General features: G+C 40.8%; 1 protein-coding gene across 1 annotated transcript; it reads right to left on the bottom strand.

Moving 5' to 3' along the window:
• Positions 1-25,053: 25,053 nt before the first annotated feature.
• On the bottom strand, positions 25,054-103,733 carry FSHR (follicle stimulating hormone receptor). The gene is made up of 10 exons (XM_041424142.1): positions 103,576-103,733; positions 74,484-74,555; positions 51,244-51,318; positions 50,779-50,853; positions 43,064-43,135; positions 40,799-40,876; positions 37,513-37,581; positions 37,325-37,399; positions 32,321-32,506; positions 25,054-26,607 (listed from the first exon to the last, which is right to left on the bottom strand). The coding sequence occupies exons 1-10, from the start codon at positions 103,731-103,733 to the stop codon at positions 25,380-25,382; spliced, it is 2,088 nt and encodes a 695-aa protein (XP_041280076.1). The 3' UTR covers positions 25,054-25,379.
• Positions 103,734-144,179: the final 40,446 nt, after the last annotated feature.

Here is a 144,179-nt window from a genome sequence, read left to right as displayed (position 1 = left end):
CAGTGTCCTCTGTCATGCCAGCTAAATCTTAGCAGAGCCAGTGTGTTAGGACCCTGAAGCCACCTTAGCATCTTCCTGCAGGCTGAATGTGCTTTGAATGGTGTGCATTGTCTCCTGCCTGCAGTAGGTTTGCTTTCACCTTCCTGAGTGTGTGTGCAAACAGGACCCTAAAACGGGGGGCTCTGCCCTACCCAGGCAAACAGGAGAGGGAGTGTCCCTGCCACCTGTCACCCCAGGAATAGTTATGCAGGAATGAAAAGGCAACTTTGCTATTTGCCTTTTTATGTTGTCTGGTTTTCTTGCAGAAGCCGTGAGCTTGAACCTGTTGCCATAGGCAGGGATGCAGAGTGGCAAAAGATCTGTATTACCCACTTCAAGGAAAAATATGTCAGTGTGTGGTAGGTGTAGAAGGAGCTGAGCCCCATGGGGTGTAAGTTTGGGAGTGTCAGAGCACCTTGTATTGAAGGAAGGGAAATAAAAGGGAGTGAGGGTATGAAAAGACTCGTACCTGACCTGGAGGAACTCCCCTGCAGTGGCGGGAGAAGGAGATGCTGTGGATGTGGTCTCCTTTTGTGCCTGCTGAGGCTTCCCATGGAGGGATCTGTGCTGGCTATGGCAGGAGGGAAAGCCCAAAGCAACCATCAAGGCCACAAGACTGGCTTGAGTTAATTCTTACTTGAATTATAAGTGAATCCAAACCAACCCTTCCCCCTTTAATGCAACATTTTGCTGTCGTGGAGAATCAAATTTACCCTTGGGAAATTGATCCGGTGATTAAATACAAATATTGTTTAAAAATGGCACTGGATTTTCAGCACCATTTTTTCTAGCCTCAGGTCCTGGCCATTTGGTGTTTGACTGCTATATACGAATTTTTAGAACATACCCAAGTAACCCCTCTGTCTTGATGGGATAAATAGCTGGAGCTCCTGCAGTTGATTCTTTGTAAGTATACTTTCAAATCACCCAATAATTGTCAGGAAATTTCTTGGAATCTTTTCCAACTTTTCATAGTTTTTTTGAGTGGCAGATGCTGCATTTTCATCACAGATGGGTAAGTCTCATATGCAGAGAAAATCTAAGCTCACTGCTTCTATCAATACTCTTTAATTATGCACCTAATGACTGCATTTGTCCAGGGCCACCATGTTGTACTAAGAATTCACAGTAAACTGATTATCTGCAAATCTGTCCTGATGAAGATAATGTTTGCTTGCTGTAGAGAGCCAGGGGAATGTTTATCCCGCTGCTGCTTTAAAACACCCACACTTTTTCCAGGTGGCTTTGCTAAAACAAAGATGCAAGATGCCTCAGTCAGTAAGCCAGGCCATTTAATCCAGCAATATTCTGCACTGACTTGTCCATGTTTCACCATGTGAACAGGAGGAGGCCTTTGCAAGGGTGCTGTGTGCCACACTTGGTCTGTGGACATGGGAAAGAATTTAAATAGGTTCATAAGCACTGAGGGAGCAGAGGGAGACACAACACAGCAACCAGCACCACTCTCGCTTGACTTCCCATAATGGCTTTGTTATCAGGACTAGATGGCCTTGTCAAATTTCCTCTCCCCTGCAGAAAAAGAGAGAGAAGAGCTGACAACAGTACATCCCTGAGGGCTGCACACCCGGAGCTAATCTGTGCAGCTCATCCCAAGGCTGTGAAGAGCCGCCTGAGGAACACCAGTTTGTGAAGGCAGCATAGCCAGCATGCAGTTTATTTATAACAGCAGTGAGACCAGGAGGAACAGAGCTTGGGGGAGGGTAGAGCTCTCCATGTGGGTTTCACATAATACAGAATGAATATTTAGTCCTTCAGGCCCCTCTTGGTGCTGTGAGTTTGCATCATTATAAGGTGGCTTGCCCATAACCTGCAGATATTGGAGGAGAAGCAGGTCGTATCCTGGTAGTCATAATGCCTAACATCCTAGGGAAATTATGTGATTAATGGGGCTGGAGGCACTTCTTATGTGCTTCAAGATTGAATTGCACAAATAGTCGTCAGCAAAGCCAGCACTGTTAATAATTTCAGTGTAATAGGTCTATGTCACAGTGCTATATGGGCATCCAGAAGATTTCTGCAGTGAATGCACTTGAGAGGAGGAGGGGACAGCTGGGCTTAAGCATCATGAAATGTATATTAGAAATATGAAGATTCAGGAGGAAGTATATTTAAGAAGGGGTTTAGGCATGATTGTCTATACCATTACTTTCAAGTGCCTTCTAAGAGCGGCAGGGAGAGTTTCATCCCTGGGTGTGTTGGCACTGCAGAGCTGTGGGTGGCAGGGGAGTGGCTGGAGGATGTGTGCTCTGCTCTGAGACAGCTGTCCATCTTCTGGGGAGCTGCCTGACCAAAGTGGCCCCAAAGATTTTTCTCCCTCCCCAGATGAGAAAGAATTAAGGAACACTAACACAGCACATTTGCTCCAGTCGTGTTACTTAAGGTTACAGCAATGAAGAGAAACAGAGCACTGAGGCATTTAAAGAAAAGTAAATCTGTAGCAGCCTTCCTACCAACACAAGAAGCTTGGGCAATAAATAAGAGGAATTACACATGAAAAGAAATTGGATGCCCTCAGGGGTACTGAGGGCTGGTTGGAAGCCCAAAATACCTGGAGTGCCCAAAATCCTGGGCATAACCTCTGTAGAAACATTAAATTGTGCAGAGAGGTGTGTGTTTTTTGTGCTTGTGATAGGCTGGAAGCAGCTCTCTCTATCAAAAAGGCCATTTGTACCCCAGAGTGACCTATTTCTGAAAGGCTAAGAGTTCTTACATGTAGGATAGAAACAGAAGGGCTGGGAGGTCACCAAGAGGCAAATAACCTAATGGAGTTCAGCAGAGGGAATAAGCAAAGGAGGCAGAATTTTGAAGCACATGTACATTCTTCCATTCACACCATAACCTTCGAGTTTCTAAATGTGACAGGTAGTTTTCTAAGCACAAAAAACCCCAAATGCATTTTAAATATCATTAAGAAAACCCCAATTACATTTGCTGATCTTGACTGGAAGGCAGACATATCCAGCAATTTCCTCTCTTGCTCCCTCTCTGCTTTAAAAAGAGATAATTCTCAAAAGACAAAATCATAATGAGAAAAATTGAAACACCAGAGTACACACAGTAATAGAAAACTCTTCAGGAAATGTTTATTAAATTTCAAGCCTCTACAATTCAGCAGTGGGGGAAAAACAGGCCACAACCTCCTGCTGATGAGAAGGAAGGGCAGTGATTGTAAGTGAAACCAAATAGGTGTGTGCATATCCATACACATTCCCAATAGGAAATTGGAATGTGGAGCTCTTAAATTGAACATAAAATTCAGAATATTGCTAAAAGAGGCTAAAGACAGTGCTGAACAGCCTGAGGAACTGATGAAACCTTAGCATTTGTACATGGAGAGTCATAGAGAAGGATGATAAAATTATCTTGATACTAAAAAACTGAAATCTTTATCATGAGGGAACTGTTGGAACCATGGTAGCTTAAAGATGGAGGTAAAGCAGATTTTTCAGGAAGTGATAAAATCTTTTATTATACCTGTTATCATCATGGTCAAATCTATTTGATAATCCAACAAAGATATTGCTTCTCCCCAAAAGCTTTGCCTCAGGACTGTTCAATAATTGTTTGTTCTTTGCCCAGAGAGAAGGGGAATGTTAGTTTCATGTTAAGAACACGTGTGGTAACACTTTCTCTTCTGTTCTTAATTAGGGAAGATGTTAAACAGCAACTACTGAAGTTAAACATCATAAAATCTCAGGATTTACAGTGCTCGTGTTCAGAAGCATTGAAAGGGTTGCCTGAGGAGATTTATGAACTGCTTGTACTGATTTGTGGCAAGTCTTGGAGCAAGAGGGCTGAGGGACGCCAGAGTTAAAATTATGTCACAATTTAAAAGGGTAAATCGAATGACCCAGCAAATTACATACTAATTAATCTAGCAACTCTCTGAAGGAGACATCATGTAAAAATAGAAGAGGATCCATAAGTAATGAAAGAAAAAGAATAGCTGAAGTATTACTTTAGGTTTATGAAATATCAATTTACTCATCTTAATGATGTCAACACAGTACATTTTGATTTCTGGACAGCAACAGGAACTTGCCATAATGATGGAAAAGCAGTCTGGAGATATCGTGGTGGGCCTTTTTTAAAAAAGAGAGATTAAAGTTGTTTGTATTACTAGGCTGTGTCTCATTTATCCAAGGCAAAGAGGCAAGCTGTTCACTGTATAAATCCTACCCTAGCTAGAGGAGAAGCTGCTGGTAAAAGGCAGCTCTGTAATGCAGTAGAGAAAAAGAGTAAGGACAGAGGTGAGAGAGATATTACTCAGGAGGGACAGAAATATGTTAAAACGTGCTTTTCTTTCTTTCCTCACCCATCTTATGCTGGGGTCACTTGAGCTTCCACCCATGCTTAGTTACCTTCCCAGGGGACTCAGCCCAAGCTGTAAGTTTGCTGGGTGAGGTTGTCTGTGCCAAGCAGGTACCACTGTCAGTATTGCCTTCCTGGCCTTAACACTTTAGAAATGAGGAATGCCTCACTGGTTTAAATGAGCAGGGACATCAGTCTGAAGTGGTGAGTAAGCTCTGCTGGCAAAAAGCTGGGAATCTGCTGTCAGGCTTGGGGTTAAGGGCCATTAAATCTTGTGATGGGTTGGGATTTTTGGGCAAAGCATCCATTGGTAGTGCTGTTTATGCTGATAGAATCACACCATATTTTTTCTCCTCCAGAATTTTAATGATTCTGTACAGACGTAACTTTGCCATTATGGGAAGCTGGCTCTTTGTTATGAACACAAGTGCTCAGCTCTGAGATCTCAAGCCACCTTTACAAACTTCATCCCTGCAATAAAAGTCTCTGAGTGGCAAAAACTTCAGAATGCCCATCTAACTTTTATGAAATCAAGCTCTGAGGCAAAACTCATTAAAACAAATAAATAAACAAACAAACAAAAAACCCCAACCCAACAAAGCAGCTGGAAAATAATTATTTTATTTTGAAGTACTTTACATTTTGGTATGTACTAAAGTATATTTTGCTCTAATCTATTCTTATATTTGTGAGCAGGATCTAAAAAGAGATAATCTCATGCAAAGAGCACAGTGGCCTGATAATATTTACCATTACCATATACTTGTAGAAGCCAAGTGGAACAAGAGTGTTTTCAGTTCCATGTAAATAAATATCTATTTTAATAACAGCCAATGTTGGTTCATAAAGGAAAGAGCACTAGGAGAGTTCTTTAGGAGAAGATTATACCCTTGGTGCAAAATCTTTTCCTAGAAAGTGATAGAAAAGAAATATGAACTTACAAAATATCATCTCCAACACAGAGCAGTCTCGGCTCCATTAGTTTTCTGACTCCCTTAGGAAAGTGGAAAGGCATTATTAAGGTATATCAATCAATTTTGGTAGCACCTTTACTGCCTAATGTTATCGTTGTGTACATACTGATAATTTCTCCACATACTGTTTACATAGCACATTTTACCCATCCCTGCTTCCTCCTTACAACAGTTACCACAAAAAAGTGCATAGTTTGAATAATGCATGTGCACCAAGTGCTCCCTGGTACTTTGACATTATCCACCACTGGCAAAATCCAGGAGAAATGTAAAGAAGTGATGGTCCCTTTCTCTCTACAACCCTTTAACACCAGGCATGGTCTGTACTCCTCACTGGCTTCTCCTTCAGATTGTATCTTTCAGGAGAAATGTGTCACACAGTGGCGCTCCCAGAATAAATTATAGGTGTAACTAGAAATTTAAAAACCTGCACTGTGTCACAAACCTGCTGTCAGAGCCTGGGTTTGGCCAGAATTCAGTCCTGTTTTAGATCTCCACTCACTGCAGACACGGAGTCATGGTCAAAACTCTAAGTAGCTGTCACAGCATCCCTTTGGCTCTTACATTTATTGCCTGCTTAGCCTGCTACAAAATAAACTGAAGAAATGTGGTGAAAGACCAAAACCTCCAAATGCAATGTGTCACAGGACACCTGAGAGCATTTCCAGAGCCCCAAGCCTTCTAAAGGTGGAGTTTTAGCTGGAGAAAAATCCCAGACTTCCCTGAAAAGGGGCCCATACCAACAACAGAAAAAGATGGAAAGCAAAGAAACTAAAAACAGTCAGCCAGGAAACAATGATTGTTGCAAAGTGATCTGTAGGAAAACAAGTCTAATTCCAAACCAGGTGATGAGTTTAACCCTGAACTAATGGGGGAGAAATGACAGATGGCCACCTGGAGGGGTTTAATATCACTGAGCATACACTGCACTGTGTCCTGTGGACAAGCTCTTGTGCTACAGAAGAAGGTGGAAAAAGACCAGCCCTTCAGAACCCACGTTGTGTGTGTTGTATACAGAGGAAAAAAAAAAAGCAAAAGAAGCTCCCACACCCCTGTGCTGCTACTCAGAGAGATTTGAGGCATGTGTAAGTGGAGAATAAATAGGGTGTGAACCAGTACAAGTGAGATTTGATCCACTTCCTGCTCTGCAGATATTGAGACTTTGGAAGTTTTAGGATTGATACAGCAATCCCATGTCTTAATCCCTTCTTTATACAATCCCATTAATATATCATACTCATTTTAAAACAGTGGGAAGTCCCAGTTCCCACTATATTCTATGTAAGCTATTTCAGTTTCATTTTTTTTTTTATTAATCAGAACCAGTTTTCCGATTTCCAGTCTGATCTTGTTCTTGATTCACTCATGGCTATTTGATTTTGTATCAGTACTATTGTTATTTTATTGGTATGTGCTTGTGCTTTCAAACCCATTTAAAATAATTATGATGATGGTGAAGTCACCAAGAAAACTGTTTGAAGAACAGAACTGGGACAGGTTACCTCTTCTGGCAATGAGCAGTAGCTGTTGAATGACTGAGACTGTGACTACTCCTGAAACTTACATTTTTTGGCTAGTACTATTGAAACACTCAAACCATTTCACAATAGACCTCTTGCAAGTTAGAAGTGAGAAAATTATATAAGTGAGTCCAGAATTAGCATTTCAGAGACCTGGGCTCTCTTAGGACACACAATACAGTATCTGCATTAGCATCTTCAAGCAGAACTGGAGAGTGTTTTGAAATTAATTTCCTGTCCATTTCTCCTCACTCTGATTTTGGTTCCCACTGGGGAGTAGTTTTGGACCACGTGGCCTTTTCAGAGCATGCACCTGATGCACTCTGCTTGTGAATGTGGCTCCAGCTTTACGGGCCCAGACTAGAAATAAATGCACAGCTGGGATTATCCATGTGGGTGCTTTGAACCCAGCACAAATGTCGTGGACCTCTTCAGATTTTTCTCTCCACAGTTCCACACCTCCTGGGCTGTGCTCCTTGATCAATTTTAGATGTCCTGCATGACCACAGCAAGGTGATTTCAGGATCTGTGCCTCATATTTTCCATTTGTAAGGCAGGACTAACTTGTGGGTTTTTTTTGAGACCATTACAATTATTGGTGACTTGTGCTGAGTGCTTACAACAGTGATCACAGCAATTTTTATGACCTTTCCTGTTTGTGGTACCAGAAATTTCTCATTGCTGTTAATTAGCAACCAACGGAGCAAAGGGAAAAAAGAAAAAATCACTGACAATTAATTTACTGAAAAAAACCCATTTTTTTTTAAGAATTGCTTTTAATTTATTATTTATTTTTGAAACAAAATAATTTTTTCAATGCTTTACATTAGTTTTTAAAATTTCCACAAAACATGGTGTTTTCTATTTAAACTTAACACAAATTTTGCTTCAAATATAAGGCCTGATTATATAACAGAAAACTATATCCAACAGAAAACTATATCCAAAGCATTTGAGTTTTAGGTCAAATATGACTTTTTACCTCTTCCAGAATGTATATGTTTCCTAGAGTTTTCCTGTGACATTTTTCAGGTAAATGTGAATATTTTGATCTGACCTGAAACAATTTTTTTTATAAATTTTCAGATAAAACACAAAACTGAGAAAAAAAAATTACAAACTCACAATTTCCTAAGTTATCCAACAAAACACTGAAACCAAGCAAAATAAACCGAGAGCTTTTTTACTTCTGAAAGAAAAATCCTTGTGTAACCTCGATACCCAGCACAAGCCTCCTGTGGTTAAACTACATCACTGGAGTGCAGCTTTGAATCCTAGAGCAGTTTTTGGTGCACTAATACATCATTAATGTGTCTGCCTTTGCCTCTGAGCTGGCAGAGCATCTCTGCAGAACATCTCTGCTGGAGACAAGGAGATGTGCTCCCTCTGGGAAGAAGGGTTTGCAGCTTCCTGCAGCTCTGGCTACAGGGAGTGTCTGTCCTCAGGGGGCAGCCACCATAAACAACTGGGGCTCATATGCAGATGTGCTGAATGTATTCACACATTTAAAGCATTCTCTTTGCACCTACTCAGCTAACAACAGTAACAAAACCTTTTAGCACAATTTGACAACAATTGGGATAATTTTCTTCCTTTTTTTTTTCCTTTCTTTTTCTTTCTCTCCCTGTGTCATGAAGAAAAGACAAATATGTCTGAATTTCTTTCTTCTTATGGTTGCAGCTTGAAATATTTAAACTCAGTAATTCTCTTCGACCCAGCAGTGAGAAAGATTTTCCATCATACCCAAAAGTCTTGTGATTCTCAACTGGTTTCTGGTTCTAGCTCCAGCAGGGCTTTCTTTGAGATCTCTTAGAGACTGCAAATCTTAAGCAAAAATTGCAAGTGGAATAATTTAGCTGCCTCCAGAGCAGCACAAATTTCTTGTGTCAGAATCTCCATTGATTTGTTTCATGATCATTAATAAAATCCACATGGCAAGTGTCCTGGGCCTTCATCCTTCAGAGCTCACATGCAGGAGCTGAAAGAATAGACTCCATGCCAGTCCCTGTTAGATATTTGTTATGTACCAGATGATTTCTTTCCTTGTGCTTTTCGTACCCCCAATGAGCTGAATGTGGAAGCCTGCCCAGGTCTGTAAACCACAATTCTCCAACCTGCCTATAGGAATGGACACAATGATTAATTTCAGGGAGACAATTAATTAATACAAGATTTTGATGCTGTAGAGCATCTGTTCCAATAAAGACAGACCAGTCACTTCAGATTCTAGAAGGAAAATAATAATGTAATATGTAACAATATTTCTGAAAAAATCTATTTTTGCCTATGACCCTCCAATCAAGCAGACAATAAAGAAGAAAGAGTTCTTTTCAAAATCAGTCTGGCTTGGTTTAGCCAGGGGGAACAGGGCTGGGTGGATCTGGAGGGCTCTCGCTGCGATTCTGCTTTGTGTCTGCATTTGTTATTTCTGTCCTCATCCTTGAGGCAACAAAACAAAAGCTGAGGAGCCTTGAGCTAGCCCTAAGAAGAATATAGTCTTCCAGCTATCTGGAAAGCACTCTCTACATACCTGATGAGAACTGGATGGTTCAGTCTGGGTTTACACCATGATTTAGGTAATGGGTTGCTCAGTTTTGTCCCTTCCTGGGTTTAAGGTTAATCCTGCACTCTGATGGTGTTGTTAGGGTGGCACTCTGTATGTTCATAGGGTAAATCATATTTATGTGATGTCAGGTAGAATGTCCTTTGTCTTCAAGCCTTCAGTACTCTCACTAGATCTGTGACAGGAAGGAAATATTAAGGAGCCCCAGAATCATAGAATATGCTGAGTTGGAATGCACCCATCAGGATAATCCAGTCCAGCACCTGGCCCTGCACAGGACACCCCAAAAATCACTCCATGTGCCTGAGAGCATTCTCCAAACCGTTCTGGATCTCTGTCAGCCTTGGTGCTGTGACCACTGCCCTGAGGAGCCTGTTCCAGTGCCCAGCCACACTCTGGGAACCACATATGTCATGAGCATATGAATAAAACACACTTTTTTGTTGCATATTTTCCTTTACTAATTACTTTAATAATTACTAATTAATACAATTCAGGCAATCCCATTGGAATGAGTCTCTAGTCTGCATGCAGTAGGAAAGGCAGCAAACTAGGAATTCCATTTCATGTTCTGATTTTCCTGTTACACAAACCCCCAGGTACTTTCCTCAGCAGACATGGATGCTCACTAACACGGCTTCTAAGAAGAAATAAATATTTTCCAGGGCAAAGCCTCTGTCCATGGTCCTGGAGACCACAGGTGGAGCTTCAATGGGAACAACCTTCCCACAGAGAGCACCTTGCTCCTCAGACAGTGACTTCTCCCTTCCATGGTCAGGTTTTGGTATTGTTGGCAACCTGGCATTATGTTTTTCTTGGAGCCTAGTGGTTGATAGTTGTGGGTCTGGTGTGTTGGGTGGAAAAGCAACATTCCCTGGGCACCTTTCCCTGCTGGGTGTCAAAAAGCATTGAAGGGTTGTTCAGTTTGCTTGCAGTGTTTCTTCTTTCAGAACACATTATTACATTGAATCTAGCAGTGTTGTGGGTGTTTGGGGTTCATGATGAGCAGAATGCTTGCATACATTCCCTCCCCAGGATTTCACACAAACATGACAACCTTTCCAGGAATAGCTCCAGGAACATGGTGATGTTTTAAGATTCATTTTGTGGGAGTTTTACTGCTGCTGTTTTAATTTTCAGACTTTTCTCAAATTTTTCAAATAAATAATCTCTTGCATTGTTATAATTAATAAATAGTGTGAACATGTTAGGCCAATATAAGATACTTACATTCTTGGTATTTTATCAATAGGTTATGGTAGTATAGGTAGCAATGCAGAAAAATCAAAATAAGTTTTCTTATTAAAGAAGATTTAACACCAGTTTCTAAGTGTAATCACCAAAGAGTATTTGATATCATTAAGCAAACAAAGGGAGGGCACCAGCACTGCAGCCTGTTTAACCTGCCTATATTCAAAATTTATAACCTGGGCATCAACTCTTGTCCAAGGACATATAGAAAAATTTTTTTTCCACAGTCTTCACAAGGAAACTCAGAGGTTCTTCTTTGTTGTGATAAGGCATGAAATGATGACACAGACACTGCTGCTCTCGAGGGGAAAAAAAAGAAGAAGAGCACCTTTATTTTCTGACTCCAACATTTATAGTTTTCCAAAGGTGACAGTGGATTGGAGGGGGACAGTGCCACCTCTCCAATGCCACTGGACAGACCAAGGGTCTATCAATCCTCTCCACCTCCATGAAAGAATATAAAACATAGGTTATTTACAGAACTGTGTGTGAAAAAGTTTGTTGAAAGAATGTAAACATCAGAAAGCTTAACAAAGTCTTACAAAATCAGAGCGACACTTCTTCCTTCTGAGCACGTGGAGTGTTTTGTAGGAGTTACTGGGACCTCAGAGAGCTGACCTCTATACAGGAGTTTTAACCTCAGTATAGCAGAACTGACTCACAGAGCACATTGTCTTTTTATTGACACAATTAATCTATTGTCCCATAAGTGGAAAAACCCAAAAATGCATTAAAAAAAGTCCTTGAAAGCACAGTGTAAGTCTTTGTCAGTACAGAGAGAGAAATTCTGAAGTGAATCTGCATCTCTTACAGGGCTGGAAATAATCTGTTTCTCTGAATTTTCTTTTAGGTGCAATATTTATTTGAGACAGAGGAGAGACAGTAACAAAATGACATATTTTCAGCAGTACATGACCAAAGATGCATCAAGATGAAGTCTGCCTTTTTGCCGTGAGCGAATCTCTTCTGTCAGGCTCCTGTAAGTGTTCCTTCACATGTGCAGCACTGTCTCCAGCTCCTCACCTGGTGTTAAATGCATCGTGTCAGCTTCAACAGTAGGGGCAGTGGAATTAAAATTGGGGGTCTCCTACACAACACAGGAGAAACTACAGCCGATGATCTGACTCAGCCCCATTACAGCTCTTTTTTTTTCCCTGTGCACATTCCAGTTGACATGCAGAAGGCAGAAAAGTGCTGAGCACTTGCAGAATTGTTGCAGAGTGGTTAAATTCTCATCACCTGCCTGTGCTGAAGTCCCTCCAGGGATGGGTTTACAGGGTTGGCCATGGGTCAAGCCCAACCATGTGAGCATCCCCTGAAGTTTCCTCTCACCCTCTCATGCCAAAACTGAATGTGCACTTCAGGGACCCTCATAGTCCTTTGCTTTCCTCAGACCCCCAGGAGATGCTGGGTGCCTCACTGCTTTTCTATAGATGGGACCACAAAAATTCCCTTGCACACCCCGTCCTAACTCCAAACAGTTGTCTCCCATAGGTGGGAAGCAGAGGAATAATGAGGGCAAGGTCACAAGCTAGGGTGGAAGAATCCAGCCTCTCCCTTCCCTACCTGTGAGAATCCTTTCATTTTAATTAAACATTTTAATCATGCATTTTGAGGTAAACTTTGTGCTGTTGTCCTTAAGGGAGGACCGTTTCTCAGTATAGGCATGATGTAATGCTCCTTTTTTCACTTCGGAAAGAAAAGTCATTGCAGTCTGTGCCTCAATAATGTCTGTGCAGTTAAATAGCTCACTGTGCAGCTGTGTGTGGGAGCACACCACAGGGTCTGTCTCAGACAAACTCATTTTCCAGGCACAGCATTGCCAAGCAGGAACCTCCCTGGCACAGGGCTGACCTGGATGGGGGGAGCAGTAGGAGACAGTGGCATGCCAGAGGCTGCTCTGCCTGCTGTTTGCCATCTGGGAGGGATGATGGGTCCAGGCAGACATTGCCTGCAAGGCATTCTATGAACGAGGCAGAGTGAGCACTGTGGAATTGGCTTCCTGCAATGGACCTGTCCCGCATGGCTCATTCACCTCACCTCTGGCTCCACGGCTCTCTCCTGAGCCAGAAGCTGCAGCAGGAGGCAGCTGCTGTTCCCTCCAGTTTGTGCCCTCTGTGGGAGATTTCAGACATTTCCCAGGAATGAAATCCTGTCCTTTTCCATCACCTTGCAAGCCTGAGATCCATGAGGCGTGGAATGAAGATGTCAGTGCTTCTGTAGGCAATGGGAAACATTTCCCTCAATGTTCAGCAGGTTGAAACACTCCCCAGAGACCAGGATAAGGGTGAGCTACCCAACCACCCTGATGATTCCAAGCAGGGTGGACATGCCCTTTGGAGTGCTGCTCACCCACCTCTTTGGGATTAAGTTCTGCTCTGTTTGTGCCTGGATTGCCCCAGGAGGCTGATGTTGCCATGGGCCATGCCCATCATTCTTATGCCAGCTTTCCTGGCTCCAAGCTCTTCTGCATTCCCATAGGCAAAACGTCTGATTTTTATGCTGTTCAAAAGTTTTCAGTTACTCAGAAACTTCTGTCAGCTCCTGCTGCTCAGCCTTGGTTTTCATGTCCTTCTCTGAGCCTGAGCCTTGGGCATAAAAGCCTATTGTATTGCCGCAAAGCAAGCCCAGAATTTATTAGTATTTTTACAGTTCCACTAGCACAAAGTGACTGCTGTGAAAGTCCGTCATGATAAATTCCTCTGGGATGTGATGGCCTGAAACTGATCAAAGACATGCAGGAAGCAGAGCAGTGAGTGAGTATTTCCAGCTGCTGCACGTGTGCCAGGAATGCTGGAGTCCCTGAGGACTGAAGCGGAGGGGAAAAAGAGGTGCCCAGCAGTGTTCTGATGGCAGCCAGCACATGGGCATTACTATGAAAAAGGTGGTGGTTTGTTTTGTTTAAATGCCTCACCTAAAAGCCTTGCAAGGTCAGAAGTTCTCTGGTATAATGAGCACATTTTCCTGGGGTGTGAAAGCATAGGATTTGCTAATCCACATTTTTTTTACTGATTGGACTGGTTAGTAAACAAAAACCCTCTCTGCAACTCTGCAGAACCTTACTTTCTAAGACAGAAAAATAAATCAGAGGTCAAAATCCATCTTTGACCTGAGCAGCTGTACAAGTCACTACATTTTACTTTGCAACAATCTCAAATGTGTCAGGACCTTAAATCTCTGCAGAAAAATTTATGCCATTTGTCCAAAATGGCTCAGAGGTCAATGGAAGCTTGACCAAATATAGAGTGTGTTGCTATGTGAAGACTGTTGGTCTCTAACCTCAAAGCAAGAAGCCAGACCTACTTTTTCTTTTAGTACCATGTGCACATTTTCATTAGGCTACACTAAAATGTCACATCCTTATTCCAGACAGAATAGAAAAAGCTCTGGGAGGAATAATTTTGGTCTAAGAGAAGTTTGGAGGAAGAGGGCAGCAGCTGCTTCTCCCTCAGTCAAGAGAAGAGGGTTAAATGAGCTGTCCATTTAATGAGAAAAATCTGGTGAAGCTGAGGTATGAAAAAGGAGAAGGATATACTCCCTGCTCCTGGAAAGCTTGAAGTCCATTCCTGGCAGATGCATTGGTGGAGTCTAGATGGACAAACAGCTACTGAGCAGCAGGATGGCTAATGACATCCCATTCATATGCTAAACACTGGATACTGTAGAAATCCAGGGAAGCTGCTTTCTACTTTAAGAGGAAAAAGAAGCTTCTCAATTATGAATGTGGATGGTTGAGCCTGGGTATTCTATGCAACTGTGAGTTAATCCCATTAAGGGAATGGATAAGAAACCATGAAAAAACTTTCCAGGCACAAAAATAGCAGGTGGTCACAAAGCCCCTGGGCGCTCTCCAAGAGCTGAGGTGCATTGCACAAGCTTGCCCTGTCCTTTGGCCCCACCTCACCCAGCAGGTGGGGACAGCCCATCGCCTAGTCCCCATCTGTGGATGCTGTTCCCTTGCTCTCTGCCCACAGGGCTTAGCAGGCAGAAAGAAAGTGTGCTAAGAGATAGGAGTGTGAAGAGCGGAAAATTTTGTGTTCACAGCAATTTCCCAGCAACTGGCATTTCTGCTTTCTGGAGCAGCTTCTCAATCCTTGGAGCTTGGCTGGGCCACCTGTGGAGTGTGGGGTTTATCCATCCAGTCAGCCTGATTTTGTGGCTGGAGGCTGCTTAGCAGTGCTTTCTTTATCTGGCAGTGCTATTAAAGCACAGCAGCTTTCTTTACTATTCCTCTTATTAGCTGGAAAATGCCAGCCAATGTCCTGTAAATAATGTGACAGTGTTTTCATAACTGCTAGCGTCTCTGCCTCTCCACTATAATGTACATAAACCTAGTCCTTCTGAAGGGTTTGGTCTTTGGTTTCAAAAGTCTGTCCCAAATCAGGACAGATCCTTTGGGCTAAACCAAGTTTTATTCTTCCTCTTCTTCTTCTAAGTCCCTCAGAAAAAATTGTCCCACCCCTCAGTCTCTTGGTCAAGCTCAGGCTTTCTGCCTCTCCAGTCTCCCCTCTCAGCTGCTTGTGTGCTTGAGGAGCACAGAATATTCCTGTCAAAAGTGAAACATCCAGACTGGTTCAAAGAGGTGTAACAGAGAGGGAAAGGGCAGAAACAGAAAGCACTTGAGCAAAAAAAGAGGGAAAGAGGACATGTATGCCTTGAGAGGTGGTGGAGGAGAACAAAGAAGGGAATTACAGAAATGTGGTGCAACTTGGTGATCAGTGGGGGAGACAAGAAGAGCAGCAATGCTAGCAGAGCTGCAAATGCCTCCTGCTCCTTGTAACCAGACTGACTGTGTACTTTCTCCTGCTCTGCACAAGTGCATGCTTTGGCTTTTAATGTGCTGGGCACAAAGAATATGCAGGGGGAAAACTCTCCCCCCACCCAAAGCCAGGGCTCTTGAGTAGCTGTGGATCTCACCTTGCTGTCATGGACCTTGTACATTATGCCCTTGAGTAGTTAATGGTGTTCAAGCACCACCTTATTTTGATATCCTGGCTCTTAGTAAGGAGCCAGGAGCAAGAAGAGTGCCCTAGCAAAGCACAACATGCTCATTTCCTCATTTCCCCAGCTCCAGTCTTGCTCTCTTGCCCATCATATGCACCTGTATAAAAAAAATTCTCAGTAGGACAAAGGACCTGTATGAAATAGAGGGGAGGGCAGGGACTCTCTCCTGCTGCCTGCTCTCCTCCATGCAGCCCCCACTGTCTGTTTGACTTTAATGCCCACACAGCATGTGGGACAATATGTGCTCACTTATTCCACATGCCTTTCTCTGCAAGTTGCTCTGATGCAGAGCATGAACAAAAGCAATTCTGCAAAAGCACCGAGGTCTTGCTCTCATTTTGCAGCACCTACCACTCTGTCTGGGGAGAGCATGCCTTGCATATACATTTTTGGGTTTGCCAGGCTGCACAGCTCTGGTGACCTCTGAGGGGTGAAGTAGAGGCTTGAGTCAGTCTGCAGACCCTGCTGTGATTGCTGATATTTGATATCATTGCCCAAGAAGCAGAGAGGGATGGGGTCCTGGGCTGCCTGTCCTGTGCAGGAATGAGGCAGGAAGAGAGTTTACTCTGCCATTAGTGGAGAGATCAGTACCCTGAGCAGGCATGGGAGGACTGCAGGAGTGATTTATTGCAGACAGGCTTTCTGGCACTAGGAAGGGCTTGATTAGGAAAAGATTTTTTTCAAAAGAACTGTAAGGAAATATAGAGATAAAACCTAGATGATGTGGCAGTGAGAGAATTGCATGTAGTAATGGTGAGAGTGGTGCTTGGTGATGAAACATGAAGGTATTTTTTGTGTATGCGTGTCAGTTTGGCTGTTATTCAACAGAGGAGTTCATTTGGTTTGTTTCTAAATAAGAGCAGATACAAATCCATGTCAGAAGCAATGACAAGCCCACAAGATAGATTTGCTGAGGATTTCATGATCTTCCAGCCCTTTAACCACCCTCTTGAAGAGGGAAGGATGTTGGCTTGAAGAGGCTGAGAGCTGAGACACTCAAATCAAACATTCCTTCTCTTTGCTTTCTTTCCTCTGCTTGTGTTTTTTTTTTCTTTCTTTTTCTTCTTTTTTTTTTTTTTCCATACAGCTTGAACAGAAAGGAGCTCAGGCGTTCCTGTAGCCTGTCTGCCACCTTTCTGTGATTTTCAGCTCTAAAAAGACTGCCCTGATCCCAGGCAATAGGCAGGAGTCACCTGTCTTTTGGGGGAGGACTTTACTGGGCATTTTACTTTAAAACAGCGTGTTTTAAATAGCTCTGGTGCTATTCTGTGATGCAGAGCCCTGGAGCCCGAAGTGCACATAAACAAATGTGTGTTAGGAGGGGCTGGCAGTGACGGGGCAGCCAAGGGACATTTGTCATAGGCGAAAGACAAGCCTTCCCTCCTCAACATGCAATTTGCTGCAGTGCAGAGGGCCAGCACAAAACTTACACATCATGTCAGCCCCACTTTAAAAGGTCATTTTTTGTGGAAATAGTCCTTGTGCTGGTTCTCTGAACAGGGATGGATACTGGTCTCTGTGCAGAGGCATTGCTTGCTCTGGGAGGCCCGGCTTAAAAAATTAAACACTGTTGTTTTTTTTTTTTTTTTTTTGTTTTTTTTTTTTTTTTTTTTTTTGTGAGCCATCTCAGTGCAAATCTTTTCACTCTCCTCATAAGAATTATTTTTATAGTTTTATTTTAAGTAAGAGAAATTTCATTCTCCTTGTCATCCTCTTCTCTCCTTCTCCAACACTTTTCCCTCAGAGTTTGCCAACATTGAAAAGAAGTATAAAACCTTTGAAAGCCTCACTAAGACTCTCTCCTCAGACAGCCGTGTTCTCTTTGCTCACTGAAGAGCACAGGACGTGGAAGATTTTGCTTCAATACCACCTAGTTTCTTAAGAAAATCATTCTACTTCTGAAACATGGCAAAAGCTCCTGTTAAGTGCACCTTGTTTTCCTGGATTCCTTCCATCCATCCATCCATCCATCCATCCATCCATCCATCCATCCATCCATCCATCCATTTCCCTCCTTCCCTCTCTCCCTCCTTTCCTCCCTCCCTTATTTGCGATGCTCCTCACTCTAGTAGCAATGAGTGCTTCTCCAGGCTTACCTTTCAAAGGCCTTTTTATTCTTTTGGTCTTTTGGGAGGGGAAGAAAACCATGAGAGTAAGAAGGGCACTGCTGGAGACCTGCCTTTGTGTCAGCAAGTATTAATTAAAATAGGGCAGATCATCATGTCTCATGTAAAACCCTTCCCTCAAACAGCTTCCTGAGACTAAAGGGATGTTAAAACCCCCAGTCTTCAAAGTTCAGAGTCATCCCCATGAATGTCCGTGAATCCTGGACAACTGAGGTCCCTCTGGAGCTCTCTTCCTACCTTGTTCACTGTGGTCTACATGCAAGTGTTAAGTGGAGCTTTGCAGACCTGGGGGAAGTGTGGAGATTGCATTATGCAAACAGCCTCAGCTCCTCGCTCGCAGCCTCAGGCGCTGCCATCTGTGCCTGGTTGGCACGGGGAAGCCAGACACAGCACTGGTGGTGTTTCTCACCTTTTGAAAAAAGTGACAAAGGGTCTTTAATTATGAAAGAAGGAACCAGGAGCCACTTGGGCTGCAACTCACAGGGGGACTCTTCACAGAAAGGAAATGTATTTGCTGATGAATTATTCTGAGAGAGGAAGCAAACCAAAGGATTCCTGGACGGTTATTTTCCAGAAATTAGGTCAGACCTAATTACTTGCATAATTAATTGTCTGATTGCCTAACTAGTTAACTCTTAGAGACCTTTATTGACTCATGGTGGCAAATGCATGCATGCATGCCTGTTTTACAGGAGAGGTCCCACTGTGCTTCACAAACTGCAGCTCCAGCACTGTGAGTGCTGGGACACAGCGCTGGTGTGATACACAGAGGTTTATCTACAGCAACAAGGAGAGAGGCAATATTGTAATTACATATGTTTACATGTGAGATTTCAAGTGTCCCTTAAGGTGTTTGAGCAAGGGTGAGGCTGCTCTGAACACAAGTCACTCCTCAGCTTCTCCTGACTTCACAGCTCGCCCTCCTCAAGGACGAAGGCAGGTCTCTTCTGGTGAACATCAAAACAGGACTAGCAAACCTACAGTTTGGACAGTCAAACTGGGAGGTTTCTTGTGAGGCTCTGAGAATGATGACACTTGTCTGGTTTACACAAGTGCAGAAAGGATGGTGAAACCGAGACCAAAAGCACCATCAAGCTGGTGTCTGCATAATGGTGAGCTGTAGGACAGACACTGAAGCTGAGTGCTAGTTATGATGGTATTAAGTGTGTGGAAAAAATATTCTGAGTGTTCCCATGAAGGAAAAAACCACCTTGCTGGGAGAAAATAGAGTACTGACTCCTTGAAGGCTTTTTCAGGGACTAATGAGCGTTTTGGTTGATTCCAGTGAAAAATGAAAATTCACATGAAAATTCCACAGATGGAAGGAAAACTGGTACTAAAAGTGGTGGTTGTGGGCAGCAATGGTTTTGGAAGGAAGGAAGGAAGGAAGGAAGGAAGGAAGGAAGGAAGGAAGGAAGGAAGGAAGGAAGGAAGGAAGAACAAGCATTCTGAAAGAAAGGTAATATTAGGTAGCAGGAGAAGTTGCTGGGAAAAAAGCCCCAAACCTTATTTAAATTGATGTGGTTGAAAACAGTACCATGGATATGACACCTCTAGAAAAAATTTTTTGCCTAGTCCAGGCTCTTAACTCTGCAGAGAAACAGTCTTTCAGGACAGGTACTGCACTGAGCAAAATCACTGTTTCTGATGCCATTGTTAAACCTGGTATTTGGCACAGCCTCCTGACAGACAGACCCCATGGTTATACTCAGAGACCCCATGGATCAGAGTGAATCCTCTCTGACTGCAGGCCTTGGTGGCAGGAATGAAAAAAAAAAAATGGCTTTGGGCTTTTCTTTGATGTGGGTTTTGGTAGTTCTTGGAGCATTTGGGGGTAATTTAAAAACCGCTCTAATTTGGGTGTGCTTTTCTAACTTTTGATGTCCCCACTTTATCCAGACTATGTTTCTTCCCTCCTCCTTCTGCAGCCTCCCCAGGGCTCTTAGGGTTGCCTCATGCCACCATGACATCAGTGAGACAAGACAAAAATGCAGCTGGTAATGTGGGAGAGGAAAATTGTGAATCACCTATGTAAAAATTAGGGGTTTCCCCCCCGAAACAAGTCGGAATATTTAGAGTCAGAGAGAGGGATCTATATCACCTTGATTTTTGGCAATTGTCTGGCTCAAACAATGACTATTTCAAAGTAGAATGTCTCAAGCTTGGCCAAGGGCCAGTTATCCTCACAATAGTCACTCAAATAACCAAAAAGGAGAGACAGAGAAGCTGGAATGCAGCACAAGAAGACTTGTGCACCCCAGAACAGAGAGCTACGAGCAGAGCTCTGGTTTTCCAGCTGCTGATTTCTGAAGTGTTTCTAATGGATGTGGATTCTGTTCCTTACAGAGCACTTCCAAGCACAGACAGCACAAACCATCACTGGGGAAAGGCACAAGATGGGGTAAAGCTGGGGCAATGAAGAGGCAAGAGTATAGATGTCCAAAGGGTACGTGCCTGTCCACACAGCATAGCCAAGAAAAGAACAAAATGTGAGCATTTAAAGCTAATCAGGCATTTGTAGCTCACAATGAATGCACAGAATTGCAGTGCAAAGGTGCAGTGTGGTGCATGGATGGCCCCCAAAGGAGCTGCTATCTCTTTTTCCAGAGACAGCACATACTCTCTCATATCAATATTTTGCTTTTAAACCCCACTGACTTTAACTTTACCTTTAAATTTTATCTCTCCATAGGATTTTCCCATGCAAATTTCTTTTGCTTTTTTCCTTGGAGCTATACTTCACCTAAACTGCCCCTTTAATGCAGAATTTTAGCACTGGATATTCAAATGACTCAACAGAAATGTCCATATTGCTCAATTCTGCCCTGCAATCTTCCACCCCCTCACAAATACAGCACGTCCCCATCTGTGCACTGCTCTCATTGGGAACTTGTTGATTTTTCCTGTTCTTTTTTTGGTGGAGATATGACTTGGTGCAGGTGTTCAGGCTGGGGTAACAAAGACCCAGGTAACACATGGCATGAGACAGAAAGCAGAAAATATAATATTTTAGTTACAGCAAGGCTAAACAAAGCATATATCTGATGAGTTGGGCCTGTAAACATATTTGTTTCTCACCCTGAATAATTTCTCTTGGAAAACCAATGCTTTACAAAAGATTTTCAATGGACTTGGAGAAGTGGAGGGAAAAGGTCTCCTCTGCAGTTTCTTAATGTTTGAAACCCATTCCTGAGTACTTTTATTCCTAATTAAAGGTCACCTACTGGTTTGTGAACAACTGTTAATGAAGAGTTTAATTATCCAGATGACAGCTATAAAATCCTACTTCTGTACTTGAATATTTTAAAGCAACAATGCCCAGTTTTTCAAATATGTGCTTGTAGCCAAGTACTTAGACAAGAGCTCTCAGGGAAGAAGGGAGTGTATGTGCAATTCCCATTTGCATACACAATGGGAGATTGCATATGCCCATATTAAAGATGCAAATCTGTGAGGAGGTTTGTATGTGCTGGCTGACCATTTGAACCAGACCTACCTTCCTTTTCTGTTCTTTCATTCAGGAAGGGGAGGGATGGTTAAATTATTCCTTGAGGATAAATCATTTCGCATTATTAACTCCTCTTAACAACAAAGCTGCATAAATTAAATGTAAGATTATCTGCTGTGTCCTCAGTGGAATGATTAGGAGGGAATCTACAGGAAAGAAATGTGGTCAAATGATTTGAAGACTTGCTAAATGGGATGCAAATCTCATCTTGAATTCTTAACAAGCTCAAGCGCAGACCTGCCTTCTAATGAGCAAACTCTGCTTGGCGTATCTGTGTAACCCCCAGAGCAAAGTTATAAAGAAAATGGATCATGGTTCATTTTCTCTACCGGGTCAGGATTTTGTTTTTATTGGCACTTTTGACCAGGTACTCCTGGTGCTCCTATTACCTTTACCCATGGTGGCAATTTTTGTGATGCTGCTTTTAGTCTGCCAATCTGAAGTGGCCCCATTTCTCATTTCCCATCACAACACTTGATGAATGTTTCTTGGGGAGGTCAGGTTTGGGTTCTCCACAAGGTACATGCCTGAAGGGATGATGTTTCTATCAAAAAGATCAAGAAGTTGCTTTTTTGTCCTCTCTGCCAGCACAGACTCTTTGTGTCGCTCTGGTGATGGCACCATAAGGGCAAACAGAATCATAACTCTAACTCATCATTTTTGGGGGCTTGACGAAGATTAAAATTCAATTAATGGCCACAATGAATGGCAATTCTACCCATAATAGACAAATTCCCAGGTTTTTCCTGTGAATCAGAGTTAGGCTTTGATTCAGTTTCCTTGTTACCTTTGGCTTGTCTCTATTTACATGAGCATATGTGCACACACAGACACACACTTATTTGTTTGAGCAAAATACTAAACAAAAGAGAATTACAAGCCCTGGCTCTAAAAATGAGGGGGGAAAATTTATAAGGGCTGTTAATATGAATTAAAGAGGAAAAATATGCCTGACTGAGTTCTGTCAATGGTTAATATCTTATTTCCTAAGAAACATGGGTTAAGACAAGAGATTTGTTAAAACGAAGACAGGTCAGTCCTCCTGTGTTATTTGCTGAAGAGATTTCAAGCACACCTTTCTGTGCCTTGTTAACTCTCCAGGAGGCTACAGGAGGATTTTCTCTGCAGAGTGTCTCATCTGTAGGTCACAGTGACCTGACTGTGGGGGCTGCACTGCATAAATGGAACTCTCCAGATAAGCAGCAACATTTATTGCATACTTTGTCAACATATCTCTGGCCGCACACTTGTTCTCAAGGCACTCTGTTTTGATATTGGTTTTATTAAAATAGAGTTCAGAAAGGGAAATGTAAAATAGTTTAGAGATTGCAACATAAACATGTTGTTCAAGAGCTGAGGAAACCCACACCAAACTCCAGCAGGCTTTTTTGTACATTACAAGCATGGACAAAATGTATTCTGAGTCTTTTTTTTCTTATACTGATTTCTTCAAATGAAAAAAAAAAATGATACCAAAATACCAATATCTCACACAGGGAAAGACACAGGTCTCACAATGTCCCTTACAATCTGGAAGATTATTGAAATTAAAATAAAAAAAATAGCTAAAGCCAAGAAGATCTAAGGACTAGAAGAGGGAGAATTTTGCCTTGGTAATTTCATAGTCAGTCTCTCACCTTTCGAGCTGCTGCCAGAGCTCCTGAGCAGCATGTGTGGGCAGGATGACATGTCCTCCATGGGGCAAGGTGGCCAATTTTGCAGGCTTTACCTGCTCCTCAAGTATCAACTCATGTCTCCTCTGGAGGAAAACCCATGGGCTAGGTGGCTCAATCCCAGGCTCTGGTCTGACTCTGGGTACAAGACACAGCCCTGCAAGGTCTCTTTTCAGGGATGCAAATTATAAAACATGTTTAACTGTGCAAATGTCCAGGCAATGGGTTTACATGAAGCAGATGTTCTGTATCAACCTCACGTGCCTGATGTATCTGTGAGAGGATTTACTAGACTGGCTTCTAGACTACTATGCTTTTGTTTTTCCTGAGCTGCCAGGTCTCATTCCTGGTAAATGGACAGAGCTCAGCCAAAAAAGTGTGACATGACACACTGCAAGAGTTTTCCCTATTTATCATCAAAAGTGGGGTAGCATTTGCCAAAGAACATCCCTCATTTTTAGGCAAATAATAGATTCAGGACCCTTTAAAAATATAACTAGATTATTTGTCATTTTGGAACATCATCATTCAGTCACTTCCATCGGGATGGGTTTTAATGGCTGCACACCAGCACACAATATATGACATAAAGCATTTGTGAAAAAAAATGATTCCTCTGAGTAGTCAGATGATCTTCCCAGAGATAAAGTGTCTTTCCCACTTTTCTCTTTCATTCTTCCTCTTCCTGGATCTTGGAGGGAGTGTTACTTGTGTTGAGTAATGAAATTTCCCCCGCCAAAACACATTGTCTTTGATCTCCCCTGTTTTATGCACTAGGGAGCTGATAGTTCCTTCCCTGGCTAGGACTGAATGAATAATCACCTCCTGTTGTTATTCACGTAAGATTCAGATGCTGAAATGTGAAACTGATGACAGGGGAAATTATGGATAGAAGCATCAAAATTTGCTACTGAAATTTTATGAGATGTAGGTAGGAAACATTTAAAGCACATCACATTTAACCATGGAGACTCCAAGCTTTTATAATTTCATGGGGCAGAACTGCGAGCTCTTTGTGAGATGGGAATGAAGCCCAGACTGCTCTCCTGGTGTTTTCTTTATGCCACATATCCACACACCGACGCATAATCAGCATGAGAAAACCTTACCCATCCATGAATCTTTGTTGCAATTTGGAATGATGAACCATGTAAAAATTAGATATTCAAATAATGTAAAAAAGTTTGTACATTCATTGAGATGTTAGTAAAAACTCCTGTACAATCAGAAAATCTTGATTAAAATTTTTTATCTTTCTTCTTTTTAACTTTTTTTTGGGGTTGTTATTTCAACATATTTCAGCTTGTTGTTTCTTTCAGGTCTTCCAATCTGGACCAGCACGTAACAATGTGTGCATGAAGGATTTTTTTTTAGAAGGGAAGGAGAAATCCTAAAAGGACTATACAAAAAATTAGGATTTCACATGAACTTTTGTGCAGGGATTTAAAAGCCACATCTAGAGCCATTGTTCTTTGTGCAGCCCAGGTAGTATAATACACAAATGCTGTTGTATGGCAAGCCTGACTCACGTGTCTTGGTGGATGGAGCAACCCATTGGCCCATGCTGGCATATCCAAGGCTCCCAGACAGACAAGTGAATTCAGCTTTGTGAAAACAGCTTTAAAGAACACCCTTTTTTTAATGAGGGGTTTCTCTTGCCCTTGTTCTTGCTCTTTCTTACCTTGAAACCAAACCCTAAACCAAAATAACTCTTTAATACAAACTGTGACAGAACAGGTTTCTCTGAGCCTGCCAATCTAAACCAACACAAACACCACCCAAAGTGACACTTCTGCACAGGGTAAGGCAGGTCTACACAGTGTGGAAGTGCAAAGATCCAGCATAGCTGGAGATGCCTCCTGCCTCCCTGCTGTGTTCAACAGAAATGGAAACATCACAAGATATTCTCATTCCTAGCAAGCCTGTGCTGGAGGAGGGCTTAAATTGGCCTTCTGTCTCCTGTAACCCCAGCAGATGTGATTAATGAAAAAAGCTAATTATCTGTATTGCTAGAACACAATTCACAGGAAAAGAAATTAATTCTACATATTTTTTGAAACTGTATATAATCACTATTTAATTCTCAATAAGTAACTAACATCTCCCTAGAATGAAGGGAATCTCTGCCTTCATGGTGGGAGATACCAGTTTATGATCTCATTTATTTCTTGAGACAGTTCTACATGAACACTTTGGCACTTTGTTCTTCAAGAACTGATAAAGATGATATGTCATCTCTGATGTTTGTTCATTGAACAAAAATAGGGAATTGGAAAGAATTTTCTTTTCATAAAAAATAAGTTTGCATGTTATGCTGAAGTCATTATTCAAATTCACATACTTGCAAGTGATTAGCACACTGCCTCAGACAGAAATTTATGCAAGCATTTCAGTTCAAGTGATTCAGGGGAACCAAAGAATAAATATTGCCATCACCGTTTTTTGATGCAGGAGGGCATTGGCCATTTCTTGTGTGGAAAGTGTGAGCGGACGAGGAGATCTCTGTTCTGTAAATCTGGGCTTGCATTTCACAGCAACCAAACTTGCTCAAGAGAATGAAGAAATCCCTGCGGAAAGTCTTGGTGAAAATGGCGTAGAGGAAAGGGTTAGCGCAGGAGTTGATGGGGTAAAACAAAACCAGGAGGATCTTGGAGTTGGACACGGTGATGAGAGGAACCTTGAGCGAGGCCGAAATGGCAAAGAAAGAGATTGGTGCCATGCAGAGGAAGTCGGTGAAGATCAGTATGGCCATGCGCTTGGCAATCTTGGTGTCGCTGTTGGAGGAGACCACGTTGGGGTTGCGTACAGTGAAGTAGATGCAGGTGTAGCAGACGCAAATAACGACGAACGCCAGCACATTCAACACTAAGAGAAACATAACGTAAGCCTGGGCGAACGGTGTTTCTATATCCATGGGCAGACAGATGCTGACCTTCATGTAACTGCTGACCCCAAATATGGGAAGGAGCGCTACTGTGAAGGCAAACACCCAGCCAAAAATCATGATGATCACGGCGTGCCGCAGCCGCACCTTGCGGTGCAGCTGCATGGCGTATGTGATGGTGTGCCAGCGCTCCAGGGTGATCACTGTTAGCGTGTAGACTGAGAGCTCGCTTGCAAACACTGTGAAAAATCCTGCAGCGTTGCATCCTGCCCCAGTCTGCCAGTCTATGGCATAGTTGTAGTACTGGCTTTTGGTCTGGATGTCTACAGAGGCAATAAACAGCAGGTAGATCCCTATGCAGAGGTCTGCAAAGGCAAGATTGCACATTAGAAAGCGAGGAACAGTGAGTTTGTATTGACTGCTTATTAAAATAATGAGGACAACAGTGTTCCCAGTAATAGCTAAAATGCTGATGAACCATATCAGGACTCTCAGAATGTTGTATCCCATGATATCTTCACATGGGTTGAAAGCGTCAGGTTTAGGAGAGCAGGCTACATTAACTACTTCATTGCATAAACCATAGTCAAATTCATTCTCTGCTGGGTCAAATCCTATGCCATAGTTGGAAATATAATCTTCTGCTGCAGACCTTCTCCGTAGTTTTTTGCCAGACTTCTCCTCAAATTCTTGCTTCACCTGAGATATGCTACATATCGGATGTAATTCGGTCCTGAAATTGTAAAAAGAGTAGAGTTGCAAGCTAAGAAACACAGTAGGAGGCAAAAAACAAACACAAAATCCTCCAGTTTCCTTAACAGCACAGTTTTTCTGGTTAGCTGATTATACAGATTACCCTGGAGCCTGAAATTAATAGTGCGGTTGGCCCCTATTTATAAAATACTACAAGAACATGCAAATGACTTGGAAACACCATAAACTACATGGGAAAGGAAAATTTAATGTTTGCCTAATGCTCAGGATGCAGTTATCCACCTGGATAACACACTCTGTAAGAAGCCTCCCTCATTTGAAATTAATTTCTCACCTAAGCTCTCTGTGACAAGTGTGGGGGAAATACATGACAATGAACACCAATGTAAGACTGATCTTTGAGGAATGAGTCAAGTCAGCTGCAAATTCCCAAATTCCCTTTTTCCTAAAGGTTTTGACCACCACCATCTTTTAACTCTGCCAGGGTACATAACTCCATTTTGTGATGTTCATTTTTAGTACCTCATATCGTATTAGTGATTAGCCAGTAACACAAGTAAATAGCACAAATAAATTCATGCAGGATTCCAGATAATCTCTAGACGACAGATGCCAACAGAAACACAAGGCACAGGAGGCCATTTTGCTCAAAAACTATTTTTTTAAATAAGTGGATTAGAAATCAAGTGAAGTGAAACAAAATCAAACCAAACCAAACCAAACTGAACATTTTAATGGAAACAGTTGTTGCTGTTGTTTTTGTCAGAAAGTATCTTTTTAACATTTTAAGATTTTTTAGTATCACAAGCATTTTTTATAATTTTGTGTTTGGCTTTATTTTGTAGAGTATTAGCTCTGTGTCCTTCTCCATGCATAGACCTACAGAAGAAACAAATATTTTGCCTGATAATAGCAAGATGATCAGCTCCAACAAGATCATAAATATCAAGAACTATCAAGTATAAACATGAAATGAATGGTGAGTTTTTACAACAGCTCTTTGGCTGCCTTAGAATTTGTCTGTCCCATGAACTTGCATTCACAGTTTTGGATGCAGACCTAATCTGAGTTATGGAATAAAACACTTGACAATTTGTTGTAAAACCAACCCAGTTCAGCTCTGCCTACATTCAGCTACAACCCAGACTGAAGTATAGGTGTGTAATTTCTAGGACAGGACCCCAGCTTACCTTCCACCCTGACTCTGAGTACAGTTGAGAGAAGAACTCTCTAGGCAAGTAAAAATTTTTAACAACTGGTAGCAGCCTAAAAGGTAGAATTCTTCTTTGTAACCTAATTTTACCTTTTGACTTTCTACACTCACTACATCTTCTGAAAATTGAGTTTAAAGGGTCTGCAAGAAAGGAAAACTTTCAGCACCAGAATGTGAGGGACATTTCCTATGAGATTCTGAACATCCTCTACTATTATCAATATTTTTTATCTTGCCTGTCAACTGAGTCAGAAAACTGATTTTCTGTGAGGTCAAATATTCACTATGAAGGTCACAGTAGCAATAACAAGGCATTACATTTTGCTCTCCTGTGTTCTACTCGCATAAGGATGAGTGAAGGGTCCAGAGTATTGATCAATATATCAACAGTTCTCTGGCTGAAAGGGAATATAGGCTTCCAAGGAGCAATAACAGGAGAAAAAAATCGCTCATTTTTTGGTGCAACAGGCACTTGGGGGCACTGAAAGCTACAGCAATTGGTGGTTCTTTGAAAATGAACTGAGGGGAAATGTTTGTAGCCAATCATTTCTCAGCATGAGGTAAAAATAAACTTTTTCTAAAATTTTGGAGGCACTGCTTGGACCTAAATATATACTCAGGCAAGAGTGATTCATAAGGACAATTAAATATTTCTGATTATTGCAATTCATTAGTTCTTGCCTTATTTTTACAGACAGTGTCCCAAATAAAAGCAGGGTCCCAAGGAATAAGGTTTTTGCTCCAGGGAAAGGTAATGGGGAGTGTCCTGCTGGTTGACTGTATTGGGAGCGGGTAGGATGAAACTCCCAAGGGAAGGAAGAGCCATGCTCTGATACTGACTCTTTGTCATATCTTTGCCCTCTGTTTCTCACCTTTTGGGCTGTGCAGTGCACTCAGAACAACAAGTTAAAACATTATTTCCCAAGGGATGTGTGGGTCCTTGCTTCCTGTTGCGACTGGGTGTCATAATACAGTTAATTCATTCCCTCTCTTTGTAAATTTTCCTTACTTTTTAACATTATTTTGTTCATAGAAAAATAAACTGCAGAAAGGGCAACTTAGAGAACAAAATTGAAATTGGCAGAGTGCTCTGAAAAAAATAAACAAAAATTACTACCTTTGTTCAAGTTGTTATTTAAGTTGTTATTTTATGCGCCTCGTCTGGATCTGCTGGCAGCAGGATCTTGTGTGCTGAGAAACATGCTCAGCAGAATAAATAGTCTTGACCTGTGCTCTGTAATAAGTCCTATCTCAAACCAATCATCCTCACCAAAAAGTGCCATTAAGCGAGTTGTGAACAACTGATAGTATGTTCTTGTGACATGAGGCCCAAACACCACATTCCTGATGCTGCCACATTTTTTGAAAAAATAGGATTTCAAGTGACAGCTCCTCCAAAGAATAACGATCAAGTGTAAGGACAGAGTCATATCAATGGCATTCTTTTGTGCAGAAGGTGATCTTTATGTCAAAGAAAGCCAAAATCTTGCTGAAGTTTGTAATGGACTATGTCAAGTTGATTGTTTTAACATCTGGCCTCTGCCCTATGCATACTTCAAGGATATTATTTTCCAGTCACAGAAAAACATGAGGGGAGTTCAACATATTGTATTAGACTTGTCTTAAGAATGCAGCTTAACATTTCTTAGGCCAGCACCACATTATTCGAACTACAGATCAATATTTAGCATGAAATCCTTATTGGAATGATTAAAAAAAAATCAAAACTGTCTTATGTTTTAATTGTGTTTCTTAGACTGGCAGAACTGTGCTTGATGTGGCATCCTCCAAAACTTAGAAAGCACTGTTGCTGTAGCAGGTGTAAGATTTCCATTATCACAACAGCACCTGTTAGCTGCTGCAGACAGTTTTTGGAGGGGTGATTGAGCATGATCCACTACAGTAACTTATTTTATCTAGGGATTTGAATGCTGCAAAATCTCAAAAAGGGGAAATCAAACATGAATGGACAGCCAGAAAGGGGCTGCACATCCCTGTCTTAATTCCTTCCCAGAGCTGTCACGTGAACACCAGCTGCTGCTGTGATCCTTAGAAATGCACTTCTGGGGGTAATAGGTATCCTTTTTGTACTCCTCGGACTACCTGGAAGTTTTTTGTGAGCCGGATGGCCACAAGGAATGGCTGTCTCCTGTGAAGATGCATGACAAGCCAGGTCACACCAGGGTTCCCACCACCACAAGCAATGCCTGCTGCTCTCAGCCAAGCACCCACCAAAGGAATATTACACATTGTGTGATCAAGCACTATGCAAACTATTAATAACTTCTAAACAGCCTGAGCAGCCTTCAGTGCACATGGAGCTTGTGCCAGCTGTCACAAAAAGTGCTTTGAAATGAAAGAGGGTGTAGCTACTGTATGTGTGACTAATCTCTGCTGAAGTGTATGGTAATACTTTCAGTCTTCAAACCAAACACATGCATCCACTTTCTCTCTTTATTCTGGAGAGAGGAGCTCAGTTTCACACCAATTTCACTACAAGAGACATGACTGTATGAAAGAAATGACAATTTTTAATTATGTTAAAAAGAAGCTGACAGGAAGGGTTCATCTAAGTAATAGGTACTCATAATTTTGCATTTATGTTTGGTAGAAAATACATATGGTAACTCTTGAAGGCATGGATAAATATGTTCAGTTTTGTTGTGTTGACCAGGGAGGTAGAGTTGTGACCGGACTTGCTTCAGAAGCAGCCCCACCATGGCATCGAACATCCAGCCCAGCCTCGAACATCCACAATGGGGCTATGTGAGCTCTTCACAGGTTTCTTGGCATTTCTTTGCAAAATTACACTTACCCAGGCTGTGGAAAGGGCTCATATGTTCTCCTTGCCTTCTTGCTAGCCAGGGAAAGGCTTCCAAAAGTGGGGCTGTACTAAGGGGGAAGTGAGTGCTGTGGACTTCAATTTTGTGTAGTGAGTGTGTGGCATGCAAGTTTCTCAAAGCCCAAGTGAGGGGCCTAAATGCTGAGAGCTTACCACAGGGTCAGGACTTTTTCCTTCTGTAGCTTCCCTTCAATAGCAACTCTTACTTTGTTTTTGAAAAGTCCAATTAATTTAAGGGGTGGATTCTGGGATTTGGGTCCTCATTAGGACCAAGCAGCCCAGAAAAAAAATACCTTTGAAAATATAAATCAGAGTGATATCAGTGTTCCTTTGCAGATCCAGAACTCAAAACGCTTTCACTGGACTCTTTGGAAAATAACACTTTGCCACCAATTCTGGAAGGACTGAACCCATTTCTGCTTAGAAGCCACCAGGCACTGTGTCTGCATGAGACTGCACAAGTGTGTGAAAATGTTGCCTGCTGATCAACTGTTCTAGTGAAAACAGCATTTTGGATCAAAAATGGGTGATGGGGAATGGATTCTGTCAGATACTTCTGTCATCACTACAGTCTCCACCATCACACTTGCACTCTTTACACTGTCTTGTAAACACATGTAGATGATATTTATTAGCTATCAGCAAACTCAGTTAGCTTCCCTTGTCTGGAGATAATACAGTGCTAAAAGCAAAATAAAGGGCTATTAAAGGATATTGAAATAGAAGCTACTAAGAGTTTATGCTCTCTCTGCATGGTTTTACTTTTCTTTGAAGTTTTATGCCACTTCTGAAGATGATGTCTAGAATTGTAACAATGATTCATAAATTTTTTCTCTTATGGCAAAGTCCAAGCCTTTCAGGACATTAGTAAAGGAAGAATTTCAGACAATACCAAGGGTTTTTGTAGGTACCAGTTCCTCATGTTTTCCAGTGGCGCAGATTCAAGAGGTTCATTAACTACTAAATGTGAACATTTCAAGACTGTGTGACTGAGGTGAAAATACTCAATGAGAATCACTGATACCTAAAGCCTCACTGCAACTTGGTAATGGAAAATTAAAACCAGCATGGAAAATTGCCTTTGGAGTCTAAAAAGGCACCTTAGCCTCCCCACCCTTCTTTGTTGATTTGTGTGAAATGGATCTGCTCAGAAAAAATGTCCCAAATTGCTGTGAATATGAACTCAACAGATAATGTATCTGTAATGCTTGGCTGGGCAGAGCTCCAACATCAATGAGGCTTTCTGGAAGAAGAGTTTGGGATCACTCAGTGCTCCTGTTGCCCTCGTGGACTGATGAACAAGTGTTGACCAGCTTCTCTGCAAACATAGCCTTCCCCCTCCAGTTACCTTCTGAAAGAGTTATCAGTTGTTTCCTGGTTAATGTCTTCGGTGTGGCTCCAGACTGGTCCCAGTGAAAGATGGGTTTATGAGAGGTGAGGGCAGAGCTGTGTCTGGGGAAAGTGCTGATGCTATCAAAATTTAATAATTCCCTGCAATGGAGAGGCAGTGCACTGTGTAGCATCCATAAACCTGTATGTGTTTTGTATTCTTTTATTTCCATCCATTTACTTACCTGCACTGAAGAGACCTTTTCTATTCACATTTTGAGGAGTTTTATTTAATTCACTATCAACTGCTGAAAAGCACCAGAAAGAAAAACAAATGAAATAACTTACTTTTGTCTTTTCCAGTTTGTAAATGCACAGCAATGGCTAGGATAGGTGAAGTTTGCCTCAATCAAAGATCTAAATTTGCTTAAGTCAGGAAGCTTTTTTAAATTGTATGTAGACCTTGCTCTTAGCTTCTTAATGAGTTCTAATCCATGACTTGGCAGGAAACTGATTTTCGTGCTGGAAATATCCCTTTAAGAAAACATATGAAAATCTTGGTAAAAAGCAAATTTACTGCTCAACAATGCATATGTGTTTTAGACTGTCCTACTCATTCTCAGAGTAGTGACTGGAAACAGATCAGCTGGAAATCTACACTGAAAAGATGATCCAGTGCTAAAGTGAGTGTTCCTCCAGCAAACTGAGCTAATATCCACTGCAAACAACAATCAAGTGATGTTAGTCTGTAAGAACAAAAGAAAAAAAAATCTCATAATGTTCTGAATAAAAATTAGCAGGCATATCAACTATTACTGCAATATGATGCTGGGTTTAGTAAATACCCAGAAACTGCAGCAATCATCCCATAATACTGCTAAAGCAAAAAAGAGAAGGCTGAGGAAATCACAATAGAAGTTTGCTATATGAACATCACATCATGGGAAGGCTGCTGTGGAAAAGGCAATAAACACAAAGAGAGAAGCTCACATGTGGGTACAGGTTGGGGATATCAGATTTTGTACTCATTAGGAAGAAAAACATTAAAGAGAGACAGGGGTGGCATTGTTCAGGCCGTTAGGAACAAAAAAATCCCAACAAACCTTCCTGGATGTTTAAAAAACAAATATAGCAGAGACTGAAGCAAAGAAACGGGCACGACTGCAGGAGGTTGGGAGAGATGTGTTTATGTGGAAGGCAATTGCTGTGGGACAGGCTATCAGAGGCAGTGATGGAATCAGCAGCCATCAATGAACTAAAGAGAGACATCAATGAACTAAAGAGAGCATTAGAGGAGCTTTTAAAAGGAAACATGTTCTGCATACACTTAATCTTGACTTGTGCCACGCAAGTGAAGAAAGGGAAGAAGGACCAAGGGTGCTCCATCTCCAGGCTAAGAGATACTTGGAAATCCATCCCCATAGCTCCAAGACTGTAGGAGCTTGGGCAAAACATCTCTGCATTTCCCTTACTGGGACACAAACCATGTCTCTCAGATCATGACAGCCTGAGATCAACTCCTTTTTCTGAAGAGCAAAGGTAAAAGTGAATTGCACAAAATCACTCTTCCTCCGTTAAGCCCTTTGCTCTCTCACAACCTGAGACTGATCCAGGAAGCAATGTTTGCTGAGGCTGCTCTGCTCCTTATTCTCCAAGAAAAGAAAAGATTTCTTCCTAATCAAGGAACTGGACTGACAATATTTGCAGTTTTCTCCATGTCCCCTCAAAGGTACAGTTTCCAGTTCATCTTTGACAGTGTGATGTCAGGACACATTATTTGATCTCTATCACCCAACATGCACAAACTGTTTTTATTATTGCATTAATACAGGACAGTGGTGCCATGTGAGGGGGAGACCAGGTTTTAGCAGCATTTAATAAAGTTTAGACAGTTGCTATGTACCACACACACATTTGCACCTCTGTTCTCTGGTCTAGAAAGCAAAATTAATACCAGGAGAGGGCCCTGTTTGAGCACCAGCCAAGCCTAAGAAGTTCAGAGGCAGATGATAAAGCAGTTTGTAAAATTGGTGGAGATGATCTTTGTGCCCATGCTGTGCCCACAGCTGAGGCTTTACATCCAGGCTCTGAAGAAATGTGCCACTGGACAATGGGCTGTGGCAGCAGGGGAGCAAACACAAACTCCACTCCACTGCCTCAGCTGGGACCGTGACTTTTACAGAAGAGAGACTGGGGTATGCCAAAGTGCTGTGAACTTCTGCAGGGCAGGCTGAGAGAAGCCACACCTCTCACAGAAGCGGTCCTGAGGTCCTGGGCTTGTTTCTACAGGAGCTAAACCTGGCAGCTGATGAGAAATTTTGGGCCATCGATTTCTACCTTGGATGCTTGAAGAGGTGATTAAGCTGCAATGAGCAGCCTCAATTTTCACTCGTGCTGACTACTGCCCTCAGTGCTCTGCCTAATGAAAACTGTCACCCAGAGTGTGTGCTCATGAGTCAAAAACTAAACAGCAGGTTTCTGCTTGAATCCACAGCCAGCATCTCTCATGGCATCATTAAGAGAATGTGTAACTTCATAGTTCTGAACAAGAGCACAGAAAAAAAAAATGTTGGTCTTGTTAGCTAAAAAGCATTACTGCATCCAAACTGGTTTAACACTGTGTGGAAATAAATATGAATAGCACTTAAAAATATCTAAAAGTTTTCTGAATCTTTCATTATCTCTAAATAGTTTCGAAGATATTAAATTGTTTTTCCACAAAAAATTGTTACTTCTTATTTAAGAAACTTTTCTTTTTATGCTCATTATCACACATAAACAGAAATGATTTAGAGAAAGTGCTTTGCACACCCCTGTGGGGTTTCTTTCAGTATGTCTGTGAGGGATGGCTATGGATACACCACTGAAAAGCAAACACAGACATTGTGCAGGTGGTTTGGTAAATTACTCCGCTGAGTTACCACACACATTTCAGCACAGAGGTTCTTTGGGATGCTGTTCTCTAGTTAGAGGCTTGATAAATTAAATAAGCCTGATGAACAAGATTATAACGTGGCAGTAGGAAATCAAACCAGAAGGCATCAGCAATTGAAATACATGTTCTTGTGTTATTGTTGCTTGGCCGTGAGTCATCAGCCTTGACAGCAGCCGGTGCAGGAACAACAAAATGAATCTACCTTCTCTTCCAATCACTTCCCTTTCCTACTGGGAGTCTCTGTTGGATTAGCAGAAGTACTGACCAGCTGATGAGGTCTGAACAACACCTACAGAAATGGCAAAAAATAGCTCCTGGAGCAGAAATCAGAGCAGGATAGGCGGACTGGAGAGAACAATTTTCTTCGTGCTTGTATCTAAACTGATCTCTGGCTGCACTTCAGGGGCTCATCTGTGGAGCTGGGGATCTGCTGGAGCTCTCCTGCAGCCTCCATGTGTGGGATTACCAATGAAGAAAAATTGCAAGGTTGTGATGGGCCACAGCCATGCCTCGCTCTGCATTGAGCCAGGACACAGCCAGAGAACTAAGGACACCAGCAAAGGCTGGTGCAAGCCACTACAGCTCTGAGAGGAGCAGCAGACAATTAAATGAAACAGTGCAGATGAAAATTAAAGCTATGAAACTCCAGGTTGAAAACAGAGTGTATATCTGTATAGAAGGAACATGTATAATTGTGGGATTTATTAGCTATTTGATTCACTGGTCTACTGTCAATGCTGAAATCCTTTAACTCAAAACCTTTCCCAAAGAGAGATTCTAATTCAGCCAAGAGCTGTAAGTCTGAGAGAGGAAATAATTTGTGAAACTCTGTAGCTTGCACAAGGTCTATGATTGGTGCTGTCTATTTGTGTTTGTGTTTCTTTCACATTACTTTAATATGATGATTTATAAAACAGAAGTTGGCATTAATTGACTCCTTAACACTGGTTCAGGAAGATCAAGAGTTAAACCACCTTGATATTCATTCTATTAGAACACTGCAGTCTGCAACACAGATTTGATTGCAGCAACAGCAAAAATATGATTTGTCCCAGCAAAGATATGATTATGGGTCAATCATTTCCACAAGTGAAAGCACATCCCTGGTGATGGATGAGTAAGAAGGCTCTTCTTTCATGATCTCATCCAGGATAAAAAGGTAATTTCCCATCCACAGAATAGGGGGTGTATTGGTAATGGAACAGAAAACTTTTTACACAAATAATTCAGTGTTAGAAATTGAACTATCAAATGAATCTCAACTACAGGCAAATCAATTTGATAAACCTCCAGAATATGATTGTATCAAGCATAGCTTGCAAAGAAAATGCACTTATTTTTTGCTATAGGAAACAATGATTTCCCAAAGAAACACCTATGACATTACTGGTTCAAAGATGCTCCTATGTCAGTCTTTTCCAAAAGAAAGAAGATGCTTTGAAGAAACAATCAAAGTGGAGCAGAATGCAGTAAGCCCAACTCTTTGTATGATAGGTGCATTGACCATCACACAGCGGAAAATGAGGCATTCAGAAGAGCTCTGGATTCAACTTAAGATTAATCAGACATTTTTTCTCCCTCCTTTTCAGATTTGTAACCACTCCAGCATCTGTGCAAAATATTCCAACAGCACCAATGATCTCTCTCACTTGTTTGGGGTGACTTTTAGCCCTTTCTGTACAACCAGATAGATGCAAAGAGAGAAAGGTTCCAATGAATCAATGAGATGAAAAAAGAACCTCACATCTCTCTTGCAGCCCTTACATGGTGCCTTGTGCTCAGAAACACAGGCAGCTGTGCAAACTCATGTATTTTTGGAGCCTATGGCAAACTGTGCCTTTTGGTAATGGTGGCTGAGATCCATGAGCTTTCTATTGCTGAATTTTCTACTGCTGAGTTCTCAATTCCCAGCTCATCACCCACCAAGGACATCCTGCTGTAACTGTGTGGGATGTATCTCATACCTATCCCAATCCCCATCCCTGCAGGATGGGAATTTTGCTTCAGAATTAAGCTGCATAGATGCAGGGGCAGATCTTCAGTGGCAAGTAATTCAGATTTCAGCACTAAGAACCACTCACCCAGTCTTGATTTAGCTCAAACAGAAAACTAAAAGCATTTTTTTATGGAAAAAAATCAGAATGACTCCTCTCTTACACAGTTTAATAAACTGTAGAGAAGAACCTGGATCTAAATCTCTCACCTTCAATACTCTCAAAAACTTGAGGACAAAGTGAAAATAAAGTTCTAGACTGAAATTTCAGTCATGGCTTCCTTTTTTAAATTCAGAACTAGACCATTGGTCTTGACCGCCAAGGTTTGCAAGACTTTGAAATCCAGACTGGTCTTCATATGTTCTTCTCTGACCTTTTCTAAAGAGTCAGTAATGAGAAAAATGTTATCCAACTACTACTTACAAAACAATGGGTCCATTGGCTCCCTGGAAGGCCTCATTTGGTAATTTTTCTAGGTTATGATTATCACTTAGATTTCTGAAAAACACAATATTTTATGATGAAACAATCTGAGACTAAAAAAAAAACCAAAAAACTCGCAGAAGTTACTATCTTCATTTTTCAGAATTGCAAACAACAGAAATAGTTACAGCTCATCCAGGTATGTTCCATTAAATGCATGATCCTCAATGTCTTGAATTCCATTTTTATTGAGCCATCTGCAACAGAGAAAAGGAAAAGAGAGTTGTGTTCTTATTTATGCTTCATGACTAAAATGTATGCAATTCAAAACAGGGAACCTCAAACAAATAAAATCCTTAAATGGACATTGAAATGGTGAAATTTCTGCAAACCCTAGCCTGTAAGACCCCAGTAGTGGAGGAAGGCTTTGGAGGGGGCAGACATGAATAGGGTGGATGAGTGCTACCATCAGAGATGGCAGCTGGAGTACTGAAGTAAGGGCAGAGCTGCTGAAGATGCTGGCACTGCTTGTGGCTCCACTGGGAAGGCAGCAGAGGAGCCAGGGAGACCAGAACCTTTCCTGTTGGTGCTGTCAGTGCCACTCAGCTTTGCTCATAGCAAGATGCTTTTGAAATGCTGGGCCACGGCTTCACCTTTGCCAGTTGTTAGGGAAAAAAGCCTGCTGTGTGCCATGGGCTGACATCCACAGCCAGGCAGGCGGAGGAGGGGGGGGTGATAGCCATTGAGCCAGACAGGAGGGCAGGAGAGGGCAGCCAAACTGCCCAGAAAGCAGGTGATTCCTCCTACACCTCTGCCTTGACAAATTACACTCCCTGTCTGCTCTGCTGCCCAGTCCTTCCTCCCCAGGATTCTTTCCCCAGGAGGAGACCACAGGAGTTGAACCTGGCAATTGAAGCTCCTGGGGCTCTCTGCCAAGTTTTTACTCTGGTGCATTACCTAATTAAGGTTTAACGACCTTCCTTCTGTCCCTTCAGGTGCTAAAAATTTACATTTAGGTCAGTTATATTTATCATCTTTACGGTGCAATCTTTCATCTCGCCTTAAACGTCACTTCGCAGCTCACGCCCTCTCCAACAGGCAATGACAGGTCTGATTGATGGCAGAAATGGCCTGATTTAATTAAACTGTCAGCAAACCTGGACTCTTTTCTAATTCACTTTGAAAGCTGAGCATACAAGTGACCCACTTATCTGAGGTCTGAGGTGGTGAGCTAAGGTCAGCATGGAAATCAGTCATGGGTCTGGCTGAAAGGATTGCTCTTTTGACCATGACAGGCAGATGCACATAGCTCTGTGTCTATAATGTCTGTCAGGCTGGATCAGGAGAACTGTCACCGTCCCCTTCACTTGCCAGCACTATTAGACATGAGTGAGCAGGCACAGAGGAGAGACAGGTCCCTGCTTACAGCATTTGAAACGTTTATTATATTACATTGATCTTATAAATTTGTAGCTGCCAGGCTGATAGATACGTTCTTAATCACACTATTAGCACTTGCTGCATACTCTCACTGAACATGATGTTAATGCAATGAGATACTAAGGTTGTAAAACAGTCACTGTAGCCACACAGTGTGGACTATATACTCCTGTCACCTGGCTAACAGCATCTGAGTAGTAAAAAGAGCAAAAAAAATTACCCAAACCCTGAGACCTCATTATAGTACCCATAGATGCATTCCTGTTGAGGCAAATTCTCATCTCACTTCAACCAGCATCCTTTCTGACTCCACTAACTCTTACATTAGCATGGTGACAATGGATGCAGAGAGCACAGCTTGGACATGGGGGCTCTTCCTTATCATTTCATGGCTAGAGCAGATTTTTAAAACTCTAAAATTCACCCAGTGCAAGAGGTCACTGTCCCTGAGGAACAGGAATTTACACCCTATTTCAGGACTGGAAAGGTCTATCTTAGAGCCCAAGTTGCATGCAGACCTGGAAGCAAGGTGGATTTCTTCCACAGATTTCTACCACTTCATTACCAAATGTCTCCTCAGCTCCCACCTGTGCTGATCCCATGCATAGCAGAAGATCAAATGTAATCTAAATTACTGGTGGAAATATGCTTGGAGCCTTCCATAGCTAAGCCTATTAAAATGGTTTCTCCCCAGAATGTGGGAGTTCAGTGGATCCTGGGTGATTTTAATCATCTTGATATTCCTTTCACTAAATGATGTTGCTGTGACTCTGTTGAGTTGCTGGGACTTCAGTTTTGTATAGAAAAATGGCATATTTGTGCCTAAAATGAACTAAGTTCACTACAGCACAGGGAAAGTCCAATCAGGTGCTCTCAAAGGGTGGATGCAGGGCCTATGTCCCAAATTTACCCAAACAGAGTAACATTAGGACACTGCCTGCTCAGGGTGCTGGAGGCCAGGTCTGCTGACACAGCTCTTGCTGCTCCTGCACATGCTGGTGGGTGTGGGGAGCCTGTGACAATCACAGAATCATAGAAAATTTGGGCTGGAAGGGATCTTAAAGATCAGTCAGTTCCAAACACCCTGCCATGGACAGCAGCACCTTCCACTAGACCAGCCTGCACAAAGCTCCATCCAAACTGGCCTTTTGTGCAGTGCTTTGGAAATATATACTTGAGAAAAGTCACTGTGTGTATGAGTGTGTGTGTGTTTAAAACTTCAGAAAAGTACAGAGAGCTTGTGCATAACTGATAGGGAAAAGGGAGAGATAAAGCCAAATGACTTGTTACTGGCTTCTCTTCATTATTGATGGTCTGACCTTGCTCCCCCCAGAATCGACGTGAGCTCAGTCAATTCAAACTTCGCTTTTCTCTCTCAGTGTGCCAGGTAAACCACATGGTGGGAATTTTTTTCCAGTCTGGCCACTGGCTAAGTGAAAGGAAGGCAGCTTGTTAGCAAGCAAACAGTATGTTTTGATATACAGAGAGAAAGGATCAAAGAAGCCAGCTAGCTCATTAAAATACATGGCTGTTCAAATCTAATGTAGAGCCAGCTAACCATGCAGCTCCAAACTGCATTGTGAACCCACTCATACCAATGCATTAACATTGTGTACAAAGAAACCACATTTCCACAACATCTTCATACATTCTGCCCAAGTAATAAATGTCTTTGAGTGATGTGTCTGACTGTAAATATTTATGAGTCGTGCCGTCCTTTTGAACACAATTTGTATCACAGGGAACTGTAGCTGTAGGTGTTTAACCTTGGCATTGGTAATTACTAAATTCACTCTCTGATGTGCTTCTAAAATAAAGAGCAGGAATAGAACACAACAAAAAAACCCCAAAAGCATTCATTTGTTTCATGGCAGGGAAACAGAATACAGAGATCTCAGGGGCAAGGAGAGATGTAAAATCACAAATTGAATTTGGAAGTGTATGAAAAAGTGCCCAACTCCTGCTATCCTTGACCCTGTTCTGGAAAAGAAATGAGCTAACAAGGAGAATAATGAATTTGATATGTTTACTCACAGAATCACACTTTCAGAACTCAGGCCCATGAATGAATTTCTTTCAATTGTACGTATATTGATATTGTCTTGAATATCTCTGAAAAATAAAATACAATAGAAACTACATCTTTTTGTACTTCTATGTGCCTTTCAATACAATCTGCTGCTTCAAACACAGTATTTTTTCCTTATATTCAGTCCGAGGAAGTACTACAGACAGAGGGTAATAACCAAAGTTTCCAAGACATTTTTCTCCTGCACATCACAAGCCTTCCTGATAAAAAGGGCCAGAGCAAAACATTTCCAACACCCCCATACTTTCCTCCCAAATAGGCTGAAGACATTAAAATGCATATAAGCTCAGGTATATAACCCTGAGGTGGATGAAATAGCTCCTCCAGCAAACATACTCCCCAGAAAATGCAATTGGAGGGGCTGCAAGGCCACCCCTTCTCCCAGCCTCCCATCCAGAAGGAGGAAAGCCATTAGCCTTTTTGGCCTGATTCAGCAGGGTGCCTACCAGCCCATGAATCATTCCCCAGCTGATGTCAAGAGGGTTGCTTATAAGCTTTGTATGTACTTAAGAACTTAAATGAAGGACCCCTGTCAGTGCAATTTGTTGAATGGACAAGTAAGAATTTCTGTCTTTCCTCAGCTGTGACTGATACAACAACAAAAAAAAAAAAAAAAAAAAAAAGGAATGTTCTGTTGCTGGCTCAACATAGGCCTCAGAGAAGTTAAGTAGTGTTACTCATAATTTAGACTGGGGATATTGCTGTTTCCATGCTGTTTCTGTTGGAAAGCACGGAACAAAATTAATTATCTGCAAAGCTTGAAATTAAGTGCGGTTCCAAAATGATCTCATGCTGACAGCTCCACACAGCCACAACTCTGCACAGAGTGACACTTACACAGAAGCTTCATTCAGCAAACTGAGGGCAGCAGGGGCAGGAATAGGGAGGGAACACAGCACCCATGCAAGTGAACTGCATCCCTCTACTAAAGCTCTGCCCTTTATAAAATTTCAAGACCTGTCTTTGGAACATAAATATTGGCACAGCTGAAGCCAAGGGGAATTCTCTTATTGACCTCAGAGGGTGCAAGGTTTGAGCTGAGGTCTACTTTGGGACTCAATCAGTATCAAGGTCTATTTATTCTTACAGGGAAGTGAGGAGCTGCACCAAAAAAATTAAAAGCTCTTGCTGGTACAGGATACAGTAACTCCTGTCTAGTTAAGAATGATGATAAGCACAAAGGTGTACAGGTAAAAGTCTCTGTAATGCCATAGCTGTTGCATTTCCTTGATGGTTTAGAGGAGCAATGAAGTGAAGTTCTCAGAATTACACACATCAAATGTGTATTCCTTATCTTACATGTCTGTATACTATATTCAGTCATCCCCTCTATATTTTGTATGCATTTTTATTTATATTAATGGGTATTACTAAGATAGCCATTAATAATTGCAGGATTAATGTTTCTGCAGGTTGAAATCTTTTAATCAAACATCTGAAGACGCAGAACTTTGCATGTGAATTAACAATAAATCTTGTCCTAAAGAATGTTTTCAGTTATACTAAGAACTGACTGAGAAATGTATGTCAAAATATTTTTCAGTGGAAAAGAAACCAAGTTTTTCTGATATGCATTTTTTCTGCAGAAGAAGTGCTTTAGGAAATTAACAGCCTGTTTTCACACAAAATTTTGCACAAATATTTTTTTCCTTGTTAGCACTGGAGTTTTCCATATTAAAAATTTTTAATTTTCTGGACAGTTTTACTGACAGAGGAAAATGGAAAAGGGTATGATAGATAATCCCCTGAGTTTGGGTTTTGGTGTGGTTTGCTGTTGTTGTTGTTATTTTTCTTTTCTTTGTGGTGTGGCCACTTCTGATGGAACTCAGCTCTGAGATCAGTGACTCTTCCCATGCAGGTCAGAAAATTTTCACCAGGCGGCAACAAATTTCCACTGCCACCATCCTGGTTTGGATTTCAGCTTCTAAACGAGGAGTCAAAGGCTTTTATCTGTCCCCTGGGCCACCCAGACACGTGCTCACACTGCAGTTAGAGTGGTCTGTAAAGTGCAAGTTCCAGTGCTTTGTAGAAGGGAGACCTGGAGAGAACTGAGACCTTCTGACCATTAATGCCTGCAAAATCACAATCAACACGCCACTGCAGAGCTAACACGTGAACACATGGGGAATCATGTCCTGAAAGGCTTTGCTGGAGCAGAAGAACACCCAAGGGCAGCTTTCAAAAAGTGAAAAGCAAACTTTCAAACTTACAGCAAAACTTTCTGGAAAGAGTGAACCTTGTGGACAACAGGTAAAAACCGAAGGCCAGTGTTTGATATTAACCTAAGGGGAAGAGAAGATGAAGATTATTCAGTCTGCCCTGGAAAGAAGGCAGCAATTAATGGAGGAGAGACAACATTTGACTTAAAATGGTTGTCACAAAAGGCAGAGTTTAGCCAGAAAAGTGGGGTTTCCCAGTAGGAAACTTGACATTGTAATTTAAAAAGGTTTTAGTCCAAAATACAATTTGAATTCTGCCGATAGAGGTAAAGGGAGAAATCCTACCTTGGATGATAACACAGTCCCCCCTGGTGATCTCAGTAAATTGTCCATATTAATTTCCCAACGTATTCTAAGAAATCAACTGCACTGACACGGGACAATTTTTTTCACGGTAGATGTTTTAAGACAAAAGTATCGACCCACCACAATTTTAACCTTCTTCTATAATAGAGGACACATTAATTCCAGGGGCAATTAATTGATGGAAATAGGGCAGAATTAGGACATTTTACTCCCCAGCACCTTTGATAGTGAGGAGCCAAAACCATGGGGACATTTCAGCAGTTTGTGCAGCTGGAAATGGAGCCAAGCCTCTGTCCTTAGATACCTGCACCCTCCCTCTGCAGTGACCATCACTGGCCTCTGCACTGTGGCTCCTGTCTGGGAAACACCACCCCAGAACTGCTGATTCTGAAGGACAACCCTGTGCTCACAGCCACTGAGGTCACAGGTATCCAGAGTGATGGATCACATCTAATTCAGTCAAATTTTGTTATCCAGAGCAGCAGCAAGGTGAGGAAAAATGTGATGGTGCATTGCAGCAGGAGATGACTAGTGGCTGCTGATGGCTGGAAGGAGGGCTCAGTGCTGGAGGGAGGAGTTGGACTGGACTGGCCTCTGAACATTTGGGAGCTTTTTCCAGACACCAAAAAGTCTCATGTTTACCCCACCAAACAAAGAGAAAATGTGGATTCCTGAAAGTTTGATTATATCTTTGTTTTTTGAATATATGAGATGGTAAAGAAGGTAACCTTTCACTGAGAATATTGGTTTCTTAAAGAACACAGGATATGTAAGGGTTTTTTTATCCTGGCACTCAGGACAACATTCTTTTATTATTAGTATTATTACATCAGATTTTTTTTTTTTAAATTTTTTTTTTTTTTTTAACAGAATCATTCCTGAATAGCTGAATTCTGATCAAAGGACTGGTTGAGACTGGAGAAAGGTAACATTGTTCATATGATGTTTTTTTATTAACCTAGATTACTTCAGGAGAGTTGCAGTCTTTCAGGTTTCATAATTTGAACTGAAACTGAAACGCCTCCATGTGACAACCAAATCCTACATTTGGGAACTCAGGGTGATACATAAGTCCGTAAAAAAGTCATTCACTTGCATAAGCACTGCTCTGAGCTCCCTGAGATGGTATCTGGGTATCCTCAGATGCTGAAAAGCCAACTTTGATCTGTCTCATCTTGTAACAGAAAGCAATAGTTCATATGTAGGGAAAAATTAAAGTAGTATTAGTGAATATTCAAGAAGTCAATTTGGGAAAGTTGCTGAAATGTCAAGACTGTTTCATCTTAGGATTCAGAGTAGTATGACATTGCATTAACTTAAAAAACCCAGCTATCATGTGTGACCAAGAAAGTTCCACAAAAATGCCTGTGAAAAACTATGTCATACAGTTAAATAGAAAGCATGATTAATGAAGCAGGTGGGCTATACAAGGCCCTTGTTACATAAAACATCTCTGCACTTACACTTCATAAAAGGACTTTGCTGAAAAAAATTAGAAGCAATAGGAGAAGAACCTGTAGCTCCCTCTTACAATATTTTAAAATACACTCTCTAAATTATTGGAGATATACAGGGTTTTAGTGGAAAGCTGCCTTTAATTTTAAATGAGTCATATGCTAAAAATTCGTGCAATCCTATTTTACAAGCCCCTTTTAAACACAAATTATGGCATACATTTCCCTTAGCAGGAAAATGAAGGAGGAGACTGCTGCCAAGCAGTGTGTGGCTACTGCAGGGCAGAGAAGACATAAGAAGCTTTTCTTTTTACAGTCCTTTCCCAAGAAAATCTCAGTCCTCATGGTGCAGCAATGAAAGGTGACAGGGCTCTAGCATCTGCTATTCAAACACTGCTCCCAAGGGCAACTTAATCCCACCATATCAAAATTCCACATTGGTTATCAGGGCTTTCACCACACGTGGGAGAAAAAACATCCCCAATGCCTTGGGTTAGTTCTGATCTTTCCAGTAATTCCAAAGTGTTCAGGGCTCAATTTTCACTGGTGTCAACTGAGCAGCGTGAAATGAAGAGGAGAGCATCTTTGACAAATCATTCCATATTGAAGTAAATCTACAGGTGGTACAAGGCACTGATTGCACAGAGGCACAGAATGGTGATTAGGAGCAGGAGAGGATGTTCTTTTAATTAAACACAGAAAAAACAACTGAAAAAATATTTAGCTAGACTGCAGCCTAGATCTTCTCTCTCTTTTTGTTCCACCAGCAAATCTCCAGAGGCCTTTAAGTGGATAATCTTTTTAGAATGTAGATAATCCAATTTACTGAATATCTTTCCTGCAGGACAGCTTTGTCAATATATTTACCATACAATGTATACATCCTTAGTAACCTCGCTTTAAACAAGTGTCCTCTTTAATCTGTGTTATAACCGAGTCCTCCCTTGCCATGCATAAACAGCTTGGTGAGATTTTTTTTTTTTTCAGACTGCTGATGGCTGCTTTCCAAGGTATTAATTGTCTTTCTGAAAAGGCTTACTAGAGTCAGCACTTAAGAAAACAGAGCACCACAATCAACAGAGAAAAAAAAAGTTTCAGAAACTAATTCCTGGAAGATTCTGGCTGCTTATCTCCAGATATAGCAACTCATCTGGGGTTTTTTGTGCCAAATTATAGGAGCTATTCTGACAAATCTGGGAACGCAGTTTACCTCATCAATTTACTGTGGGTATTTGCTAAATTGCAAACTCAAGGTAGGCAGAGATAAACACAACTTCACTCAGGAAGCATTATCTTTGTGTCCCTTAATCACACTAGTCACTTGACGGTGCTTGTGAGCCTGATTGCAGCGGGACATTCCTCTGATGCAGGTATCCCAGGCTTCTTAAATCTGCAGCCCCCACTCCTGGGGAAAGGTCTTTAACTGTGAGGATGCCACGCCAAAGGAAGGAGTGGAGCATCACTTCTTTTTATTGAAAAGTCAGTTCCAAGAAAACGGTCAGGAATACTGTGAGGTTGGCTGCACCTGCAGCAAATGCAGATTTGTGTTTAGGAAGCACCAGACAGGTACAAGTTGCTGTTAGCCTTTGGAGTTGGGTTCTGCTCCTTCTGCAGGCAAAACCTGTAGTTTTGGGACTTACATCTTCCTTCCCCTCTAACAATTCAGCTGTATGCTCTCAAAATTAACCTGAAAGGATGTCACATTCAAATCTTTGTATTGTAAGCTGAGATTGCTTAATACAGGACATGGACACCCCTCAAAAATAAACCAAAGGACATAGATCATATATGAGAACTAATTTTGGAAAGAAAATGAGTTTGAAAAGCCATCACTACATTATTAAGGAGACTATGCCACAGGTCTCCCTAATGAGAGCCAGATAAATAATCTTGTACCCATGAAAAGGTCAGTAAGTTACCATTTTGAAGCAGTCTGTCTCTCTGGCATATACCCAAGAAAACCAATTAGCAATTCTCTTCACTGCTTCTAAAAGACTGGTGAGAAAGTTAAGGTTGCCTGTTTCTAGAGGTTTAGGCTATTCAGCTATGTGTTTTTTCAGCATTTTTCCTCTCTGTGTTTTTGCCATACTGGTAATGATGATGCAGGAGATGAAGGGAGTGACAAAGGGGCTGAGGAGGAAATGTATTTGTCTCCAAGTTGACAGAGATAAAAGTATATTAATATTCAACAGCTGGTGGCCATAATGAGCCCATGAAACCAATGAGGGGACTGACAAGGCTAGCTAGAGCTTCTTGCCTGCCCCTAAACATGACCCAGTGGCTAGACAACTATTTTTGTAGAAACACGAGAAAGTCTTGCAAACAGTGTGCTGCAAAGGTCATTAAACTAATGGGCTGTAGTACCTGGGCTCAATTTTGGACATTGAGACTCATTAATTTTTTTCTCTGTGTTTTCTAAATGAAAACCACAAGTAAATGTATTTTTTTTTCCAAAAGATTTTCTGCATTGTGTTTCAAGAGTTCTGCTACAGCCACAGAACTGTGTAAGGAATCAGAGCATGTGTCTTGTACCCTGCCAGACTGTCCCCACATCTGGGAACTTCAGAAGAACCACAATGATCCAAGGATGGGCAGGTACCCAAATCCTTGTCCTTTGAGATGCTGGTTACAGCTTGGTCTCTCTCTGTAACTCCTTACACAGTCAGACAGAATCACCTAATCTGGTATGTGACAAGATATTGACAAAACCATGTGCTATTCCTTCCTAACTTACAGCAATTAATGAGAAAATTAGGCAGTGATGTACAGGTTTACAAGTTTCTGGGTTTTACAAGTTTCCAGGTTTTACAAGTTTCCTTTCATGGCCTTAAAATTTTTATCATTTCTGCAATAGCTGTTCCACACAGATGCTTTACCCTTTTATGAATTATTTTAAACTACAGTCCCACATGTTTACAACCTTTTGCTTGTGTATTGTATAAAAATCCCTGAACAACCACCACAAAACCCTCCCTAACTGAACAGAAAAACCATCAATCTATTAACCCCCTCGACATCTTATCTTATATTTTCAGTACTGCCTCTTCCTTGCATGTCACAGGAAAGAATATGAGGACTGGGTTAACTTTATCAGATGGTGTTTTACAGCCTTCCATCAAGGTTTTTGCTTTCTCATTAAATTAACTATCCTACCCTTTCAAACAGCAAAGCTTTCTGCCTAGTCAGTTTCCAAAAGGGCAAACACCAGTCAGTGAAGCCAGGGGATGGAGAACATGGCACCTTTCCTCCAGAAATGTAGGGCAGAACAGGAAGGTGTGGCTGTATGTAGAGAGGTGATCTGAGCATGTTGATTTGAGCATGATGTTACTCAGCATCACGCCTGGCTCATTGGATGCAGAAAGTCCCCAACAAGAATTTTGTGTGCTGCTCCTGGTCCCTGTGTTGGGAAATGATGTAGCTCCACTGAAGCCAACAACATTGCACAGACTTATACACCCAGCACATCTTCCTCAACCCTTTTTATTAGAACAAACCCCACATTCATCTCAGAAGCTCCCAGCCATGAAACCTGCACTTTTGTACTCTATACTCGTGCAAGACTGGGGGTTTTTGCCTCCTAAAATGAAGGCACAGAGAGGATGCAGCATGAATCCATTAGTGGAGTAAACACCAAAGATGGATTTTATGAACATAAATCAGAGAAAAGATTTGGCACAAGAATGAACATCAATCAAGGGGCCGTGAATAAACTAGAGGAAATCTTCCAGTTACCAAATCATTAAGTTTCTAGAAAAGCCTCTCCTGGAAAATGTAGGAAAGCAGAGAACAGTGAAGAGCATCAGGAATTTCAATAAAGCACTTAATTAATGGGATATATGAAGTGGATCTGGGAAGAAATAGGATACAGCAGCTGGAGAGTCTCTTCCAGCCCTCCATGCTCACAACAGAAAAAACCTTAAAAACACTACAAAATGCAGTTTTATCTGATATCAACTAGCAAGTAAAACTACCTGAAGAAGACACAGGAATGGTCAGGTAGACAAGTAATCCTCTGTATTTTTAACCTGCTGCTTCTATAGGTCATAGGATTGCTGCTGCAGCTGAATTTTTACATAGGTGGACTCTTTGAGTGTTTGAGTCAACATGCATGGGAGCGTGGAATGACAAGTGTTCAGAAGAGGCAACATCCACTAGAGCCTAGAGAAAAACTTTCACTATTTCAGATATTTAAAGTGTGAATTTACCTTCACCTATGATTTATGTGTCCCATATTTAAATGCTCACTGTGTGTTCTTTAGTATGTTCACATTTTTTCTTCAATTTCATGTGAGATAAGTGTGTTCTCATTCTTTCTACCCATCTGTACATCTGACAACTGTACTCCCCAAGGCAGCTTGTTCTGGGGATTTTACATGGGATAAACAAATGCTGTGGTTTTGTTCTTAGGTGGCCAGAGCTACTCAAAGACAGCAGTCACTGCTGAATGACTCAGGCTTGAAATGGGAGGAAAAAGGCAAATGATATCTCCTCATGACAATGTAAACTTAGATCTTTATTTCCCTACTGTCAAGAGAAAATCTGTGTTTCAGTTATGCAAACACAAAAGTTAAGTTTACCAAGGCACCTGATGAATTTGATAAAGTGGGAATCAGTCAAAATACTGGGAAGAGCAAAAATCCTGCTCCAAATCTAGAGACATATTCCAGTTCAATGAGGGTTTAAACTGTAGTGGCTTCTGTAGTGCTAAATACACCTTATCTCCTAAAGTCCAAGTCTTAAATCTCAAATCTTAAAGTAAAAATTCAAAGCGATGCCCCTTGGCATTTTTGAGCCCAGAACCTGTCAGATACTAGTGATTTTCAGAGACTTTAAACACTCCTTGGCTTACTGGGAGCTACTCTTATCAGACCACTGACCTGATTTCATACTGTCTTTATGAAATCTTTAACCAGACAATTAAATATGTCCTTTTATGTACCCAAATGTAGAAACCATGACCAGGCTTCTCGCATGAGTAAGGAAGACAAGGCTTCCTGTATGAGTAAGGTTTCTTGTGTCAGTCAGGAAAATCAGATGGGGTTTACGTGTTCAGGTGGATGGACATGCAAAAGTTATGTTGGCACCTTTGTGGGTGAATAAACTGGTATCCTGCTCACCAAAGGGAACCATTTGAGCGGTATAAGCTGCCACCATTAAAAACAACTAGTTTTAAATGGAGTTCATTGGACTTCATTGGGGTTCTAATCCAGAGGAGAGACCATCAGTCACATTAAAAACATGTGCTAAAAGCAGTGAAAATATATTTGAGTAACCAGCTTCCTGGAAGAATGCATTCAGTGACCACTGAATTTTGATGGCAGCTCCACAAAAGCAGATGTGGCAACCCCAGCAGTGCAAATCACATTCTTGATGAGGCTGGCTGAGGAAATAAAGCTGTACATACAGCTTTATTTTGTATTTTGTATACAATTATTTTGTATCTGTATGAAACTATATGTTTGTATTTTGAGGATCTAATCATCTCACATCAGGCATTTATGAAGACCATGGCTATAACACCACCTTTGCCAAAGGAAAAAATAATCTGAATGCTTAACATAATGTATGTGACATATAACAGCAGGCAGCATCATAGCAAAGACAGATGAGAGATTTTATTTTTGTCCCTAAGCTCCCAGGGGGAATTTCAACCTAAAGTTGTTTCTATAGATGTAAGAAAGCTTCAGCTCCTCTTCTCATCGCTCATTTTCAAACTGTTGCTTAGAAAGGCTCAGGGATCTTGTGTGTGGGACTCCTCTGTGGAATTATCTTCAGCTTTTCTGAGGACTGTGCAGGCATGAAAATGTGTCTTGATAATGTGCAACTGGTAGTGAGGAGAGGGAATCATCCTGTCTTATCACCCAAAGTGCTCAGCACCAGCTGGACAAATACACAGGTGTGTAATTCAAAGTGACTCTAGGACTTGTAAAGAGCAAAAGATCTTACAAATATCTGAGGCTTGGAAGGTGTTGGAAGGCATCTTTATCGATGTACACGAGGTTGTTGGCTTTCTCAATTCTTCTGCAAAGAGGAAATGAAACATCAGAGAAAAATATATCAATATATTGATCTTAAAATTGTGTTTGTCCCATGATGCAGTGGAACAATAGGCTGAGATTTTCTTTTTGGCAGCAGAAGATCTGGATGATTTCAGGGAGCTGCCTACCATGGACAGGCAGACCCCACCACCTTTTGATCCTGGCAGTGATCAGAGGATGAATTTTCACCTGAGCAGGTAAAGAAAGGCACAGCTCGATAAGAAGATGGAAAAGACAAACAGAGATTTCAAAAGTCCCTATAATGCTACAAATTCTTCAGTGCTTACCTGAACCAAACTGCAAAACCTTTGATACTTGCCTATAATGAATCTTTATAATTGTCTCCTTTGCATTTAGATTGCTCATTACTTACATTTCATGTAGTTTGGGAAGGTTGGAAAACACATTTGCTTCTATGACCTCCAAGGCATCATTCTGTGAGATCTCTCTGAAAAATAATTTAGAAGTCAAGATATTTCAAGTCATGGTGAAGCAGAAAATGGAGAAGTGAAAAATTCACAAGGAACTTCTCAGATTACTGATGAGTTTTAAAAACAAAGTGGATATCAGACAGGAAAACAGGCTGATGAGTGCTGCTGGGGCAAGCAACAACAGCAGTCAGGAACAGAGATCTGAGGCTGGAGTTTCTATCTACTGCATCAGCCCTGCATGTCCTGCTGTCACCATTCCCTGTGCATTAGAAGTCAGGGTCTATCCATCATGGGCTACTGGACTTCTGACATTACTAATTACTGATAGAAATTTAATGAAACATTTTAACTCAGTGAAGAAAAGAAAGGGGTGAAGGTGACTGAAAAGAACGACAGCTAAAAAGTTCCCAGGAAATATTACACAACTTCAGCAACAGGACACTGCTGTCTTGACCCAGTGGGAAGAACAGAGATTAAAATTAACCAGCAGATGTGCCCTTGTTAGCAGCATCTGGAGACCACAGAAGTGAAGAAGTCTTTCACACCTTGGAGCAAACCTTATTTCCCATGGTCTGTACACAGTTAATGCCCACTTACAGCCAGAGAGCTCCAGAATATAAATGGCCAGTTTTACTGCTATCACCACACCAGAATGCATCTCCTGCTAGTTCAGAACACATATTTCTTTGCTTCCTTAGTCTGTGGGATGGCAAAGACAGGGCTCAGCTCTGGTGTAATTTAGAGCTCAGGATTTCCCCTGGTGAATCAAGTGGGCATTACTGCAGTGTCCCCTGTCCCAGTCAGATCACTTATCCTGGCACTGACCAGGAAGGTCGAGGTAAAGACAGCCATGCCAAAAGATTCCTCACTGCCATTTTTTTGGAAATGGTGCCAAAATGTTATTTCCTCAGGCTGAGGTCAGCTGTAGGAAGTAAAATTTGTAATACAGTTGTAATTCAGTGATAGTGTCATGGTCTATTGCATTTTAATCATAAGGTAACTGCACACATCTTTGGAATGAAACCTTGGATAAATAGATTGGAAACTGGATGACACTTGTTCCTGGATATCTTGTTCTTTTGCAATTATGATGGTTGCAAATAGATTCAAATAGGCCTGAGGTAAAACAAGAACTGTAATGTCAGGTGCACAGCCAAAAAATAATCAGAAAAATTAATCAGAGGAATATAAATGTATTCCACTCTCTTCTAAGTAACAGCTGAACCGTAGCTGACAGATTACCTGCCCATTTAAGACAAACAGAAGCCTTGCAAAGCAAGACATGTTTTTCACCTGACCTTTTCAGTTTTAAAAAATGCCGTAGTGGTTTCATATTTTTTAGTTTAATAAGAAGTTTTCCCTTCTGTTTCCTCAAGTGTTTCTTATGGAAGAAATCCAACTCTGCTCTGCTCCAGGAGCCCTAGACTGGCTGGAGAATAAGAAAATAAAAGTACATGAGGACTGACAATAGGTGCTTGACAGGGTGCATTGAGGACTGGGTTTTTTTTAGCAGTGCTGAACCAGCAGCTCACATGTGAGTGTGTTCCTCTTTGTTACTTAATTTTCAGCAACAACAAAATGTTTCAATGTAAACAGGGATTCCTTCATGCCATGTGAGATACACAGCCATTGCAAGGGATGCTTCAAAGACTTCTTATCATCTTCCTGTTTTCTTTAAAAATAATTATAAGGTATAAGTATGAATACCCAGAAGAATAGAACAGAATAGAATAGAATAGAATAGAATAGAATAGAAGCAAAGCAAACACTCTAAATGAGGTATTTATATGACAATATAAAATTCACTTTCCTAACTACAGTCTCAAAGATTTAACAACATGGGAAGTGTCTCACACTTTTAAGGTTTGGTTTGGTTTTCCTCATGCTCTTTTTGAGTGGTCAGGTGTATATTTGTCATTCCTCACAATCTAAAAATCAGTTGTCTAGAAAAAAGAAAGTCTTCAGAAAAAGCATCATGTTTAATACGGACAAATACATTTAGCCAGAAGATACTTCATGCCACTAAGAAGTTCAGGGAAAAAAAATGTTGCAGGTGTGTTGGCCTTATACAGGCAGAAAAGGTTTATTAAGAAACCATAATACAGTTGTGACCTCACCCAGCAGATAGTGCTGCTGAGGGTAATACTTTTTTATGATCCAATCTGCTATCTAACTTGGGAACAACTTGGATGACACAGCTTTTTTTAAATAGACTGCTTAAAAATGAATGTTTCTGCATCAGAAGAGTGTTTTGGATTCCTGTGAGTGTGGTAGGTTATTGGCTTTGTTTCGATTCAAGAAATGGAAGATACAGATCTGATTAAGGTGGGGCACAAGTGGGCCATGGCACTCTGGAAGGCTTGGAGAATGCATGGTGAGGGACAGGAATGAAGAGAGGGAGGAAGATAGGAATCTCTATACTGTTTTTGCGAGATTAGGTTTTTAAAATAGCAAGTTTTTTAGAGATTGTGTTTTAGACAGAATTAAATAACACCTGTGTGAGGGGGCTTTCAGAGATGTGGGAAATGACTGGGCTTTCATTCTAACATTCCCATTCACAGGGACACAGGCAACAGTCTTGTTTTTTACAAACAGGTAATGAAAATATAGACATATATAAATATGTCCATTTACAATGACTTTTTTTGTCTTCAAGCTGAAGCAAACCTCTTTTTCAGCTAATGCGGTTATGAGCATCTCAAGACCAGTGAAAGGAACAGAAAGGAAAACTGTCAGTGGCAGAAGGCAGTAACCCTTCTGATGCTGGGCTGCATCCTCTGTGTTCAGGGGATTGCAGCGCTGAGGGAAAAGACCCTCTGTCCCTTGCAATGAGCTGTATCCTCTGCTATACTCTCTCCAGGAAATTCTGGTGGTGATGACCTTACTCTTCATCGTTCTTTGCAGAGGAATCCCAGTTTTGGGCTGCACATACACCTGACAGGGTTGTCGTTCAGGTAAGAAGGATCAATAAAATAAAACCATTCTCTTTAGGAGATCGAGGCACACCCTGTGAACAATAGGCAGCACTAATCTGGGGTTTGGTTGCGTAATTTGTGTGAACTATTTATTCATACCTAACAAAAAGTGCACACCTGCTCCTGGAAATCCCAAACAACACTAACTTGGATACAGGTATCCGTGACATTAAAAGTGCAAACCACTGCTGCTCACATCAAACAACCAACTCAGCAGACTCAGATCCTCTGTAGAGGAGAGCAAATAACACCTGAGGCAGCAGCTACAAAGAGAAAAAAGGGATTGCTGGCTAGTGTTTGTGCAAATGTTTTGTCTTGCAGTATAAATACACACAAACAGATGATTGTTCATAATGCAGATCTGATTATATGTCATCAAGAGAGAAGATAGGGCTGTTATTACGTTGTTTTTTTGGAATGAATGACACTATTAGTGCCACTGGTAGCTGTGGCAGGAAACCCAGCCAGCAACCCCAGCATCACTTCTGAAACAGACAAGCCATGGAATAGATGGTGTGCAAAACAGTCAGGGGCAATTGCTTAAGGAAAACCCCAAATATCCAAACCACCCAGTGGTTGCAAAGTGCTTAGGCATCTGCCTGAGCTTAGTTTTCACTGCATGCAGAGTTGTACTGAAATCACCAGTGATCCTTGAAAGCATAAAATGTTTACTCAAATACAGCCTAAAAGATGAAAAAGCATTCAGTAAATGCATTTTCCAAAGGCACAAAGGACAACATTTTTTATTTTTCTGCAAAGAGAATGTAAGACTCTAAGATGTGACATCATGTGATTAGGGGATCTCCTCTAATTTCCCACTAAAGCAGCAAACTGGACTCACTATTACCCATTCCCCAGCAACTGAGTGCAGTGTATAATTTCCACCTGTGACAGTCAGAGCCTGTGTTAGAAGAAAGGGAGATGGAAAATCATTTAATCTGCCTGCAAAGCTGCCCTTAGGCAAGACTGGGGGTATAATTTCATGACATCTGTGGCAGAGCCCAGTGTGATCCAGAGGAAGGATTCCTCTTCAAACCAGCTGCACCCAGAGTGCAACCTGCAAAAATCAAGATACATCAAAATGGCCTTTTAAACAATTCTGTTAGCAAGGGACTTAGAGTTCATGGCAGTTTCTCTGTAGTCCACTGAAGGAAAAGTCTCTTAGGCTAACCAAAGTCTTACAGAAAAAACAAGACTGTGTTAACTCATAATGTTCTTGGGGCCAAGTGGTCTAATGTTTCAAGATAACAAAAGATTAATAGACTGGAAGTTTATGTCTTTTATGATAGGAATTCCTTTCAGGATCAGAGAGGAACACACAGGGATAGGGTACAAGGTAATTTCTTCTCCTGCTTGGAAATGTGACTGTTTTAAAAAGAAATGTGTGCTTATAGATGCGTGCCTATATACACATGGAGAAGGTTAACAGAGATCAGTGAGTGGTAAGCCGTGTCAAAAGAAGAGCAGAGCATACTCGAGGCAGAGGGGCAGCTTGCACCAGCATTAGCCCCTCCCATGATGCTCGAGGATGTGTGATTTTGAGCATGAAGGTCTTGTAGTTCCTGCAGCAGGAATGACAGAGAGAGACTGCTGCCGACCTGGTGAGTTTGGCTGTCTGATGGCCACAGTAAATGTGGGATCCATGGATTTCTGTATTTCTTCTCCCCGTGGGGGACTAGCAGAGGGGACTGCCCTGTCTGTCAAGGCTTCTCTGGTCCTTTCTTGGTGTGTGCACCTTGTACACAGATGTGGCACATGGTGTGAAGAAGGGATTTCACCCCTCTCCAGACACACAGGATCTACTCTGTGGTCCTGGTGGTCACTCCATCCCTGTAAACTCCCACAGCCTTCCTTAAATTCCCTTCCAGAGCAGGTATGTACACAGGTTATACACTTGATCTGTTCACCTTGTATTTCCTGTAATGCATTATAATTGGGTATTTATTGGCTATTATCCTTCACCTTTGATGCAGGTTTTTGTGACATAGCTGTCCTGTGGATTCCCATGAATGCTTTTCTTTCACTCTGTAGGTACCTGCAGTCAGCAGTGACACTGGAGGTTCAAGGTACTGATTCCCAGAGCAGGTGCCCTCTGTACTGCTGCAAATCAACAGCATTGTGTTCATTTAAGGGAAAGGAGAAGGGAAAAAAAGGCCAGCAATGCTTATTTTCCCCCCTTTTCTATAAATATAAATACTCTTTAGAGAATTTTCCAGGTCAGTTTTGCTCAGTGCTTTGACTGATGCCACAATTTATGTCAAGCTTCACAAGTGAATGTGGTGTCGCCCAGGCAATCCTGCCCAGCATTCACTGGGTGAGCCCCCATGGGACCAGCCTGAGACGTGTCAGAACTGAAAAATTAAACACCTGGCTACCTCTGCCTCCTCTGTCTCTCTGCCATGGATGGAGTGGCTCTTAACTTCTTCAGCCTGATCAGAAACAAGCCAGTCTAAAATCTACTTCTGAAAACTTCCCTCTGAAGTGACAGCAAAATGCTACTACATTGATTTAAACAGGTTACAAAAGAAAAGCCATTTTTCTTAAAAATATTAGAGACTTTTGACCTTTAAAAAATAGATAGTTGACACTTTCTCCTGTCACTTTTCCTTGTGAACATGAAAAACTTGTCTCCCTGCCGTGATTTATTGAACACCAGGGAGTTACAGGGTAATATCTCTTAGCAGATATTGATGTTTCAGAAATGAAATCAAGGCCTGACTCTTCTCATAATCTCTTTACTTTGCTGAAGATACACACACATGCTGTACTGTCCTTACTAAATAAGTAGAAAACCCACTTAACCAACTGAACACTAATGGCAACTCCACATTTGGAGTCAGATAGTGCATCAGTCTTTGAGGAAGATTATCAGGAGGTGCCAATGCTGTGCTTTCCTGTCTTCTCCAAAGGGCATGAAACCATGTTCTCAAATCCCTGCAGTCATGGGAAAAAAATAAAATGCAAATTTCTCCACGGCAGACAGAAGCAAAGGGGATTTTATTTCTATCTGTGCTTTAGCACCATGCCAGCAATCCAGATGAAAGTCTGTGGAGAGTTTGGTTGCATCAAATTAATTGTCCATGTAAAGGTTTTAAATTGGTCTCTCTAATCTGAAAAAGCACATGATTAGTCTGCAGAATTGGAACTGATAACAACCAGATCCAGAAGACGAAGCTACATCATTACAAGAATTGATTTTATAATCAGTACACTTTGGGGGGGACAGATATCTCCTCATACTCTGGCACTGAGGAGTGTATTATACTCCTTTCAGTTTATTGCCAGCAATGCTGAAAATGCATGAAACTTTGTAGGGTCAAACAAGAAAAAGGGTCTTTGGAGGAAATGGCAACTCCTCCAGAAATCTGGCTCCACACAGACAGCCCAGAGAGATGGGGCTCAGAACTCAGTGGTTTCCAGCCCCTGGGACAGACATATCTGCTGCCCTCCACTTCAGGAATTACTAAATTTTATCTTTGGCTATGAAAGTTTGCAGGGAAGACAAAAAAAATGTGTGTAAAATAGAAACACCCACTGAGTCAATGGCACTTTTTCCCCTCAGGCATGATGGGCTCCAGAGGATGTTGAGACCATGCTAGCAGAAAAAGATGGGTGTTCAGCTCAGGAAGGGACCTTCTCTTTCAGAGATGCTGATATTCCTAAATTGTAACTCCTTCCATGGAAATGGGCAAGCAACATTTATTGCCACTTATCTTTTATTACTCCTCTCTTGGCTTTAGTAGCCAGCTAATGATGAATAGCTCATTAAGATGACCTGGGGAGATGAAGAAATTACATTGGAGGCAATCATTCAGGAGAGCAGCTGAACGAGGAAGGGCAGCAAATAATTTCTGGGAAAAATCAATAGGCAGACTGTCTTGGGCTGGGAGAACATGTGGCTTCCAGAACCCAAAGTCTAGTGACAGCTTTTCCAAACAGATCCTCCTGAAGCAGATGCTCCCAGATACTTCAGCAGACAGTTTTGAAATGCTTTAAAGAAGCACACATTCATGAGAGGCCTCTGGAGGACAGCTCATTCCTAATTCACATATATTACAGAAACAGGAATATCCAGAATAACAAGTGCCTCAGATAGACACAATTAAACATTTTAGCTAAGACAGGGAATTCTAAAAAAAAAATTTGTTCTTACTCCTCGATTTTTGCATTAAAAATCCTCCCAGAACACTGAGTATTATTCACCAGAGCAAATAATATAGTATATACACGCACTTCAGTGAAAATAAATCTCCGTGCCTTGACCCATCATAAGAAAAATATTAGCATTGCCTAATATTAAACCCAATTATGAATATAGACATCATCCAAGAGCTGCCAGCACCATGCACTACATCTTTCAAATGTTCTCCTGAAAGGATTTAGGTTTCTCTTACTCAGTGTTAAGAGTTCTCCCTGCAAAATATTATTTTCCAGCACAGAGATTTCCTTGTCTCCTTGTTTCTATTTGCATTCATTCTCCCCTTCCATAAAAGCAACTTACTATCCTTATGTTTTGTGTCTAACTGAAGCCTTGACCCTACAAACTCTTATCCTTGAGCTTTGGCACCAGGCTCAGCTAAGATGGTACTGCATAAATGTTTGTGTGATTACGTACAGCCTAACCAGGGAAAGGGATATTCTTTTATGCTTTCAAAGTTAAATCCAAACCTCTGCCTTGCAAGTGACTGCCAGAGAAAAAACATCCACCACCAAGAAGCTACTAAAGCAAAAGCTTTACAAAACAAGTGTGCAACGAGACTTATTTATCTAATTATGATATCATCATGAGCAGAAAAAATTGCTGTTAACCCCAAACCTGCAGGTTCTGTATTGGAGGATGCAGAGATGACACACGAACATGGGAATTGCACACAATCCCCTTTTGCCAAGTGTCAGCAAAGAGGGGCTTGAATCAAACCTAGAGGCTTATTTTACAAATAACTGAACAGCTGTCCACTATGAAACCTTGGAAAATCATACGTTTCCACCTGAGTTACAGCCCTTATCAGCAAACTCTGCAAGGCTGCACACAGATAAGAAAGTCTTAACAGGGGGAAGGGAAGATGTCATAAAGCTTGGCCTAAAATTCCCTATATGTTTCTATGTTAATATGTGTTTGTGTGTGTATACACACAGTATTCCAATGAAAGCAATAACAATAAAAAATCCATGGCCACAGGATGGTTCTTACTCACTGAAAGCAGGCAGCAGCCGCCTTTCTGCACACCTCACCCCATGTCCAAGGAGGCTGCTGCCGCCGCTGCTCTGTACCCCACTCTGGAGCAGCACTAAACAAGCAAAGCCTTTCTGCTCTTGTGGGGCTTTCACAAGGAAATCCTCAGGCTGGACCCAGCCCTTTAATGGTGAGCCTCAGGAAAAACCATTCCATAGGAATGAGGCAAATCCCTTGAGAACCCTGAGGCAATTCTCAGCTGCTTGGGAACAACCTGTTCCTCCTGTGTGAGAGTACTTTGATCTACCTGGGAACCATTCTCCTCCCCTCTATCCTGGGCCATAGAAGGAAGTTTGACCTACAGATGATGCAAAAAGCCTTATTGGAATTAGCTCTTCCTTCCTCATCAAGGTAAAAGAGAATCTTCCTCCTTAGCCAGAGCACTAAAGAAGGAGGCTGAAAAAGAAAAGTGGTTTGAATAAAAAAAATCATGTTTTCCTTAGAAGTTGCTGTGTCTACTCCTTTGCTGAACAGTATTGCAAATACTTATGATATTTTTTTCTGTTGGACTTCCTGTATTGATGTAAATAAAATGGAATTTACAGTGTATTCACAGCACTCAAGCCTGGTAAAACCCTCTGAGAAAATACTACTGATAAGGGGGAAAAACAATTCCTGAAGAGATTCCAAACCACAAAAATCACCATTTGGAAAAGTCATGATGATGAAACACACTTAAAAAATAAATAAATAAAATTAAATCCATAATTTCTGATAAATATCATTGCTTTAGTTGAGACTGAAGAAGATTTCAGAATCTGCAGCAGAAGGAATGAAAATCCATTGATTTTAATAGTGGATATGTATTTACATTAACATCCTACATTTCAGAGGAATGCATATTTTCCTGCAATTTTGAATAAGTGTTTTCTCTAGAAAGCACACAGCTCAATACACAGAACACAGAAATACACAAACTTAGAGGCAATCCTGTGACAGCAAATTAGCTCAGATTTAAAGGAATGTTAAATACTGAATTAAAACTAAAAGAAAAATGATATACTGTTTCTTTTTCCACCAGATGGGAAAAAACCCATGCATTTTAAAATTATTTTAATGGTAAAATGAAGAAACAAATATAACATAATATTATGGAACATGATCAGAATTATTTGTGAAAGATACTTTATCTTGAAATTACTCAAATTTGGACCAGATACCTGGACAGAAGAGCATTTTTCTTACATGCAGAAAGATCCAGCAGACAGAAAGCAACCAGCAGCACCAGCACACACCACGTTCTTCTTACACAAAAGTAATAGGGTTGCATTATAGTCTTTCCACCAGTTCCAAGATGGCTCTGCAGTGTGGCTCTGGCTAAGAGATTCTCCAAGTGAAACCTCTGTGCTCCACCTGAATGCCTTTGGTGAGGACAGATTGTGCAGCAGCTTAAGTACGTGGGGTTTTAATTTTTGTCTTTGCCTTGAAATCATGCAATTGGTACTTCAAAATGGCAGGTCAGGACAGTGGCACCTATTTAACTTCAGGACCACACAAAGTCCCACATCAGATGTTTCAGATTTAGTTGATCCCAATGAATTCACACATACTTCTATATTTTGATTTTTTTGGTATGTGTTTTCTCGTGTGTGTTTGCTTGTTGTTGCTGTCTTTTTTCAACTGGCACACAATTCTAATCAATTTTATAACTTATTTTCAGTTAAACGAATGAACCTCTGTGAGCATGCGAGTCCCAAGAAGCCACACAGAGAATATTTATCTATGAGACCTGTTAAAAGATATTAATGCTACAAAACAACTCCACTTCTTCTCACTTTTTTCTCTGTGTGCTGCCAAAGACAATTTGAGGACATTCATCCACTGAGGACTGAGAGGGGCAGAGAAACTCCCCTGGAGTTCAGGGTATGACCTGAGCTCAGGACACGACTCTCTCCCGTCTAGACCTCTGACTCTCCTATATACATTTTGCCTCATCATTCAAAGAGTCCAGAAGGGTGGCACCAGGATGCATGCTCTTATATCCTTCTCCTTAAAAATGTACAGGTGGAGGCCTGTTAGGAGAGCTCAGATATGTTGGTGACATGATTACTTAGGAAGGTGCCAAAGGAGAAGAAGGAAGGCCCCCACTAAACAGGGAGAACAGGTTTGATTTTCTTTTAGGTCACATTTAGTTAAAAGTGAGGTAAAAAGGCTTTATTGATGTGGATGGCAAAAATCTTCCATTTATCCACAGATGAGGCACAGCATGGCCAAAGCAATCAAACCTTCCCACAGTGCCCCACAAAGGAGTGTGGACACCCACTGAGACCCCATTTCAAAGTCTGGCCAGAGAGGCTGCTGCTGCTGACAGCCAGCTGTGGCAGCCTCAGCTTGCAATGAATCACCATCTCCTGAGGGCACAGGCTGAGCTCAGCCTCTCATGGTATGCCAGCCATCAGCCTACCCAAGTGAAAATAAAACATTCATCACACACATGCAGACTGGATATGAACAAATGACCCAGAAATCTGGGGGGTTCCAAGTCCTATTACCCTCTGCCTGAGCCATTCTCCTGTCACACGAAACTTGTTGTGACATATTTTGTGTGGGCTGCTGGGTGGGGGTGGAGAACAACCCAAAACCTACTTTGTCGTCTATTGCTAAAATTATGCATAACTCATTCAACATACAAATAAAAGAAAAAAAAAAAAAACTACCACAAAAGACGAAAATGTGGTAGCAAGGGAAAAACTTCCTTGTAGCATATTAGGTCTTCATCTGAATTCCAGCATACATCTGAATGAATTATATTTTTTAATTTGTTTAACTATGCTAATAGTCACCATGCACTAGTGGTTTTAGCAGTATTTTCTCTTTATATGTATGACTCAAGAATTTCCATAGCAACTTGCTTCCTAATTAGCCTTCAGTTACTAGCAATCAATACGATTAGACAAGGTCAGCGCTGGAGTAAGAGCTGGAATAAGCTCTACAGATTTAAAAAAAGGCTACTGAGAGTGAGTAACAGCAAGATGGCTCCTGGATGGTCTTCCTCAAATAGTGGTGGCCTTCCCCAAAGAACAATTATTGCTGTGCCATTACTCAGTCTCCTGTGAACCAAAGGAGTTGTGGCAAATGAGAGCTTTGCCACTTGAGCCCAGAGAGCTTTCAGACTGCCAACAGATTCACAAAATATGGGGAATAGAAGCATCCCTATGTGTGCAGATAAAAAGATACCTTACTGTCACATTGCTGGGACGATGCTGACTGCACACCACCAAAATCAAGAACAATTGTGTCCTAGATTTTTATCAATATGAAATCAATCTCCCTGTGTGGGAAAGGTGCCTGAAACCTGGAGACTGTCCAGTTCACAGGAAGGTGCTGCCTGGGAGTTAAGCCTGTACAGTGCTTAGATGAGATCCCATTAGGAGGCCCTCTGTCTGGAGACCTGAGTGATTGCCCACTGCTGACACAATTCCCCCCTCATTTTTGCAGCCTGTTGCCGTCGTTAACATGTTATCTGTTACCCTGAAAGCACAGTGCCTGGCAGCACAGTAGGATGGAAATATAATGTGGTGTTCAGAGCTACTCTGGGTCCTGGGAATACAAAACAGGATCCTTGATACTGACAGATGAAGGCTTGTGAAAAACCACTTTACTTGTTAGTGTGTTTAGGTCTGCTACCAAGAAACACAGGCAAAACCAAGCTTATTTTTAAATAAACAGTTTGTGTTGTCAATTATGCCTGGGCACATGGCTGTCGCAGATGAGCTGAAATCCATTTACTTTCCTCTGTAGAAATTCATTGCCTCTTGGCTCTGCCCTCTGTTCCTCCCCAGAGTTTACTCCTCTGCTGCAAATGTGCCTCCAGCCTCAGCTCATGGCACCAGGTCCCCCAACCCCGGTCAGGATCAGGGAATGGAGGGGCCAGGATGTGGCACATGGTGAAAATGCAATGACAAAGCAGTCTGGACAGTGCCATGTGAGGGCACTCTAAGTCATGAGTTTTGAGGCAATGTCTCTTGACCTTCCTCTGCACAGAATGTCTCAAATAAGGGTGAGAGGGTTTTAAGCTCAAAAAAGGCAGCTTTTATTAGAATATCAACTAGGATAATTAACTTCAAAGCAGAAAAACCTTAGAGGATATTGAAAGAGAACTGGGAAGATTTTATATCCTCCCTACCCTAACATCCAATGCCTTTGGAGGTTTGGAGTTCATAGAATCATAGAATAGTACAGGTTGGAAGGGACTTTTCAAGGTCATCCAGTCCACCTTCCCACAGGGACATCTACTAGACCAGGCTGCCCAGAGACCAGAACAACCTGACCTTAAATGTTGCCAGGGGTGGCTCATCCACCACCTCTCTGGGCAACATATTCCAGTGGTTCAGCACACAAACAGTAAAAAGCTTCTGTCTTACACGCAATCTAAATTGACCCTCTTTTAGTTTAAAACCACTACTCCTTGTCCTGTTGCTACAGACCCTGCTGAAAAGTTTGTCCCCCTCTTCTGTGCAGTCCATCTCTAAACACTGAAGGGCCAAGTACCTCAATGTCTTGTGGCAGTGAGCTCTGCTCAAATCTGCTGTAAATCCTGTCCATCACCCCTGGGGCCGCTCCCTGCTCTTCAGGGCAGACCTTGAGTGACAAATATCCATCTCTGGCTTCTAACTCTCCTGCCACTTGCAGCCCCTGAAAGCTGCAAAGCCTCTTTATCCCACAAAGGAAATACCCAACAGCCCTTCCTCCAGGGAGCTTTGCTTCTGCCAGCTCTCCCAAAGAGCCTCATCTACTTGGGAACAGAAATAATAAATAAGCACGTTCTTTTCACTGCGTCGTGCTCACCCCTTCTCACAGCACAGATGGGAAAAGCATAAATCTTAAAAATCTAGCACAAGAAGCCTTAAAAATGTGGGGAATAAAGATGAAAAACAGATCACTATAAAAACCTCATTCCAAATAAAAGATAAGATTGACAAAGGGATTAGATGTGTCTAATGAGCACCTTCACTTCATAATTACACTGGGAAGGATAAACACTTCCAGATAAAGATGTAAATCTTTGTGCTCTTGAGCAGAAAAGCAAGACAGAAGTAAACAATGCTTCCAGACAACAAAAACTGGTTTAATTCTGTCCCCACGTGAAATTCTGCATTATTCCCGCTTTTAGTGAAGAAACTTCCAAGCACAAGACAAAATGGAGAGACCATTCCTGGCATTTGTGCTGAGAGACCCCTTATTTATTATGTGCATTTCTTCTGCTCAGAGGAGGAAGCACCCTATGAGGTGGACAAAATACATTCTCCATGTGGATGAACTATCCCACAATAGTTCCAGAAATGTTCTCTTGAACATCCTCCTCCAGAAAGTGACAACAGCAGCTCTCAGAGGTGAGGTTCTGAACTGGGAAAGTCAAAAGCCTGTCCCTGTCCCCAGCTCCCAGTCTTCTGCTGACTACTCTGAAAAACTTACAGACCCCAAGAGCTCTCCAGCTTTCTGCATTTCTCTCACAACCATTTGTAATTTCCATCTGTGGTGTTGGCTCTCCAAGGATTCAAAATATTTCTGGCTTAGTATCTGTCTACCATTCTAAATCCTAGCAATTTAAATGCTTCCCAGACTACTCTCTGTGTATATACCAGCACACATGCAGGTATTTAAGTTTATAAGTATATATATTCTGCCATGTGGTGAGTAGTTTAGTCACAAAAGGTACACCACTCTTCCTTATTTTTAAAGAATCACACACATATATGGGAGTCTTCATCCAAACCAGGTTCCTGCTCTAGAAATCAAAACAAATATTCACAGTATTTTGTGAGAAAATTGTTCTTGGCTTGGTCACAAAACAAACAATGGGCAAAATGAATCTCTGGTTTTACACCTGGGATGAATTAGGGCCAGCAGAGCCTTTGATAGAAAAATCAAAATGCAGCTCGCTAATAATGATAAAATGCTCAGTTGCCTCTCCACTGAGCAAAGGAGCCATCAAACTAATGATTAAATCCACATCAATCATTTGGCATAATAAAAATAAAGGCTGTGCAATATAATGCTGTCAGAGAATCAACATCTCCTGCTTAGAAAATAAATGTCTTGACTTCATCTCAACATTTGTTTTCCATAAATGCTGAGGTTTATATCAGCATTTGTATAGCAATGGGAAACACTCCTTCATTGCAACATGTCAATTCCACTAGCATTATTCCTAAAATAAACAGAAAAGCTGGATAAAATTAATATGGGAAGGTGTTTCTGAAATCCTCCTGAAATGGAATTGCCATTTCCAATCTGGTACCAGACTTCTTCTTTCTACAAACAATATTTACTAGTAGCAACAATAAAAATTGAGGCAAATCTCATTTAGAGCAAGTTTGGCACAATTTCAAGGAGGTCACACCTTTTGCATTCACTCACTGGTACAGTTACAGTACACTCAACAAGATTAACAGAAAAAATCCTATAAAAGCCTTTTTTAATAGTTAGAAGATACTTATTTTTTTCTTTTATTTTGTTAAAAAACCCCTTAATTTTGTATTTACAGTTCTGTTTACAAATCAGTACATTTTAATTCTGAATTCTATCAAGAAATTTGGGAGTTAATATGTAACTAACACACAAAGGAGAACATTTTTTGAAAATCATTTAGGGATATTGGAATGAATATACTGATTTTATAATGAAAAAGATAATAATTTAATTCAGGACAATATTTTGACACATCAAATGAGAAAAAACATACATTTTGCTATATATGAGTGATGAATTATATTTGAAAATGTAAAATGTAAATAGAACCGGCAATTCTGAGTTCCTAGTTCTGTGGTATATGCAAATAAATTTAATAAGTGTACCACTCAACAACCTTAAGAATTATTTTAAGTTAATTATTAAATAAGTATTTTTATATTGACAAAGTCACTTAGATGGCCATTTATTTTACCTTGAAATCACATGAATCTCATAGTAAAACACAAATTGAAGCTTCCTTTCTTTCCAAATAGAGGGAATCTTCTGGAGGAAAGAGACGAAAACTGAAGTGACAGATTTTGGGAAAAAATTCTTGATTTTGCCCACATCCATCCTTCTCTCTTGGAACAAAAAACCTACCCAAAAGCACCTGAGATGAATGTTAAAAAGCTGTCCAGAAAGCAGACACAGCAGCCTCCTCAGCATGCAGTGACCATACCCACGGGAGGAAAGAAGAAAGATGATGGGATTAATTCTGCACCACAGGAGACCATTAGTTCTGAGGCTCCTCGCTAGGTTTGCCAGTCACAATAATCACCTTCATGCCTCAAATGCACGGACCTGGAGCAGGGCTGCCTTGCCAAACTGAATGGAGCAGGGGAAGGAAATGTCTCCATGTGATGCTGAACCCCCTGCCCGGCTTCTTGCCCTAGTGGTGGCAGGGGAAGCCCAGCAAACTGCCCAAGAGCAGGGCAAGCCAGCTGAGAAATAATCTTACTAATTGAGAAAAAAAATCTTGATAATTCACAACGTTTTCAGTTGCAGAGGTGGTGTTTGTCTGTTTTGTTTTTTTTGGTTGGATTTTTTTTTTCCACGGAGACATTCTTTAAGAACTGTGCATTTCAACCCCAAATCTCATTTTGGATGAATGAGGCTACTTGAGAGCCTACATTTATATATGCAAAAAGGCTATCTTAATTTAGCATGCACTTAGTTTTATCTGTTATCATGGAGGAAGGCAGAAGAACACTGGATCAAAGTTTCTTTCTGAAACAGAGTGGGAATTCACACAAGCATTTGACCACATTTCATGTTTTATGAATTCAGGTAATCTGAACAGTATGTCACTGGGGAAAGGCATTAAAGCATTTAGCATACATTCAGACAAGTTGGTTCCCTTTTTTTTCCTCTCTCTCTGTCTAGACAGCTGTAGAACAGGGACCTGAGATGATGTGCAAGATGATTCTCCCATTAAATACTTCAGTCTTTAATGTTGGCTTCACACCAATGCATTAAACAAATAAAGATTCTGCTAACAGTTCATTACCACAAAGCTCATTCTTGCTCAACAAAAGCAAGTAATGACAAAATGTATTTTCTTTCTAAATTTATTTTATCAAAGAAAGCAAGCATCAAGATAGTAAACCACACAGAAAGAATTATGGAATACTTTCTTGTGCTCTGATGTGTTTCAATTAAAATATGCAAATATTAGTGTGTTTTTCTGTGACATTTTGAATAGAAAATTTAGAAAATGTTGATATGGACACTATTAATTGATTTCACATTTCCTAGCTTCTTCTTCTAAGGGTTTTTACTTTATTTGTAATTTTGTTCCACCCAAGCATTAGAAAAATCCTGAGATCAGATTATCTTTCCCCGAAATGTCGCAAAACTGTAATTAAATCTCTGCTCTTTGACATCAGCAGTGAGTAACTGACATGGATAATAAATTTCTCCTTCGCTTTTTTCAATTGTGCAAGGGACGACAACAGTAACTGCAAGTGCAAGATCTCTTCTACAGTTAAGCTTTGGCAGGGAAAAGCAGGATACAAAGTGATGATACAGCAAAAGGTTTATTGTTTGCAATAAAGCCACCCAGTCTTCGTTCTTAGCTTGTTGTGTTTAGAACGCAAGGCATAGCTTCTCCTGGCATGAAATAAACTGAATTTTGAACACCAGGCTTCCTCTTTTTCCTTTATTTTAACACAAAAGTTTGCTATCCAGGGGGTGATGTTTCCAAGGGCTGCAGGAGGGTGGTCTGAAGGAATGGCACTGCCTGGAGAAGGAGAAGTACCCCAGCAGCTCACAGAGAGACAGCGGCACAGGCACCGCTCTGCCCGGCTGCCCCACCACCATGGATACAGGACCCCTGGGAGAGGTTCCTGTGGCTGCTTGCCTTCCACATGCCTTTTGTGAGAACTCATCTCAAAGGGCAGAGGGGGCAGAAGAAGACTGACACACCCTGAAATGCACGTCTGGCTGAGGAAAAGCTTTCTCACGTGATTTTGCTGGATCCATTTTGGAATGGACAAACCAACCCCTCCTCTGAGGAAAATCCCTGTTCCAACCCGCTGACCACCATCAAACACAGACTGTCAGCTGGGGTGGGGACATCTGGGACTTGCAAGTCCAGCTGCAGGAGCCAGGAATCCTCCTGTGATAGCTCCTTGCCCAAACACCAACCTGACTTGTCCAGGGCTGCAGGGAAAGCTCCACATAACAGTAATGGCCCCATTCAAACATTTATTCTTTGGATAACAGCCTGAATTTTGAATTTCTTTGCCTGTGTTGGTTACTTGCCTTAATGTTTTTGAACAGTAGTCCTCTGTTCCCTGAGAGAAAATGCATAGACTAATTTAAATGCATTAAGTAGCATACTTATTTTCACGGCCTGCCCTTAAGATGCAGAAAGTTACACTGAAGTTCCTATAATGTAAATTAGAATTTAATATCCATAGAGTTGCACCTTGAGAATATACCCTGGAGTATTTGCTACCAAAGGATGACTTTTACCTTATTCTGTAGGTATTTTGGTACACAGAATGGTCTGTGTACCTCTTTCACCTCAGGGATGTAAATAAATACTTTTATAAGCATGCGCTATTTAACTTATATATCACAGCAGATCTTAAAAATCCATATTTTTCCTCTTGCAAAAAAATAAAAAGCAAGTTAATCCAAATGATGCAGCGAAAGGTAGAAAGCAACTCCTGCCTAGATAAAATTTCCAAATGCTTTGGCTACACTTAATTATAACCATTTTCTCAAAATGGCTTTAATGAACTTATTTAAGCCTGGACTTTTGCATATCAAATTAGGCAGCACACAATACAAGAGAAACTGGAGAAGCTGTGAAATGCTGAACAGCTTTCTTGGTAGCAGAAGACACAGACTGCTTGTCCTTAGGTGATCTTACGATTGCTGGCTCCCCCTCTTCTCTCCCACATCTTTGGGCTCTAAGCTGGAAAATGTCACAGAGTCACCTGCAGGAGCTTAGTGAAGCTGATTTTAGGAGCTCATGGGATGGGTTAGCCACTTGCTAGCCCAGACAGACTGATGGCTACTGCTGAAGAAGGTCTGGATGATGAATGCATCAATTTGCTAGGTTGTTGTAACTTGCTAGAGAAAGTGAAGTCTTTGCATTATGCCAAATTTTCCACGTGAGACTTACAGTCAAGAATTCTGGTCCTTCCCCAGCCACAGAAAGAAGGACACCCCTTGATTCAAAATTCTGTCTTCTGGTCTCTATTGCCCACAAGTAACCCCTCTGAGTTTAGGAAAAAGAAAAAAAAAAGGTGATATCAATGTGATCACTCAGTGTGATCCAACTCAGCCAGAGGAAAGTGAGACTTGCCTTTTAGCACAGAGGGGCAAACAGGAGAGGTTTTAGCATCATCCGTCATGTTGGTTGTTTGCAAAATAAGCTGGTGCTCGTGAGTCTAGGTCACAGAGCAGCAGCATTTTCCTTAGGAACTGTCACTGGAACCACAGTCTCAACAAAGAGAAAGCCAGAAAATCTTGAATACACTAAGTAATTGAGTAAATCGATTCAGGGCTACTTTTCTCTACGAATTCATGAGGAAGAAGTAGATAGCTGTTGTCTTCCATGGACAGAAAACTTTCCTTTCCAGGAATGTCAGTTCTGATGGCTTCCCTCAACCCTAAAAGCTTTAGCTTTCCATGATCTCCAGAGGTCATTATGGGTTTAGCTCATCAAGCTCTGTTATCCATACCACAGTTCATTCTCTTAAAATGTGACTTTGCCAGCATCTGTTAAAGAAATGTTTCCCTCCAATTACTCCAAAATAAAAACAGGGACGGTAACGGTGCTTTTTTTTCCCTCTGTGACATCTAGTTCAAGAAGTACTTCATCCTCACAGCTGAGTTTCCTTGGGCTGCACATAGGTTGGGTTTGAGAACCAATGATGAACCAAAGCATTGTTTTAGCTTATACCCTTCAAAAAGAACAAATAACTGATGATGAATTTTCAAGGGGATTGCGCCTCCATGTACAGACATGGAGCCTCTTTTTCTTGCACAGGGTAACACAATCAGATCAAACTTCCTATAAATATAATGTCCAAATCAAGCCTTGTTAGATCAAGATTCACAAATCTACTTTGCCACCTCGTAGTAACAGCAGGAGACTCAGAAACAGAAAAAGAGACACTTAGTATTGCTTCTGACTGTCTCTACTCCAAATTAAGTTCTTTCTGTGCAGTTTGAGAATGACACAGCTGCTGCTGAGCATGTCAGATTGATTTTGCCAGGTATGTGCCTGCATGGGACTGCTTTTTAATTTAGTAACTGGAGGGTTAATTAGTTCTGGGAGTGTAAACAAGTTGGTTAAGCAGAAGTCCAGAAGAACTGCCACGTTCCAGTTGACCAAGACCTAAGAGTAGACTAAACATGTGGCTAAAATAACCAATCTGCTTTCCTGAACACCTATTTGCTAAATTAACATGAAGCCAGAGTTGTGCAGAAGTCAGAGAGCTGCTGGCAACAAGATGGCAAGGCTGCTCCTCAGACCTGTGGGATTCTGAAAGGGTTTTCTGTAGGAAAATTCAAGTTTCATGTTTAGTAAGAGAAGTCTATGATAATTAGAGACTGTAAGTTTATTTCATGACTTTAAACATTCTATTTAAGAAGAAAATATCCTTCTCCCAGATCAAACTTCAGGAAATCTGTTGCACCATATGACAGTCTGCAGAATGGTCATTTCATAATCTGTCAGCATCTGAAGGAATTTAGGTGGTTGAGAAGATAATGACAAACTAGAAAATGGTTCAAATGGGCTCTCACTCTTAAAAAAAAAAAAAAGGCAAAAGTATTCCAATGACAACATTTCCAAATTAAAAAAAAATAAAAATCAGGTGAAACCCAAAAGATTTATTCTTGGTAATTAAACTGGACGTTCCCCAGGGAGGTCAGATCAACACCTCCATGCCAAAATTTCCAAGTCACACTAGTTTTTCCTTTATGAATCATGGTCATTAGTGTTCATTCTGGAAAGCCCTTGGACAGTCCAAATCGAAAAAAAATGAGACATTGCCTGGATACTCTGACTGAAAATTATTTGACATTTTCTGGTAAAATACATCTATTTAAAGGTCTCAGCAGTCTGAATGTTTGGGAAGATACTAAAATGCATAGTGAAAGCAGGAAAATATCAAGGAAATATTTTTCTTTGAAAACCAGAAAATTCAAAAGACTTCATTCACTCTGAAGGGAAATATAACAGTTAGGATTCTTAGGGAGGACTCCTTTCTCATTTAACCGAGAATCATAGAATCATTAAGGTTGGAAAAGACAGATATTTCACAGGATATTCTGAGTTAGAAGGGTCCCTCAAGGATCACTGAGACCTCCAAAATCATCAAGTCCAACCTTTGACCCAACACCACCATGTCAAGTAAACCTGTCGTTTCTTAAACACCTTCAGGGGTGGTGACTCTACCACTTCCATGGGCAGCCTGTTCCAATGCCTTGAAACCCTTTCTGGAAATTCTGACATTCTCCCATGTGCAACCTTGACCTCCCCTGGCACACCATGAGGCCATTTCCTCTTGTCTATTTGCCTGGGAGAAGAGACCAAGAACCACCTGACTACAAACTCCTTTCAGGAGATGTTCTGAGGATAACCAGTCTTTCTATTAAAGACTGGGGCAAAGAAAGCCTTAAGTACCTCAGTGTTTTCCTCATCCTTGGTGTCAATATTTTCCCCTGGGTTTGCTAAAGGAATGAGATTTTCCCTGGCCCTTCTTTTGTCATTAATATATTTATAACCCCCCTTTTATTTCCTTTCACAGCAGTGGCCAGATTGAATTCTAACTGAGCTTTTGCCTTTCTAATTTTCTCTCTACATGACCTAATGACATCCTTGTATTCTTCCTGAGCTGCCTGACCTTTCCAAAGGTCATAAACCATTTTTTACCTGGGTTGCTGCGAAAGCTCCATGTTAGCCGGGTTGGTCTTCTTCCCCAACAGCTCATCTTTCAGCTCATAAAGACACTACTTTCTGTGCCTTTAAGGTCTCCTTCTTGAAGCCTTTCTGAACTTCTTTGTTATTCAGGACTCTGTCCCAAAGGACTCTCTGAACCAGTGTCCTAAACAGGCCAAAGTCTGCTATGCCCAAGATGGCCTCTGACCATTGCATTTCCAACTTGTAATCAACTGCCTCATTCCCTAGGGATGATTCCAAAGACCACCATTTCCCTCCAAATTCTGGCCTTTAACACCTCCCTGTTCTCAGAAACACACTTAGGAATGATGTATTAGTGATGAAAATCACGAGTACAGCTATGCTGGACTGAAGAAGATTCAGTTTTTCTTCAGTAACACATTCAGGAAATATTGTCACTCTTCATTTTTAGCCTACTCAGTTCTAGGGGAGCACACACATACACTACATTGAAGCGTCTCATTTGTATACATCAGGCCATCCGCATTTTACCATATGGAGGTATCACATTATTAATAGCTGTTTTCTTTAAATAGGCTACAGTTTGCTTAATCTTTCTTTCTGTGCATGATCTTGCAAGAGTAAAAAGGCTTTCATACAAAGGCTGTGTTTTTATATGCAAATCTATTATTTGATTACTCACTTTTTTTGTCCCTACATTATCAAGAATATTTCTGATGAATGTTTTATGGGTTAGGTTTAGGATTTGTGAGCTATTTCAAATTTTATCTGTTTGCTATATCATCTGCAAATACCACAGTTTTGTTGATGTTGATTGGCCTCATTTACATATTTATCACACTTTTATTTTCAAGGAAATTTTACTATAAATTGACTGTCCCCATTTCTCCTCCATGTACTACTAGATGGATGTATTTTCAGATTGAGCCCATTTCCATATATAATTTTTTGGTTAACAGTAAGTCACCACTTAGAAACATCCCATTCAATGCCCTCATACACATCTGACATATGGTTTCTGAGTAATTAAAGATAACAGAAGCAGCTCACAATGCACTTTGCAACCCACTTCACAGTCCTAAGTGCTCAATGATTTTCCATAAGGACGAGGCTAAAATGAACCCTCACCACCTTCTTGCTAAATCCCTTATTCATGCAAGAGTACGAGGGAGAAGGGTAGAAATGATGCAGAGAAATGTCCTTTGGAGTTCTGCCATTGCACACACAGCACTGAAAAAGGTACTGCACTCTAAGTACATTTCCCCACTCCCACTCAGACTGCTCTTGGGTGAACAGCCTGTTTGCGATCCTCTCCTGTCAGGGTGCAAGTGCTGCTCTGTTTCTAAGCAAAATGTGATTTGCCCATATATGAAATATTTCAGAAAAAAACATACACGAGGCAGAATAGTTCAGGTTGGACAGTGAGGGTTATAATTTCTGGTGCTAGCACCACCTAAGCCATAGATTTTCTGTTAAAGAGAAGTAGGGAACATGTTACTAAGGGTTTTCCCTTCTAGTGGTGGAGCTGCAATGCCTCCACAATAGCATACTAATGAGTGTAAGATACATCTGTTCATCAAAGGCGCTCATAATTGTACCTCCAGGCTGATCACTAAAATTCACAGAAATGAGCTGCTTACACTCTTTGTGTGCTAAGATTTTTGGGTCTATCGCCTGTAAGAAAATTCTCTGCCACATCCTGCCAGCTGCCTCTGAACACACACAAAACAATCCCATTTAGTTAATTCATTACTGAAAAGAGAATTAGCTGACCTATTATTAACAGGAGTTCTTTCCTCCCTAATCCTTCCAACTGCTTCATTCCAAAACTCACAAAATATTCAGTTTCCTGTGATCTTCTGCTATGGCACTGTATTTAACTGCAATGACACTCCATGCTCAACCAGCCCTTTGACTAAGGAATGCCCAATGCTGATACGAAAATGTATTTATGACAACATTGTTCTGGAAGGTGTCAATGAAAAAAGCATTCAATTTTTTCTTTAAACAGAAAGATAAAACTATATGAAGCTCTGTGATAGGAACTTGCTCACAGGCTGTAAAAGGAGTTGCAATCAAAAAGTGCTGCTTGGAGTAAAATAGTTGTTTCCTAGTAAATATTAACACAATACATACATTTTCTCTAGGTCAACAAGTCCTGTGAAAGCTCCTTTGGGAATGACTCTCATCTTGGTGAGGACAAATCTCCTGAAAATAGAGAAAACAGGGCGATTATTTACTATTCACAACACAGGACTGTGCAGTAGTCTTGCCAGCACAGGAGAAGCCTTTCTCACAGGCACAAGGATGGTCTCCTGGCTGAAGGCCTTGGCATCTAAATACAGCTGTAACATCCAAAATTACAGCATAGCACTGGGGCTCCTCAGGGGAAAAACCATCATTAGTAGTTGCCATTTCCCTACAATTTGCTACAGGAAGAAATCCAAACTTGCATCTTCTCTGTTTGCTGAGAGGGAACAGCATCTTTCTCATCTCAACTGCTCTTTTGCGTGATGCTCAAGCACAGGATGAAGCACCTCTGTGAAGCCAGATTGGGATGAGGTGCTTACTCGAGGCTGTGAAGTGCTCCATCCATGCTGATGCAGAAAATTCCTTGACCTGCTTGCTGCAAAGACAATTTTAGGAGTCAGCTACTGTCTCCCATCATTGCAACTTTAATAACTTTATGGCTTCTCACAGTCTCTCTTCTAATTAGTTCATAATGTGCCACAAAATTGGGACTTTGGAATACTCGATCACACATTCACCAGCTTCTGGTGGAACAACATTTTTATCATTTTTATCATTTTTAAAGGTCACAGAATATGCTTTATGAAGAAAACCCATTTGAAATATCCATTTGAAATATTTGAAGTGTAAGCCTTTTTGCTAACCTAGACTTGTCTCCTTTAATCACAATAAATAAAAAGGACTAGAAAACTTCTGATAGAACTCAGCATATGATATATGGGGTTTTTACTACTCCTCAGAGAAACAAAGTGTCATCTGCATGATTGTTTTCTTTCACACATTTAATCATTGATAAGAAGGTAGCACAAAATAAAAGCATATATATATTAACATGATCTGCTCATCACAAGCCATCAGATAATATTGGTTGCATTGAGAGACAGTTGTTAAAAAGGGTTTTTTTCCTTATTTTATAAAAACCACCCACCCAATTTACACACATGAACATTACATACATACATCACATCCTGGGATTCAGTTTCTTAGTCTATTATTCTGTAGAAGTGGAGATGAATTTTTTTCTGCATTACCATGGAAGACTTTTTCCCACTGAACAGATCTGCCAGACCACCCCTAATTTTCATAATCTCAGAAGTGGTTTTGCATGGCTGTTTGGGATCACCTTTCAGCTCATATGCTGTCTCATTGTAAGGTTTGCAGGAGGACAGAAATGGGAACTCAGCCTGCTATTACCTGCTGTGCAGTCCTGCAAATTTTAACACAATGCCTCAAAATAGGGACTTACTTCCTTGCCATTCACATAAAGTATTCATGCAATCCTCATCTATGTTTTATTTCAGATGATTAGCTGAGAATTTTCATGGGAGATTATCATGTTTTAATCAAAATTTTAAGGGGAAAAAAGCTATTATTCTGTCAGAGTACCAATGTGACAAGTTCACATTTTTTAATTGTAGGTCTTTAATAGAATCTACCCCCTCATGAGTTAATATTTACTTAAGCAGGAAAAAGTCAATGCACACCTCACCTAGTTCCAGAGATGTCATAGCGATTACACCAGGAGTGAACTTGGTCCCACACTTTTTTAAACACTGAAATTTACGGTATTCTCAGTTGTGAAAGATGATGAAGTCAATTTGGTATTTCATTATTCTTGTACTATCGTTAATGTAAATCAGAAAGAGCTTCAACACACTGTCACACAAGAATTACAGTATTGAGATCATTATGCAAATGTTGGAAGGATAAAAGAGCTTCCAGAAAAGGCCTAACCTGGATTAGGCAATTTGTAAAACCCGACTGAAAACGGGGCTGGTGTAATGCATGCAAAGCTGTGGCTGTGCTTTCAGAGTGGATAGGTACAATGGATCCTTGCAGAACACCCAGCAGGCTTAGTGCTACAAAGCTGAACCATCAGGAAACCCTTTAACTTTGATCTGCTTTGAAATCTCTCTCAAACTCTGTAGAAATGCACGCCTAATTTCTGAGCCCTAAAAAAAGGGCTTTGTCTGAAAAGCTAGCTATCATTTTTTATGGCAGTGTGCTAAAATGAATCCTCTATCTGCAGGCGCATGTCATCAGGACATTTGCAATTTTTAATTAAACACTGGCCTATGCTGTGCTTCACCACAACAAGAAATCACAGTCTGATACAGAAACTAATGAAAAGAAAGGAACCTCATTCATAGATGGGGTTACTGATATGAGAAAAGCCACATACGCATAAAACTAAAAATCAGACCTTGCATTTCTTTGTTGAAGATCCTGATATCCTGTGCTAATTAGGTGCCAGAATTCAGTATCCATGTGTCTAATGCCCTGAAGCAGTTAAAACAGAATTGAAGTTTAATAGCTGAAATCTCATATTCCACTTAAAAACATTAAGGTTAATTGTTTTTAGACATCTCTATGTGAGCTATAGAAAGTCAGACTTAAAGGCATAACTAACAGTGAAGATTAGAATTAGCTAGTCATTGGATTATCAACTGTATAATGAATAGAATCTATTATAACTAGCCAAATTCTCTAGTGTCAATAAATCTCACCAATTAGTCTCCAAGAATCAATCTGTACTTAACATGAGATATTGGCTGTTCAGTACCAATGCTTTCTGAGGTACATGGAGAAATAAATGGAAATAATTTCCTAGGTTTTGTTTCTTGCACCATTTTATGGTCAAATAAATGAATACAGCCCACCTTTGCTCAAGCACGTTTCATGTCAAGAGAAGCAAAGAGAGAAGAAAAACTTCCTTTAAAAAATGTGTACTTAAGACAGAGATGCAGTGTTTGGTCCTAAAAATTTATGTTGGCACTTAGGTACCAGCAAGGAAAGCACTGAAAGGCCTAAACATTCAGTGAATGGTGTGAAATTGAAAACCCAGAGCCAGATGCCCAACACAAGGCGTGAAAAAGTCCCAAAAAGGACTCCAGTGTTGGAGCCACCAAAAACTTAACTGATGACACAGCAGGAAGCATGGAAAAGGAAACAAACCCCAGATGGTCACAAGGTTATCCTGCACTGGGTGAAGGCAATATACATAGCTGGAAATAGAAAAATGGCAATATTAACTACTGTTATTCACTATGTAAAAGGATAGATTTAAGTCTGGCCCATTGCTTCAATACATACCCTAATATCCAGGAGAGGTTTCCTAAATCCTGACTTAAATATCTGTTGAAAGTGATTCTTGACGAGTTTATTGGTAGGGACTGAAGATATCTGCTCCAGTTTTACAATCACACTCATACTTTCTATATTTCTCTGAACTGAACACACAAAATTCCCACAGCTTTTTTCCATTTCTCATTTTTATTTGTTTTACATATCTCTATTATATCATATTTATTTGTCCCATGAATGAGTGTGAGTAAACTCCTCTATTATGAAGCTACTAAAAAAATTTTACAACTTAAAGCTAGACCTGTCAAGATGAGGACAGAACTATCTTCTATAGATTTGTTTATTTATACAGGACATTTAAACCTGATGTTGAAAGCAGTAGCATCTTGGTTAATATGAAGCCACTGACAAAGATGATTTGCACTTTATACTATTATGAAGAACAAACAATAGAAATGCATCTTGTTTCTGTATGGCTGTGTCCAATATCACAGAAATATCACAGTGACAAATTAATCTCAAAGCCTACAGAGGACATGATGCAAAGAACAGAAATTAGCAGATACTGCTCAAATGTTCTGGAATAACCCTCTAACATTTTCACTTATGAAGAGATTTATTGATCTTTTCTTAAAATAGAGTCTTCTTCAGCTGAAGTAGTTCAGACAGGCAGAGTATAAGACACGAAGGAAAAAAAATCTTCAGAAAAATTAATGTTCTCTCATGCAGCACCACATGATTCCAGTGATAGAAAGAAGATGGACCTCTTCATGAAAGGATGGAGGCTTGGATGTCATTATTCAAATATCTGATGCTCAAGGTAGGGGTGATTAAAAAGGCTTGTTAAATTAGAAGACAAAAAAAAAGTGGACCTATACAGGTTGTTTCTGCTAATTGTCTCTGAAAGAAAAGTGCAAAGGAAACCTGTGGAGTGAAGCCAATGTAGCTACACTGTGTTTGTGAGGTTAGCCATTTGTGTTCAGAATGGTGCACTTTACATATTCATCAAAAGAATTCTCAGACCCTGGTCCCACAAGATTTTCTTGAACAATTAATAAGGTGCTCCTTGGCATAAATTTTCCACCAGAACTTGCTCCCACACTGCTTTTGTGTCCCCTCCTCCCAGCTCCCTTCCTTAGCAAAGGCCTGCCACTGGCAATAACCTTGCACAACAAAGAACTGCACTGATTATCAGAAATTAGACTGGTTAAAAAAATAAAATAATTTCTGCATCATAAATTCTGGCTGAATTTAGGTCTTTCAAAACACTCGTTAAAACACATTTCTTAGATCTACTTAAGTCACACGCAGTTAATCAGAAAAGTGTGTGCATTGTAGAATTATCTTCTCTGCCTCATGTAAATTGCAAATTCTTGACGTTAAAATGAACTATATCAAGCAGATACTATAAACTTTATAACTTAAAGACCAAAGGAAAATAAAATAAAAAGCCAAAAAGATTCAGTGACCATAATGCTAAATCACCAACTTTGGTTGCAAAGAAATAAATGTGATAGGATTTTGAAGAATATTTTTACTTTAATCTCTGAGCTAATAGACTGATGCTATCACCTTCTAATCCTCTGCAGCAATGTGCATTTTGTCAAACAAAGATTTACAGAGAAATTTAATTTACTCTCTGTAATTCTTTTTGGTTGTTTCTTTGTTGTTTCTTTGTTTCAGCTTCTTGCTTTGGAGGTTCCTGCACAAGCAACAGATGAATTTTTGCTTTACATCAGGGGAAGGCAAAATGATTCCATGACCTATTTAATGTGCTCTTGATTAAATGCACAAATCAACAAGATCCACCATCCTGATGGGGTGGGTTTTTTTCTGTTTTTGCTTGATTAGTCAATACAACAGTGACAGACTATTTTGCTTTTCATGCTGTAATAGGAGAAAAATAGATACTGCAGACCACATCCCAGATGGTATAAATCAATTGATCTGTGTCACTTTGGCCCTCAACTTCTGTCCTAATTCTCACCAGAATGAATAATGAGACTCCTTAGAGCTGAACACGATTTAATTTAAATTTATGAAGAACATTTGTAAGCCTCCAGCTCACTGAAATGCGTTCACACTGTCATATGACTTCACTGTGACTACGGCCTGGTTCTAGTGAACATCTCACTGGGAAGGGGCATATGATATATATGAATATTAAAGTATTTCTCCTACTCAGGTTCCTAGGTGGAAAATCTCTGGAATCTATTAAGAAGGTTTAGGTGCTTTCAGACAAAGCTACGTTTTCCCTTTCCTAACAGCAGGCAGAGAGAAGCACAAAAGTAATAAATTGGATGCTAAACATTAGGCTTCAAAACCCATCAAGCTAAATGCAAAGAGCTTGGGTTTATTTGCTTTTTGGTTTTAAAGTCTTTAGAGTGCATTCGTATCATGCTGCTACGCGATTTTCAACACTCATGAGGCTTTAATTTAAGAATGGGAAAAGATTTGTATTAGTCACCTCAATTCCATGGGATCCTGAAGTAGGGACTTTGTAAAGCTGAGTAAAGCAGGATCATGAGGAATGGCACAGGCAGTCACAAAAAACATCTCCCACCTTCCTGCTGGCTCATCTTTTCAGAGAGATATGGCATTATCTTAAGAGAAACCCAAAGCCACTGGAATATTTCTCTAATAATCACTATTCATGTAATTACAGATTCATTTCAAAGAGTGGACCCTGATAGCTCAGACACACTTGAATAATGGAGGAAGGGCTTTGCAATTCATTTGTTCAACTGAGACATGATCCATGGATTTGAGTGTCTGAGAGGCCCTACTTCATACACATGTAAATGGGTTTATGAGAGAAAGAGCATAATCCCTTGCTAACATGCACAATCTGGACCGAAGCATCTGATCACTGCATCCACCTAATGTGCTTAAGTCAGCTCCTCATCCCTTTTAAATGCTTGAGAAAGAAGTTATCTAGACAGTACAGCTGGTTTATTCCTCTTGTGGGATAATAAAAGCTGGTAAAGGTGAGTATTCCAAGGAAAATCTAGGAAATGCATATTAGATGAAGAAGACAGAAAACGTAGGAGAGAAAGTGTCCTCCTTTCAGGAAGGCTACTTGGGAATCTCTTCAGGTCTGGGAGTGATGTAAAGGGCATCTATGAGAAAGAAAATATCTTGGTTTGTGAGCTAGTAAATAAAGTATTGTAAAGACAGAGTAAATACAATTAGAACTATGTTGATAAAATTGTTAATGGTGTTCATCTGCTTTGCAGGTCTGAATCTAAAAGGAACAAGTACAGCAGCTGATGAAAAATCACTTCTTAATCTTTATCAGTGGCTTCCCATAAAAATCAATTTCCTTTTCTTTTTGGAATTAGATTAAAAGGATAATTAATAGTACTGATTGCATTCTTCATCTTCTAAATTTAGTTAACACTTACGCGGTGTAATAATGCCCCCCAGCCACAAAAAGCTGCAGGGAAGCATTTCAAGATCACAGCCCCAATGCCCTGTAGGCTTTCCGCTTGCAGAGCGCCCACAACACCATGCCATGGATAACAACATGCCTGTTTTCTCAGCAGAGCTGTGATGCTGCTCCCACAGGCACACAGCAAATTTGCTGTGGGATTTGTTTTTCCCCGAGGACCTTGCTTAGGTCAGCTAATTAATTGCCCACAGTGCCCAGAGGCAGCTAACAGCTGATAAGGAAAGATAAGGAAACAGAAAACTGTTGAGGAAAAAAAAAACCCCACAAACCAGAAAACAACAAAACAACCAAGCATCTAAAAGACTGTAAAAGTGGTCAAGCAAAGGGCTTGTAAAGCTTACTCTCCCTCCTCCCTGAGTTAGTTTTCCAAAGCCAAGGCATGTTTAGTCTCAGCACTTATAGCCTTTTCATTTCTGGACAAAGCACACTCTGTCCTCAGTAGCGCTGCCTCATCCCCCCACGGCGGAGCAGATAGCTTCCTTCTGAGGTCACACGTGCAGCCAGTTAAAAATAAAGCTCCAAGATGCTTTTAAATAGCTCTGCTCGACTAGGGTGGGAGGAATCTTGATATGGAGGAACAGAAAAAAAAAAAAGGGGAGATGGCAAAACTCCCAATTAGAAAAAGGAATGCAACACCAAGACTTTGACTCATTCCGAGATATTCAATGGTCTACACTTATTGTAGTTATTTCAGGGTATTTATGTTGGGTTGATTTACACTGAGGCAAAGCTGGAGATGCACAAGAGTTGTGATTATTCAGACCAGCTGCCTGTGTGTTTTAACTGATTTTGTAAAGTCCCTGACAATCAATTCTGTTGAAGATTTAGGTGCAAGTAGCAGTAGCTACACGATGACATCAGGTAAAGCAGGCAAAGCAATGCTGTCTTGGCAGGAAGAATCTCCTCCCTGCTTTAAGCTTACCCAGAGCTATAGCAAAGCAAAGCTGGAGCTCTGGATTCTCTACAGTACATGCACATACAGAGAAAAAGGGTTTGCTGCCGAGCACAAATTGCAACAAACCTCTTTAGGCCTCTGAGCAGAATCACAGTTATCATGTTTGCATCTGGGAAGAGTTTAACTGCTTGGAATGAGTTACCACAAAAAAGGCCAGCAGTAAGCTTGAAAGCACAGTTAAAATTGCTTCTATTAATGTCAAAGGCATGCTGTGAAAAGTGTTCTGTGCAAGATAAATAACACAAGTGAATGAAGTTATCTCATCATGGTTACAGAGAGCTAGGAAATAGTGATTGCTTTATTTTTACAAATAGCTATACTTTTATTAGTATTGATTATCCTGTAAGACACTGTGCTACTTTTAGAAGAGCACATCCTTGTTCCTCACAGCTTACTTACAGGGGCCTTTTGAGAAAGATACAGCATATGATATATGTACAGCTTCCTTAAAACCTGACCTTGATATCTGCAACCATCTTTTTGGTGAGGAGGAGCCATTAAAAATTCATTCACTCTGAGCAACATTCTTGGCGTTACATCTATTTATACTAATAGCTCTAAATTAATAGCTCTGCATATTTCCCTAACAAAAGGAGCATTGTACAAATACTGAGTATTTTGTTCTTGCAAAAAAGAATGTGTCACTTCGTGTTCTTTCCCATGGGCAACTTGTCAAGGCAAATATGGTTCTGGAAAATGTCCACAGTCCAATCAGATGGGAAGCTTTTTAGGTATTGTCTTCACAACTTTCCTCCCCTCTTTTGATTCAGTGCAAGAATAGTCATCCTGCTCACACACAGCCAGTCACTTAGACGCTTCCTGTCCCAAGAACGAGTGAAAAAACATCTTACTTCACAGCAGGGAGGGAACTGGGGTTTGTTCATTGTCTGAGGTCATACCTGAAAGGTGACAAGTGTTTGCGTGTAGTATTTCTGCCTCTGAGACTGGGACTTTCTATGTTGGCAAACCCACCATGCATGATGTTATTTTTATGGACTGAGACAAATGCTCCAGGGACAAAATCCCTTCAGTTCTGTGTTGGGTGCCTTAGGGAAAGTAAAAGAGAAAAGGAAGCTTTTCTGCAGAACTTCTTGCTGAACCATCACTGGATAGCAAAACACCAAATTAATTATTTGTAACTGTGTCACTTTATCTTGATAAATTCATTAGAAACAGTTAGAGTGTTCTTTATCTTCTTTCCCATCCATATCTTTATAGGCACTATACCGATGCTGCTTCATGGGACACAGGTGAAATATCCCAGAATATTAATGAAATAAAAAGAAAGACACTCACTGTTACATTCCCTACTTAGCACACAGTCTAATAAGTAACAGGGTCCCCACCAAATATTTGGATTAATTTGGATACATGCAAAGGCTTGTTTGAAGTTGTAATGAGATATCAGATACTCCCAGTGCCAGAGCAGTCAGAAACCGTTTAAAAAACAGCACTGAGAGACTCGACTGTGCTCTTCTTTCCTATCTGAATATAAGCTTTGCAAAAGTAAATATTCCCTCTGCTATCTACTACGTGCTGTATTTTCCAAAGAGCAGTGTGAGTGTCAAACACAACTAACTCAACTGGAATTCTTGGAAAAACAGCCTCTCTGGAAGGTGGGGTCGCAGAGGCAAACATCACCTACTCTGCTCTTCCCAGGGCAGCAGCCAGACGTGTGCTGACACAGCTATCCTGAAGTACAGAAATGTACTGGGCCTGTGCCCCGTGCTCCTGCTTTTCTGGCACCATGGCAAATGGAGGGTTCACTTCTTTTTAACTACTGAAGCACACATTTAAATTTTAAATGCTTAAGTTTTGAAATAACCCTAAAAGTGACAAAGCGGAAAAAATCCCCAACTTTGGTCACTCCAGAACTATGCAAAAAAGGAAATCTCCTCTGGTCATACCTTCCTGTAATCTAAATGTCTCTGCTGAATCTTTCAGAGGTTGGCTCTTGGAATTGCTGCTGATTGTGAAAGGAGATGAGCCACAAAGAACACTGAGAATGGGAGTACCCATGAGATTAAAGTGAGCAATGGGTTCCTGTGATTGCAAAAGACCTCACAGTCCTCACAATTTAATGCACTTTGCACATTTTATTCAAGTCCTGTAAAAATTCCTGCTCACTGCCATTGCTCACCACACACTCCCATATCACTGGTCCTCTTCCCAGTCATAAAACTCCCATGTCAAGAGCTTTTCTTGGAGATTGCTGAGGGAAACAATCACAGGGATATCAACTGCAGGTGCCTGGACTCTTCCAATACTGTCCTGCACTCTCCTGAGAGTATCTCTTTTCCATCATAGTCTTTCTCTGTTATTGAGGTCCCTTCCCCATAGACATCATCAATTTGATAGGGAATGAAAAAGCAAGGAATTGTCCTTACTTCTCCTTGTACAAAACAAAATAAATAAATAGATGTTCCTATTATTTTAGCAGGAATTACCTTGCCACTGCAAAAAGCTGAATTTATCTATCTACCTTCCATTAGCCATGGAATTATTTTCACATATTAAAATGATGCTCCTGACGAAATATAGCATGGCAGCTACTGTGCCACTATCCTTAAAAATACTAACTGCACTATTTCCTTTAAGACTGACAGGTCTCTTCTCAGTAATACACAGGACAAAGCCTGCACTGTTGTCAAGCATGGATCTTTATTGTATTTGAAAGTGAGTAGTATTGTTTCAGAAAGAGGCCAACTTGACCACACTGGCAACTGAAGTGCTAGGTTGTGTTCAGAATAAAGATGTGTTTCCCGCTTTCACCTTCAGACTGCTTCTCAGACATGAACCCTCCACAGAGCACTTAAAAATAATAAACATACATGGTCCTCCTAAAAAGGGTGATAGAAGAATTAAATAGAGATGGGGGAAACTTAATCTGTTCATGGCACAGCTGCAGATTATGGAAGACCTCTAAGAAAGAGTTTAGCAGTTATGCCTGGGGAAATATATTCTTTGCAACATCTAAGCTCAGAGGACGAGACTTCTGCCCCCTTCCTACACACCCTTCCATCATATTTCTTGATTTGACTGTGACATCAGCCCTCTAAATGACTGTGATAGGCATCTACTTGCATAAAACTGGGTAAAAAAAGGCATGTGGATGTGGCACTTGCTGATAGGATTTAATGCTTTCAGCACCTCTTTCAGACTCCTATTTCATTGTACAGAACTAGCTCCACAAGACACTACCAAAAATAAATGTGACAAGAACGTTTCAGCATACCTTAATAATGGAAATATTAAAAGAATATTTCAGCTCGCCACAAATTCTTTTCCTAGGTAATTTTGATAATCTTTGTAAAATCAGGCCAGTTGAACTGCCAGTGCAAAGTCTCAGGTTGTCCCTTACTCTCCTCCCAGGCCCTCTTTGGGAGATGGACTAGAAGGTAAACTGAGGCTCATAATATTCTAAATGTTTAAGGGTTTTGTGCCACTTTTTTGCTGCACTCTTTTTTAAAAAACTTTCCTCTCTCTTCTCTACTGTAAAAACTGAGAGTGGAGTTCTGATCCCTTCCATCTCAAAAAGTGTATTTGAGTATGGGGAAAGGTAAAGAGGGGGGCACTAATGCTGATCAAAGACAAGATGTGACTTTTGTTAAGAGGAATAACCAATTTGACTTTTTGGCATAGAAAGCTTAAAGGCATTCTAGAGGTCCACAGAAGTCCTGGAGAGGGTGGGCAAGGACTGATGCTTCAACATAAATTCCAGGCAACCCCCTGGGCTGGAATTATTTGGACTTTGGAGGAGTATTGTGTAAACATATCTTGAATGCTTGTCTGATTCTTGAGGGACCCTTAGCAGCTCCTAAGAGTCCCTGTTGTGCATAGGATGCTTGACTCACTTACAGCCACAGCTGATATTGCAGGGAAAGAGCAGGCAAAGGAAAGGGTCCCTTCCTACAGAAAGAAAAACTTACCATGATCTGCCTTTGATGGGCTGTAACCCTGCCTGGAGACCCAGGGACAAGGAAGTAGAACCAGGGAGTAACATGGCCTTAGCTGGAGCTGATGGGTCAAATTTGAGTTGCTGACCCCTTGCAGAAGATGCTCTCTGTGAAGATCTCTGTGAAGATTTTGAAGATCACATTGTAAACAAGCTGTGGGGAGTTTCTTTCTTATTGCATCTGAACAACTGTGGTTTTGCTTAAATGTTGTTCTATAGCAAGCATCCCATCAATAATCTACCTGTGGCTCCCAAGTCAAAACAAAGATATCTTCCTAATGCACTACATAAGGCATTTCTAACCTACAAAGATATATTCAGCAGCACTGACTCCATCTTGCTGTGCCCATATTGATTCTGAAGTAAAGCCCTGTGTTTTCAAAGCCAGGCCAAGCTTCAGAGGATATTACTCTATATTATCTTGTGCCTGTTTCCTTCATGACAATATCAAGGCTTATGTTTTGCCTGATTGATTCCAGCTGATAGCTCTGACATGCTGCAAAAGAAATTGCAGGCTTTAGACTGTGAGGATGACCAAGCAGATCTCAGCATGAATTAGGAACTGACTGTGATGTTTTTTTACTGTGGAAAGAATACATTACAGCAGCAAACACTGAAAGATGCAGTAGGCACAATATGTAGTCCCGGCACAAGCAGGACACTCAGCTTTGAACCAGCCAAATAATTTGAAGGTTAAAGATTTAAATAATTGTGTTAAACCAGGGAAAAGAAAACCCAATAGCATCACTAACAAAATGCGCCCACAGTAAATAAAATATCATGAAGTCACTAAATGCTGATCTTTGCCCAGAAACTAAAAGTCCACTTGGTGCTGAAAAGTGTCTGTCTCCTTAAGGTTCTTCTTTTAATCTGTTTGGAATAATAAGGGCTTCATTCTATTTATCTAAGTCTGAATAAAGGTATTTATTTTTAGAGAACTATCAACCAGCCCTTAGAGAAACCTGTGCTTCCCAGGAAGTACAGGGGAAAGATTTCCTCTGCTGGCCCTTAGTTTAGGGACATGGTGACTCCTGTGAACCCCAAGATGGCAAGATTGAGTGCATTTAAGCAAATACCTTTTTTTTTTTCTAGCATGAAGGTAGTGCTTTAAGACAACAGAGAACAATACACAGTGGGCCACCTTCTGAACAAAAACCTGCTTGAAAAAGAGTCAGGTAAACTTTCCTGAGTTCACTTCATATATCAGAAAAAGAAATCTAAATGTCCCTACTTGCACTGGAGGTGTGAAACAAAATGCCTTTTTTTCTCAGAGAGAAGCAAGAACCAAAAAAAATTGAAACAGAACAGAACTCTGCTTGAAAACAAAGTGAAAATAAATCAGCAGTGAATGGATTAGCTTCAGATCAGACTGCCAGGAGCAGCCTGATCTGGAACAGCAGAGCACTCAGGGCTTGTGTTTTTTAAATTAGTTTTAATAAATAGAATCAATAGCTCAGATTATGAAGAAGAACAAAAGCACAGATCAAATCGATCAAGGCTGTTGCTTATCATTATAAGCCAAGGGGTGTCTTCTCTTGTCTGAATGTGATAAGATGGGGAAAGAATCCACTTGCAGCTTTTCAGTATCTCTCCCAGAACAGCTGTACACAGAGCTGGATACTGAAAATACTCCAGGTTATCCAAACATAAACACAGACTCCCTTTTCTTTTCCCCAGAAGGAAAAAAAAAAAAACAACAAAAAACCCAAACCCAAAATAATAAATAAAAGCCCAAAAAATAATATTTTTTTCCCTGAAGATAAATGCAGGAATTTACAGGGAGGACAGAACTAAATAGATAAGCAAGCACCAAGTATCCTGCATTATATATGGGATTTAATGCTCAGGTGAAGAAATTCTTGGTCAGGTCACTGGAAAAGTCTATTTCCACGAGTAGGTTAGGAAAGGGTGCTGGAGAACACTCAGAATTTCTCTCTAACCCCAGCGCTCAGCCAAGCGTTATCGACTGGAGGGGAACAAGGGAGGTGAATTAACTTCAGTCAGGCTTTGGGCAATAGGAGGGGATAGGTACACACAGGCACCTGTTTTCTCCTTTATCCTTTTTGCTTGTTTTGTTGGATTCTTTTTTTCCAAAGGGACTTTGCTCCTGGGAAGCTGCAGTGTCTTACTGATGGGAGGACCTGGTCACTGAGGAGCTCCCCTTTCATCACAGGGATTTCATCCTGAACAACCCAAGCACCTGCTCTGAGGAGTAAGAGTCACACAGAAAATTAAAGCACTTAAACAAACCCAGCCCCCTTTTCTTCCCCTCCAGTGAAACTTTTTGTTAAATTTAAGCCAAGTACAAACTAGCAGTCCTGAATTTATTGTATCAAATATAGTAAAACTGAAGAAGTTTTTGGCACACTATAGTATAACACCCTAGATGTGTGAGAACAATGCAAGGTGCTGATAACCTCTGCTAACTCCCATTCATCCTCAGGCTGAAAAGCTGGCATCAGTTATGTGGGATTTGTGCTCATGAATAGCACATAAGAGTATTTTTCATTGTTGTGGTTGAATTATAGATAAACAGCAGAAGAGGAATAGTAATCTTGTAATAATAGAATATATGACAGATGTACTACTGAAAGTCATTCACATGCTCCAGTGGCGAGCGTGGTTCAAAGCCTATCTGGAATAGACTTCCATCTTGCTAATAAATATTCAGAGATTTTATAGTCTTCAAGGACGTAATATTGAACATCTGACAGAAAATTCAGTGTAGATCCATGAACATTTTTTATTACATTTCGATTGGAAGTAGATTCCTTCATGTTTATAGCAAGCAGTGCCTTTGCCAGAAGACACAGAACTTTCCTGGCCAAAGTACCCAGTGGTTAACTTCAAGTCCAACAAAATAAACAAAATACCAATTATGATTCAAGCGTAGTGTAATTTATTTTCTATTCAGTGAGGAAGAATTGATTTTCCCAGCAGTGTCACTTACACTGTAATGATTATTGCACATAAGACAATTTAAGAAAATGATGTAAAAACAAATTAGATGGGCTGCAGATCATTGGCTTATCTTGGCTGCTCACCTTGAAGAGAGAGTTAGGGAAACATAAGATACAGTACCGGATTTCAGGGTGCCTGAAACCCCTGCTCTCCTTCCACCTCCTTGATGTCTCATTAAAATTAAAAAAAAAAACAAAAACAAAAAACCAAAAAAAAAACCCCAAAAAACCAACCAACACTTCCAGCTGGGATGAAACAGCATATCTTGCCAGTCTGAGGGCATCTGCTAAATTAAAAACAATGATAACTTACTGTGACAGAAGGTAATTAAAGGGTATAAGCTGTATAAGAACTTGGCTATTTCTAATCCTCTCCTTTTATTCTAAACATCCATTCATGAATCACATGAGAAACACATTGCCATGACTCCTTGGCTTCTGTTAGCTGACAATTCAGCGCTGATGACCAAGTGCTAAAGTAATGCAGCAAAAGACTGGGCCCAATATTATGACACAGTCCAAGGGAAATCAATAGGAATTCTACCACTGATTTTTCAATATGTATTGGACAGACAATTTATTGCATGCAGAAACCTGAATAATGGGAACAGAGGTTAACCAAGCAGTGGGGCAGTGATAATCTCTTCATGCTGAGATGGAATTGTCCCAATCAGAGTTTCTAACAAAAAATGAGTTGGCCTCACATTCTTCTCTGGCGACATCCACAATCAGCCAACATTCTGTACATTAAGTGCTGCACATCTTATCTAGCTGATAGAATTTGCTGCAAGAGGCTTGGTTAACCATGTTTCGTTTAGCTTAAGGGCAAGAAAAAATGACAGTCAGCATCAATCACTGAACCAGAAATGTCCCTGTGAAGTTTCACACTTACCTTTCGAGAATCATTATGTGTTCCCTCAGATTTATTTCAAAGGTCTGCAACATTACTCTAATTGTAGCTTCTTTGCAGAATCTCCTATCTTTTTCCTCTGTTTTACATGGTAAAAAGTCTTTTAAGTTTCAAAGACAAGTTGGCCTTGCAAAAAAATGTGAGAATGCATGGATTTTGTAGCTGATGACTTTGTCAAGAAAATGTGCTGCTAATTTATACCCCTTGACCTGTTGGGTTAGATGCAGTGCTTGTTATTTCAGCCCTTTTGATTATTTCACCTCAATAGCCAACTACTTTTTTTTTTTTTTTTTTTTTTTTTTTTTTTTTTTTTTTTTTTTTAGTGTGACATTCATATCTATTCTTGCAAATAGATTGTTCAAAGAGTAGGTATGATCGCAGCCATTCTCTCTCACTTTCTCAGATTAAGAAATGCCTCTGGCAATGAGAAAATGAACATTTGCTCTGAGTTTGACAGTTGTAAAGGATGTTTATTTCCCAGGGCTCTGTTTACAAGGCTGCATTGTTTAAAAGAATATTCTCTGCTGCTTTTGGACTCCCTCTCCAGCCCCTTCCCCAGCTTCATTGCCCTTCTCTGGAGTCTCTCCATCCCCTCAATGTCTCCGTGTAGTGAGGGGCTCAGAACTGGACACAGCACTTCAGGTGTGGCCTCACCAGTGCCAAGTACAGGGGGACAACCACTGCCCTGCTCCTGCTGGCCACATTCTTGCTGATCCAGGCCAGGATGCCATTGGCCCTCTTGGCCACCTGGGCACACTCTGGCTCATGTTCAGTGCTGTCAACCAGCACCTCAAGGTCCTTTCCTGCTGGGCAGCTTTCCAGCCACTCTGCCCCCAGTCTTTAGCACTCCATGGGGTTGTTGTAGTCTAAGAGCAGGACCAGCACCTGGTCTTGCTGAACCTCATACTGGGTCTCAGCCCACCTATCCTGCCTGTACACATCTCTCTGCAGAGCTTCCTGCCCTTCAGCAGATCAACACTCCCATCCAGCTTGGTGTGGTCTGCAATCAAGGGTGCCCTTGATACCCTCATCCAGATCATCAATAAAGATATTGACCAGGACTGGCCCAGTACTGAGCCCTGGGTGACACCACTAGGCACCTTGGGCATGGCACTGTTCACCACCACTCCCTGGGCCCAGCCATCCAGCCAGTTCTTTACCCAGCCAAGAGTGCACCCGTCCAAGCCGTGGGCTGCCAGCTTTTCCAGAAGAATGCTGTGGGAGACAGCATTAAATACTGTACTGAAGTCCAGGCAGACTATATCCACAGGCTTTCCACTAGGGATGAGGGTCACCTGGTCATAAACAGCCAGGCTGGTCAGACAGGACATGCCTTTCCTAAACCCCTGCTGACTGAGCCTGATTCCTTAGTTATCCTCTATGTGCTCACACTGTGAGCACTTGTGGTCACACTCAAGGTGAGCTCTTCCACAACCTTCCCTGGCACCAAGATCAGACTGACAGGCCTGTAGTTTCCTGGATGCTCCTTCCAGCTCTTCTTGTGGATGGATGTGACATTGTCCAACCTCCAGTTGTCTGGGACTTCCCTGGTTAAGCAGGACTGATGGTAAATGAGGGAGAGTGGCTTGGTGAGCCCTTCCACCAGCTCTCTTGGTGTCTTTGGGTGAATCACATCTGGTGCCATAGACTTGTGAGTTTTCAAGTGGCCCAGCATACCACTAATTACTTCCTCCTGAATTACAGGGGGTACCCCGGTCTACCAGCTCAGGGGGCTGGTTGCCCTGAGGAAAACTGGTCTTACTGTCAAAGAGGCAAAACAGAAATTAAGCATTGTAATCTCTTCTTCATCCTATATAGAAGCATTGAAAATACAGAAAGCCACAAACAAAATATTTTCTGCCTTTCCTTATGCTTTTTGATTTTCCTATCTCCTTCACTCAAGGGTAATCTTCCAAGGCACACAGATGTTTCAGGTGATTATCCTTTATCTAGCAGAAGTAGCCTCTCTGTGAGTATTACTATTTCAGCATGGAGATAGCAGGGAATGATTAGTGATTGGTTTGACACTGTTTTCTTTCTGGGCAGTATTTTCCATCACCTCTTCTTCAATAAGATCAGCAAGGGCAAAGACCATTCAGATGACTATGCAAGCTAGGCATAGCTTGGAAAGCATGTTCCTAAGCAGGCTGGCAGAGGAAACATGAGCAGTAGCTTCTATTAGGCAGCTGCTGAAATACAGATACTGAGGTTGGAAAAAGACCTTTCACTAGGGAGGAACTCAAAGGCATGGAAACTCCCACACTGGTGCTATACTTGATGTTGAAAATGAAACTTAGACCTCCACACAGCCTGGGTACACCTTTTTCCTTCTTTGGGCCATTTTTAGAAAAGCAGTTGGCATCTTATTGAAGCTCAAGGTTTCTGGGACTTTTGGGCTTCTAGGATTAAGAACCATCCTGAATCTCTTGAGGTCAGACTAACAAAATTCTGAGTGTTGCTATGCAACATAGGCTGAAGCCCAAAGCTGTTCATAAAGGTAGGATACCAGCACGTGGTGTTTTACGGAAATCTATAAACTCCTTTACACAATGGACATTATAAAGATGTACTCTAGCTGGCAAGTCAGGCTAATAAAAATAGCAGTCTGCCACCCCACCAGATCAGAGGTTAACAAGTTTTCTGTGGAATGCAGAAAATCTTCAAGGAGACGCAAGCAGGAACTTCTGAGGCACCCCTTGCCTCATTGCCTGTTTCAGCTGATAACCACCGTGCGCTCAGCCCGGAGGACACCAAAGAGACGAATCCACACCTAGAACCAAGGCCGGCTCCTGGCAGCCTGACACCGGGGGCAAAAAAAAGGCAAAGTCTGTCAAAGCCTTGAACAAAGACCCAGTCTCCCTGATTTCCAGTGTCGCCGGAATGTCTCTTCCAGACAGCGTTTACGACTCTCACCAGACAAACAAAATGGCAAAGCCTGAGCTGGTGCTGAACCACAGCCCTGAGGCTACAAGCTGTCCCCACTAGATCAGGGCATCAGTACATGCAAGGGAATGGGAATCAATCCACTCCTCAGTGGGAACTTCATGGAAACTGCTGGCTCTTTGTCCAGCCTGTACAGTGCTCTGTTAAGCTGAGCATGGACATGCTCCAATTTCTAGGGTAAAGTGTTCAAAAGCCAACATGATTTCTGGGGTGTGGGCCCAGGCAGTGCACTCAGCCACACTGACATAAAGCAGCAATAACATGTAGAGAAATGAAGGAAGTCAAAGAAATATTGTTTGTTATATGAATACTGTAAACATATACTAAAAAATTCCTGTAGATGCAACATTCATGCATTTACGGAGATATTTAGCTAAGGAGAAATATACAGAGAGCAATTAAACTCATAAAAGGGTGAAAACCTTCCAATTAGTGCTCCATAGGCAGTCCTACTGACCATAACAGAGCCAACCGTTAGCCATAATTGAAATACTCACAAAACCTCCACCTCAGCTGTCTTTAAATTACTGACTGTAACACTGCTGTGAAATGCTGCTCTTCTAATACAGTGACAGAAACTGATACAAGAAAAGTACAGAAAGGAAGAAAGTGGAAAAGGTGATGATGCAGATGTACCAAGTCAATAAAAATGCATTTGAGGGAAAAAGCCCTGAAACTTTATGCCTCACTTGACATTAAAAATTAGTAGAGTTATAACTTTCTCTGCTGAAAAATAGTTATTAGAAAGAAATACAAATATGCAAGAGGTATTTTTTTTTGTTTGATATTTGGAAAAGGGAAACATTTTGCCATAGGAGAACAGTCTGGTAAATAAGGTGAGGCTAAGCCACTGGGTTAAACCCTGTACTCTTGGGAAATTGCTCGTCTCTTGCAACCCATAGCTTTGCAGTTACTGTAATGGATAAAATTACATTTACATACTTATACTTACCAGGAATATTGTGAAATCTGTTAAGACAGAAAACTTTGTGAGCCTTAAGACAGTTTTATCAATTCCATGTGGCCTATTAAAACAATTAAAATCTCCCCTAATAATTTAAAACAAATTCAATCTTTTAAAAAATGATTTCATTTGTGTGTTCAACACCCATTTTATTTTTCCCCACAGTGGTTTCCTGTCTACTGCAATGGCACAAAGTCCTGAATCTGCAAATCAGTACAGACAGGTACTTTTACACCTGCGATTTGTCCCACCGGGAAGCAGCGGAGCAGCCTGGGCAAGCAATTAGGATGTGTATGAACGCCTGTGGAATCAGACCCTGGATTTTCTTGTAGGGTATTCCCTCACAGGGGCCACTAATGCTGATTTCAAAGGACTGGAGAATGAGGTCTGGGTTTCATCTGCCATGGCAACAATATAATGCAGATAGGAAATTGCAGCTCGTGGGATTCGGATGCAGCGAGTATTTCCCCAAACCAGTCATTCCACCTAGAATGTTGTTCTTCCAAGGCAGCTCTTGGTCTTCTGTCATTCCTAGCACAGCCTGTGCTGCTTTTATGACTCTTCACTTGCCAAAAATGAAAAGCAAAAATTTCCATAGCAGCGCTGTTGGCCAAAGAAAACTTTGGGGACGAGAGAAGTTTTTCAGCTTCAACCCACTGTCTTTCCATGGGTTTACAGCCCCTCTACTTATACCTTCCTTGCTCAGAAATTTATGTGTGTCTACAAATATTCTTGCTGGGAGATTGGACTCCAAGGAATGACTCTTCAGAATTGATTGCTTCCCAGTAGTTATCAAGAAGGAAAAAATTCATTTGGCCGTTGGTGTTTTTTTTTAAAGCCAGTGGAGAGACTGGAGATGCCAGAGGAAGCAGCACAGGTGGAGACGGATGTGCTTTCTTGCCTCAGTGAATGTCTGTGGCTCTCACAGGCATGAATGTTTCCCACAGAATAGGATACCCTTTTACAAAGGGTCTGGCCCTCAAAAATGTCTATTGGGCTACTAAAGGCGATAGCCTAATATGTTTGTACCTTGTGATGGTGAAAAAAAGAAATCAAAACTTATGCTGAAGGTAAGCCCTGAAATCCAAACCTCTCAAAGCCAAGTGAAGGCAGGCTGTTACATTAGAGATTATTTCTAAGCACATGACATAGCACAGAATATGAAACCATTAAAAGGCTTCCAAAGGTGTGTCCAAAAGAAAACCATTATAATTCTTAGCCTGCCTCCTTCTCAGTGAAGAAAACCAACCTCAGATAACCACATATCACTTCTTCCCATCCCATGCTCCTGGTTTTGGGAAAAAGGGACAGGAAGAGGGTCCCTCCTACCATTATTACTCTCTCACCTGAGCCTGGGCCATTTTAGGAGTTACAGCTGTAGATCCACACTAGTGTTTCCCAATCTCATCCTCTTTGCCCAGGGCCAAACTGGCATAGGAAGAAGTTAAACACAGACACCCTGTGCACATACACAGGTGTGTGGGCACACTTCTTGGGCTAGGATCTGGTTTTGGGGTAAGAGGGAGGGAAGATGGCTTTATGAGTATCCCATGGTATCCCAAAGTTTTAGAACATAAATATGGGACGCCAGAAAAATCTCCCGAGAAAACAAGCACCACTTTCTTTTTCAATCTTCACATAGACCATCCAGTTCTTCATTGCATGCTACTATTTCAAATAATAATAAAAAAAATCTTCTGATCTCCATTTGCAAGTATATTCCCCCCTGGCTCCACTCTCAAACACAAGATGAATGCAACACTAAAAACTTGGAATTTTTCCCCGCTGCATGTTTATGCACACAGTGTTTTTGGAAAATCACTGAAGATTCAGAGATTCCTGACTAATAAATATTTACAAATAAATTCCAATTAACTGGCTGTATTTGGACAAGGATCCATATCAGAAAGTACATCCTCATGTACGTGGATATGGGGAAACTCTATGTCAATAGGACCATTCTCAGAATCATGGTGCTCACAAAACAGACTTTCCAGGCAAATACATTAAAATGTTGACTAGTAATAGCATTCTTGAATAGATAAGAGAGTGAGCAGAGCTGAAAGCTTCAGTCTGCAGCTCACCCAGTGAGTAAATGCTTAAAATTGAGGCTGTCCTGTTTATAGGAAGATCTGAGTAGGTTACATTAAAGGATACAGCATTATTTAGTTAGTCCAGGCAAAGAGGGAGGCTCAGCAAGCTCAATATACTTATGAAAAGCAAGGATTTGTTCAGCTGAGCTGGGTTGGGGGCTGTTTTCATTTCACTCAGACACATATCTCCCTCTGCATATAATAACAGTCTGTAAGTTCTTCTCTAGCTACTCAGGAGCAAATGATTGTAGGTGGCTTGATAAGGTAATGGGAGATAAAAAGCATCCTTACCTTCCAGGCTGAGCTCCTGAAAGACCTAAGGATAGTTGGAAGAAAACATCCAGCAAAAGTAAACAAACCGCAAGCTTTTCAGACCCTAGACCCTCAAGATCAAAGAAATTAGACCTGAGTAAAAGGCAGAAATCAGGCTCCTTATTATAGTGTACGTGAGACAATTATAAGAAATAATTTTCTATACTCTTAGATGAAATCCATGCTTGGTCTGACCTATAATTTGAAATAAACTTCATTTTAATGACTTAAATTTCACTGCTAATAAGAGCAGCCCAATCAAACCACAGGCAAAGTGTGTGAAATAATTTACAGATTTTGTCTCAAAAGGTCAAGGTCCTAAACAAAGAAAAGTGTCTTTTCCTACCAGAGTTCTTGCCCCTCACTGTGTAAAACTAATAGACTGCTATGAAAAATAATACCTGTCTTTTGTGCCTAAACTACCTTGTTTACTGGACACACACACACAGAGACACACACACTCATTCCCAATCAGCTGCTTCCAAAATGAACAACACATGGCTGAGAGAGCTCCCCATTGCCAGATGGCGAAAATGAATGGAGCTCTTTTCACTGAAGTTAATGAAGCTATGACAATTTAAATTAACTGTGAGCCCACCCCAATTATCTTTTAACTTGCCTGCACAAGGACTCGGGAAAGTTAAGCAGAACTAACTAAACTAAACTGCCAACAAGAGAGGAGAGAGTGAGGCATGTTGAACTCTGCATGGGTTTCTTTGGCTCCTCAGTTGGATGTCTCACAGGTTTGCTTATTTTTCTTTGGCAGATAACTCTGCTTGCCTCTGCAGGACCCCCTCCTGCACACACACTGCTGGCAGTTAGAGCAGCTCTCCCTTTGGGAAGTATATTCTTATAATCTCTCCTCTGGGCAACTCTTTTCCTGCTTTTGTGGCATTCCTCATCCACTCTCTTCTGTCACCCTTGTTAAACTCTCACACAAGCAGTGTTTCCAGTGACATGTCAGCCTGATGAGACCCCCTCAGCATCTGCAAAGAAAACCCTGGAGGTGCACAGCAGACGTGTTCCTGCTGGCTTATCAGGTGACACATTTTGTGTGTGATACTTTTCCAGAGGAATGGGATTTGCAGCTTTTAAAGACACGTCCCACTGGGGATCTCTTCTCCAGAAATCATCTCAGAAGTTTATCTTGAATTATCAAGTATTTGAGAAGCTTTTTTAATTTTATTTTTTTTATTTAAGTGGCATGACCTGCAATATTGAGGGAGATAATAAGCTTTACTCTTCAAGACTGCAATGCTTATATGAATCTGCTAAGTGTCTGATCTAGAAAAATATTAACTCAAATTCCCAAGACGCCATGCGTAAACCTGACTGAGGAGCTGAAAGCACAACTGCATGGACAAATACAAGGATAACAGATGAATTAGCCTGGCTTGGTAGCTCTTACAGTACAGCAGCTTGTACCCTGCTGGGTCAGAGCATCAGTGGCACCCACACACATACCCCTGTCTGCATTCCTCTCTTCATAAATACCCTCCTCAGCTCCCTAGGTGAGGGACAGGAAGGCAGCTCACTGAAGCTGAGACTGAGTCACATAAGCACTTTAATGTCACTCAAACTCATGAAAGCATTTCCCTGGAGCTCTGACTATGCTCTGCTCTCCCAGCCAGCAGCAGTCATCTTTGAGTGATACTCAAAGGATTCCCTGTGCCAAAGTGTCCCTGCATGGGATGAGAGATGGAGTTAATACATTGTAGTATTAGACACGAGAACGCAACAAAGTCTGAAATACTGTGTTTTACTTCTGCAGAGTGAAAACTGATGAGTTGTGAGAAACTGTTGTAAGGGGAGTAAATGAAGCTAGGAAATCATCCATACTGTTGAAGTGTTTAGCCTAACATACCATTCAGAGCAGAGGAAATTAATGGCTGGGTGACACCAGTGAATCATGACTCCTCAAATCTGCTTAGTGATTCATGTTCTTGTTGGAGAAGCAAAAGACAGACCTCCATCCTACTTTGCAATGTCCCTTAGGCTAACCAGCTTCCCCATTTTTACCACAGTTTAGTTTAAAACTACAAATTTCACATCTTAGTAGGGCTTTTCTTTCCTGCTGTGCCTCAACACTAACTTTGGTATTTACCAGATCCCATCTCATGAATAACATTACTGTCAAACTCTCCTGGGTTTTTAACTATATTAATGACTTGAATGGGGAGACACACAAGATGAAGACACCATATTTGAGACAAGAAAATGTAACTCCTACAAATGACTACTTTAATCTTCCAAACACTTTAGAAAAAACATTTATTATTATCTCATTCACTAGGCATGTTTTGATTCTTTGTAGGAACTGAAGCAGAACATATCTAAAATGTCTAACAGAGAGGCTTGATTTCAGGACGTGGAGCTCATCAGCCCAGGAGCCCATTTTGCCTGGTTTCAGCTGTGTGGGGATGTGACACAGGCTGTTTTGTGTGTGTGTGCGCGCATGTGTATAACAGAGACTGCTGGAAAAAACAGAATTGATACATTGAGAGAATCTATCTGTAGTTGACCCCAGCAAAGGGCATCAGCTTGGTATCCTCCCAGTGCTGCATGCAAACAAAATCAAGTCTTGGCTTTCACTGTTTCCCTGCAAAAAGCTCAGTGATTTAGCGAGTCATTAAATTTTAAGCGGATGCACTTTCATTTCAGAGATATATTTTATACATACATACATGTGTATATATATATATATATGTATATACACACACACACACAACTATACGTCTTCAGACTTGGCCATACCTCTCTCATACATGCATCAAGCTGCAGACCCTGTAAGTAAGGTGAGAACCATGTGCAGGTATTTATTTATAGCATCAGGAATAAACTAGCAGAGTACTGCACTGCAAAGCAGCTTCCATTGTGTGCAATGTAACTCCTTGTGTTGAAAAGCCCCTGAAGGTTTAGGAATTGAATGTTTCTGTAAATATATATATATATATATATATATATATATATATATATCTTTGGATCTGTTCTGCTGAGTTTATTATCCTTTTGTGTAATTTTCTTCTGTTTCCTTCTCTTCCTTTCTTATGACCTGCCTATTTCTTTTTATCCTCCCAATTAAAATGTCAAATACAGAATCCAGCCTAAGCATTGGACTACTGGACTGATATACAGACAGCAATCTTACAGCAACTCTGTTGCTTTCTGTTTCAAAGTAGGAACTGATCATAAATTCAGGAAGAGAAGAATGTAACCCTAACAGATGCAAAGCTGGTTTGAATTAAAAACTAAAATAATTAAAAAGGCTTTAGTCAGCATGTAATACATTTTCAATATGCTCTGCTGTGAAAACATTCTCATCTCATTCCTGAAAAAATGTGGGTTTATTGATTGTATGATTTACCACCACAACACAGAGACTTCAAAGCTTCATGGGTCTTAATTTTGTTAGTTTACTTTATCCTCTCACACCTTGCCTTTCTTAGGTTAAGGTCAGTCCATCAGTATAAACACCAATGCAAGAAGTGTAGCTGTTTGCAGGTTTCAGTGTAATTTCAACTCTAAGTGTGAAAGAATAAAGAAACATCCTAATTGCAGCTGTCAATAACAGTGTTGCAGCTACAATTCACATCATTTGCAGCTTCTGTAGCTGGGAAGCACATCTGACTCCTCAATACACAACACAGGACTTGCTATTTCTAGGCAGCTGATGTTTTAGTGCTCAGACATCTACTCAGCCTTGACTTGATAGTCTAAAGTAAATATCCTTGAGCAATTGTAAAAAAACACCTATGCAGCAAGCAAGTAAAAACCCTGCTGTTTATAGTTTGCAGATGCTTGGGAGAAAACACTCTATATAACATAGCTCTAAACTGCTCTGACAATGGCTAAACTGCCTCCTAGAATCATGGAATCATTATGGCTGGAAAAGAACTCCCAGATAATTGAGTCCAACTGTGAAGCCAGCACCATCTTGTTCAGCACTCAACCATGTCCCCAAGTGCCACATCCACAACACTTAGAGGGATGGTGATTCCACCACTTCCATGGGCAGCCTATTCCAATGCCTGATGATCCTTTCAGGGAAGAAATTTTTTCTGATATTGAACCTAAACTGCCCCTGGCACAGCTTGAGGCCATTTCCTGTTTTCTTGTTACTTGGTGCTATCCAAATGTTTCTACTTAAAGTAGTTTGTTAAATCTTAAGAAGGATCCCTTCTGAGAATGCTATTTTTGTTTGCATTACAAAGCAAGACCTCTAATGAATAAATGAAATCCTACTGAATACTGATGATGGATTACAAAACTTGACACTGGACTTTAAGGCTGGAATAGATCTTCAAAGGGCAAACTGCCTGCAGTTGCTACTGAGTCACTCCCTCCTCTCTTCCCCCGAGGAAAATAATTTTTAATACTTGACATTGGTGAGCTTACATTTCCCATCTGAACTCCTGGTCTCCAGTTTCTAATGGATTGACTCCAAAGTTGTAAGTCAGAGCCATCTCTCAGGCATTTTGGTATGTACAAAAAAGTACCAAAAATTCTTCTATCCAGGCAAAGATTATAAAGCAAAGCAGCTAATAACCACAGCCTCTCTGTAAGCACTCAGAACATGTCAGCTGCAGAGTGCTTGGAAATCTGCAAAAAGCAATGGACAAACCAAGCTGTGATTATCCTCTCGTGAGATTTTGGCCTGTAAGTGAAAAAGTAGATGTGGCAGAAATTAGAGTGACGGAAGCATGTGTATTCTGATCCCTGCTCTGTTTCCACGAGGTGAGTACAAAATGAAATCACTCACCCTGAGAGGCTACCAGCCTTCCCTCTGCAGCACTCTTGCTAAAGCAGATGCTATTCCAGCCAGGAACAAACCCCTGTCTCATGCACCACACTGCAGAGCTCGTTTCCCTTGGAGCCTAAGCTCTCTCTGTGGGGAAGCCAACCACAAAGAAATCCCGCACAGCAGCCCGTGTTCAGGACCAGCACTCAAACACTAAAAAATAATAACAATTTAAAAATTCAGCAATGGCAAAGAGATAATTGTTAGGGAGGGCCCTATTTTTACCTCTGTCATGAGTTTTCCTACCAAGTGTCAGAGCTGGCTGCCACATGCCAGTGTCCCAAGTTCAGACACAGCTGTAGTGAAATAGAAACACACGGCAAAGGGAGAAGTGCTTGAGGCTGATCAGGCTCTGGTTCTCACGCTAAAGCATTCACCAGCATGCTATTCAACATTTTAAAGGCACTAGGGAAGGACTCCAAGACAACTTAGGAAAGCTATCAAGATCACATAACGGAAGGTGAAGAGCTGTAAGTGTACTGAAGTGAACCCCCCTCCTTTATATTAAATAAAACCAGACTGCATCCAGACTCCCAGAATGAGCTCTTAAGTGAAAAAAGGAGCTGTTCATAGCAAGAAATCTCTGTTTGTGTCCTGTACAGGGCTCTTACACACCATGGCCTTCTGTGCCTGAGTTGATACATTGATCAAAAAACTCATTTCACCCATTAAGACTTTTTGAGAAAACATAAAGCAAAATTTTCCTGCTACCAGGAGTGTACCTGCAGTGTCATCTGGAGCAGTAAAACCTATTTTAGTCACCTGAATCACCCCAGTGGGCACTCAGTGGAGAGATGCAAAGGAAAGCACTTTTCTAGACTTCCCCCTTGATACTGGAGGAAAAATCTAAGATTTATTTGTCACTTGATAGCTCTTCAGCTAATGTATCTGGCTTTGGTAATGCTAAGGTTTGGTATATTCAAAGCTACTCTAGGCAGTTTTCAAATTTTTAAGGCATGCTGAAATCAGTCCCAGGGCTATACTGATGGAACAGGACCTGAATTACTTCCTGAGAAACCAAAAGCTGTTTTATTTTGAGAAAATGAGAAGAGAGTCAAGTTGAGAGATTCTAAATCCAGTATTTGCACAGCACTGGCAGAAGAAAGGATTTGTTTGCTGTTTTCAGTCACAATAATGTTATATTCTGCCTGTTTCAGAGAATAACACTCGTGCTAAGAACTCATAAATTAGCATCCTCAACAAACTCTCGAGAAGTTAACAAGGAGAAAACAAATCCCATCTTACTAACAGGTGCTTTTCAGCGATACTCTACTTCTTTGCAGAAATAATTAAAAAATGCTTTTGCTTAATCCCTAGAAGGCAGACCTTAACTCTGTAATCTAAAGAAACAATCAAAGCAAAATTAAACAAAATTAGCTGTACATGCCTGGAGCACAGTTCACTCAGGATTTAGATGACCTAAATCACAGATGGATTAGTTTTTCCTCTAGTTGTGTGAATGATTTAAACTTTTCTGACCTTTTGTGGTTAATTCAGACATTTCTCTCAAGTTTTCACTGCAGTCTGCTTAGTCAGTGAGCATAACAACTCCTCCTTCTGAAGAAAACAAAACTTCTGCCCTAGGAAAACTGTGGCATAATAACCATGGATATGCTGTGGTGTGTAAAACTGGGACGGGGGTATATTTTTCTAACTAGTGACACATAATTCTTCATTGTATCCTCCCTTCAAACTTGCCACTCCACCTATTATCCAAAGGCTTCATCCAGGACTACTCCTTTTGGTTTTGCTTTAGGTTGTAACAATGCCAGATGTCTGTGGGGGTGTTGGCAAAGGGTGATATTTGCCTTAAAACTATCAAAAGGAAAACAATCACTTGCAGTTAGGTACTTTCCATTGCGCAAGCTCGATTGCTTGCCTGTGCTACTGACACAGAAAACAGCTGCCACACACTATGGCTCATGTTACTTTTATGAAAAATAATGAGAAGCTTTAAGATAGACAAAACCCCTCCTCTATCTTCACATTGTTCACTCTCTCCAACCACAACCACAACCTCCAACCTCTGGTGGAGGAGGATCCCTCTCTGAATGTTTATCAGAGTCCTTTCTGCAATGCCTTTGAGATTTCAAGGGAAAACATTAAGTTGCTTCTTGGCAAACAAGCACAAACCTTTGGAAAGCTCCTGCAGTACAAACAAACACTCATCATCGACTTGTTTGGGGCAGACAAGTTGCTCTGCACGTTCCGACAACACTAAAGCAAAGCTGTAAAGAAAGCTTAGACTTCATGCTTCAAATTACTGTCACAGCACCAAGGATGCTTGTTTCAAATTTAGCCTGCACTTTCTATTATAACGTGCAAAATCCTTTCTTAAGAGAGATCTTTCAATGAGCACGATCAGAGAAATGGAGAGGAGTTTCAAGGTGTAATTAAGTGAGCATCAGAGGAAGGGCTGTGCTCTGCAAACAGCTGGCATGGAGTTTCCCAAGCGACTCCCTGCAATCCTGACCTTTGGCTCGCCAAGCAGCAGCTCGTTTGGAGAGCCATCCACCAGGCTGCTGCTCCCAACTGCTCCCTTTCCCCACTTACAGCTCGGTGGTGTTGGCAGGGATGTCCCGGGGAACCTGGAGCACCCGGCTCTCCTGGCAGATGAAGACCCTGCCCAGGCAGCGGCAGGCGTGGTGCTGGCATCCCAGGCAGCCCGCCAGGAGCAGCAGCAGCAGCAGGCAGCCGAGGGCTGGAGACATCTCTGCCTTCACATCTGTGCCCGTCCCCTTTATCGGAAAGGGAAGAACGCAGAGACCTCCCAGGCCAGCTCCCTGGATGGAAGATCCGCCCCAAAAGCTGGGACAAACCATGTGGCTCTTAGGGGATGACTTCTCAGCAAGTTTCACTTCATGACCCCAGATTCCTTTATGGCGTTGGAGTGGGGATAGAGAAGAGCAATGCTGATTTTTCATGACACAAGTATTTTGCATTTCAAGTGGTGTTGAAATCAGGGGGCCCAGCTGTACTAACCAGGGCTCTTTTAATATGCTGGGGAAAGGTTCTTCCTTCTCAGCTACACTATTTTTCATGTCTTGCTTGGTGAGACCAAGTGACAACAAAGCATTTTTACTTTCTACAGCCTAGACCCTTTTTGTCCCTGAAGGAGAAGCATTCTATTTATGGCACTATTTATGCTCCCATTCATGGATCCAAGGACCCCTGCTTTTGTATTTCTGCTAGGCAAAAGTAAGGTGGTGTTATTTTATATAGTCTACTACATGGGGTAAAAGCTCTATAGACCTGAAGCCAGAGCTAAAGAATGCCTTTTTTCTCACAGCTGTGATTATTTTTCTTGTAGTTGCTGATTCATCTCCTTTTTTCCTTTGGCACCTGTATTGGAACCCAAACCGAAGAAAACTCCACAATCCAAATTGCCCCTGTGGACTGGTAAACTCATTTCATCATCTAGAACAGAAATCCCAGAATTATTGCCAAATGACTATTTCCTCCTGACAACAGGAGGAAAACAGCCTCGAGAATATCATCAGAAGGCTTGGTTGTTGAATCATGGGGTAAAAGCTCTATAGACCTGAAGCCAGAGCTAAAGAATGCCTTTTTTCTCACAGCTGTGATTATTTTTCTTGTAGTTGCTGATTCATCTCCTTTTTTCCTTTGGCACCTGTATTGGAACCCAAACCGAAGAAAACTCCACAATCCAAATTGCCCCTGTGGACTGGTAAACTCATTTCATCATCTAGAACAGAAATCCCAGAAATATTGCCAAATGACTATTTGTGACACAACAGGAGGAAAACAGCCTCGAGAATATCATCAGAAGGCTTGGATGTTGAATCTTGTCTTTGAGTTCCTATCTGTTTTGTTTACTTTTTTGATTGAGCTAAATTATCTCACTACAGATATTAATCCAGAAGGCTTGGTTGTTGAATCTTGTCTTTGAGTCCCTATCTGTTTTATTTACTTTTTTGATTGATCTAAATTATCTCACTACAGATATTAATGCTTGAGGAAGGGGCCCAGTGAACTCTTTGCTGTCACTGAGTCAAGCTGCACCAGGCCATGGCCTGGAACCGGAGCTTCTCTACAAGACACCTGAAATGAGCATTTTGACCTAAAGGGTTTTTTTTGTGTTTTTTTTTGCTGTTGTTTTTTTGAGTGTTTTGCTTGTTTGTTTTTCTTTTAAACTGTAAATAGCTGTTTCAGACACACAGAGCTTATAAATCATGTGCATTTTAAGTAAGTGAGGGAGCCATGGGTGATTCTGCTGAACCTGACTCACATTTAATCCTTCCTATTGCTTGGAAGGATTTCTTAATCTTGTTAAAAGCTGCTGTTAGCTTGTTTGTCATAGTTTTTTTTTAATTGTAGGTTTTTCTTTTTTCTTTCATAATCAAAAAGCATTAACAAATATAGTGAGACAAAAGACAGCATCTTTTCTCTGAACTGTGTGACCAAAAGTTTCCATCATTCTCACTTTTAAAACAAGCCTCATAATATAGATGTTTCTTGAGAGAACTAATTAAGATTTTTGAAATAATTACAATAATTATTAAACTTAACTTAAGACTTACCCCAGTTGTACCAAATGTTTGTTATTTTCTCCCCAGTCATTTAAGCCTCCTCAAGATGAGAATTTAGATTCACATAGAAAAAAAAAGTAAGGAAAAAATCATGACAATCTTTTTCTAACAATGGTAGGCTTATAACAAGTTGTAAGAGTAGTCTTTCAGTTGTATGTGTTTAACAGAGTCCATTTTTCTAAGTTTCATGAGAAAGACAGTGACTGCCAAGAAAAAAGAATTTCTAAAACCTTACTGACTGACTTTTTCCTTATCTCTCTGTCTTCCCTTTCCTTTGAAAGATCTTAAACCTACAAGGTCTTCTGAAATAAGTAAAACCTTCAGTCACCTTCATCCTCAATGGGATGAAAACTGCAGAATTGCACCCTATGATCAAACAAATTCCTATGTAGTTAAATTTTTCCAGCTGAAAATTGGAACTCCAACTGAAAGTTGGAATAACAACATACTTCAGGATTTAAACAAATGCTCCTTCATCCTCAATGGGATGAAAACTGCAGAATTGCACCCTATGATCAAACAAATTCCTATTTAGTTAAATTTTTGCTGTGGCCCACTGAAAGTTGGAATAACGACACACTTCAGGATTTAAACAAATGCCAGGAAGACAAATCATTTAAGGCTTTTGGGATTTTGTCTTTTCAATACAAAGTCCTTAACTCCTGCAGTCATAGACTAAAGGCAGGCTGAGAAAATCTCCAAAATACAAAATGTGAAGTTTTAGGCATATAAAGGGTACAAGAGTATTTGGATAAAAAAGGAATTTAAGCTGTACCTCTTCATACTGAAATACATTAGTATAAATGGTCATGTTATACTGATGGAATGGATAGTAATATTTATGACATGGTTGAAAAAGTGGTAACATTCTCTGAATGTCAACACAATTTTCACTGATATGAAGACATCACAATTTGATTAACTTTGGGATTCATATATCAAACCACAAAAGTTATTTCAAATGATAGCAATAATTCTTCTATATACACAAGTCAGGAGATAAAAAAATTATCACAATGATTATGAGGGATTTTTCCAATTAATTAGTGGAAACCAAAACTGTAATAAGTATGTTAGATTTTAATACAAGTAGTAAAACAGAGATATTTTAAAACATCAGGCCAGGCTCAGTAGAAAATCATAAACATAATGAACAAATATTGGAGGGAGGTTGTCTCTTTTCCATTTTTGTCTGGTGAGACCATTTTATCAATACAGTACACACTGCTCCACTTTCACTTACATCAGTTAAGAACGAGATGACAATTATTAAATAATATAAAGCCCTTATCCAGACTGCAAGCTTCTCTTGTAATACTGCAGAGATAAGATTTTGATGGAAATATGCAAGTATCATTACATTCAATAAAATCAGGCTAGTATGCTAAAGAGAACATTTCATTCATATTGGAACAAGCACTAAATCAGGACCACACTAAAACTCCCTGAGGATACATGAACATTCAGAAGGATCTCTGAGTTGTTTTAAACATATGATCCAAGCTCTTAAAGAATAGATTCTGGTGTCTATTAATGTTTTGAACTGGGAAACTCTTGTCCTATTTCTGCACATGACTGCCAAATGGCACAGAGCCACATCAGCATAATCCGCTGCACTGATGAACCAGCTGGTGATCCCCTCACTCCCAGTTCAGGAGCACAGTTATCTCCTCTTGGGAAGAAAATTCTTATAAAAGAGGGGAAAAAAAATCCTGCTATCTTTCTGTGGAATTTGCACTCCCAAGTTGCTCCTGAGTGCCAGATTGGAGCTATGACCATGCCTGAAAACCCACAGGACCGGTTGCAGGGGACCACCATCACAGCCTCATGTGCTAGGAGCAAGCATGCACTGTCATTGAGATTCATGCTGTTGAATGTGTAAATGCAGAGATGATGGTGCTTTCAGATATTTATGAGAGCCTTATCTTTGCATCCATTTGCAGAAGAACTATGTTCCAGCTGGCAAATTGGTCTTGAGAGTGTAAACTGTTTTCCTGAGTAAGAATACAGAAATTTCCCCAAATTGAAGCACTGTAGCAACAGAGATGCAATTAAGCAAATTATGACAGATATTCAATGGTGATGTTACAGATTATGAAATTAGATGGTGTCTGAGACAAACAGTTAATTCAAGGTTATGTAGACAACAGGGGATCTTTTTAAAGATGGTTGTTAGGGAGTCTGGCCTCTAAAATCAGCACTGGCCTCTAAAATTAGCTCTGGTTGAATTTGCAGAGCCAGTGGAACCAAGGGGATCTGCAGACTCCATCCTCTGACCAAGCAGCAGTGCCTGTCCTGGGCCATGCTTTCACCTGGATGGATGAGGTTACAGTGGGAAATAAAATGAGCCATCCCACCTCTCTCTCGCTTGCCCTCGATAAACTTGCTTCAAAGACAGCTCTGAGCCCTTTCACTGCAGTGTACATGTGGCCAGGTCAGCACCTAAATCCAGCTGTTGGATGTGTGGGAGCAGCTCTTTTCCTTAAGGCAAGAAGGTCACCAGGAGCTGGTGTGCATCAACCTACAGGCAAGCAGGTTCACAGCAGCATCTGCTTGTGTTTCTCTCCTCTGAAACACAGCATGACAGCTAATTAAGTAAATACTGTTTCTACTGATGTTTCCCAGCCTCAGAACTCTGTTTAATTACTGAATGCCTCTTTATCAGTGGCTTTGCTTAACAATAAGCATTCTCTAAAAATGTGTAGGCAAATCAATCACCTGCATGAACAGATGACATAAAAAACACATCCAAAAGAGGTTTATCCTTTCAGAGTGGATATTTCTTTCTCATTTGAGGATTTCCAGCACAGAGTTTCTCCCTCTGGCTTTACAAGCTGCAATAGCCTCTATTGTCCTGACTGCCATGCTATGAGAAGAAAAAGGTGTTTTCTATCCAGAAAAGCTGGCAATGTGAGCTGGAGCAGATCCTAAAAGGAAATTAGAGGAAATTACTAAAAAGGACTTTGACACATCTCACATTTCACTTTTGTGAATGACCAACATGGGTCTTAAAACAGCAGATCATTGAGGCAAACAGATCATTGACCTGATAAAAATGTAACGTTGTAGAGCTTTCCAGAAACAGCTGTTCTGAGCAGAATATTTTTAGCTTCACCCTTTCCTGTGAATGGGGATTATTTTTAAATACATTTGAATGGACAGACTTTATGTGTGCCCTCGGTGCCGAGAACATAAAACGATAAAGTAGCCTAATAAAAGTGGTATTATTGCTCTCTCAGTTCCTTTAGCCATCTGCTCACATGAAACCTCAACCCCAAATCTGAGTGGAGCTGAGACAGTAAATCAGCCACCAGAGGGAGTGCATTGACTCGGGAATAGAGCACACACGTGTAAGGCAAAGGATCAGAAATTACATGGAATTATGCTCATGACGATTTCCTGTGGCTGTCTGACTCTTGACTTCATAACTGGGCTGTGATGAGTTGCTCCCTTGTTAAACTGCACCCCTGCAGAGGCCAGAGCTGCACATCACATGGAGCTGCGGCCAATGCAGCAGTAAGCAGCTGCACTGTGGCTCTTCCCTCCTGCTTGAAGTCGAATTAGGATCTTGTGTAAACAGTCCTACCTACCTATTTAGCTCAGGAAGGACATTGCCCAGCATAGAAGGGTCTCAGAAACTTCTAACTTTTCTGCTAATAAGTCTCATGAGCTTGTGTTTGTGCTGTGGACTGGGGGAGCAGGGGAGTTTTGACTTTCTTTATTTCACTCTGCCCCAATACTTTTATGGCTTTGATGGCTAACAAGCTCCCACTCAGCCCTTTATCTGTGTGATTTTTCTGAGGCAATCTGAGGATATAAGCACCTCATGTATTTTCATAGCACAGGAGACATATGCAAGAGACAAGAGTGAAGTTAGAGAATAATCTTTGTCACTCCATCTAGTGCTGCTCCTCGGGTTCAGGTCTGTTCATCCCCAGCCGATAATAAAAGACGCAGCCCATCTGCTAGGTTTCTATCACATGTCTGTAGAAGCACAGTTATAGAAGTACTTTTTCTTTGCACTGTCCATGAGTGGGTTTGACTAGACCAAAATAATGCACAAGAGACACCAAAGCCTGCCTAGAATCACACTTTGCATCATATATTCTCCTCTGACGCCTCCCCAGCCAGCAAAAGGTACCCGAAGGTCAGAGATGTGAGGCAAGAGAAACCTTGCCTGGCTGTGGAGTCAAGGAGCCTGCCCACGGGCATCAATAACCATGCACTGCTCACGTCAGCACCAGGGGAAACCCATGGAATCCAACAGGGACAGACAAACACAAAGCCCCAAACTCCCTGCAGCGATGGGCATTGCCTGTTCAGGGAGCAGATCTGCTGGTAAATTGAGATGTGATTATTCTCCTTTACTCAGGACTTTTGGGCCACATGGACAGCACTGCATCCATTCTGGGATGCCCAGCAGAAGGCAGACATCATTTAACTGAGGGACAGAAGGGAAGAACCAAGATGGTCAGGGCAGGAGCGCTTCCTCTGTGAGCTGAGACTGTGAGAACAGGGTTTGTTCAGCCTAGGGAAGGAATGGCCTGTGGGCACCTAAAAGTAGCCCCCAGTGCCTACGAAGGGATGGTCTGTGGACTCATAAAAACAGTCCCCAGCGCCTGCAGGGTGGTGATCAACAAGTGGACCCAGGCTCATTGCAGAGGTGAAGGGTGGGAGAGCAAAAAGTAACAGACTTGGGTTGAAATAAGTGACATTGAGTGGCTACAAGGAGAAAAAATTTCACCTTGAGGAGAGTGATGCAGCTGCACAGGCTGCTAGAGAGATCATATTCTCTCCTTCCACAGAAGCTTAAAAGATCAGACTGAATAAGTCCCTGAGCAGCCCAGTCTGACCTTACACAGAGCAACACGCGGGACCTCCCCAGGTCCCTCTTTCACCTGAATTCCTTTGTGATTCTACTTATGGCTCAGGGAGGAAAAAAAAAATCTCTCTAGGATGTTTAAAATAGAGACTGACTCTTCATGCTTTTCCTCAAACCTACATTGCCACTTGCTTTTGAGCATGGTTACAATACACTACTCACCTATTAGTCTTTAGTCCCTAAAGAAAGGAGAAATGTTCATCAGCATGAGCAAAATAGGCTGGCAATGCTTTCTGTCCAGCATTTCAAAGTTCACAAACCTGCCGTTCAGGACAGTTTAGTAACAAACTTGAAGTTCTTACTCATTAGAATTCAAGAGGTTATTAATTCTTTCAAGTACAATTTATTATGACATAAAATGAATTAAAGAAACTTTAATGATGCCTCTGCCACATGCCATAATTATCATCTCATATTAAAGAAGGAGAGCTGCCTGGCAGAGCATACAAGAGAAATTTCAAAGATTGAAGTACAGAGTACTTTCTCTATAAAGAGAAAATTTGTTTAATTCCTCTCATACTTAAAACTGGCCCATAGACAGTGCTAACAACCAGTGGTTTGGCCATTTGAAAACCAAATTTCCTTAAATTCACTCAGGATGGGTGAGCATTTCCAGCACTAAAATACATTAAAAAGATCTGAAATGGAAATATCTTTACAATATACCTATCTTCTATTTTTTTTTGACCTCATACAGCCTAAGACAAATCATCTCTGCATGAGAAAAGGAAGAACTCAGCTGTGATTGATACATGAAAGTCACTAAATATCCTTCCAGGAAATTAATTTAATTCTGACACTTAATTAAAAAAAACCAAAACAAAACAAAAAACAAACAAACAAAAAAAACCCCAACCAAATTAAAAAAACCTAAAAAAACCCCAGAGAGGCAAGAGTGAAAAATTAACATTTGTTAAGGCCTCTAAAGAAGATGCAGATGACTAACTAATCCCTATAGCAGATTGAAGAAGAAGGAGAAAAGAAAAATGAAGCATTGTGCAATTAGAGTAGATTATTAATATAGATAGGAGCAGGTTAAAAAAGTGGCTCAATTACTTTGCAGGAACAGTGTTTTGTATACTTTTACCATCATGACAGGTAGGCTAAATAAGCTGCCTGAGGTGACAATTAGGAGCCAAAGAGTCACTGAGTCTTCTTTTAGCACTATACGGTGAGAATGAATATTGCACATTTGTTTTAAAGCGTCCTTGAAGGTCATCCAAAGTTTTTCCTACTTTTGCTGGAGCTTTTACAGCAAAAGAAAAAAAAATTATTTTGCTTCATTCAGTGGCTGATGTGGAATGACTAAAACCTAAATATTGTTCAGATCTCTTGTAGCCATTTTCCTCTTCCACTTTTCCCTGAGCTTCCTGCTGGGATTCCTCAGCTGCTGCTGAACAGTACTGTTTTCCACAAAACGAGCCACTGGAGTTCATAGGATTACTTACGGAAGAAGGTTCTGCCAAACAAGGCTAAAAAATTCAGGATCTTCCCCTTAGCATACAAAATAATGAAAAATGACACATGCACTTAAAATGAGCATTGAAGGAAAGATGGGCATGTCTAAGTCTTTGCACAGCTGTAGCCCTGGAAAAAATGAAAAAGAACAGCTCCAAGTTGCTTCAGAAAGCTCAAATTAGTGCTGTAAGACTGCCCAGTGATATATTCATCCTTGGAATAGCTGTCCTTTGACATTTTTTCTGTCAGGAAGCAGGTTATTGCATGGAAGGTGACAAAGAGGAGCCTCCGATCCTTGATCTGCTGCAATTGCTCTCGAGGTAGAGGGAGCAGGTCAGGGCCAGCTCTCTGCAAGAGGAGAAGAATAAGGTCCTGACTTTGCTCTAAAGGCACAGAATAGAGTGGCAGCTAGGCTAATGAGATTCTGCAGATGATGAAAAAGAAGCTTTTCCATATCTCTGAGGTGCTTTATAGCCCTCATTACCATGTAATCAAAGTGCTCCGCAGCTCTAATGCCCATTTTTGTCCCCACTTCTGTAGCAAAGAAAGACCTCCAGCATCATTCTACAGATGATGTTAGGGAAGCTAATGGCACATCTACTGCCTGGTTGTGGGTAGATCCCCTGGGGTGCAGCCAGAGACCCCAGAGAGGCGCAGATTTGTGTACAACAAGTATAACCCCAAAGGGATGTGCCCAAACTGGGAAGCTGGGCTTTGGAGTCCTGAGCTGCAAACACACACATGGGACTGCTGACCTCCCCCTGGCCCACCTGCAGTCACTTTTGGCATCTGCACTCTGCTTCTCTGCACATCCAGCTGTGACTGGGAAATGCAGAAGCATCCCTGCTGTCTGCAGGGATTCACTGGTGAAGCTGAGGAAGGACAGAGAAGCACTGTGGTTGTTCCTCACATCCCAGCCAAGATCTCAAATTTCCCTTGTCTCTGAAGCCCCATCCCACCTGACATTTTCCATAGGATTTACTTGCTCTTCAAACGATTCAAACAAACTTTACAAGCCACCGTTGAAGTCCTAACAGATGTACAGCTACCCAAATTGAAATCTGGCCAGTGTTCCGAAGACTGACCTGTGTAGGAAAAGCAAGTGCTAACAGATTTGTTTTAGCCTGCCCACCCTGACAGATTGCATGTCTTTCACTCAGAAGGGCTCCTGTGGCTGCTACCACCCTTGTGACAATGCTGGGATGTCGCTCACTGATGGGTTAGAGAAGAAAAGTTTTAGATATTGAAAAAACATTTAAATCTCTTGAGTACTGTAAGCTAAAAGCAGAAAAAAAGGACATACTCCACCACATATTTCACTTTTCTTACCTCAATATATTTCTTTTTTCTTATCTCTACTACAGTTTTCCCTCACATGACATGGTTTAGCATGATATAATTTATAAACAATTATATACATTCTGTTGTATGAGATGAAAAAGAAATACTTTTGGGACTAAGCTGACCACAGTTTAGGCATAACAACCTGAAACCAAACTGCAATACTGTTTTACCTTTCATGGCCACCTTCCTTTTGTATATTTAAGATGGACCACAAAGGTGAAACACAATCTGTTAAACACTGTCAAATGAAGACCAGACCTTGACTAATTCTTTCTTGCCCAGATGAACTTCAAAGTGCTTGGAGACCCAAAAACTCTCAGAGGTGAGGGTTTTGTACTGTCTCTTAGAAAGTGATATGATTATATTTTACAAGCCTGTTCTGCATGTGCTGCAGGCTGAACAGAAATCTCATTAGGGCTCATTAGCTCATGCTCAGTGCTAACCAGTGTTTCTCCTGATATAACTCCTGCGTGGCCTGGCCTGTGGGTAAAGTGTTTTGGACTTTTGGACATGTGGAGGCTGCATTGTCAGCCTTGGGGACTGAATCATGTTTGTGCAAATACAAAGCAAGAGAATGTTGTTGTACGCCCTCCCAAACCACAGCAGCTCTGGGAAGGGGAAAGAAGGCACTTGGCCTCATAGGCATGCCCTCTGTAGAATACAGAGGGCTGAAAATTCCCTTGCAGATTCCCAGCTGAATTATCTGCTAAGCCTGGGCTTGCAGTGCTGCCTATCCTTGGGAGCCAGTTGTGCTTGCTTGCTGCTGTGCAGGAGCAAAGGAGGTTGTGTGCCCTCAGGATGTGGGGCTACTGTTGGGGCCACTTTAACTTTCCATCCCTTCCACGTACGGCACCATAAGCGTCAATGTTAAAGAAGATTCATTTCCAAAGTCTACTGGCATTCACCAGACTTTCAGGGTTTTCAATGTTTGCCTATCTCCCACAGCCCCCAAAAACATTTCAGCATTATCATGGAAAAACCATGAAGCAACGCTGATTCCAGTGGTGGATCCATTGGGCAAATGTGGACAAGGTATTTTTACCCGCTGAAAATGAGTGTGGCAATAAAAAAAATGAAAAAGTGCCAGCAGGATAGAGTTCACATTACAGAATATGAAGGGATGCAAGTGAGAAGGAGCCAGGCCATACTGTCCTTGACTTCAGTGCAGCTGTGCCAGAGCACCACTGCTGAAAGTTTGGACTGCAGCAGCCTGGATAAACAGCTTGCCTCTGTATCAGAGCAGCAGCAGAGAGACATCAAAAAGGTCATAAATCTCAGAGAATGGTGGTAGGGATGTGCTGCTGGGCCCAAATATAATCAGCTTTTATGGAGACTTTCCATCGCTTGCTCTTAAGGCCTAATTGCAAGACATTATCTGGCCAAACAGAGTATGAAGTAGCAGGTAATAACGATTGCCTGCAGGAACCTCAGGTAGTGCAGCACACAAGATGAGGAGCTATTCTTACCTGGCTTATTACCCAGGAGCTGATTCAAGGAGTAGTTACAGTTGTGTCATTAAGCCACTGGTCACCCTCATACATCTCAATTCAAATTCATTATAGAAGTGATTTTACCAAATGCTAGCAGTGACACTGAACTGTGGGAAGAGGATTGAATTTTGAATGAGGAATAAAATGACTTACAAAGACTCTCTTTGGAGGGGGAAAAAAAAAATTAAAATATTTAGCCTCTGCATGTTGTTATGCAAGCTTGCCATCCTGGCATTAACAGTATGCACACTCATGCAAAAAGAAAAAAAGAATGAATAACAGTCAAGGTACACAAGTCAAGCCACTACAAAGGTCTACAAAGATTTTGGGGGAACAGAAACCCAGACCAAATATGCCCTTCAGATAGGATATTTGTCCAAATCTAAAGCTACATCACTGACAGAACACCAGAAAGTCATCCAGCTTCTGGGCAGAAAGCTTGCCAGCAACAGCAGGAGGAAAGTTCCCAAGGCTGATCATGGCCAATATTCACTCTTTCACATCCTACCACAAACCCTGGTTTTCGTCACTGACAGACCACAGCTGTTGGAGGGAGCATTCTCTGATGTGTGTAGGAGAAGGTGACATTTCTGTCATCTATGAAGGTGACAGCACCAAGTTAAGCATCTGTAAATAGCTCCTATTTCATCTCTTTCCTTCTTTGTCTTCAACTGATCTGTCAGTGTCATGTGTCACATTTCTGACAGCGGCAGAAGAGTAAATACTATTTGATCTTACTTAGTTTTCTGATCCTGTGATGAGATTAGAGCTCCAGATTCATTACAGAAAAATCAAACATTTCTCAGATACTAAACTCTGAATCCACTCCATTCTGCAAAAAGCTTGAAACAATAGATCCCACAGTCCCAGCTGTACTTGATTTCTCAACTCAACCCTAATGCTGAAGCCAGATGCCACTTACAAAGGGAACTGACTGTGGCACATCAGGGAGCAGGAGCAGGTTGGAAGCAGAGAAAGGTCCAGTATTCCACTTTTCTTCCATTTATTTTTAAGTGCATCTTCCCAGAAAGAGGATGGGCAGAGGATTGTAGAGGAGGATTAGCTCCAGAAACATCATCAGAAGAGGAGAGGGGCACATGACCATGCTGAACCACATCCAGGTAGTGGTAAGGATGTCCCTCTAGGAAGCTGCTGGCAGTGCTGCTCTGTGCTGAGAGGAATGAGAGCCAGCAAGGGCAGATAATACAATTACACTGGTCAACTTCAGCTCCACGTGAACAGTAACCTTTGCAAAACCCAATGGCAGTCACCCAGGGACTGTAAGAAAACCACTTAAAATATCCTCCAATCTAAAGAGTGGGTGCAATACCAATCCTTAAGATAAGGTTCCAGGGACATCTGAGGAATCACAGGCCTGTAATCATGACAACACTGGGCAAGTTAGCAGAAACTGTAATAAAGGATGCATCTACAGAGCATGGAAATCTGCCAGAGCTGTGAGAAACTGCTAAGGAAAATCCTGCCTTGCAGATCCTTGCAGAAAAGGGAGATTCTGTTATTGATTCTGTTATTTGATATTTGTATTTCCAAAAGGTTTTTGACAAAATTTTTCACCAAAGTCAAATAGCTAAAGCAGAAAAGGAAGAGCTCTGACTGGGTTAAAAAAAATAAAAATAACTAGGTTCAAAATGAAGGAGCTGAAAAAAAAGAGCAGATCTGAAAAAATTTGGTACAAGTCTGCAAAATAAGGGTTGGCATGGAAGTAAAGGATTGGAATCAGCTTTTTTGCCATCTCATTCCAAGAGCTATGGGTTATCACATGAAGTCAGGAGAGCTGGTTTTGAACACAGCAGAGAGCAGATCTGTAAAATTCCTTGTTATTGTAGGTGCAAGAGTGGACATTGATTCAAGGAAAAATTGTATGATTACCTGAAAAAGAGATGATTAGGGTTCTTAATGAACAAGCCACAAGAGACTTAGGAAATCACCAGAAAGGTATGAAGTTGAGGGCTGAGAGAATGTGAGGGGAAGGTATTACATAAGCCTGCCTGCTTTAATGTCTATTTAAGAGCACTTCTGGAGAGAGAATAGCAAATCCTTGGTTTGAATATTGTCACTAGCATTAAGACTCCGCAACAGCCAGTCCTGGCTTAAAGAGAATTTACTTTCTACAGCAGCTGAAGTAGCTCAAAACCTTCTGCCATGATAATAGAAATAATTTATGTTAATCGCCAAAGTTTTCTCTTCAACATTCTCTCTGTTTTGTATAGAAGTTATAACTGAAATACTCTGGAACTGACAATTCTGGGAATGGGAGACACTTTCTAGTAGTGAGCTCTTGAGTCACAGAGCTCTACTGCCTCCAGATTCATGTGAGGACAGTGGTACTTTACTAAGAGTTGAAATAATTGCCTGCCAAGTGGATGTCTAATTTTATGAATTAGAAATGTTTTATACATACCAAAATCACAACTCATGCTTAAACTTGGGGAATATTCCTGGGTTAGGGACTTCCACTGGCAAGGGACAGCTTGCCCTGTTCTGAAGAGATGCAGCAAAGTATTCCTTTTTTGCTTCTCTTAAACTAGTCTGATTCTGGGCACCTATAATCACCAGATCCTTGGTCTTTTGTTGCATGGAGTAAATAAAGGAGAAAAGATGTTTCTCTAATCGTTGACTTCAAGTTTGCTTGCAGAAGAAGGAACAAAGAGCACCTGAACTAGGAGGTAGAACAACTGCAGCACTGACTTAAGCAGCATTTCTAGCAAATTATCACAAGTACAGAAATCAGAGCAAAATTCAGCTGTGAAACACCTAATTATATGTGTTCCATACCCGAGCTTCTCTCAGAGAAACACAAGACATGGCATGATCTTTTTAAGGTTTCTTTTTTCAAAGTGGTGGAGAAATTATTTTGCAAATTGTCTTTGCTTTGGAGGCTTTAAAAAAAATCACCATTCAGTGAAATATTGAGATAAAACACAAAGAAAGTTTCTGTTTCTTTTTTGGGTCCTTAAAGCTATAAATGATCATGAAAAAGAAAGAGTTGTTTTTAGGAATTGCAGAACTCTTTGAAAGAAAAAGCCTCAGCAAGTAAGAGGCTCAGTGGCAAATGCCTTGATTTGGGACTTCTGATGTATTTTAGCTTAATGTTCTTTATCCTTTCATAATGATTCCATGAATGTTTGTGGATTTCCAAAATAATTCATTGATAGCAGCCTGTATAGAAAGAGTTTGTGAACTACTACATTTCCCTCCAGACCTCAGCACTTGCCTGAGTGCTGCTATGTACCCAACAATCATGACATTTGCTGTGCTGAAATAGGGACCAAGCAGCATGCTAGACTATGGATTTTTGTACATTCATATTTACCTTAGCTTTTGGATATGGTTTGGTTAACCTAATTTTTAGTTAGTCCTTTGAGTCTATGAGACATTTTATCAATAAATGACGATGGTTTTCTGCACATGTGGCACTCCTTGCCCTTGTGTGTCTAACAAACTGCATTAGCAGAACACTATCTGCCCACAGCCTCTGGAAAACTCTATGAAAACAAGTTTGCAGATAAAATACTTCCCTTCCCAAGGATGCTTCAATTTCTAGAAGACTCCCTTGACTTGGATACATCAAGCTCTTGGTAACAAGGTTTTTGTGTCCCCTGAAACCAAGGTGCTCAATACTTTTCTATCAATCCCATTTATTTTGATGTTTCTCTATTAAAAAAAGATCTAAAAAACAACAAACCATGAAACCAAACACCAAAAACCCATAAACCCCCAAAGCATAATGGAATTTCTAATAAAATCTGTCTTTCACATTCTCATTTTTTTTCCTGATTTCTCACTACCATGGATGCTGAAAGCCCTGGCCAGCTGCAATTCCCATCTCCCAGAGGCTGCAGGACCTATCTCAGGAGGTACCACACCGATGCATGCACAGCCTCTGGATTTTTCACCTCTCCATTTTCTCCTTATGGAAAGTAGGGAGCTAAGCAGCACACAAAGGATCAGAGCTCCATGTTGTCATCTCCATTTTCAGGGATTTTACTCCCTAGCTTTGCATATTCAACATTTTTATTCTTATGTGGTGCCCCTCCCGGGCTGCCTTAGAATTCTGTCAGCTTATGCAGCTGGTCTGAACATGAATTGAAACACCATGCCACAGAATTGTATAACAAGGGACTGTGATCAAAAAAAAAAAAATCACATTTGACAGAGAGGCAGAAAGAAAAGGAAGGGTGATGACAAAGAGTTAATGTTCAGACTCCTCAAAAAAATTGCATCATCGGGGTTAGCAGTTTCTAGTCATTTTGGTGATTCTATTTAGCACTGAAAATGCTGTTTTCTGCTTGGCATTTCAGTGCTTACATAATTTATAGTCTATTATTTGATAATGTATTGAAGCAGGTTGTTGTCTTTGGCACCATCAAAGGTGTCTGCTAATTCACTGCTTGACCTTCTCTGCATGCATGTAAAATGGAAAAGAAGTGGTGCAGGGCACACTGCGGCAGTTCCAAAAACAGCTCGGTGTTCAGACACTTTGATTTGGCTGAACCTTACCACCAAACTACAGTTTTATTTGTCTCTGCTTGGAAAAAGTAGCAAAGAGGTGGAAAAGGAGTGTTTTTAAAGATTGGTGCGTTCTGTTCTGTCTGCCTTCTCCAGACAGGTATAATTTTGTACCCAAGGCAGTGAAAATGCCCTGACATTAGGGTGTAACTGGGCACATTGTGCTTCTACCTAACCCCATGTCTGTGTAACCAAAGGTGACCTCTCCTGAGTGTCTTCTTCTCATCCCTGAGAAGAGGAGGAGGTATACTCACAGCCAGCATACACAGGGAAAGAAGGATTCTGCTTGTACATAGGAACATTTATGGAGGTATGTCAGCTTTTGAATGCTGAACACAAACAGCTTGCATCCAGTTTCCCAAGAGGTTTAAAATGCTAGATAAAATGGATCTACAGAAGTTTCTCAAAGCGCTGGGAAAACCAGGCAGAAATATCAGTCCTGGAGAACACTTTGCTTCATGCATTCCCTGTAATGGGAAGGACAGAAAGTGTTGCTGGAAGGTCACAAATGGAAGAGAGCTCCAAGGCTGTCCTCTGACAGGGCCTCCCCAGCAGTGCCCTGCTGCCCAGCAGAGCCTGCAGTGACCAAATGGGGGATAATCTGCCTGTGCCACAAAGTCTCAGTTCCTCAAACAAGAAGCAATGATTTTTAGGCACCAGCAAACACCCATTGACTTCAGTTTGGACTGCAAAGCCAGGGACTTGATGTGGAGATATTAAAAAAAAAATAAAAATTAATACCTGTATTACTCTGCTGGTGCAGGCTCAGAGAAGGGAGCACATGAAAGTTCACGTGAAGTGGCAGAGCTGTCACCTGTCCCTCACAGGCTTCACCCTAACAGCCCACACTGCACCTGCTGCTTTCCAGCTGTCCTAAATGAAAAGCACATTCCCATATTTATTTTCTTTTTTCGATTTCCATCCTGTATCTAATATTGTAGAAAAAATAAGTAGAGCAATGTACTGGGAGAGGCAAGGAAAATTTAAATAACTTGTTAGTGCCAAAGTCATTGAAAGGGTTGATTAATCAGAGATGCCTGGTAGGGGCACAAGATGGAGAAGGCTTCATTGTAGCAGGCTTTTCTTGATGCTCTTTCCCCCAAGCATGACTTTTCTTTTCCCCTGTGAGCCACTTCTACGTTATGCAGAAACAGTTGTGAGCCACAAATACATGTTAACTGCAATTGATCAAGGACAAAATGAATAATTTACTTTCTGAAGAAGAGATCATCTATATTGCTACAGACTTTTTAAGACAGAACTTTTTCCCTGATGTTACAGCCATCCTGTTTCAGCTGCATTTACATGTGGCAAGAGTGCTGCTTTGTTTCTAAACTGGCACTTCCCAGCAGATGTTACAGCCATCCTGTTTCAGCTGCATTTACATGTGGCAAGAGTGCTGCTTTGTGGCACTTCCCAGCAGAATTGCCCACCTTTTTTTTTTTTTTTTTTTTGTTTCAGTGCTTCTGATCTTAAAGAACATGAATTATTCACAAAGAATTCCATACATCTTCAAAACATTTCTGTTAAATAAAACTTCATACCTAATTCCCCCCACCCTTGATTATCCACAGTGAGGAATAATGATTTGAATTGTTGAAGATGATGAATCCCTGGCAGCTCTCTACATATGGCTACACCCACCCTCTTTTCTTTGTCAGACCTGTTGCCAGGTCTGACAGTTTGTTCTACTTTGGCACAAAAGTTTATAATTTTATAGATTGCTATATTAAATCCATTTCTATGATAGCAGTATCAAAAGTTTTTTTTAATAGTCAAAATAAAAAAAGAAAAACAACCTAGCGTAAAAGGTTGAACATGATATGAGAATTCTCCAGGAAAGCAAAGCAAAGATGAAAACAGCTAAACACAAACAACTTCACTGAACACAGAATATGTATAAGAACAGTCAGAAGATCAACAACTCTGCTATTTTTCTTGATCCTCTTTTAAGCTTCTCATTTTAAGATATACATAAACTCTACAACTACAATTAAAAAAAACGCTCATGCAGTGTAACTAAATTCACCATTTACTTAAGGAAACACAATGAACCAAACAGATTTTAAAACCCTTTTCCTGTTAGAAAGGTGGAGATTTTCCAGTGGGTGGAAAAAAGGGGGAATTTTTTCCAGAACAGGAAAATGATACACACAGAGCTCCAGATGACTGCCTGTCTGGCATAGGCTGTTGGATGCACTGTGAGCTGCCTTTTCTAGAAAGAGTAAGCATGCTGCTTGCAAAAGTACTAAACACTCATGGAAATCAGAGCTTAAACGACTGTCTGTGCCCTAGAGATATCCTCCCTGTTCAGACCTGAAGTACAAAAAAGGAGAAAGGCCGAGGGAAGAACCATGACATCCACCTATTTATTGTGGGAGGAGTCTGCACTGCATTTGCAGCACCCCTGAAATAAGCTGCTAAATAAAGAGCCACTTAGATTTGCCAGCATGAAGCCCTCTTGTTTTATGAGCCAACGTGTGGTGAGTGAAATGTGGGTTAGGCAGGCCAGGGGGATGCACAGGAAGGCAGGGAAGGTGATTAGCATAGAGTGACTGAGATCGTTGGCCATGCTGAATTTCTAACAAAGAGAAACTGGCACAAACAGAAATGCAGGGAAAGCAAAGTCTGTATACAGATCTAGTGATATATGCAATAAAGAAATGAAAGCCACAAGGGAGATGTGTATTAGCCATCACATAGGGAATAAAAAAGAAAATTAAGATAAAAAATGTTGCCAAGAACAGTAACAGAAACACCAGACGTCTGACAGAAATGCTGCCTAAGCATTATGAATCCCCCCAAAAAAATAAGCCAGAAGAGACCTATCATGTACTTACGCAAAAATAAGTAGCAAGAATTTTAAACTTTCTTATTTACCTGTAATTTTCAGGGTGACTCCCTACCAACCTAGGATCCCAGCCACAGGAGAGTTTGCTGAGTGCTTTCTCTCCAGAGAGGCACATCCAAATATTACCACCCCATTTGGACCACTCAAGTGATTAGAAAAGACAGCAAAATTGCAACTGGGGGCAAAACCCACACAATTAAAAAAAAACCAAAAAAACAAAAAAAACTTCACACACACACAAGAAAGAGGTTTAAGTTAAAGAAAGCCGTGAGGCGTGAGAAAGGGAGAGGTGCAAGGAGAATGTGAAATAGAGCCATCTGTAATCCCCAGTGCTGCAGCTATTTCAGGAAGAAAGGAGTGAGCAGAGAGTGCACAGCCCAAGGATGCAGAGGGCTTTAGTTCAGAGGATGATGTCTGCAGTGCAATTCCAGGAAAAGCAGGGAGTGCATGCACAGCCAAAGCCAGGCACCTGTCACTCAGCTGCCAGATTTGCAGCTGCACTATTAAATGAATGTTTTGATTCCAGCTGGGCTGTGGTGCCAGATGTAATACCGATAAAACAACAGTGATAAGCAGCAATCTTAGGCTGGGCAAGTGTGACCAACTGCAGGTGATGGAAAATAAGTCTTCTGAGGCCAGCTGGCAGCAGCAGGCTGTGGTTAAAAGCTGCACAAAATGAAATCTGATCTTGTTTAGGGTTTACAATTGTCTACAGAAGTATTGTATGAAGCAAGCAGCTTTCTGCAGAGGTATCAATGACTGGGCACACTGGGCAAAGCTTGGGTCTTGTCCAAATAGCTGCTCAAAACAAAGCAAAAAGAAAACTACAAAGGGACTGGTCTATATGAGACAGGTATGGACTTTGGGCAGCAGTGGAGGCTTTAGAATCCTAGTGCTCCTTAAGTAAAAATTTGAGTGAATGTCACCAGTGGCAAGAAAACACGGAAGAGCTTAAACTGGATAGAGGAATTGCTGTGAAAGGATATGAATGGTCCAGAGGACCAAGAAGACTCTGCCAGAGGACAAGGCAGTGTTCCTACCCACTTGCTGTGCAGAAGTACCTGCTGCCATCACAGGATTAAGAGACACCAGGATGTGAAGGTGTGCCATAAAAGGCTGTGTCCACAGTGCAGGAACTAGTAATGTTCACATCAGCAATTAAGAAAAGGCAGGCAAAAACTGGCCCCAAATGTACAAAGATTATCATGGTGAAAGAGAGATGTAGCACAGTAAGGAGAGGGGTACAACTGCTCACTGCAGAAGTTTCCTGGTGCCAGGAGAGGCATTAGAGCATTCCCAGGCTGACTTACTACAGCTGTGGCACTTTTACAAACAGGTTTTCTTCACAAACAGGCTGTTTAGTTTTATGGCCTCGGGACCATAATAGTATTAGGGACCATGTTAGTAACAGGACCAATGTTTAGTGCAGGAGTGCTCACTGCTGACACTGCACATCCATCTTGCACGAGGGGAGCATCATTTTGCAGTGTATCTAACACTGGTCCTAAATCCCTTTTATTATGGAAGAGGATGTGATCTTAGTAGTATTTCAGAGATTTAAAAAGTTTTTTAGTTGTATTTATTTACAATATATAATAAAGTTTCTTTCAGCATTCATTGGCTTTTTGACTGCCTCACTTATACCTTATAATTGCAGGATTCTGTTATTTTTTTCTAATTTTTTTTTTTCAGATTTCTCTCTTTGTTGATTAAGAACGACAGGAAATGCATACCTAAGAAACAAACAAACCACAGGTCTTTCACAGAATTAATAACTAAAGGAACAATTAATTAAATTTCAAATGCATGTGAGACCTAGCATGGAGTCATAGAAGGAGGATGGTGAAAGTACTTCAGTGATAGATTAAAGAGACTACAGAACTTAAAGGCAATGATAAAGACAGCATGTGTAACCATAATCTCATAAGACCAAGTATAAATAATGCTACCAGTTTGCTACAGCGTCTTTGCAATTTCTGAAATAGGATTTGTAGGATTCAGCCCATTCTGGTGTCACTGTTGGAATAGTTCATAAACTCTCAGGGGCCTTTCAAGACAGCTGGATAAGTACCTTCAATGTGAATATTCATGAGCTTGCTTTAAGAGTATGTGTTTGAATCAAAAACCATTTTACTTTGGATTTACATCACATTTTATGTTTGCATGGTGCAGATTGGCTTTAACCAGTTTACCAAATCTCAGACTCCTGCCTTAAGCCACAGCATCAGCACAATGAAGCAGTGCTGCCTTCCTGTTGTGTGGCAGGAGGGAGATCAGAGGACAGTGGTGTGAAGCTGGCAGGCTTGCTGAAGTCTGCTTCACTCTGGACTCCCTCTCATGCTGTAACCTGCCATTCTCAATGGCATGCAGTAACATGTTCATGATAGTTGCAGCAGAAACATCTTTAAAATTCAGTTCCCTTGAGCTCTCCACCCTTGCTCAACACAGCAACCCTCTGTAACTGAGCTTTAGGACAATGAGGAATTCAAATATCTATGGCACAACAAAATGAAACAAATACATGTGAAAAAGAATTAAATTCTACTGCCTGTGAAGGTGTTCTGCATGGAGACCTATGGACTTCTGGTTCACGAGAACTAAGGATGCCTCTGACAAAGGCATTTAATCCCATGGAGCTCAATGTGTTTTGTTAACCATCAAAGCAAAGGATGTAATGAATAATCCACATTATCTATTAAAAAAAAAAGCAAAAAAAAAAAAACCAAAAAAACCAAACCAACAAAGAAAGAACATCAAACTCCTTGACTTTCTTCAACCACTATGCTTCTTTTCTGCCATGAGTGCACTTAATTCCTTATCTGAAATTTCAATTATTACACAAAAACAGGTCAGATAGAGTGAAGGGATTACAATTAATGTCTCTTGTGCTAATGCAGTTTATAATCATTAAAGAAAAACAAGAAAAGAAACAAAAACCTAAAGGTTTTAATCCTCAAACACACCTGCTGGTTAGCTGGGCCATACCTGAATTGCATTTGCCAGCCCTCAATCATGGGGCATGTCAGAATCTGGACACAAATAGTTTTCCTAATCAAGCCTGACTGTCCTTGAGTGTGTCTGCAAATATTTTTCAGACAATCTGTAAGAAAATATGTTATTAAAGGACCCGTGCTTGATCTGTGACCTGTTTGCTTTGACTGTTGGCTGCTTCCTGCTGTGGGAGTGGCATGGCAGAATGGCCACCAGGAAAAGAAAAACATATCCTGTGTGAATGGAGACAGATAATGTGGCTCCCTGTATAAATAAACATTTGGTTTGAGAGCCCCTGTGTTTTATAACATTTGTAAATTTTTCTACTGGACAAGGCTGTGCAGGGAACAACGTAATGACACAAATACTGTGACTTGTGCTGATTATTTAAGCACAACTGGAAAATCAGATAGCAGAAAAAATCCTAACAAATAGCAAATATTTTTGTTTTCTGGATAGTATAAAAATAGAGAATTTGCTGATGGAGTTCTTTATATTGATAAAACCTTCTACCAATCACCAACTTTTTCAGACAAGGGGAACCAGATCCCTTCCTGGACCCAACAAAATTGTTATCAGTCCGTTCATTTCACCAATTTGTTTAATGTCAGCAAAAAGTTTTCTGTACCCACAGGTTTTAAGGGGAGCCTTGTGTGCAGCCCCACTGGTAACAGCTGTTCACAGGTACCACATTCCGAGCCAGGGCCAAGACAGGCCCCAGGCTCTGCTAAAAAACTGTCACACAAGTGCCCCTCCTACCAAAATGACCAGCCAAAACCAAGGATGCCTCAGTGGGACACGTGTCCCTTCCACAGCAGCACTAACTTACTGATGAGTTTAAATTCTCAGCATCAACAAAAGTCAAGAGGCTCAAGAAATGGAAATGAGATTTCCAAGTCACATTGCCTGAGCACCCCACGTACCCAGAAGCAGCCAGGAGCATCTTACCCAGGTACAGCTGGATCTGCTGGAGGATGTTTTTCAGAGAGCTCACTCACCATTTTCTCTGAAGCTCTCCTCCTTCCCCCTCCTGCCTTTAAAGTAAATGATGTCTCGCTGCCAGAAGCAGTGCAAATAACGAGAACATAATTTACTTCATGGGGACTATGGGTCACCAATTGGCTACAGCTGTGAGAAAGGTAAATGTGCTCTTAAACTCCATTACCAGAGATATTCCAATACAGATCTAATAGAAAAGCTATTCTGCAAGACATTCTGCAAGGTAGGTTGTATATAAACAGATAGTTACTTAACCCTGTATTTCCAGATGATCATTAAATTGCTCTGAATCTTGCCAATATTTTGGGATATATTTGCAATTTATCAATTCAAAATTCAAATACAAATATAGCCTCATTGTATACCACATTTCCAGTCCTGAATACATTCTTCTTATGGGAGAAATGAATAAATTGAGATTATTGGTAAATGGGGGAGCCTTAAAGGTAATGAAGTGAACATTTTAGTCAAAGCAGTAAACTTAATGATGAAATGTAAGTTTCAGTGCTTTTTCCAGCAAGTCATGGAAAGAATGCTTTTAAAAGCTGCTTACATCTTTCTACCCCAGCCCCTACCAGAATTAACAAACAAAAATTGATCAGATTTGGAACATCCTATGCTGATCTGACAAAGTAGAAAAGAGAAAGGGGGGGTGGGGGAGCTTTTTTTGCTGTTTTGCTGCCTTTTTTTTTTAATTTTTTTTTTTTTTTATTATTATTATAGGACTATAGTATGGCAATCTGGAGGCTTCAATGGGAAGGTAATAAAAAAACCTGGACAATTTAAAGAACCTCTCATTCTCTCCCCAGAAAATCATCTCCACCATGCAGTTACTTGCTGTAAGTCATTAGACAAGAGTGAAATAAAATTGCCTTCTTATCAGAATGCGATCATTGCTTTGGTCTCGGTGACAAGATGTGAATCAGCAGCGTGCTGTGTGTATTCCAGGGCAGGTGTCAAAGAGAAAGGAAAAGCACTGGGAGAGTTGTAAAAATTGGATGTTCTTGCTCTCCTCCTCTCCCTTCTCTGCCCTGATCCTGGTGTTTGTCCCAGTCTGTGGAGATGCTGATTTCTCTGGGGGTGCTTCAGTGGCAGAGTCCCTGCTGGCCTGAGCCCTGAGGCACTGCTGCTGCCAGCTGTGACACAAGTCACTTCACACTGCTGCTCTGATGGTGACAGTGGCCCATGGAGAGATGAAATGTGACCAAAAAGCTAATACCAGCTACATTTCAGATGCTGTTCAGTGCCCTTTTTTTTTTTTTTTTTTTTTTTTTTTTAAATTCCCTATCAATCTGCTGATGGTGGTTGCATTATTTTTCTTTCTCCTCCCATTTTAGGACAAGGCTTTAAATTGTACTTGCCCTAATGAGCCAAATCTGCCCAGTCTCTTCTGTGCCACAAGCAGCAGTACTGAATATTGCACTGCAGGGATCACCAGGGTTTGTTAGAGCTTTCAAGCTGAATACCAGGATCTGTGTGTTCTCAGTGTTTAATTTTTCATTTCTTGCAGCCGTGAGCAAGACCAGAAGGACTTTGGGAAGGAAACTTCGGGGTCAGCTTTCAATATTTGATGCTATTAACAAGCTAGGACACCTTCAGGAATTCTGAATCAGTTTTGAAAGGAAACAGGCACAAATGTTAAAGTTGCTACACAAATGTTTAAAGAGATGGCAAAGATGTGCTACAGAGCCAGTTTCACCAAGAAATATTGTGTTGAGGCTTATATGCTTAACTATTTCATTGCAAAGATTTTATAGGTGACATTTGAGAAAGGTTAATGCATTCATCTTATTTTGAGTTAAGGAGGACCACAGACCATCATATAATAGGCTGTCATCATATATATATATACTAAGTAAAAGTAGTTTTATAGAAAACTTTAAAACTATATCAAATGTTAATACCTAAGTAAAAATACACATTTTACATCAATATTTTTTGTTATAGTCCAGTTAATCTCAAGACAATGATAACAGGAATATTGAAGTGTCATATCTCAAAAGTTTAAAATGAATGTAGGAAAGCAAATTTCATAACAACTTGCCTCTTTGCCTCATTGAAACAACACTTTGGGGTATATGTTCTCAGATAGAGCCAGTACACAGTGCTGAATGTTTTCCAAAGGTACAGTAAGTACCACCATTTTACAAGAATCTCATAATTTAGCTATTGACGGTATAAAACATGATGACTTCACTTAAAAAAAAACCCCAAACATTGCACAACTCCTCAGACAGAGTTAGGACCCTATAAATAATCATCAGATGAATGTTATTTTCAAAGTTCATCTACTGTCACACATTTTCTTGTCCTTTGCAATTTTAACAAGGTACAGAACAGCACATCCTGAAAATTGCCCACTAGATCCTCTCATTCCCCACAGGCAGACTGTTTAATAAATTGTCTACACCAGCAGAAATACCTCCTAGCCTAGTCAAACTTAAGAACTGGCCAGGATGACCCAGGTTAAAATGAAATTCCATCTTAACTTTCCTCCAGAGCTGAGGAAGCTGGTGCTGTCAGTCTCTGGTGAGGACTCTCAAGCACCGTGCTCATCTCAGTGTTTCTGGGGTCCTTCTATTTCAGCTTGAATATCAGCTACCTTGCCAGAAGCCATCATGTTTCAGGTAAAGCTGGCATGAGGGAACACCTTAGCCTGCTGTCCTGCAGGTTTTGGCTCAAGCTTTAGTCAAGAGAAGAGAGGCTCTGTGGAGGGCCTGCTCCCTTCCAGGAGTGACACGGAGAGGGAGCACTGACTGATCTACGATGCCTGGGTGGTCCTCGGACAGCTGGGAAGGAAACTCAGTCTCCAGGCTGTGCTCCCAGCCCTGTTCTGACCATTCTGAAGCTGAGCTGATAAACTAAGAACAAGTATGAAGGCATGAACCAGCCAAAACAGGCCCCAGAAGCAGAAATTCCTAGATGAAAGCACACCTAGTGATTAAAGGCACTGGCTCTTCTTTGCAAGGCAAGGCTTCAGTGTCAAGAAGTTCCTGGAAAAGGCCATGAGGTTGAACATGCAGAGGTGTGTAAAGTTTGAGGGGTGGGATATCATCAGCTAAATGAATCACTGTTACAGGAAACAATGCAGCTCTCACCCATGGTAGCACAGATAATCTCTTGCATTTAACAGAAGCTTTGAAAATACGCGAGTTTTCCTTGCACCCCTCCTTTTACAAATCTTAAATGCTTGTACAGACCTCACAGGCATACAATTCAACACAGGACAGCAGTCTGTTTTACTGCCTCCCTTCTGAGCAGCTGCTGAGGTTTTGCAGAGCCAAATTGATGATTGCTATCTCAAATGACCTCTTAATAACTCTTACACAGCACATAACCCACAAAGTTCTGAAAGTCACCGTTTCAGAAGCGTTTGCTGCACATATTACTTTTGGAATAAGGATCAGCTTATGTCTCCTGCAAAGTCACTGCAAGTCTCCATTATAGTTCACTTTCATCAAAAATGGAGCATTTCTTGACACGTTCTCATGTCTGCTACATAACTCATATTGACTGCTTGCATTTTTTATATTGTAATCTAAATATGACATAAAAATAATTTACAGTCAAACATTTCACTTTTACCTTCCTGTAGTGACATTCAGCTTTCCTAGTGCTAACTGCCCATATGTCCACTGAGACCAATCATTCTCTACTGACAGATCCATTTTTAGAAAAAAATGAGAAAAATCTTTCATACGCCTTGCAACGTAGCCACATGGAAAAGTTTCATCTCGATGCTCTTTCTGTCTGCAGCAGGCAAATGCTCAAGGAAACAGATCCCATGTTAAGTCACTACCAGAAACCAAAACTGAATCTTCACTTTGTACAAGCGTGAAAAATACCTGTTCTTGATGAACAGCAAACTTCTTACAATGCAAGTATGACGCAAACAAGCTCAGTGCAAGCAGGTAGAGACTCAGGACACATGGATGGTGGGACACCTCAGAAAAGACAATCCACTGAATCCAGAGCTATCTTGTTTTCCATCTCTGCCTTCTTATGACCCTCCTGGGTAATAGGTAACCTGAATTATGTTAGAAAGTAATGCCCTGTGAAGTCCTCAGGGTATTTTTTAAGTCTGGGGGAGTGTGTGCACATAGATGGGCAAGAGGAAGGAACCCAGAGAAAAAATTATTTTTTATTTTCTTTAGACAAAAAGAATAAATAAAGATTTTGAGGTTGTCAATCTTGAGATAGGTATGTATCAAGTATCTGGGAAGTGTCTTGCCTTTTACAATTCCTGGTACTTCTCTGCATGCCCAAATTTGTTCACAAATCCCCTCAAGAACATCTCTACGACAAGAGAGAGAAATGGGTAGATACAGATGTATATTTCTAGGATAAAACCCAGTGCTCCCAAATCTGTTTGTCTGTGTGCCAGGACTGGCATTTAGCACAGCCCCAGTGACAGCAGAACAGGGAGGAGACAGTGCCTGTTGGCTGAATTGGCTTTTATCAGTGTTCATCCACTGCTTATTCATGAGCAGCACAGGAGCCTCAGCCCGGGTCTGGCTGATCAAATGATTAAGTTCACTTTTAGTTTAACCTGTGAGCCAAATTATTGACTTTATTAGCCTAGAGGTGATACCAGAAAGGTGAAAAAAGAGGAATGTGATCATTATCCTTGAAGTCTTGCAAAAAACGCAATAATTAGAGGATCCAATTTAGAAGAAGAAACTTCAGACAAAGTGAAAAGGATTATAAAAATTCTGCCCTTATACCTGAGAATGAATCTGGCTGTGTAAGACAAGTGATGTATCACAGCAGCAGATGCAGCAGAAAAGAAAACCAAGGGTAAAACACGATTGGACAAAACAAGATCTCAAGAACTGTATGTATTAGTTGCTGGTGGATGTTGAATCCTGCCATATCACTGAATGTTTAAGAATAAGTCTGTATACACACTCTGTAATTGAATGTCAAGAAAAATGAAAATATATTGTTTTATTGCTACTGTTCATTGATTTATCGAAGTGATTTATTGTCATTGGACATGAGGACCAACAAATCATTTTGCTGACACCATCAGCTGCCTTAACTAGGTTGTCAGTTCACGACATTAAAGGTAATGGATGGTGATTATTTTACTGTAATGGGTTTAATCAGTGCTTTGAATGACTTAGCAGTTGTGTCATAGTATAGCCAAGTCATCATTCATCAAGGCAGCATTTTGTTTACCAACATCATCTATAATTCATCTGATTGTTGACAATCATCAACAAATACCTCTCAGGCTAAGTTTTATCAGAAATGAAAATCTGCACAGTTGCAGCATACTAACTAGCACCAGTTTACAACCAGAGGAGAAACAAGGGAAGGTGCTTGTTCCTCTCTGAGAAGAGGAGCTGTCAGCCTGAAGAGGCACTGCCAACCAAGGCTGCATTCCCCTGGGCTGTGTTTCAGCCCAGCACTAGGATTTACATCTTTCTGAAGCACACTGTGCTTGTTCTGTTGTATGCGAATGCTCCAAGTTGAATTCTGCATTACACAGAAATTTGAGCTTATTTTAGGAAAAGAGAAGTGCAACCGACCTGCTCTGTATTCCCAACGGAGAGAAAAGTGCAAGCATAACCTGTTTTTCTCTCCCTGAATGGGATTGAGTCATATGCTTATTTGTGCTATGATTGAGTTACTTGAGGAGAACTCCAGATTCATAAAAATTCCTGTTAACTTTGTGGAAAAGGGTGCAGTAGTCAAAACATTATCATCATTAAGACAGGCCTTTAGATCATTACTTGTGTTATGTCTTTTATGGATAAGGATCAACATGCAAATTGCTAAAAAAGTTTCATATTGAGCTGACAGGGTAAAAGCTTAATTACCCACAAAGTCAGATTATTAATACAAATTGCTGGAAGTTTTATAGAGCTCCAGTAGTTTCCCTACTAGCTTTTAGAGCAACCTTTTCTGTGACATTTGCATCACAGATCTCAACATTTATATTCTACTTATCTAGTGGTGCATGGGCAGAGAGCTACTTTAGACGTAGCAAAATGAAAGTATCAAAGTTCTGCCTTTCAGACGTGAGAAAGACCCTGGCTGAATAAAAGACAAGTGGCAGCTGTTCCAGATATCTTAGTGGAAAAGGAAATAATTTCAGTTATGTGAAAATATTTTACATTTCAAAACCATATTTGATTATTGTGTATAAATATGTAAAAGACCAGCAGAAATGGAGTTTAAAGAAAAGATATTTGGAAAGAATGTTTAAAGTAAAAATAATCCTCTTTTTCTTATTCCATACTCAAGGTTTGCCCTACAGATCTTAAAAACTATAAGAAATAAATGCATTTTCTGAATAGGTGGATCAGATTTTGAGAGTGTAGGTAGGATAAGGAATAAAAGGTACCTTCAAGGCCAACAGCAAATGCAAACCAATGTTCCAGTCCAAAGACTACACTAGAGCTGCCTGATGCACCAAAAAAAAAAAAAAAAAGCCTAAAACATTATAGAAATTATTAAATTACACCCTGCTTGTCCTTGAGAAAATGTATGACCAGATGTATAAGCACCCATACCCACTTTGTCATCAAAATTGTGAAGAGATACAGCAAAATACAGACAGATAGCAACACATAGCATTAGGAATAAGTTATCATGCAAATTAGTAATATCCTGGACTGGGATATGCATGGATTAGAGATGGTCTGCAGCGGGGAAGTTACTTTTAAAAAATTGGAGTTAAAAGGAGATGAAATAAGCCATTGGAGATTTCTTCCAACCTTATTATTATCTTTCACACACAGAAGTGAAGCTGAAGTGAATAGAAGAACTGATAAATAATGACAGGTAGCCAACAAATGTCAATATTATACCATGGAAAGATACCAATGCTGGGACAAGCCCAAGACTATAGAAATCGTACTCAGTTAGTAAGGATTGTTTAATCATTTTAAAAGCAACTTATATTAGTGTCAAACAGAAAGCACAAGACAAACTCCTACAAACCTTTGGAAAATTCCAAATTTACAGTCCCTAAATACTGAGGGAGAATATTTTCACAGAACACGATCTTGAAAACTGAAATACCGCATTTATTAGCATCCAGGCAGTGGTATATTATTTCTTTATCAGAAACTCCTAATTTGGTCAGACATTGCATTCTTAAAATTTTGCAATGTTTTTACCTAAATGCCTTATTCAACATTGCAAGATTCTTGAACTAGATGTCTTCTTGGAAAGGCTTTTTCACAGAGTTGAGTTTGCATGAATTACATGCTGGATGTTCCTTCATGAGCTTAGCAACTCCTGTGTCTTCTAAATCTGAGGCAAATTTAGCTATGTGGATGTAGTCCCTGCATTCAGGATATGAAGCTTAAATGCTCTAAGGTCAAGGTTTGCTGACATGGCAGGCAGCAGGATGCCTCATCACAAAGATGTCATGACACTCAGCAGAATATTCTATCTAAAAAGCAGTTGTGAGATCTTTCAGGAGAGGAAGCAAACCTTAAATACATGCAAAGAGAGCATCTCAGTCAGAGAAGCTCAATATGTGGTCAATCCTTAAATATTTTCTTGATGAAACCTGGTTTGGGAAGGAGATTTTTTGAGTTTCTCTTTGGTTTGGGGTTGGTTTTTCATGAACTGGCTGAAAACTCAAATCTGATTGCTGCCAGGAAAATCTTTTTCTATAGAAACATTCCCTTACTTCCACCACCTGTAATTGCCCTTGCATACTCTGACCAAGAATTAATAAAATCTCCTCAAAACTGAGGAACAAGAGATCTGTACAGTCAGAGTGTGCACCTACAGTGTTCTCCCTTGTTATTTCTGAGGTGGTGAGCCAGCATGCAGAGCCTCCTTTTAAAGGCACATTTTCTTTGCAAGGTGTTTTATCGATGCCAGTTGCAGCACTGGGCATAGTAACAGCAAAAGAAATGAGGCACGTTAATAACAGGCACCTTCATGGAGCTGCTTTCGTGACACTGATTTCAGAGCACACTCAGATATTTGGCAGAAACCATGCAGACAAAGGGAACTTTGAATACAGTGTCTGGGTTTGGAGTTAGCATCCCTCTAAGGTGACATGTGTCTGGCAAGAGGTGCTGTTGTAGGAAATGCTTGAGTAATGCCTGCACTGCAGGCAGGAGAGGAGGCAGCAGAGCTGCTGAGCTTTAATCTACACATCCCCAGCAGTGCCAGCACTGAAGATCCAGCAGCACCAGCTTCAGCCAGCAATGCATTAGCAACACACTGAAGCCCACGCTGATGTGTCTTCATTTATCCTCATGTTTCATCAAGGCTCCGGAGAGTGGTGGGGGGATGTGAAATCCCTCAGCACAGGATTGATTTGAGTGTCTTGCAGAGATAATTCACACGTCAATACTGTTAACCATTTCATTTTTTCTTATGGAGGGAGGGAAGGATGATAACAAATCACACTGGAACCTAGTTTCGAGCTTCCAGCAAACTCAACAAATCAAGGACTGGAAGCCATAATCAGCTGAAGAAAATGGTAAAGGGCATGTTAGGGAGTCAAATCTGAAAATCATAGTATGGACAGGCAAAAGAGATGTCAAGGATCAATGTACAAAAAGGAAAGATTTGCTTCCAAAATGATGTATCAATAGAAGTGTGTCTGTCGAAGAGTTTCTAGAAGCAGCAATTAGTCAAAAGGTTTGTGCTTTATTAGAGAAGTGAAATCAATGCAGTCTGCAGCTGTTAGGAAATAATTGAGAGATGATATATAGCCTCTCTACAGGAGAAAAGCCAGAGCAACTGCCTCAAACCAAAATGCAAACAAGCAAGGTTTTAGATCAGAAAAGAGTAAGTTTGTAGTATTTCAGTAAGAGTCCTGAAAGAAATCACACATGGAAGTACTCCTGTCTTATACAAGCTTCATACATACAGAATCCTGAGTAATCCTTTAACAGATCAGTGGAAAACTAGACCAGCAAATCTCACTTTTTATACCAAGTGAACTAATAAAAATTTTAATAAAGAAATAAGCAGCACACAGACAAATAAATGCAACACAGCAAAGCCAGGACATAAAGCCACATCTCACAAGGGTATTCAGGCTCTCTGAAACAGATGATAAATGGGGACAGGGCCATTTCTATTGATCTTCTATACTTGGATTTCCAATGAAGTTTTGACAAGTTTTCTCATGAAAGGGTTTTAAAAAATTAAACTGTATGGAACTACAAGGAAGGTCCTTTTCAGGCTTATCAAAAGGCAGAATGTAAAGAATGAAAATAAATAGTAATTTCCATAATGTAGGGAAATTAAACTATGAGCCCATATGAATCGTCCCCAATGCAATTAAAGATCAGGATAGTGATAGTGAGGTGACAGAAATTCTTTATGATTCAAAATTATTCAGGGCACTAAAAATGAAAACTGATTGCAAGAAGCAGCAGAATGATCTCACAATGCTGAATGATGGGACAATCAAACAATGTCAGATGAAATTTAAAGCATAACATTTGAGGGAAAAATAGTCCAAATATATATATAAATGTACCCTAAATTACCCCCCAGCCTTCAGGAATAATCTTGGAGTCATTATTGATAGTTCTTTGAAAATGTTAGTTCATGGATCAGGAGCAGTGAAGAAGGAAAACAGAACAGCAAGAATCATTAATGAAGGATGAAAAACAAGAGCAAAAACATCATTACGCCACTTTATAAACCCATGGTGCTCCCACAGCTTGAATTCTGCATGTCTTTCTAGGCACCCCACCTCTAAAAGGATGGAGCAGCAGAAGAAAACAGATAAAGACAATCAAACAGTCCCAGAAAAAAAAAAAAAAACTGAATCCATACAAAGAAGGATCACACAGACTAAGGTTTTTTAAACTTGGAAAGCAACGGTCAAGGAAAGGTAGGAGGGATTAATGTAAAAATAAGGAATATCATTGCAAAGGAGTTTAGAGAACAAGTTATTAATTATGTCCCAGTTTGATTTGATGTGTCTTAATTTAAACATTATTAGACAGCAGATTGAATCTAAGGAAAGAGAGCAGATTTATCTTTTTGACCACAATCTATAACTAAAATGTCAATATTAGTTGCAAAGGACTCTTTAGAAGCAGCATACAAACAGGTAAGCCACCACCACATAAACAATAAATAAATTAATGAAAAGAATGACCTGTGAGGGCCTGAAAGGTGTGACTATAAGAGCAGGCTTCATCTGTAGCCTGTCGTGGCATCATAAACTCATTTGCTACTTCTGCAGTGAACCCAGATCTCTTTGCTCTCACTGAGATCTTCCCTTTCTCAGCTGACAAATTTTGACTTTTCTATTTAAAATGTGATTTCAAAATACAGAAAGCATAGGGGTTGAAATGGTAGCTGGAACCCTTAATTGTAGCTAAAACAATGATTTGGGTTTGATGAAAAAAAGATGTCAAAGTGGTGCTCACTCAGAAGATTCTTTTCATGTTGCTGTGTTTACCTAAATCTACACTATATCTATCTATCTATATATGTATAGATATACATCTAAAGAAGTAAGATTTTTTTTTTTTTTTGCATCCTTTTTTGACTCCCACATGCAGTACTGAAATACTGATTTTCCCTGTGGAGGAAATATACCTGAAAATTGAACCATAAATTTGACTCTGCTCCTCTGATCAGTATAGATCATCTTGCACTCTACTTGGCTGCATTAGTGCGAAGAATACAGCAAAACCTCAAAAATGTCCATTAGAGTGCAACATGTCTTGATGCACATTGTGGGGAAGAGACTCTCTAGCCTTTCCAGTCCCTTTGGAAACTGCACTGGACTTCAGAATATCGGTTCAGTGGCCAGCTTGAGAGAAGAGAATGATCTTATTTTTACTTCCAAGTGAATTTCATGCTTTCAAATTCACTTAAACAGAATGAGGGCAAATTGTTCTGAAAAAAAAAAAAAAAAAAAAAAAAAACCAGCAAAGAGCACCTGTGAATCAGCTGAAGGAAGCTCCAGCTCCATCCTCCATGGAAATTGCTCTTTTTTCCCTCATTTTCCCGAGTTTGGTGGCAGTGACTGCACCAAGTTTGTAAGCAGATCTGCCTGGCTTAATAATAATACACTGGCAAAAAGAAACACATTCTTTCTCTGGTTTTTATTGCCTGCAAAATGCCACCAGAGTTTCAAATTCAAGCAATCAATGTGAAGGAGAATAGACCATAAAAGCAAAGATTATTGCCTCAGAAATAGCTCTACTTTCCCTATCTCTCAATAACGAGGCAAGAACTTTATGGAAGATTTGACAGTGTCTGGTGCATGGTATAAAGGAGAAAGAAACACATACATGATTTGATACCAGGAAAAAAATTACTGGATTTTACACAGCTTGCAAGAGAGAGCTGGAAGGAGCAGCCTCTTGTCTTTGCAAATAATGCTCTTGAGTTAAAATCTGATCTTAACGCTTCTATTCTGCACTGAGAAAATGAAATGCAACCACCAGAGAAAAGTGCAAAAAGTCAAATATATTCCTGCAAAACAGCAGCGTGCAAATTGCATGCAAATGAGTTGTCATTTTCTAAGAGCACATCTCCTCCCATTAGAAAAGGAAAACTTAACTGAAAAGCATGCTGTTCACATGCTGTTTGTGATCTGTTAAGGTAGACTGAAAGTGATGCTCTGCAAACTCTATTTTAATCTGTTTCTTGCTGATGAAATACACTTGAAGACCTACTTTTAAAAGATACACAAAGTTAATTTATTCTTCAGTATGAAGCAGAGAGAGATTCTGGGGTGTCTTTGATCATGAAGACATACCTTGTTATGAAATATATGCCAGGTGCTTAGATTCAGAGGGACTGGGTTTTTTGGTCAAACTCTGTATTAGAATATATTTTCTTTACCTTGAACATTTTAAAACATCAGTTATCAAATTTCTTCAGAAATTATTTCAAATATATTGTTGCTGGTTCAGATATTTTTCTTTTTACTTTCCCATTATTATGCATATGCCAAAATTACATCAAACTCAGCTAGACTACTGATATGAATTTCTTATCTTATCTACTCTGGAAGTGCTTAAATAGCAGGTATTTAAAATCTCAAACATGCAGCATAAGTAGAGACAGCTTAACATAAAAAAACCTCTACCATCATTTCCCTAGACCAAAATTACTGAATCTTCACTAACAGCTGAAGCTACAGTGTCCTTAAAGATATTAAAATAAAGCCTGAAAGAAAATTGTTACTGTCACCCTGTTCATGGTGTCCATGCTCAGAGTGGTATGCCATGAAAAGGTGCAGAAAATAGCCATATTTTAGAACTTCTACTTTGTTTTTTTCAAAAGTAACTTTTTATTTGGGAGAGGGAGGTAATGAACCTTAAGGGAAATTGTAATGATTTTTTTTTTTGAAACAGAATGAGAACACTTATTGACATACCAACATTCACCAGAAACACACACTGAAAACAGCTCTGCCTTGTAATGCAAGACCCTTCAGAGGCTCCTCATGCTCTAAACCGATTTTTGAAGAGATTCTGTGTTTGAACTCATTTAGATCCTGCAGCACTGATGGGTGTGAGGCTTTAATGGCTGGAAAAATCCGGGACATAAAGCGTCTGGGCCATCGTTCACCATCTGCATGGCAGGAGTGGCAGCAGGGGAATATTCTGAAAAGCAATATATCTGTGTGAGTAAACTTGGGCAGTATGGCAAAAAGTCATCTGACAGCCAGCCTCACCAGAGATTAATTACAGTCCAAATTAGAAACAAATACGGTAAATGTGCAACTCAAATGGCTAAAAATTTCTTCTCTTTTCAAATATGTTTTTCATGTTATATTTTGGGACACAAATATAATATCAGTCTCAAAATATCCTCGTTCCCTTTTTAATATAACATTTATTCTGTTATGTTGATTTTTGTTCATCTCTGAGCTGGAATTTAACAGTAGATTAGATCACTTTAGAGCTTTTGTTACTATGGTAACACTGCACTGCTGTTATATTTCTTCACCTCCAATCTTGATTTTGAGGTGAGTGGCTATATTTATTCCTGTCCTTTACAGGATCTCAGTATGATGGAAAAGCATTTGCTAAAAGAAAAATGTTAGCATAAGCTCCCATTGTAAGGTGGGTAGTCCACAGTGGCTAATTTGTGCTGAAGGTCAAGTGTGCAGTGGGTTAAACGCATTCACTCAACTTTTAAATTCTTTCAGTTCTAAATTAAATTAAATTACAGGTGAGTAAAGTTTGTGCTGGTCACTCTTGAGTTGGCTCTCTGAATAGCTTAGGAACAGTATGGCACTGGAGAGGTGTTCTGAGAAGAGACCAACTCCAGCTCCTATGAGAGATGAGATCCAACACAAAGATGGAGAAAGCCAATCCAGCAGCATCAAACAGATGTTGCTTTAAGCTCCACAAAAACTTCTCCTTCACTGAAGCTGCAGTCCACACTGCAGAAATTTCCTGCAGATTAGGACCACAAGGTGTGGAGATTGTCCACAGCCTCAGAAAGCCCAGCTGTCCCCCATGCAGCTCAAACTGCCCATGTGCTGCTGCTCTCTGGAAAATTAATTTCCCACCTGTCTGCACTGCACCTGGCTTTGTTGGCCTCTAATAGTGGGTCCCTCCCACGAACACCAAGCATGCACAAAAATACAAATAGTATTGGAAGCCAGGTCCATTAAAAACATCACCTGACACTTCCCACTGGAGAATTTTCTTTCATGTTACTTATAATTTTGTTAAACTGATCTGAAGCTTAAAGATAGGATGTTTATCCATTGAATGTTCAGATGTGCATCATAGGATGGTTTGGAAGGACCCTGAAAGATCATCTAGTTCCAGCCCCCTGCCAGGGGCAGGGACACCTTCCACTAGACCAAGTTGCTCAGAGATTCATCCAGTGTGGCCAGGAGCACTCCCAGGGTAGGAACACAATCTCCTCACTCTTCCTCTACAGAAATAAAGAATTCTCAGGTAAAGTAGCTTACAATACAGAGAGCTTCCTGAATAAAATTGCCTTTGGGAGGCAGGGCTTTCTCTCAAAATATTAAGGCAGTGTAAGACTACTTTCTTATTAAGCTATAAGCAATGTTGCTAATAGTCCTTTGAGGCATTTATAATATGCTTTTATTTTCAGGGGACATTTTAAGAAAAATGTTCAGGCAATTTTTGATGTAGAATTGGAGAAAAAATACAGCTTTCCCACATGGCTTTTGTCTGGGACGTGTCTTTCATCATCTTGCAAAAATCAAGCCAAATTCTGTCAATTCAGGGACCAGTAAATTATATAGCTCACACACAGAGGCAAGACTCTTCCACCTTCAAAATAAATCCTCTCTTCCCTACCATGTTAGAAACTTACCACTCAACCTCCACTCCCAAGGGAGCAGGCAGCACCGTTCCACACTCCCAAAAAGCGCATGCACACCCCTCGCTTTAGGCAGCAGGTAGGATTAATTGCCTTTTTAATTAGGCAATGCGTTACACCTGCCTAATTCTCCCAGCAACCACAGGGTGGCGATCGTGATCTGTGCTATCAAATTAATGGCTTTTGGCTCACAAGGTCATTTTGCACAAATAAACATTATGTTCATCCTCTCGAAGGATTCTTCTGATTCCTCGTCTTAATGCTGAAAAATTGCGGGATTCATCATATTCCACCTGCGTCTGATTTTTTTTGCCATTAATCTAAATCCTCACTTTTAGCTTATTTCATCAGTTGGTCTCATTTCATTTTTCTCCTCATCTGGCAACGAGTCCAATGAAAATTATTGCATGATGTCATGCAGGAATTCATTTCGACCCAGCAATATTTTTAGGGTTTGCAGGCTACCTCTCATAAAGATATCTGATTGAATAGGAGCTGGTAAACACTAAACTGCATATCAAGTAGCATAACTCACTCCAGCAGCTCACTAAAGCTTCATTGGGTTTGTCCTTGAGGCAATGAAAGTAACTACTTACTATTTCACCATCTCTTTGATCATTTTTATAACATTTAGTTACCAAAGAACAGTAGCTGAAATGTAGCATCTGCTTGTCAAAAAAGGAAGAAGAAAAGCATATTTTTATTTTATTTTTTTTAGCTTCTCTTTCTAATGAGATTGATTGAGACATAAAGATGACAGGTATTTGCATAGAAACCAAGAGCAATTCCACAGGAACAAGTGAATCTGCATTAGTAATAGCAGCAAAATAATGAAAATACAGAAATCATTCAGAGCACAATAACAGCCATGGTTGCATTTAACAATTACAAGAGAGTGAATTGATCATATCTGGGGAGGAAGGCAACACTCTTTGGGGATTAAAGCACACTGGCAATTTCTTGCTAAAGATGACAACTTGTTTTGCCTGTGAGTGGTGTGATTATTTCCCTGTGTGGTTGTAAATTCTCTCAGAGAAGACCAGATTGGAAAAGCCCAAGCCCACTTTGTACAGGACCAAGGAAGTGTGCATAGAAGAGGAGAATCAGATTCTGCAATATTCACTCCTCCTGGATGTTCACAGATTTTCCAATTTGGTTTTTAAATAAAAATATATTAGCATCTAGCTAGGCAAACTTAAGTTTACATGTAAAGTAGGCCAGGTTGATCTTGATGGAGTGAGAGAACCTGTCTGGAATAAAGATGATTATGCTCTACAGGAAAAATAAGAATGGGCAGTATATTTGGATTGCAAATATTTTGACATTTATTCAGTGCTTTACTTGGCATCAGCAGCAGAAACAGCTCCTATCCCTTCCTGTACCACTTGACAGAGACCTCAGGAGAAAAAGCCAAAAATATTAAAAAAACCCCAATTGCTCGGTGTAGTATTAGTGGGCAGAAATCTTTGGCCCTAGAATCAGATTACCTTGACTTTCACAGCCCTGAATCAACACTTGGGCGGTTAAAGACATGTATCTCTCTCCAGAGAAGAGTGTGATGTGTGCTGGCAGAGCAAAATTCAGTTCACTCGGTACATTTATGCAATTTTGTCACAAAAAAGATCCATCTTTTCCCAGTCTTTGCTTTGAAGCATCATATTTGCATTTGGGATCAGCACTAGCTGGGGAAGATCTTTTGTGGGCAGCATGTGGCTGGCTTCTATCCCCATATGAATTAAACACTGCAGCAGTGGTAGGAATTGTCTCCCAAAATCCCAGGGGCACAAAAGTCATAGTTCCTGTCAGTACACTCAGGGAACAAACCCATCCTTGCATGCTGGGCATCACCATTCAGCAAACAGAGAGAGAGAGAGAGAAGGTTCCTGGCCAAGAGAAGACAAATCCTGTCACTTTGCGATCTCCAGGACAACTCTGGCTCACAGGAGGCTAAAATAAGTGGAAGCAGCTACAAGTAGGGAGCTTGCTAGATGTGGTGGCTGAATCAGCCAGTGCACAGTCAGGGCTGGAAGATCTTTCCAAACGTGCCAGCGCTGGAAGGAGCTGAGGGAACATCAGGAAAAGTTGGGATGGGGAACTGAAAGCCAAGGCACACAAGTATTGTGGTATCCCTTCAAGGGAGGTCAGTGAAGAAGCTGAGAAGCAGAAGAAACAAGAACCAACTCACATCTGTGGCACCTCTTTTCGCTACTCCTGGTGAAATTCAGCCTGTTCTCACAGAGATTCAGATGCCCTTGAAGGGAAAGGACACCTTGAGGCTGAGGTCTTTAACCATTTAAATGACTCTGTCCTGCTCCTATGGGTAGGGAAAATTGGCAGCTTGCTAAGTTGCACCCAAGCTATCAGACATACCTTTCCTGGGAGTCTGCCCCATCAGTTTCAGCTTGATATCAGTAGGCAGAGATAGACACAGAAATTCTCCTGAGGTGGGGAACTTGTCAGCTGGGGGGGGGGTAATACTGGGTAACCCTGGGAGAGGGAGCTCACACATTCCAGGGGAGCTCAGACTCTCACAGCTCTCCTTTGTTGAGGACTCTGTGTGTTGAGACACGAGGCTTGACTCCATTTCAGAAGGCTGATTTATTATGTTAAATATTATATTAAAATACTACATTAAAACTATACTAAAGAACAGAGAGATCAGAAGCCTGCAACAAGAACAAAACAGAATATAATAACAAAATCTTGTGACTGCTCACAGCCTTGGCACAGGGGTCTGTGATTGGTCATCAATGGAAAACAATCCACATGGACCAATCACAGATGCACCTGTTGCATTCTACAGCAGCAGATAGTAATTGTTTACATTTCTCTCCTGAGGCTCCTCAGCTTCTCAGGAGAGGAAAAATCCCAACAAAGGATTTTCATAATATCATAGCTACACTCCTTCCTCAGGGTCTGGCAAGTCCCTACATCCAAAGAGACTTTAAGTACTCATTTTCTTGGGGTCACTACCCAGAATAAGCAAGATACAAATTTGGTGCTTTGACTTTGTCCCCTCATTTAGCAAATCTGGTGCAGCAGTGTAAGTGTTGTTCTCCTTCTCCTGCTCTCCTCTGGGAGTGTAGCAATAGGTTTGTGCTGCCCTGTCATGGTGTTTCAAGGAGACAGTCCCATTTTACTAGGAGAGCAGGAGCAGCCATCTCCTCTTGGATGTGAGGGAGCGGATATGAAGGGTAAAACTCAGTTGTATGCAATTCTCCCTCAGCAGAGAGATGCTTGCAGCTTCACTGCAAAAGGGCAGCTTGTTCTTCCCAACACAAGTGCATCTCAGCCACCTCCATAAAACCCAAATGGCAGCAGAGTGCCTTGTGGAACTTACCTGGAGCCAGAGAGACCAAGTGAACAGTACTTGTGGCCCTCCTCATCCTGCTGCGTCCTTGCTAAAATGAGAGTGATTTGTTCTCTCTAGGAGTTGTCAGTGAGTTATGTGGGACTTGTGGGCTGTGCCACATCACCCCCTGCCCCACAGCAAACACACTCCATCCAACACAGGCCATCTGAGCAGAGAACTGTTCACTTGGCTGCTTGCTGAAAAGTTTTGCTTCCACTAAGGAAAATGTATGAATTTGCCACATAGCAGAGTTGATGACTGTGCCCTCCTTAAAAGGATTTAAATCAACCAGTTCAACATCCTAAAAGGCACATGCTTTTTCTTGACTAGGTTTTCAGAAGGAGCTAATTAGTCCAGACAAGCTGGCAGGAGCCCTGTACTGAAAACTCAAATTAGACCAAGCATTTTATAAGAGATTATCAGCCAGAGCCCATTA

Source organism: Onychostruthus taczanowskii, unplaced genomic scaffold (assembly GCF_017590055.1).
Source record: "Onychostruthus taczanowskii isolate IOZ18803 unplaced genomic scaffold, ASM1759005v1 scaffold80, whole genome shotgun sequence".
NCBI lineage: Eukaryota > Metazoa > Chordata > Aves > Passeriformes > Passeridae > Onychostruthus > Onychostruthus taczanowskii.
The sequence above is the reverse complement of the archived record's forward strand: the minus strand, read 5'-3'. Positions and strand labels throughout refer to the sequence as shown.

What these genes read in the sequence shown, in the direction of transcription:
- FSHR (XM_041424142.1), bottom strand. Translation starts at nt 103,733, where the DNA reads ATGTCTCCAGCCCTCGGCTGCCTGCTGCTGCTGCTGCTCCTGGCGGGC. An exon ending in TCTTTCCAGAAAGTTTTGCT is followed by an intron (nt 40,877 to 43,063) that starts GTAAGTTTGAAA and finishes TTTATTTTTCAG; the next exon opens with AGATATTCAAGACAATATCA. An exon ending in ACAAACTGGAAAAGACAAAA is followed by an intron (nt 26,608 to 32,320) that starts GTAAGTTATTTC and finishes TTACAATTTCAG; the next exon opens with GACCGAATTACATCCGATAT.